Source organism: Plutella xylostella, chromosome 9 (genome assembly GCF_932276165.1).
Source record: "Plutella xylostella chromosome 9, ilPluXylo3.1, whole genome shotgun sequence".
NCBI lineage: Eukaryota > Metazoa > Arthropoda > Insecta > Lepidoptera > Plutellidae > Plutella > Plutella xylostella.
In genome coordinates, this window is record NC_063989.1 from 7,419,715 (window position 1) to 7,563,893 (window position 144,179).

Sequence of the window (144,179 nt, forward strand, 5' to 3'; positions counted from 1 at the left end):
AGAAGAGAACTACAAATAAAGTAGGAAATTTATTTATTTATTTACTTACGCTTTATTGTACACAGTCATACAAACAAACAATATACCAAACAGTTACAAATTTAAAACATAAAGGACGTATACAAAGGCGGACTTATTGCCAAAAAGCAACTTCTTCTAGTCATCCTTCAACGAAATTTATTATTATAACCTAAAAGACAACGCATAATATTATGAACTTTCATAACCAGCCTGAGTTTATCAAATTACCCGACATTCAGGCAATTACAACTGCTGTTGGCAACACTGATATTGTCATTTTTCTGACAGTGACAGATGACGTACAGAAACAGAACGCAGCCAACTTCACATAAGTTTTCTTTGTTTTTTCATGTGATAAAACGTCACGCGTGCGTGTCATACTCGTCATTAAAATTTAATTCAAATTCCAAGTTCAGTGAAATCTTTGTTGTTTAAGTAAACATAACTAAGTATATTTCTCGGTACATACTTTTATTTAAATTATGCATTAGTAATAACAGTGTAAATCGAGTTCTCTGAAGAAGGAGCATAGTTTGGTAAGTCAACCTTGCTTTTCCTACAACCCGGCAAACCTACCCGGCTACACTATTTTCCATTCAACTTAATTCTATGAATTATATCTGAGCATTTAAACCTCACCGTGGCGTTGCACTGCAAATAATTTTGAGGTAAACATTACTCAGAATCCTATGCCCACCTAAATTCTGCATGTGTACTCTGAATGCACTGTATTTACTTAATAATTCCAATACGCCGATTGGTGGTTGACTTATCACGTGAGTAAAAATGCATGGCTACAAACGACTACCAGCCACCCTTGACTTCCCCTTAGGTTAGGGGAATTCGTAATAATTCTTATGGGAATGTTTTATCATTGATAATTAATTTGATTTGATAGTTAATTACTTATTAAAATAGCTATATTAATAGATGCCTAGAGTTACTAAATTATTCACATCATTCCATTATTGTCTGCTGCAAGACTCTGTCTCCAGCCTTCCTCTTCCAATGACTACCGGCTACATGTGTAGTGTGTAGACTGTGTAGCGCTGGTGGTCTTACAGGCTGGAGGGTGGACCTCACTATTGCAGCCTCATTGAGGTATTCATTACAGAACTTGTCTACCTTAGCTGCCATTAGTTCTTTGGCAGATATGACAGAATCCACTGCCACTTCAGCTGGTAGATTTTAAAAGCTGTAACCTTCGGAAGTTCCAAGTTTCCAAGTTCGGAATCTTCCAAGAAACTCCGAGCACAGCTCCTTCCATAGTATGCTGTACATCTTTATACGGGAGGACCAGTCCAACCATCTGTGTCTATTTCTGTACCATTAGTCATCACCAGCAGCAGCATTAGTTGAACACCTTTTTTCTCAAACAGCAGAGAAATGGTATATGTGATAGGTAATCTCTGAGAGGCCACTCCTTAAATGCAGGTTTTGGAGTGCAACAATGATACAGAATGCCAATTTTTCTCATCATTGTCATGCAAACTAACCCAACAACTGGAAAATTGGCCAGCATCAATAGAGGGGAATTTCTAAAACCATTTATTGTTGTGGCCAAGAGAGTAGAGATCTATACCTACAAACCATAGACAGTTACCAAAATACATTAGATGCCACGTCAAACAATTCATTTATGGACCCAACAAAGATATAATGTCGCTAAATCATCCAATAACTATACTTAGATAACAATAAAGCCTGTTTATCGTTGAGATCGGCGATACCGCTTCGGGCCGATATCGCCGGCGTCGTTATCGTGTTCAGTGAGCCTTCACCTGCACCGCCAGCAACATGGGAGAGTATCGCGCCAACAAGGCCGGCATCAACGCCGAGGCGCAGGCGCGTATCCACAGCAAGTACAACGACGACATCGCACACGAGACCCTCGAGTGGATTAAGCTGCTGACGGGAGAGCCCGCCAACACTGCCGGAGACGCTGACAACCTGTTCTCGGTCCTTAAGGACGGCACCCTGCTCTGCAAGCTCGTCAATGCAATCCAGGAGGGCTCCGTCAAGAAGGTCAACCAATCAGCGATGGCCTTCAAGTGCATGGAGAACATCAACGCGTTCCTTGAAGCCGCCAAGAAGCTCGGCGTGCCGGCCCAGGAAACCTTCCAGACTATAGACCTCTGGGAGCGGCAGAATCTCTATTCTGTAGTCACCTGCCTGCAGTCCCTCGGCAGGAAGGCGGGAAATTACGGCAAGCCTTCGATCGGGCCGAAGGAAGCGGATAAGAATGTTCGAGAATTCACCGAAGAACAATTGAAGGCTGGACAGCACGTGATTTCGCTACAGTACGGCACCAACAAAGGCCAGCAGTCTGGCATCACCTTCGGCAACACCCGTCATATGTGAAGAGTAGTACTTATTAGGAACCATGTGATTTCTATCCTTGTTTTATATTTTTTTATGTCTACATTAAAGATTATATAATATACTTATTTCTTTTTATCATCATCAGCCCTCTTGCACCCACTGTTAGATGACCTGCCTGACCTCTGCTTCCCTGCAACCTTCCTTGCTGATGTCACCTAACAATATTTTTAATTATGAGGTCATCGATTTATAAGAAAAATATATTAGGTAGGTTTTTTAAGCTTTATCAATTATCGCTTATCACGTTATCGCAGAAGGCAGTATAAAAGTAGTCATCGTGCAATGCACCTATCAAGGTATAAATTCTGCAGGAACGCGTTCATAATCTTTTTTAGATAAAGTCTGAGGTACTTATGCAGGCACTTGAAAGTGTTATTATATTAAAATTATAATAATTACACTACTTAGTTAGCCGATTATGTGTGAGGAATGTTTTTATGCGAATCCCCATACTCGAACAGAGAATACATTGACGACTTGGGTGGCGTGTGCCCTGATTGCCATTATTGCGATACGATTTAGACAGAAGCATAAATACCTAATGAAATACTGTGGAATGTGCTGACTGCTGGGGAATTGGTAATCTTTCTCTATGCTTTGGAATCCCTTTAACCTTTTCGTAAATGTCAAGGCAGTAGTGGGTATCCACGCCTCGCTACAAAGTCTACAAATCCACCCAACCTATAAGATACGTACTTATTAGGAAATGCTAGCTGCACGGTGCTACTACCGATGCCGTCTCAAAAGAATCTATATGAATTACGCTTATAATAATTTATGTAAAATTTAATCATCTAGACTAAATAAATATGAAAGGAATAGGTACTTAGTTCTATAAGAAGTAACTACAATTATAAATTTATTGAATCGCGGTTGCAAATACCAATACTGTGTCCAAAGTCTCAAGAGAGGCTTACAATAAAACAAAGGCTGTGACGGCATTCATCAACAAGAGACCCTCAGTTTCAAAGATTCTTTACAATAACAAAATGTATAGGTACAGTGTACCGTACCACTGCTCTAATGTCGCCAGCGGTGGAAGTATCTCTTGTTTCGTGACAGAACTAATTCACGCGTATCGAAAAAAGACTCAGCTTCACGAATCTTGTGATGAGTCAATCTGAGTCTGTAAATACTAAAATGCAATCTGAGATCACAGCATATGGTAGAAATTCAATCAGCTCTCCCTGTGTTTTTTATGTATAACACATTTCCAGATGCTTTTGCACATGAGCCCCTTTAGTACTCATGACTCATTAACTAAGTAAATTAATTGCAGTTTTATTTTCGGCCAGAATCGCATTGCAGACTCTACCATGTGCCGCCTCCTCCTCTTGTATACTTACTAACATCCTCTTCAACATTATAAACATACCTTTTGGCCAAAGAAAACATGGTCGTATGCGTTTGGTCCTCAACAATCAATATAAAAAGGGTACAATTTAAATCGTCACCAAAAAAACTTTTTGTACGCTAAGCTTTAGCACCAATAAAATTGATTAGGACCATATTAATTAAACTTAAACCAAAACCGAGATACCCAAACAATAACGTTTACGTTCCAAAATAAATAAACACGCCCCAAAATAATTGTAAGTTTACCATAGAAAATCTTTTTCGTCGCCAAAACGGATAAATCATCACCAAATTATACTATACTAAAATAAAAACATTGACACCAAAACTAAGTGTTCAATTTTTTTTTACTATCACCAAATTATCCTACCCAAAACACACACAGATAGACAGGTAGGTAGATAGATAGATTCTACATGTATGCATACGACCACTCGCTTTTCGCTGTACATGTATGTATAATATGTATTTACGTGATAGGTCGCACCTTATCGTAATTTTTAACGATTTCAATGCACTTACACACATAGGGTTCATCTAGATTCTAGATATGCAGGTTTCCTCACGATGTTTTCCGTCACCGTAAAAGTCCGTGAGACTTACCTATCATCATCATCATCATCAGCCAATAATCATCCACTGCTGGACATAGGCCTCTCCCAAGGAGCGCCACAACACTCGGTCCTCGGCCTTCCTCATCCAACCACTACCGGCTACCCGCCTAAGGTCGTCACGCCACGCCTACGCTACGTTTGCCTGTTCGTGGTCTCCACTCGAGAACTCGTCTACCCCAACGGTTATCGGTTCTTCGGCAGATATGACCAGCCCACTGCCACTTCAGCTTGCATATTTTGACAGCTATGTCGGTAACCTTAGTCCTCTGACGGATAACCTCATTTCTGATACGATCCATCAGAGAAACCCCAAGCAAAAATTTAATTTAAATTCCTTATTTCTATAGAATTTATGGGTACATGGCAGAATTCAAACCCTCGGCGAACTACACGAATGGGAGTCGAGATGGCGTAACGGATAGATTTTTTACTAGGTACATGCTAGTTATTTAATTAATTCATAAAGCAATTTAACAAGTGACTTTGTTTTGGGGTAAGCTATTTATTAATTGGTATAAACTTAATTTTTAAGATTTACTTTTACTTTTTTTGCTTAGAAATATTATTAAAATGATAGTGATAAAATATTATATTGGTTACATCTATTTAGCGATGATATACTTTATTTGGTTTGAAATTAATTTTAATGGTGTTAATATAGTTTTACAGTATGCAGTAAAAAAATATTTGGTTCATTTCAAAAATATTATAGGAAGCATGATTTGGTGATGATTTATCCGTTTTGGCGGAGATTTCGAATTTATTGGCGGCAGTACCACATAATTTCTGGTGGAGGTTTAAATACAAGCCATATAAAAAAGCCCCGCATCTAACGGTCTCTAAAACAAACACCTAAAAGTAATAGGGCCCGTACACTTTTAAGCGACACCTGCATGGCAAATCGTCACGGTCATGTCAGTACCCCCATGGCACCGGAAACGCTGGCCGTCACGCGTCGCGCACAACGGAAGCGCGGATATACGTACGGATGGATCGGGATACCGGCGCACGCGCAACCTAGGGACTTTGGGGCAAAATATTGGACATCTGGACATATGGAGTCATCTTAAATTGATTCTTTGTAATGCTCAGTATGTCGTTTATTTCTACTTATCATAATGTGGCTGTTTATTGTGACTTGAACTGACTCGGTCGGAGTTAATTTTAGAGTATTACATTATTATTAGCTATAGCTTGACGTATTTGGTTGTCAGGACAAATTTTATAGGCACTGAAACTCTGTAAACATTCTCAGTTTCGTGAAAATCTTTGCACCTTTGTGGCGTAACTGTTGTGAATCTTTCCGCTATAAGTAAACGTAAGCAATTACAACTCATTTGCATTACGATTGTAGTGAGTTTACAGAAAGTACCCATAATTTGAGTGATTCCTTTCTCGGTTGTGTTATGCTATTGCATATTACGAGTGTTATTTGTTACCATAGCGCACTGTTATTGATTTTCTTTTATTGACTTAGCAGACTTGCAGATTCTGTTATTAGCATTCGGTGCTGGTGTGGTCAGTGAATATTTATTGTTTTGCTCATTATCAGCAGATCTAAGTGACACACATGAACTGTTTAAAAAAACATAGAAAGCCAAGTTTATTCAAAGTTTAAATCCAGTCTAGACGACAATATCCGGACCTCATCCAAACAATGCTGCTTCATTTTGTGATGTTATGTACCAAGTAAAGTTTATGATAAATTGCAGATTGTGATAGGCAGGTTTATAGCAGAGACTTGAAGTGGTAGAAAGTTTTAGAAACCTCAATTTGCCATTCATGTAGTGAAATTGCTCGATAATCATGACTAGATTAACCATTACACAACTGAAGAAAAATGCTGGCTAGTGACTCGTTTAATGCGAGATCTCCGATCATACTCTTTAGTTTAAAAGTTGCGTAGCAACTCATACAGAAACCCCATGGATGTTGCATACGCCCTAAGAGAAGTATACTCAGGCATATACGCAGCCACAACGCGTATCCAATCCCTGCAGCTGAAAAGGTTTACAGACGCAGCAATTCCAAAATCCCAAACCAACACTCTATTCCTGACGCATACACAGGAAGAAAAAGAGACCCTGACCAGCCAAGGGTTTGGAGAAGGAACGGGATCACGCGTCTTAACCATACACGAAGCACAGGGATTGACGTACGAATCCGTCATTATCATAAAAACAAAAGATAAAATAAAGTTGCACGATAGCATACCTCACGCAGTAGTGGCGCTGTCGAGGCACACCTCCGCCTGCACCTACTATGCGGATGACACCGAGGACGCTATCGGCAACCTCGCTAAAACGGCAATAACAGCACCGAAGAAACGGATCCTCGAGTACAACCTAAAGATGGCAATAAAAAATCGGGACAAAGAGGTCGTTGCCCAGCAATCAAGGCTTTTGGCAACGCAAAATGGAGCGGAATAGGAGAATTTTGATTTTAATTTTATATTGACGGCCAAACCGTATTGCATGTATTTTATAGTTTTGTTATGTATAGTATATAGCATGTATTGTATAGTTTTGATATGTAGGTATTGTATAGTATATCATGAATTAATATTATCTGTATAAGAACTAACCAATAAAATTAAGATAGTTTTAAGAACACTGTCACACATTAACACCAGGCAAAACAACAGCGATGACAAAAGGAGTGTGTGGCCACTGACAGGCGTCTGTTAAGTTCTCTGAAGACAGCTGACACTGGCCCTACCCTTCAAATGTTTGTTGCCATTATAATTGTAAGTGTGACTGTGTGAAACAAAGAAAAAAAAAATAAAAAATAAAAAATAAAAACAAGAAATGCACAACTGGGGGTTTTTAGTCGGTTAAAGGCCGACACTACCTGGGTCCCCTTCCCAGGTGTCTGTGTAGATTTTCCTCCAGGAGTGCAAAAAAAAAAAAAAAATATTAATAATATATAGGTATATATATATATAAAAGATAAAATATATATATTATAAGCTTCCACATTGAGTAGTGAGTAGTTAAAAGATGAAGACAAAAAACAACCAAACTCTCACAATATATTGATCTCTCAAAAAGGCACGGACATAAAGTCTGTGGAGTGATAATAAAATCTTAAAAAAAAAAAAAAAAAAAAAAAAAAAAAAGTGGAGATCAATGTTATGATTTTACTACTGCATTACATAACTTGTTCCAAATGTAAGATTGTAAAGTATTTCCACGTCATTGGATATCGATCGTTCTTGCAAGGCTTCTGACGACACGGCAGGTCGACCGCGTTTGCTTCTAATCTAAGCAATGCCTCCAGCCCCTCGGACCGCGAACCTGAGGCTACCGGTTTCCAATCCGATTATATCGCTATCCTACTCCATCGCCATTCAATGGAACGGGATAAACAATGCGCTAAGGAAGCTACTGAAGAACGCCATGCCTGTTCTCAAAGGCTTTACTTTACTTGTACAGTTACTCGATTGACGCAAACAGATTAGCTGAATCGTAACGGGATGATCCTACGTTAAGAACTTAATACGATGCACACTCCAGTTGCAAGCAATGGAGGAATTCTATAGGAGTATAAGAAAATGTACATAAAGATCTAATTATAACAAATGAGCTTATTGAACTTATGAATTTACTGGCCTATATTTTATGTAATCATGAAAACAAAAAAACCCGAGAATCGGAGCGTAAAGACTTAGTAGTTGAATTCATGAATTTATAATACGCAGATAAGTACTTGATCGTAGTTTTCGGAACCATCGTTGTGAAACATCTGCGGTGGTTGTGATGGAGGCGATTTCTTTCCTCCCATTGACTGCTTTTCAATTATTTGCGTCACAAAGACCACAATTTTCAATGGTCTATGAATTTTGAGGCATTGCGTTTTATCTTCAGAGTATGTGCAAGTTGCAATATACTGCAGCCTTGAGAGCCTCGTCACTCGCCTGTCTCCACCACTTAGACCCGCAACTGCGTTGTTATTTATAGTCTTTCCCATTTCCATTAGTTGTCTGCACGTCACAGGGGTACGAGTTCTCAATTGATACGGCCCTGTGCAGACCCCGGCATGTATTTATTCGTTAACCTGCATCATATCGATGCGGATTGACCTCATTGACTTGTTCATTCGAAAGACAATTGTTTTTCTGATGCGCCATCGCCATCCTTGCTATTAATAAGAGGGTTATTGGAGTGAGTTGGCCGCTTCATTCTACAGCTATGTCTAATTTGAGTAATCTACGACTAATTGTCTCATTGATTGCTTACAAAGTGGTAATGCTCTACGGAGTTGCAGATATATTGTTCACAAACTATCGTTCACTGTTTCCTACGTAAATTTTATCATTATTTATTTTATACAGGAAATCTGGTGTTGTTGGCATCAGTTATTTTGAGATTAACAAATGCTACTTACCTAGTCATTATTATCTAATCTAATTTATAAAGTATTTAGTTACGTAAAGTATCTGGCACGGAAGTGAGAATGTTCCATGTCGTCGACCAACAGATTCATTGTTTCATGTTACCTATCTGATCTGTTCGTTATTGCAACTTGCATTGTGGCTATCACTATTTTTATCTGTTCTTCTAATACCCGTTCCCGTTTAGGTCTTCTTTTCAGAATATTTATTAGCTCTTTTGTATTTTCCATAAATCATTTAACTACCTTCGTCGTATCTACCTCCAACAGCGTCGTAAACTCTGCCGGGATAAGCCGCAGCGCTGATGGCCTACTTAGCGAGCACCGTTACTATGTTGGTTCGAAAGTAATTGGCTGACCGACTGAATGGTCAAACTTCGCCCCATAACGCAAAATATGTATTGAACAAAATAAGCGTAATTTAGTTACTCACCGACAGTATAGAGTACCTTAAAATAACTGAGAAGTAATAAATTAACTTTCATTTACGAACTATACGACTTACTCAGCAATACCATATTTACTAGATAATTGTTGAGTAATAGACAAATCGACAGACTTTTGAAATCCGATTTTGACATATTGTTACCAGCAGTTAGCTGGAACCTGAACTCTCTAACTTATGTCCCTACACTGGCAAACCGTTGCATTGACCGGAATATGCCGAGAGCTGACCGACATCATTACCAAAACCCGTTGCGGGAGTCGCCGAACAAGGACCGACCGGCCCACAACAAACCTTGGCATTGATCACCTCTCAGACATCACCACTGACTAATGAAGGCTTTTGTTTAACTTATAAATGTTATCATTATCAACATTACACAACGCATATAATTTGTGGTTTCGTGATCCGGATATGGGCTATAATATTGAATTCGGCTTTTTTCATGACAACGAAATGAATGGCATAATATTTTGCACATATAAAACAGAGTTCGACGAAAATCGATTTACAGCGTAAAATGTTGCGACTTTTATTGCTACTGCAATTACTTGCATGACTGCTTTCATCTGACGGATTAGATTGATCAATTCTGTTTTTGTTGACTGTCGAAACTGTATTTAAAAGAAAAAGAATCTATTTGTTCAACTCAATTCACCGACAATGACCATATACAAAGACGGTGTTGGCAGGATTAGATCCTTGAACTTCATTCACATTTCCGACGTCAATTTCGTTCGGAATTCGCAAAGCATTAATGAGAATCTGGTAGCTGGAGTTGCAGAGCAGGTGCTTTTATGAATTATAATTGCGGTTCACCTACGCGTAGATACAGACGTGGGCAATCACCGGCGCTGCCTTCCGCCGCCCGAGCAGCGCCCAGTCCGCACCGTGCTGTGCCCGCCGACGAACGTGCATGCCATGCTCGCCCAACCCCGTGCTATACTCAACTAAACATCACGCTAACTGTGCTCAACCCAGTGACATTCTCTCATGGAGTTCCCGAAGTGTTAAAACCTGTGATTAAAACTTATTGTGGATTTTCATCCAGGTGAGACAAAGGAAAAACGCTCGGCCAAGAAAATTGTTTCAACGAAAGGTTTTTCAGTGTTTGTAGCTGAACGTCGCTCGATAAAGATAAGATTAAAGAAGTATTTGTGGCACGTAGAATGTTCCAATATATCGATATGTTTAAGCTATTATTTTTGTAAAATATCTATAGACGAGATGTTATCATTTTATGTTAGTTTTGGTTGTAAAGTAGAATAACCACAGACGATGATAACAATATAATAACATACGCTGTTGACTCGGTGCATATTTTACAAACTTGTGTGAACATTTTTCAGTTTACGACTTTGTGAAACATTTGCTTTACCGGCACGTCATGCTTTATCATCTCTCTAGCCTTTGTTATCTCTACATATTGTATAGCATCTAGTCCCAAGTTAGTACTCTGAATAACTTTTTGGTGAATGATCTTTAATATTTATGTTCGGTCTTTCCTAATTCAGGATATCAGATTTTACACTGCCTCCTATTCGTGACATTCGCAATGTAAATCAAACGAGTATCTAATTCGCGAGACCCCGGAGGTCATTGGGGCCGCATCACAAATGTCAATTAAGCTGTCCTACACAGCCCGTGTGCGCCGTGTGACTCACTCTGGGTCACCATTCGCCGCTATTTCTTTTTCAACAACTATATCCACTTCTTTTCTTACTAAATCGGCTACATCATTAAACAAATGTTTAACAGCTGTACAAATATTGATATTCTTACTAGACTTGTGGAAATTCATATTATAAGAACGACTTCAGCAACATAAATTTGTTATTATATTAGATTAATTATTACATAATATGCATTTTTGGGGCGTATTGCGTTTATTAACTCACACACACACACACACACACACACACACACACACACACACACACACACACACACACACACACACATACACAAAAATTCACATGAATAAAGAGCCAATACCTTTATTTAACATATGTAATTAATTAATTAATAAATTGTTTAATGTTAATAACCTTGTGTAACTAAGTAAATCTAATCTTAAACCTTAAATATAATAAATATATTTCTGTGTATACTATTTAAGCCTAAGACACCAAAATTCTGCTATAATAAGTCATATATGGCTGCTAGTTCCTGGGGAGTGGAAGCCAGTGTCTATAGCACAGGTCTATTCCTATTATAGGCAATGGCTGTCACCTTTTATGTCACCTTAAATTGAAATAGCCAACTTGTAACGTAACTAATATGTCTTACTAATTTAATTGTAACCCAAATATTGGCAAATAAATGATTATTATTATGATTATGTTGTGTCTTTACCATCACGGGACCATGGGGTCCCGGGCATTTGGAAGGCGTGCATGGGGCCGAAGCCAACATGTAGAGGCCCGTTTGACAACATTAATCTATATGAAATGTGACACCAACCGACGATTTTCCCTGTGTAAACTATGGAGTAAACCAAGGGAAAATCCCCGGTTAGTGCAGGACTATTGTAGGATATGGAGAAAACTAATACAGGGTTATGGAAGGGGGTGCTAAATGGACTGGGTAACTGGGACTATGGAAGGACTATGGCCCCTGCCTGGACCTATATGTTTCACACACGGATAAAAAGGCAGGGGGTGACTCGCACACACAGTAAATGGGCCCCCCAAAACAGTCGCTAGCACATTACAGTGACGTAGCAACAAGGGGGCAACATGGCGTGAGGTGCTAAGGATGGAGAGGTATTCCACTTATATATTTATACTATATATATATATTTATACTTATATACTTATGATTATTATGATTATGATTATTATTATTATGATTAATGTTATTATAAAGCAATTGAAGCACCTACAGAATACTTCTTGGAATTTAGTAAAAGTTTGCTATTTTTATCTGTTTCATCTGGAATTATTATGGTAGTTATGCTATTTAGTAATTCTTGTGACAGCAATTGTCGCTAGCGTGCGAAACGGTTACGAAAGTATCCTTGTTAGAGGAAGGTCTTAAGTTTCCTCACAGATGCGAATACAGCTCAGTAACTTGTAACTCGAGATTATATATATCTATTCCATTACTAATGAGATTCGCTGAAAACTTCAATGATTTGGTGTCCCTAAAAAACTATTTTCTCACCACTATTTTCTCAAAGAAAATTGTCTTAGAAAGGTCTGTTGAAATTGGAACATTTGGTAAAGAAATGGCTAGTAGGGCGCGACCGAACCGACCCATTCGAGGTCACGAGGTCAGTCTATGGCTAGATGATATTCCATTGTTGCTCACCATGCTTTTAGAAATGTCAAAGGTCAACAGCCCAGCCCTAATGGAAGATGCCAAATGTCGACTGACTATAATGTTTATGTCCTGAAAACGTTAGACTACCTTTTTCATCATAGCCAAATACGAACACGGACTGATTTCGACCATTACAAGTTTCGTTAAAGCAAAACTCTAGAAAACTGCATGGTTCATATCCGATCAGTTTCTTCTCACTGAAGGCTACTATTATAAAATGAACGTCTCCATGCAATGCGATGTTATAATAACTGGTTATTAAAATTGATAATTATAACGTATGCATTAATAAATAATTATTCATTATATCTAATGTAAGGCACACGCGCGATAGTTTTTCAAATGAGGTCAGAATATTAAGATAATTTCAGAAATCTAGTATTAATATAATATAACCTGTTACTTGCTCGATTAATGTGTTCTGATAATCCTTTGTCCATTAACAGTGTATGTATGGATAATATGGATATGTAAGGGGTATCCGCTTACGGTAATGGTGTAGAAAAACGTGATCGTGACATCTAATTTCACCATAATTCTCCGACTCTTTCTTGCTATGTAATTTATAGTATATCCGCGACGTATTTTCTGTTACATTTATAATCCTTTCGCAATATGTAATTAACTTTTATTTATGTAATTTTGGGAACTAAAATTATCAATGTAGCTTGTATGAGCGTTAATTATTTTAATGATGTGGTAGATTAGTTCTGTAATAGTTCTAACTTCTAGCATGTGCATGTAGATTGTCACCATAATACGAGAAGACTTATGTCACATCTATTATTTCTGCATACGTTTGCTCAACCTATTGTTCGTGTGCCTATAATTATTTGGGGAACTCTGAACATCTTTCAATTCTTTTGAAATGGTAATAGGTACCCACGAAACTTATTTTTCTTTTGTGCCTCAGTCGTCGGAGCACATAATGCTCTCGTATTATTTCTATTTACGCTCGTAACTACATTATGTATGTATGCATTCGTTTGTTTTTCTCGTGTCATCCGCCATGCTGTATGAGTGACTGGGATGGAAAGTGGGCTTATTGCGTACTCATGCTATTTGCTTTCTTTAAACTTCTTTTGATGGTAAGTTTCGTTATGAATTAAGATCATTATGCCGATAGCTAAGTTAATGTTATCCGGTTTTGTGTAACAAAACGTTGTGTCAACATTTTGGTTGTGTTGATTTAATAATGTATTCATAGCTTCAGTTTAAATGGGCCTTACAATAAGATGAAAGTGTCGTTTGTTTGTTTTTGTATGAACTATGAATACTTCTGTGATCTACTTCTCAGAGTTTATTTACTTTATAATTTGTCGCTTCTGAATAGAAATAGAAGCTTTTTAAACTGCGGTATCTAAAGCAATACCATGCTTTTTAGATGTAATAAGATTTCTTATCCCATCGGTAGCACTCCTGCCGCGATAGATCGAGTTTCCCATTACTTTCACCGTTTAGCAAGATTGCTAGTGTCCGTTACACTTCTTATACCGGTGTCTTTTAGGGTAAAACTTTTTCAATTTCGAAAAAAAATATTGTTCGTAGGGAAAGCCAAAGACCCCATAAGAGCTTAATATGGTATCACAACACGATATGTTAATTCGACTTGTAGGTGTATGTATGTACATATTTTGCTTGAACTACGCTACGTACGATTGTAGCTATAGCTATGGATATGAATATAAAATAATTACGGCGCTCATCTATTATTTAAAGTATGACTTATAAAATCAATAATCGCATCCAGTATATTTTATGCTATTTTGTGTCCAGCTGTTTTTATTTTTATAAAATAAATAAATAAATATGTGGGGACATCTCACACACAGACATCCGACCCCAAGCTAGGCAGAACCTGTGTTATGGGTGTCGGACAGCTGATATATCTACACAAATACATAGATAGATAGATACTAAATATAAATATCAACACCCAAGACCCGAGTACAAATATTTGTCTTCAAACAAATATCTGCCCCAGCCGGGAATCGAACCCGGGACCTTCGGCATAGCAGTCAGGGCCACTAACCACTACGCCATTCGACCGTCAACAATGTTTGTTTAAAAGCCGCCGAATGTATTTTTGTGAGTAAAGTTCTTAAAGAAACATCTAAGATCTCCATCTCCCACTGGCACTTATAACCAGGTACCGTAACATTACGAATAAGATATAACGCCAGTTTTTTGATACCACAATTAAGTTACATAACTATACCGCGAACGTGTTTATGGGTTGGCTCGAAAGTGAGTTAATGCTATTCACTATTTATGTTTTACCGGAAACACGGTTAACGGACCCACTTTTAGGGGCACGCTGTCTGCAAATACCTACTTAATTATTATTAATATAAACCATGGGATTTTTTAATTGTGTAATTCACTGTAACATTTTATGCATGATCGTAATTCAGTGCTACAAATGAGTCAGCTTACGTTTTTACTGAGAGCAATTGATTTAATCGCTTAACTATAGCGGAGTTTCTTGAAATGCTGTTCATTCGAGATGATGCGCCGGCGGCGATGCAAGTTTTTCCTGTGCGTCATCTTAATTAGTACATGTTTTCTCTTCTTGTGCTATTGCAAAATGGATTAAACACATGTTTGTGGAAAAAATGCGCTTAAATAATTATATTCTTATTCACATGGTAACATAACATTGGATATTATATACATATGCTTTGAAATGACTGCCACTGAGTCACCCCGCACCGTGCTACATGACTGAACAACAATTACTATGTAAAACAATCCGAATGTCCTCCATGCAACGTTTGTCTGGTAGCGCAATATTCACACTTCCATATTTGCCTACTTCAGATTAATAACTACTCTGTGTACTCGCTACGGACTCGGGTATACCGTTAATCCTCAATGCTGTATGTATGGAGCTCCCGTTCTCTACAGACGGGACGAGACATCTGAAAAAAACCGGCCAAGTGCGAGTCGGGCTCGCGCACAAAGGGTTCCGTAGCAGCAAAATTACAGTTAAATCAACCTATCTCAAAAACTATAAGAGATACTTTGATCAAACCAAAAATCGTTGAAAGAGTTAATTAGCATGCATCACCTCTATTTTTTTTAGAATTTTATACCCCGTAGTTATAAAAATAGAGGGGGGGGGGGGACATACTTTTTACGACTTTGAGAGCTGATATCTCAAAAACCGTTCACTTTAAGAAAAATGTTTTTTAGAAAACTTTATATCATTTTAAAAGACCTTTCCATTGGGTATGTACATCGAAAAAAAAAATTTCATCCCTCAGTTACATGTATGGGGGGCCCCACCCCCAATTCTTTTTTTTACTATTTAGTGTCATATTTTTGTAGCGGTTCATACAACACATCAAATTTCATCACTGTAGTACTTATAGTTTCCGAGTAAATCGGCTGTGACAGACGGACAGACGGACAGACGGACATGACGAAACTATAAGGGTTCCGTTTTTGCCATTTTGGCTACGGAACCCTAAAAAAACAGTTTTCAGAAATTTAACTTTATTTTGATACCTACGATATCTCGACCTGACATTGACCTCACAACCGCATTCACTGCATGTCTAATTAACAATAGATCTCTTTTTGACCTCGTCACTTGAAAAAAGATAGTTTTCTTTGTTCAGCCTGTCTGACTGTGAGTCAGCGCCAGCGGATACTAATGTATTTTGTAAATTATCAGATTATAACGTTTGGTATCGAAAAGATTAGATTTTTCGTATCCTGTAAAGGCAAACGAACGTTTGAATTTTAAGGTTAATAAGTTTTTGATTTAATCAGAAATAACGAATTCACGAGTGGAGAACAGCCATCCAGCTCACTGGACCTTAGGTACAATAGGTAGCCAGTATTATTGGCTGTTGATGATAGAATACATGTCTTATTTCCCCTGTAAACGCGAGGTCCGAATCCAATTGTCCTAATCCAACTAATCGGACGACAGGACCCTTATTTCGAAATTCCTTACGTAGAAATCGCTACGTATCTACGTAATAATAATATATCACCTGTCTGATACCCATATTAGGTACAGACTCTGCCTAATTTGGATTCCGATGACCGTGTGTGAGATGCCTCATATCACAGGATCTGCCAATAGTTTACCTTCGGATGGCCGTATGTGACATATACCCCTACATATCTTTACTCCCATTCCAGGTGCCGTCATGACGCTGGACAAGCAGCTGGTGTGGGCGCGCGACCCCGGCGAGACGTACCTGCTGGGGCGCCTCCATGAGCTGCTCGGTGATGAGGCGGCCGTGTTCCCAGTAGACAACAAGTTCCCCAAGAAGGTGTGCAGCTTCGAGGATATCTTCCCCGCCGGGGACCCGAACAAGGATGTCGATGATAACTGTGAGTTTTCAGTTTCAATATATTTATATTTATCACACAACCTTAATTAAATTACAAACAAAACCGGTTATCTGGTGTGTCTGTGAATTCAGACTTCACTCTTAATAAACTAGGTAGGTATTTAGTTACATTTAAGTTGATGATGATGCTGATGGTGTGAATCGTTTTAGAGATTTAGAGGAATGTTTGTGCATGGCCCTGAGCCTGACCATGATTTGATTTGATTCCCGTCCGCGAGGTGGGAATGCCAATTCTGGTTCAGGACAGATCGGGTAATACATGTTTCAGAATGTTTCAATAAGGACACGTAACATAACATCAAGGAAAATTGAGTGCATGAATAATAATTCTCCTCCACTTATAGCACAAAAGCAAGAGTGCCTATTTTCAAAGTATCCACGCTGTAACCAATTTAACAATAATTATGTTCATGAAAATAAAACAACAAAACTTTTATTTGACCTATCCATTGTTAATCGTTATCAAGATTATCACAAAGTCCTCATATTCGCATTGTTCGACTGAAGGTTGTTGATATTCGTGACGATAAACCAATTCCGTTCTTGTTGTGTATTTGTAAAAATAAGGTAAAAATACTTAAAATACAAGCTTGGTGGAATCACTCAAAGATATTTATAATAATGTTTACATAAATAGTTGCAATATCCGTTTATAACTTCCTCTCACAACGTGCGATGCATTCCAATAAACGTATAAATGAAGTCCATTTAATATTATCCATTGATATTAGTATTACCAATGATATTCGCCACCGACGTTAAACCGGTACTTATAATGCAGATACTACACTGCGGAGTATAAATCAATCATCGCGGCTTGTCGCGTGGGAGACTGGCAGACCGTATATAGAACTAATGTATGCATGATTCATACAAAACTAATGTGAGAACCAAAACTATTGTTGCACTGGTACCATTTTAGGTAAATGTAAGCGATATCTTGTGAATGGTTTCGTGATATCGTGAATCGTGAATATCGTGATGCATGGATGCTGCTACTGAATATTAGCATTATCGATTCATTTTACGAATGTATTTATGTCAGTACATTTCGGAAGAACCCATACCCAATGCATGCGATAGTTTGCTATGAGACGTTAGATTTGACATTGAACATGCAATGGTCTACGACAAAATAATCCATAACTGAATATATGTATAATAATGCGATCAATAAATTATTGTACGTCAAAAAGTAGATTTTCGTTTGCGTGTATCGATCGGGCGAACTGATTATCAAAAATAACTGAATGAATATAATATGTGAAATATTGATAATGAAATCGTGATTATTATTGAGTCACTCCTGTAGGTACTCCCTATAATAGATACAATTCAGGGCATAAAATAAACATGACATCTGACTACTTTTTTCTCGTTTCAGGTGAGCTTATGTTCCTCAATGAGGCCACACTCCTCAACAACATCATCACAAGATACAAGAAAGACAAGATATACGTAAGTATTACGTGCATTTGAATTAATTACGTATTCAAATTCATAAATGTGTAACATTTGAATTCCAAAAGCAGATCGATCAATTATTTTCTTTTTGTGTGATATGAATTTTGACCCATACCTAATGGGTAGAAATATTTATCATAGATGTTATGGTCGGTTATTCATTACTCGAATATAAAGTAGATGCTATAAAAAGAAATCTTTTACACGTTTTCTTGCTGTTTCTAATTTCATAAAAATTGTATTTACGATCTGCATCTATTTCTACGCATATTACATTGCACACAAACTAAAATTCCTGAATGCCTTATCTTGAAATATTTGTACGCCCTATGGCATAGCATAGAGGAACTTTTTTAATTTTACCACCTTACCACTAACCTGTGTTAGACAAATAAATAATTTTGAATTTGAATTTTTCAGACCTACGTAGCGAATATCCTGCTGGCGGTGAACCCCTACAAAGACATCAAAGATATGTATTCGTCGAGTACTATCAAGAAGTACCAGGGGAAGTCCCTGGGAGAGCTGCCGCCGCACGTCTTCGCTGTAGGTCTGTATTAATTGACTACCTTTCTGAGTTGTTTTACATAGAAAATGTGCTAGGGTGTTAACTGAAAAAACGGTTGGAACGAGTTACTTCTATGGTACTATAACACGGATGAATGGATTGGAATCGAGTTTTTTTTGTTTAGAGGTGCAGATTCGCCGATTGGGTAATTCCTATCAGCGTACACAATGCTTTTCCTGCAATTTCTCTATTTTAGAGTAGAGAACTCAAAATTAAACATTAAGTAAGCTAAGAGAGGCCGCATACTGCATTCTGCGGCTTGCATTATGTCACCATGAGGGACATACTAACCTAAATGCTTGGAATGATTAGCTTACATACACCACATACATAAAATGTTTAATAAATCCCACAAAGACCACATATGTCATAATCTCACAAATATTTAAATTAAGATGGTCTGGCGCCGTAGCAAGCCGTGTGTTATATAAGTTTGTGTATACACTTAGGCTGTACCTGAAAACCACCTAACTAATCCCTGCATAACAGCATATGCTGAGTAGGGAACCTTATAACAAAATATTCCCCCATTTCAGCGGACAAGGCGTTTCGCGACATGAAGTCCCTGAAGCAGTCACAGTCGATCATCGTTTCGGGCGAGTCGGGCGCAGGCAAGACAGAGTCTACCAAGTACATACTCAAGTACCTGTGCGACCTGTGGGCCAGCGGCGCCGGGCCCGTCGAGCAGAAGATTCTAGATGGTGAGTGCGGTGTTTGAATGATTTTCAAGAAGTTTGTCCTAGCGCGCATTGCGGTACGGTGAAAGAACCGCAAGTATTCTGTACCAAGTCACAGATTTTTGCAGTGTGCGTACCTCCACTGCACTTCATACATCACAGATTTTTGAGGGAGATAATAAGAGGCTGGTTGCAGCCTCAATGCGAGCTATCCCTTACTGTCACATACGCCCTTGACAAAATAAGCCTGGAATCGTTTGCGTGGCTACGTCTACTTCACGTTTCCACTTGTATAGTTAAACCCTCAAATTCATAGACCGTATTTAAAATTTGCAATGAGGTCAAAGTATACATTGAAACACACGAATTTCGACTCTTTACGTCAGTCAAAAAGATGAAATTCATATGGGTGTCATTTAAACGATCGCCAATTAAATCCGTTTTGAATTTGCTAAATAATAGGTTTGAAGGCAAAATAGTAGATTTGCCAGCAAATTTTTGCCCCCAAACAATTTTAAATCAATTCAACAATTAATCACTTAAAATTGCCGGGATTTATGATCAAGTGGCAAGTTAACATTTATGTATATATTTTAATAGGTATGTCCACATAACTCGATGTTATGTTTAATATTTAAATGAAACAAAAAATTAAGTTTAAATCATCAATATTCTTAATTAAAAACAACATAAACAACCTTCTTCTAATTATAACTTAAACCTTAATCTTCTTCTAATCAAAAGCAATCTTATTGTAATTAAAACTTAAACTTCCTCTTTTCATCATCATCATCATCAGCCAATAATCATCCACTGGTGGAGATAGATCCGCTCCCAAGGAGTGCCACAACATTCGGTCCTCTGCCTTCCTCATCCAACCACTATCGGCTATCCGCCTAAGATCGTCAGTCCAGCGGGCAGGAGGGCGTCCCACGCTCCGTTTGCCTGTTCGTGGTCTCGACTCGAGAACTCGTCTACCCCAACGGTTATCGGTTCTTCGGCAGATATGACCAGCCCACTGCCTCTTCAGCTTGCATATTTTGACAGCTAAGTATGTCGGTAACCTTGGTCCTCTGACGGATAATCTCATTTCTGATACGATCCATCAGAGAAACTCCAAGCATAGCTCTCTCCATAGCACCGTCTCCGCTAATTTGTAAACTCATGTATTAAATTGCTAACGAATTATAATGTTTTAATAACTGGACCAATCATAATGTAACTACTGCAATGCTGATAAAATATGAATTAAAAAGAAATCGCAACATGCGACCTAGAGTCAATATATTTGCTGGCAAATCTACTATTCTGCGGGCGCAGTTATTATTTGAGGAGCAAAAATAATATTCTGCATACAAAGTTTTTATTTATGTAATGAACTCAAATTTTTTGGCAATCCATCTATTATTTTAGATTTTTGTATTGATATTATTTGCTGATTCATACCAGAGGACACTTTTTATTTATTTGAGGACAAAAATATATTGTTGCGGTTGATCTATTAATTTGCTGATACAAGTTGATGACAAAAATAAACTTTGCTGGCAAGAAATATAGTTCCCAATTCATATATCACAACGTAAATTTTAAACCTAATGTAAAGTGTCAAAAAGCTCTATGAATTTGGGGGAAATTTTCTGGTTGCTTAATAGCCACGTCCCGTTTTGACAACCATACTATACAACAATCACAATCCGTAATTGCCATTTACAGTGCGTAACTTTAGTTTTTAATGTAATGTAAAATGTGTATTTATAAACAGCGAACCCGATCCTGGAGGCGTTCGGCAACGCGAAGACGACGCGCAACAACAACAGCTCGCGCTTCGGCAAGTTCATGGAGGTGCACTTCAACAGCCAGTGGCAGGTACGTACTTTGTTATATGTACAGGATGTTCAAAAAGGTATAGTGAGCTGAAAGAGGGATAACTCGGGGGGTTACCGGGCTGCATTTGAAGCATAGCTGCTTCGACGGCTGAATGGTGTAGTGGTTAGTGACCCTGACTGCTATGCCGAAGGTCCCGGGTTCGATTCCCGGCTGGGGCAGATATTTGTTTAAAGACATATATTATTGTACTCGGGTCTTGGGTGTTGATAATATTTATATTTAGTATGTATCTATCTATGTATTTGTGTAGATATTTCAGCTGTCCGACACCCATAACACAGGTACTGCCTAGCTTGGGGTCGGATGGCCCTGTGTGAGATGTCCCCACATATTTTATTTATAATTTATAGCTGAATTTTGTACAAATCTACGCACTCGACTCTTTTTATTTATTCATAACATTATTATCTCTTGAACTTTGCTTCGCCTTTAAGATCCTGTGAAATTCTGGGATAAAAGTAACCTACTTTTTAATCTAGGGTGATAGCTTACTACTTGCCAAACATCCATGCCTCCACACTTACAAACCTTCACGTTTATAATATTAGTTTGTAACCAACCAAAATCTACATTCCCAGGTGGTAGGCGGCCACATCTCCCACTACCTCCTAGAGAAGTCTCGGATCTGCACCCAGAGCGCAGAAGAACGCAACTACCACGTGTTTTACTTGCTCTGCGCGGGCGCACCGCCGGAGCTGCGAGCCCGACTCAAGATTACGAAGCCTGATGACTTCCAGGTACAGTTTTATAACTCCATACATACGTTTGTAAAACATAGCGTGAGCCCTATGACGTTTGATTGACAGATCCTTGCCTTCTAGTGAAATTAAATTGAGTTTTCCCTTGAAAACAAACAATAAAATAATGGATTTGACAGCTGTTATATTTGGGCTCAAGCTATATTTTTATTAGAAGTCTCGCATCTACAGTTCTACACCAAAAGTGCATAAGAACGTAAGGCAACTATCAGTGTTCTACCATGTTGTGTGTGCGGACGAAGTCAATCAAACATCATGCTATATTTGACCAAGAATAGTGGCCCCCTCTTAGTCTCATTGCTTTGGTGACCGGTTGTTACATTTCTTTAGTGACGTTAATAATTTATTCGTTGTTACTATCTCGGCCTTATGAATATTGATAATGCGCTAGTAATAAATTATCTCGATATGTTTAAATTGCATTAATCTCGATATGTAAAGTTATGTTTGTTGTTAGTTAATGTTTTATTCATACGATGTGTCAGTATGTCAAGTTTGCAACATGTTGATATTATGCAGAAAAAATATGTAATTCTTAGCATAAGAAAATAGCACTTACATAAATAGCTTTGACAGCCTGTTAAGAATAGAATAGAAGAGGCTTCTTTCTTGAACCTATTCAGAACTTAAATTTACAAAAGTAAGAAATTTACGCAAATATATTTTATTACGTTTAAATATTTGATGCAAAATGCCTTAGTGTTCTATGCACCCTAGATGTATCACAGGGCATCCAAAGTCATCTCCTGCAATCCTACACCAATTAAACCAATGCTATTCCCAATTTCAGTACCTCAAGAACGGCTGCACGCAATACTTCACCCGCGCAGAGTCGGCTCACCAGCTGCAGGCTCACCAGCAGAGCCAGCAGCAGCGCGCGCGGGGCGGCCTGCGCGACCCCGTGCTGGACGACGCCGGGGACTTCGCGAGGCTGCACCAGGTGACCGCCGCCAAGAGGCGATCTAGCGTTGTCATAGGACGATAAACGACACTTATCGCGATTCGGCATAAATACTGCGCCGTGATTAGTATATCGCTCATTAACCGTGTTTATTGATGCCGACAACGGACCCGTGCAGCGAGGACAGTATCTAATTGTAGATAAACGTCAGTATGTCTCAGATAAATATGGCTCAGAGCAGAAACTTGTGTAAGATGCTACGATTTTTGTACGAACAGACATTATTATTTACATACAGAAGAAACAAGTGAAAGATAAAAAGAAAAATCTTAGGGTGGGTTGCACCATTTAACTTTAACTATTACAGACGTCAAATCTCTTGAAGATTGATCTGTCTCGCCAAGAGATTTGACGTTTAATTTGTTTACAATTAATTACATTGCAGATTTGACTACCCTACTTTTCGGAATAATCCTTGCTTGCTTATGTGTATCTTACCTATTTCAGAATGTACTCTAAAGTTTACTCCCCCCATTCCACAGGCATTATCCCGTGTCGGCCTCTCCGAAGCAGAAAAAACCTCCGTCTACTCAATAGTGGCAGCAGTCCTACACCTCGGCAACATCGAATTCGAGGAAGACCCGTCTGACACCCGCGGCGGATGCCATGTGAAGCCCAGCAGTGAGGGAACTATGGCCACGGCGGCTGGGTTACTGGGAGTGGATAGTGGAGAGCTGAGAATGTCGCTGGTGTCGAGATTGATGCAGAGCTCTAGGGGAGGCATGAAGGGGACTGCTATTATGTGAGTGAGATTTGTTTGTTGTTATTTACAGTATAAGTTTATAGATAGATCTGGAAATACGGCGGCTTCAAGCGATTCTGTGGTAGGTTAGGTTAGATTAGATTGAACCATGCACAAAGTATGACTTACTATCACACACGGAGGACACTCGCGGCGCGGCGGGTGCCATGTGAAGCTGAGCAGTGAGGGCACTATGGCGACGGCGGCGTCGATTGAATGATTAAATAGGTGCTTCGTGAGTTCGACAACGTACAAAAGTGTATAACTACTTATGAAGCTGACTGTACTTCATTATCTATATACATATATCATCATCTATATTTGTGTATATTAGGCAGATAACTGAATTTAATTAATCGTTTGTAATCTATCTACAGGGTGCCGCTAAAGATGTACGAGGCGTGCAACGCGCGCGACGCGCTCGCCAAGGCGGTGTACAGCCGGCTGTTCGACCACATCGTACACCGCATCAACGCCAGCATCCCCTTCCAGGCCTCCGCCTACTATATAGGGGTGCTGGACATTGCTGGCTTTGGTATGTACTGGTAGTGTCGTTTGTTAGGATGTTTACACATTTACACATTCGACAACGCGATATAGGAGCGCGGCTGAATTAGTGCAAACGCGCGACCGTATCAGAAAACATCAAGGAAAGAATAGAGAGACGCGCGATAGAACACTACAGAAGTCATTGAACATCTGTCAGATCCATACAAGTAATGTCAGATTAAACATAGCAATGCTGCTGAAGTATGTAAAGACAAGGCGGTGTACAGCCGGCTGTTCGACCACATCGTGCACCGCATCAACGCCAGCATCCCCTTCCAGGCCTCCGCCTACTACAGGGTGGGCCAGTGAAAAGTTTAAATTTAAAAAAATCACAGAAAAAAAACTATAAGAAATATTTCAAAAAATCTTTTTTAATATAACGTCAGAAGTCGGGATTTTTTTTTGAAATAATAATAGTGTTCATATGACCACCGTCGCGACTTCGGCATTCTTCCAAACGAGAATGGAAATTTGTCAATACTCTTTTGCATATTGTTGGTATTGCCACCATCTCTTCCCTAATCTTTGCGTTTAATTCACGCAGCCTCCTTGGTTTATGAACGTACGCACGGTGCTTCAGGTATCCCCATAGAAAAAAAAACTACTGGGACAGGTCAGAGCTCCTGGGTGGCCAGGATATCGCCTCTCCGTGAAATCAGCTTTTCCGGGAAAATTTCTAAAACTACCGGCATGGACTCAATTGACGTGTAACATGTGGTTTCGTGTTGCTGGAACCACATTATCGAATTGTAACCTCAAATTCCTATAGCTTAGGGGACAGAAACACTCGTAACACTTCCTATGGCAATACCGAGGTCTCTATGCAACAAAATTTCCATTCTCGTTTGGAAGAATGCTGAAGTCGCGACTGTGGTCATATGAACACTATTATTATTTCAAAAAAAAATCCCGACTTCTGACGTTATATTAAAAAAAGATTTTTTTAAATATTTCTTATAGTTTTTTTTTCTGTGAATTTTTTAATTTTAAACTTTTCGCTGGCCCACCCTGTATATAGGGGTGCTGGACATTGCTGGCTTTGGTATGTATCTACTGGTCTTGTTGTTTGTTAGAATATTTATGCATTCGCCAAAGTGATATTATAGGAGCGCGACTGTATCGATGTAAACCCGCGCGCTACTGTAACAGAAAACATCTGGGAAAGAATAGAGAGACGCGCGATAGAATGCTACAGAAGTCACTGTCAGATGCATATACATAATGTCAGATAAGACATAGCAATGCTGCTGAAGTATGTAAAGACAAGGCGGTGTACAGCCGGCTGTTCGACCACATCGTGCACCGCATCAACGCCAGCATCCCCTTCCAGGCCTCCGCCTACTATATAGGAGTGCTGGACATTGCTGGCTTTGGTATGTTGTTCAACTTCTTTATTAAACTTTCAGTGGTGCTGACTGACATGAATCGTTACAAGAATATTCAGCAGACTGAATAGCAGCATTGCTCAAGCTTATCTTTAATATCCAATCAGGCCATGTCGGACTTGACCGATAATGAATGTTGCTCAACAATTTTATTGGTTGCTATGGTAGCAGTTATGAGGCGCTCCGTAAATGCCTCAATTGAGTAGTGGACATGGACAAATGTAATGCTAACTCATCTCCTCAGTACAGTATTATTCCGGTTTAAATCTGAGTAGGTAAACTTTTTTTTTTTTTTTCTTTTTTAACAAATTTTCTTAACAACTAGAAGTTGAAGCCTCCTTTTAGACATTAATAAACGTCTGTGCCAGGAGACTCCGCTCTTCCTATAAACATTAAACTTGTCAACATTTTTTGAAAGCATGCAAAGAAAATAATAATATAATTGTAATTTAAGTTATTTGAGAATCAAAAATAAATCTATTCAAGCCATAATGACAGGAATTTTAGTTTAGTTTTAGAAAATGTGTGTGTGTATAGGTGTATGTGTGTGTGTGTGTGTGTGTATGTGTGCATGTGTGTGCGTGTGTGCGGGTATTAGGTGAACTGAATATTTGAATTTATGTGTTTTATGATAAAAGATCCTCTGTATCTGTGTAGTTGAGTTTATCTAGCCACTCACTTACAGAGATTTTACATTCCCTGTATGTTTTGTCGACAATATCTAACTGTTTGTCAAATGTGTTATACAGTTGGGCAGCTCGTGATTGATGTTGAATACTAGCAAATTTAGTTTTAGTGCAGGGGATGTTAACAATTTTATGTTTCCGTCTTTTTTGTTTCAGGCTAGTGTTAGGCTTTATGATTTTGTGCTGTTTTAAAATAGTTTGAGTTATATACCATTTTCTAACTGACTGAAGACCGCACTCTTTGTATAACATTTCGGTAGAGAAACGTCGTTTTTTAAAAAACATAACTTTCAGTAGTGAGCGCTGAGCCCTTTCCACTTTAAGGAAACGCGTTTTAAAGGTTCCACCCCAACCAGGGATACAATAAATGATAACCGACTAAACCAGAGCAATGTATATTTTAATTAGAACATCTCTTGACGCTACGTGTCTTAGGCTCTTAAACATCCATATAAATTTTCGGATCCTGGCGCTAACATATTCAATTTGGGGATACCAGGAGAGTCGCTGGTCTATCATAACACCAAGATACTTAATTTTTTTCACCTTTGAAATTGTTGGACAGCTACATTTAGTGCTTAGAGGTTCTTAACTTATCTCCTCAATTTTTCTAAATTGTTCCAATTCCCTCCGCAGAATACTTCCAAATGAACAGCTTCGAGCAGTTCTGCATCAACTACTGCAACGAGAAGCTGCAGCAGTTCTTCAACGAGCGCATCCTCAAGAACGAGCAGGAGCTGTACAAGAGGGAGGGGCTGCACGTGCCCGAGATCCGGTTCACCGACAACCAGGACTGCATCGGTATGTACCTACAGTATAAGACAGAGAATTATCCTCTTCCTTCCCCCCGGGTCCATAATGATCGCTTGTTTATTATTTCAACATCTTATGTAAGTAACACTAAATGTAAAATTGAATTGAATTGAATTGAGAAATCTGACCCCTCTTAGAAGCATTGTTACCATGAGAGGGGTGGTCAGGTTTCTCTGCACATGACCGTACCTGCAACTAAAATAACGAGCAGGAACTCAACAAGAGAGAGAAGCTGCATATGCACGAGACGAGATCCGGTTCACCGACAACCAGGACTGCATTGGTGAGTACCTGCAACTATAACGACAGTAAATAAAAATAAACAATGGCCGCCGTTTAGCTGTAAAACACGCACTGCACTTCAATATGTATATCACGAATTCTTCCTCATCCAGCCACTAACGGCTACTTGTCGGAGGCAATCTGTTCAGGGGAAGCAAAGCGCTGTGTTGTATGTTTTAATTTCATACTTTTACTGTCTACTGCATTTATAAAAGATATACTGTCTTTTTCAGACTTTATCCCATATACAACCTCTACCCGGGCATTGTAGTACTGCCATCTGCATAGAATAACAATCCTCTCAATATTATATTTTCCTTTCAGACTTAATTGAAAGCAAAAGTCATGGCATCTTCCAACTGCTGGATGAAGAGTCTAAACTGCCCAAACCTGAGTTTGGACACTTCACTCACTCCGTGCACAAGCAACTCGGCGGAACGAACTCCAGGTAAACTATCATCACTAGGCAACAAAAATATATATCTTATAAGTAGTTCAGCTTATCCAGCGGTCGACATAATAAAATAAATAAGAAAAGAGAAAATATTATGCAGTTGACAAAAAAACTCAACCCACATAACTTAATCATGATGTAAATTCAAATTCAAATCATTAACCTCTATGGGACAAAAAGCCGATCGAACACCGGTGACTTGTTATCTCAGTAGTCCTCTGATATTTGTCTCCTAGCATACTACCTACTAGGCCTAGTGTGTATGTCGGCTTTACACTTGAACGATTAACAAACTAAACATAAATATGTATTCATTCATAGACTGCAGTTACCTCGCGCGTCCCGCCTGAAGGCGCACCGCACTCTCCGCGACGATGAAGGCTTCTTGCTGCGACACTTTGCCGGCGCCGTCTGCTACAACACTGTGAGTTTGCACCCACTTCTACAATACTCTACACCGCTCCAACGACAACAGTCAAAAAGATGGCGCAAGAAAGAGCCTCTCGATCAATTGTTCTACATATACGTCTGGAGAACCCTGACGACTGAAGCTAAGCGGTGAAGGTACCTGGTCTAGATGTGGTGTTTCTGACCGACATTCGAGGAAGACACCATCAACCATCCTTTATTGACCAGAGGCAGCTTCCAAGGAGTGCCACAACACTCTGTCCTCGAAGTTGAAACGCTACGTTTTTTAATTTGTTGTATTCACTTGAAAACGTGTAGGTCAAGCGTACTGTACGAGTACTTCAGCTTGCAGATTTGAAGATATGTGATTTATTAGCTCTATGATGAATTGCCTTTTTCTCAGATTTTGTAACACAATCTTTCAGAAAAACCACCAGCACACACCACCTTTTACTCCAACCGCACACTACCTTACAAATGACATTTAACGTCGCATTTTTTCCAGAACCAATTCATAGAGAAGAACAACGACGCCCTGCACGCCTCGCTAGAGTTCCTGGTCCAAGAGTCGAGCAGCGCCCTAGTCCAGCAGTTGTTCCAGACGAGTGATAATAATAATGCCAAGGGGAAGCTCAACTTCATCTCCGTGGGGTCCAAGTTCCAGACGCAGCTGACGCAGCTCATGGACAAGTTGAAGCAGAATGTGAGTGATGACTATTTTTCTTTAATATGACATGTCTCCTCCGTTATTTCATACATACCACCCATATTTTACGGTTTTTTGCTCATTATTGCGCGTTAGGTCCCCCGAGTAGTTTATTCTGAAATTTGTAACCCTGAAAACCTTGTAGGTACTACTCCCATGGTTCTCGAAAAACTGCGAAATTCTAACACTTACTTTAGGTACTTATAAGTATATTTTTTTGTTCCTTGAGGAAGAGTTTGTCAAGTATGTTTGTTATGGCGCGTTGTTATGTAAGTTACAGTCAGGTGTATAATTAGCTATACAGTTTTGTACCTTTTCAAACTACCTAATAAAAGAAACGTCAATGTTTGAATAAATTAATAGGCAGTTTGTGAGTTTCAAAATGTACAAAAGTGTACAGCTACTTATGTAGCTGACAGTACCTATCACGACCGTCGACCGTTTATCTATTGGAACTAATCCATATTCTCTCTCCGCAGGGCACAAACTTCATCCGCTGCATCAAGCCCAACTCGCGCATGGTGGGCGCGTCCCTCGAGCCGGGCCTCGTGCTGACGCAACTGGAATGTTCTGGAACCATCGCCGTGCTGGAGCTGATGGAGCACGGCTACCCGTCGCGCGCGCCCTTCCACGACCTGCACCAGATGTACAAGTCGTATCTGCCGCCGAAGCTGCATAAGTTGAATGCTAGGACGTTTTGTGAGGTAAGCTATAAATAGTATCCTCAACCCTCTTATAGCTCTGTATTGAAAAATATCAGGAAAACGAAGCGTGAGACACCGTTCGTCCAGCTAGACTGATGACATTAGGGTGCGGCTCCATTGATGCGTTGCGCCTCCTATAGCTCTGTATTGAAAAATACCAGGTAAATATCACGTATCGTGAGACACCGTTCGTTCAGCTAGACTGACGACATTAGGGTGAGACGCCATTGGGGCGCTGCGTCGCATCGAGATAGTCGATAGTGGCTAGATAAGAAAGGTTCAGGATTGAGTATTGTGACGCTCCTTGGGAGCATGAATAGGCCAAGAATGTTCTGGAACTCACGTTGCTCTCGCAACTGGAATGTTCCGGAACCATCGCCGTGCTGGAGCTGATGGAGCACGGCTACCCGTCGCGCGCGCCCTTCCACGACCTGCACCAGGTGTACAAGTCGTATCTGCCGCCGAAGCTGCATAAGTTGAATGCTAGGACGTTTTGTGAGGTAATTTAAACTCACGTGAATTATCAGCTCATATTATTGTCTATTGCCTACTGTTGAAACAAAATAAAGAAGTACCTAGGTACTTATTTCATTCAGCACAAAAAAGCATTCATGAATAGAGGTATTGGCAGGAACAATAATCGTAAACGTGACGTAAAGCAAACGTAAAATGTATAGAATTCTAAGTGTGAACGCTAAAAGAGCGATAAGAGCAAATCGAATAGTTTGACGTTTCAATATGTTGACTTTGAACGACGCCAAGAAGCCCTTAATCTCAGCAAATGCTGCAAGTAATCATTTTCGGTATGACTATTAACAACAACTATCCCTTTTCTTCCAGGCGGTGCTGCACAGCTTCAAGCTCTCCGACAAGGACTATAAATTCGGCGTGACGCGAGTCTTCTTCCGTCCGGGAAAGTACTCTGAATTCGACGCCATCATGAGGAGCGATCCGGAGAGCCTGAAGGCCATCGTGGACTCCGTGCTCGCCTGGCTGGTCAAGTCCCGGTGGAGGAAGAGCATCTTTGCTGCGCTTTCTATTATTAAATGTGAGTTTTCAAACGTATATCTTAAATAGAAGGCGCTCCTGAATGTCCTGTCCAAATGTGGCACCGAAGCGAGCTGCGAGCCGCTGGTCTTAGCTGAAGTGAGGTCAAAAGTACAGCCGTAGATGGGGGGAATTGGCAGTCATTAGTGGAGACCCTCTCCACCTCCGGATGCCATAGGACAAAAACAACTATCTTATAGCAAAGAATAACGAGCACTAGTACTACTGTACTTGTTATCCTATGCTCATAGCCTCGGGTGGACCACTATTTATCCATAACAACCAATATCGCCATTGGTAGTTATAGTTGTAAGTACTCTGAATTCGACGCCATCATGAGGAGTGACCCGGAGAGCCTGAAGGCCATCGTGGACTCCGTGCTGGCCTGGCTGGTCAAGTCCCGGTGGCGGAAGAGCATCTTCGCCGCGCTTTCTATTATTAAATGTGAGTTTTAAATGTTATAGCCATGTAGATATTCTTTTTCGGCCTATAGCAGTCCACTGCTGGTTGTAGGCTTCTCTCAAAGAACGCCGCTGGATGTGATCTATTCTATAGCTTTTTGCATGCAATCTTTACCAAGCACCTTTTGCAAGTCGTCGTCACATCTAACCGGAGGGTGTCCTACACTACAAGTTACTAGACTTTGGTTCAATCCCATCTTTATCAATAATAACCAATAGCGGCTGACACATCAAATGAAATGAAAACTTATCAACTTACCTACATTGATTAAGATTAAAAATTTGGTAGTGGTTTTTACGTTTTAAGTCTTAGATAGGTTTTGCGAAGGCGAATGAACCATGTGAACATTTTACTCATTTGTCTCACTTACCCAATAAATCTTAACCCAATTACAGTAAAGAACAAAATCCTGTACCGCCGCGAGTGCCTGATCAAGATTCAAACGGCGTACCGCGGGTACAGAGTGCGCAAGCAGCACCGGCCGCGGCTGCGAGGCATCGCCAAGATACGCGCCTTGGAGAACAATCTGGGACAGATGGAGCAGGTCACGGGGCAACTGAAGGATGGTAGGGAGGCGGCGCAGAAGAATATTGTTAATCTGAGGAACTCTATTAGGGCTGCTTGCGCTGCTATTAAGGTTAGTTGTTTTGTGTTTATTGATTATATTATTATCACACATAAAGCCACCTGAGTAACGATACTGCCTTCCATGCACTGAATGCGCCATTCTTGCTCAACTCGCCATTTTTGTTGATTAATATATAGTTTCATGTTGTAGAATTATAGATATTGGTTTTTATCTTTAAGGTAGGTACTTATTTAATTCCGATTTGGTTGCCTATTGTGTAGTAAATACTTTCATCAATTTCAGAGTAACGCAAAGATCAGCCCGCCTGAGATCGACTCTCTCTTCACGAACTTAACGAAAGACATCGAAGCCCAAATGACATCACTACAGAAATCTATGGTCGACCAGAAGAACAGGTATTGTATCAAAATCATGTATATTTTCATCCTGTATTCTTTTCGTACTTATTGTATTGTGTTGAATATGGGATGCGTGAAATGATGGTTATGCCATGTGACTACAAGGTATTGCAAAAGTGGTATAGTACCTAAGCCGAAATGGACTCAGGAGATAATTCTTAACAACTTTTGCAACACCCTGGATATTCAAATACAGCCTAAACTAACATTGGAATGCAAATAGTAAAGGTTCCGTAGATTGCTAGAAAATGCTTTGAGAATTAAGTCTGGTACACTTGCTGATATAATTGTGCATTGATATTAAATTAATTAATTCTTCCAGGGAGGAACAAGAGCGTCTGCGTAAGCTGGAGGCGGAGATGCGCGCGGCGGAGGAGGCCAAGCGGCGCGAGCAGGAGCAGAGGAGACAGGACGAGGAGCACCGCCGACTGTGAGTCACTTGCTATTGCACCTCGTAGACAATACTTGTAGAGAGGAACAGGAGCGCCTGCGTGAGCTGGAGGCGGAGATGCGCGCGGCGGAGGAGGCCAAGCGGCGCGAGCAGGAGCAGAGGAGACAGGACGAGGAGCACCGCCGACTGTGAGTGCCTATTGTAGTTCTTTCTTTTGTAGCTAAATTGACGATAACTATCGTACTGTTTTCAATCTGAAAAGAGGTATCTTTCATTTCTTTTGGTTTATGCTATGTCAGTTAAGTCTATCGCAGGAAAAGTGTTGACTTTGCATTGGCTCGCCATACACAGACCATAATCTAACTACATAACAAAGGCACAACACTGCCTCTGTGTCCGTCCCCAGTTCGGTAAGCTGGAGGGTGTTCGAAGTTGTTTATCTGTTGATGGGCTCCTATAAATAATCATTCTTTCTCTATTGAGCGGTATTCTACAGAACATTTGATTGTGTTTATCCCTACGCTCGACAAACATACTATCGTCACTGTAAAAACAAACAATGCCTAACAAACGCGCTTTTCACTCCACAGCAAAGCAGAAATGGAGGCGCGTCGCAAAGCCGAAGAAGCAGAGCGCTTACAACAGCAAGAGAAAGAACGCCAGCAAGCGCTGCAGCTGCAGGCGCAGCTCGAGGCCGCCGAGCGAGACCATCAGCAGGACAGGGAGAGGTATGAACGTAACTACGAGTCACAACTTCCCTGCTATTGGCTAACAAGCCAATCAGCGTAGAGCACGGCGCTACCGCTTCCACCCACTACACGCGCAGCACGAGGCCGCCAGCAGAGCAGGGAGAGGTATGAATGTAGCTGCGAGTTGTTAGCCAATCAGCGTAGAGCAGTGCGTTAACGAATGACGTCGCGTCGTGCTCGTCTTGCAACTAACTTCACTTTAGTGCACATATTACACTATTACCCTGGTATCTGAACCTGCTCTGGCCGCCCAGCGCGACCACCAGCAGGACAGGGAGAGGTATGAATGTAGCTGCGTGTTGTTAGCCAATCAGCGTAGAGCATGCGACTGGTGTTGTGCCGTGCTAATCTTGCAACCAACTTCACTCTAGTGTACTTAATACGCGGTACCCAATCGGCGTAGAGTAGTGTGTTGCAAGGCGGAAGAAGCAGAACGTTTACAACAACAAGAGAAAGAACGCCAGCAAGCGCTGCAGCTGCAGGCGCAACGAGTTGTTAGCCAATCAGCGAAGAGCATGCAAGTAAGCGACTGAATCGGATGTTGCGCCGTGCTCGTCTTGCAACCAACTTAACTTTACTTACTCTAGTACTGAACCTGGCTACGATACTTGTTAGCCAATCAGCGTTGAGCAATGCGTTAGCGAATGACGTTGCGCCTTGCTCGTCTTGAAACCAACGTCAGACGTAGCTCGAGGTCACAGCAGAGTATAGTGCCACAATCTTATCTGTTCCGGTGACGGCGTCGCATCCAGTGATGCCATCGATTAAATTTTGCCGTGGTTTAAACAACAATGCATTTCTGCTATTACCTATTGTTTTAATTAGGTACATTCATAAGTATACATAAATAAAAATATAGGGTCGATTGTAAATGAAAGAGGACATTTGTTGTAAGTATAAAAAAATTGTCCACGGCGAACAGTAGGGCGATCCGGAAAAAACGCAGCACATTCTATTCGATAGTCTATTCGAAAGTGCTGTCAACCTGTCAACAACAAAATGGCGGTGTATTGCGGTGTACAGATTTGCGAAAGTTTGATAGCTATCATTCCATAGGTCATTGTCAGAATAATATTATGTACTCTGTGGTCATTCTTTTCGAAACTCATTCGGAAGGTAAAAAGTGTTCGAAAGTGCTGTCAAGTTGACAATAGTCGCACTCGCATTCGATTCTATTCGTTAGCTCGAATTTTCATGATACGGGTACAGAAATAAAATTAGTTCTGATATAAGACATTAAATATAGATTTTACAATGATATAGGTAGGTAATATCTGTGGGTCGTGGGAATAACGAGATAGACAGACTTAAAAAAACTGTTAAGTACTTAATTATTATTTATTTATGAACACTTTATTTTACATTTTCTAAAGTAACAAGAAACAAGAGCATAAAATTAAAAGAAATTCAGACAATGTACAAAGGCTAATTGCCAACAATCCATTTCTTCCAGCCAACCCTTGATACTTGTAGGGGAAGAAGAAGATGTCATTAATCATCATTATTTCGTCTAAAATCACTGCAGGTGCGAGAAATTCTGCTTGGTATACTGCCTAAGGTATAGGTACGCAGCGTCACTCAAACCTGTAATCAAAGAAAAATAAAGATTATATACTTTCATCACGACCCATCCCGTTCCCACTGCTGGGGTACGGGTCTCTCGGGAAAATATTAATAAAATTACATGTGAATATATGGGTAAAATTATTCGTCATATTTGGCAACACTAACCTGTAGCCGCTGCAACTCGTTCTTCCAATTTTTCAAACGGAATTAAAGGCGCCGGAATACGTTATTCTTCCTGCATAAAAGCCAATATATCTAGTATTACTTTTCTTGCATCACTTTTCAGCGCTTTTGGCATTATTTCACCCAGAAAATCACAAAACAAATTAAATAACGTAGCGTCAGCCTCTTCGCAGAAATTGACAACTCAAATAACGCACAGAGTATGAAATGTCGTTTGACAATGACGTCTCTTTAGTTCACATTTTGACCACCGGAACAGATAAGATTGTGGCACTATAGGGAGATGTATGAACCTACTACTTCCGGACTGCCGCTTGCAGCAGCAGGACACGGAGCGGTATGAATGTAGCTACGGGACCCGGTAGCCAATCAGCGTAGGGCAGTTTGCGCAATTTTCAATAATGCGCAATATAATTGATGAATTAGGGGGCGCCTAAGCGAATGACATTGCTCCAGTCTCGTCTTGCAACCAACTTCAGATAAGAACTGGCGCGCAATGTCGAATGTAGTATTTATAATACCGTAAAATGCAGTGTACAAAATGTATAATAGTGCACTTGTATATTCCGAGAATCAATCAACCACCGACAAATTTTACCAATATTTTAGATAACACTGAGAACAATGACTGAGTGCAAAGGCTCTATAATCAGATCTTTGGGCTGACTCTTTAAGCGGCCAACTTGGCACTTTGATTACAAGTTGCTATTTTATTCGCAGGTTAGAACAAGAACGAAGAGATCACGAAATGGCTGTGCGCTTGGCTAAAGAGACAAATGGGCACGTTGAAGGATCACCGCCCCAGTTACGAAGGTAATATAAGCTATTTTTGCACAAACTATTTCATATTTTACTGAAATGAAATCAAATACTTAACATTATAAATTCCATCCATCAAATATTTTAAAACTTGATTTCAGTTATTCAAATTAGCTATAAGAAATCCACTATATTAAAATACAATTTATTTCAGAAAATGTATATTTAGATTGGGTTTGCGAAAGTTCTTCATGTAAATAGCTTCCTTACACGAGAGAACTTTGTATAAACTAAATGATAAGTATGTTTTAGTAATATTTATGAAATGTTTGCACAGTTTCCCAACAATGGACTCAGTGAACGGGGAAAATAAATTGAACAGGTACAGACAGAGACAGAACGTTTGCTGCACGCTCTTCTTGCATCTTTCCTCTATTGTACTAACTCGGCTAACACCTAACTCTTTGCATGTCGCTTACACTATTTTCCTGTAGTTCTTTAGCTATTGGTGAATAACGATTATGGACCTTATTGCATGGATTCGTAATGTATATGTAATGCACGATGCCTATAATTTCTAGTCCAAAATCGTTTGATTTGTAGCACAAATTCGTATTGGCGTTTTCTAATTCTTAGACGTATTGTGTATCTAACTAAATAATGTACTTATTAATTGCGTTTTGCGGTAACTAATGTGTTTAATTACCTAATCAAAGTTAATGTTGTCTGTAAGCTAATAAAATTACTAAAACTTGAAAATTTATGTAGTAAAATATCTAAAATAATACTGGCCATTAGCATGTTAGAATTGATGTTCCACATAATTATTATTTTTTGTACTTTGAGTACGTAGCATATTAAAATACCTCTTTAATAAATATAGCCTAGATAAAATTGTATTCGTAGCTGAAGCTTACAGAGTCCTTAGAGTTTTATTTTCATTGAAACTTACCTAAATAGTATTTTAACATAATATTTTGTCTTTATTCTACGATCTATGATAAAAAGATTAATAGTACAGTCAGCTCCATACGTAACTATACCCTTTTGTACCTTGTCAAACTAACAAACCGCAATCTCATTCATACAAACAATAAAGTTTGATAGTTTAACAATGTGTAACTACTTAAGAAGCCCACCTACAAAAGACAGCATAATCTGATCTATCGCTTATAACCCGCCAAGTTGCCCTAAACCACCTACCTACCCCCCACACCACGTTCAACATCTAACACTCGCTGACTTGGCAGGTCGGAGCGAGTGCGCATGCAGCAAGCGATGCAGGGCAAGCAGAAGTACGACCTGTCCAAGTGGAAGTACTCCGAGCTACGGGACACGATTAATACGTCGTGTGACATCGAGCTGTTAGAGGTAGGCATTTTATTTACTGTTCTTATTAACACATTTTGAATGATGATAAAGTAAAATGTTTGGTATGGAGGTACATAAGACACGCAGTTAAAGAAACTTTAAGAAAATGGCGGACGGACTCATTATAAAGTTAAAGTCAAATGCTTCATCACATAAATATAAAATTATCTGATGAAAGTATTTATTTTTATAAACTGCTATCTGGCCCTGTATGCATTTCGTAGGTATAGTAGTCCGTTTGTTTCTTGATCTGCTCTTTTTGAATCACCCATTTTCATGTACTAGATGACATTTACTTATAGGAGACGCAAGATCTTAACGCGTAGCGTCCGAATATGATTATAATGTGAAACAAAAACAGTCTTGCCAATTTCCCTGAAATGTAACCCCTAATGTTCCCCAGGCGTGCCGCCACGAGTTCCACCGGCGGCTGAAGGTGTACCACGCGTGGAAGGCGAAGAACGCGCGCAAGACCACCATGGCGGACCAGGAGCGCGCGCCGCAGTCCATCATGGACGCCGGTACGAAAATATCATAACTATGTCTTCATGGTTTGCATATGTTAAGTTTGCCAAGACTGTAGACTGTAGTGGCTAGAGTGTAGTCAGAGGAGATTCGCAATCGTATTTCGACCTCACTACTTTATAGATACAAACTATTTGGTTAATTATAACAATGCTATAAGGTGCAATTTTGCGATGACGCGCTGCCGACGCCGACGACGACGGTGTGGTGCCACACCATATTCAGCGATATTATCTGCACCTTTAGGTGTGCTTTAGGCACAATTCTGCACGTCTAGACATACAGGTCTCCTCATGATATTTTTGAGCTATTAGTGCTATAACCCCTGTACCTCACCTCGATAACCTATTCCAAAGCAATTTCAGTCTACGCATACTAATACAATGTATTTATTACTTGAATATCCATCCCCAGCCAAAGCCCCTCGCATGACGGCGAAAGGCGACGTCCTCGGCGCGAGGCACCGCTACTTCCGCATCCCCTTCGTGCGCCCGTCGACCACGGAGCCGGCGGGCCGGCGCGGCTGGTGGTACGCGCACTTCGACGGCCAGTACGTGGCGAGGCAGATGGAGCTGCACCCCGACAAGACGCCCGTGCTGCTGCAGTCAGGTGGGCGCGAACGAGCATCATGATTACCATCAACAGACAACCATTTAGCTACGTCTGGGTATAGGCCTCTTCCAATCAACGTCACTAAACCTACTCTATTGTCGACCTTCCTCATCTCTTACACTCGACTTCATGAGCGGCTATTTAAAGATATTCGACTCTAAAATCAAACTGCAACAACTGTCTAGACTCTCTTTCCCAACATACATCCTGCGGCCGCTACACGGGTTCGTTATCGACGTCAATAAACTCGTTTAATGCGCGTTCCACCAATCAAAACGCCGTATTTATGGTGAATCGCGATATAGTGACGTTTATCTACGACGATAGCGAACCCATGTAGAAGCTTAAACTGACGTTATGTTCATGTTGGTGTCAGCAACACTTCATATCTATAACCCACTAATCTTCGAACCTAATTTAACTCGACCCCTGTCTAATTCCCCAGGCGTGGACGACATGCAGATGTGCGAGCTGAGCTTGGACGAGACGGGGCTGACGCGCAAGCGCGGCGCCGAGATCCTTGAGCACGAGTTCGAACGCGAGTGGACCGCCCACGGCGGGCCCACCTACGTGCCGCCCGAGCTTAGGAAGCGCTAGGTGAGCTCTTCTGTACTATGTATGATGTATCGAGGCCATTGTAAGGCGTAGATGGTGTGAGTTGAGGCTTTAAATGAAGCAGCTTTCTAATGTGACAGCGCACTAAAGGCGCCAGACAGGATGTAGGGCTTGAATGTGACGTAATATCGACGTGACGACAGCGGTAGCGTGCCGTCCGAACCAGGCTAAGAACATACTAATGACGATGACGAGACGGGGCTGACGCGCAAGCGCGGCGCCGAAATCCTGGACTGCGCTAGGTGACTATAAATCTTCTTCTATTTCCCCTCCACTAATGGAGGTTGGCGGTCAGCTCTGCATACTCCTCTCTATTCTTCGCCAAGTGCATCAGTTGTTCTACGCTGGCCCTTCGTAACGACGCAATGCCAGTGAGATGAGAACGTACCAAAGTATGTAACGAAAGAAGCTTACCCTAGTGCCGTAATCAACTGCGCCTGATATTCGACCGGCGCACCCTGACAACTAATCTAACGGCTAACCCATTCACCACGAAGCACTATACAAGTTGACACATTGGATAACAAATACTTATTTTTGTTTCAGATTCCAGCAGTGAAGCTTTAATATCCTTCGACTTGCTAGGTCGTAGTTGAGTAGCAAACGGCAGCCACGTTATTATGTATTATTCTTATAGAGTTGATGAAACAACACCTTTTCCTAGATTTATATTGTAGTTGTGATGAAATCGAGAGCTTAATGTACTGTGCCTTCAAGGGTTCCTGCGATTTTACAGTGCAATAAATTTTAAATAGTTACACACCTGTAACTAAATAATAATATTTATTAAAATGAAAACCTACAAAAAACAAAAGTTAGGAGTATTTACATGCATAATAAAAATAGATAATTATTTTAGTGTAGTTCAAACAAAGCATGAAATTTGTAAGTGCTATACAGATTTAATATATTTTATGGGTATAGAACGAAACGTAGCAATAACATGATGTACAATAAAATTATGTTTCCTGTTTTGTCTAGAGGAAAAATATATTATTGATGCATTAATATTCTTATATTGAACATCGATTTAAATACATTTTAGGTACAAATAAAAGCACAGTGTGATGAAGTGCTCTTTTCAACACCCACAATGCTTGTTTATTCTACAACATAGTAGAACTTAGAGCAATTAGATGAAGTTTTTTTACTGTGATTAATGAAGTTGTTAAGGATTATTTATTTATGTATTCCTTCCGATTTTCACATGGTCAATTTAAATGTATTATTGTTTGCCACATTCCTAATGTGAGACTGTTTATAACAAAGTATTTGAGTAACATAATACAGTATTTTATCAGCATTCCATGTTTACAAGTGTGAAGTGTTATATGAATAGGCATAGGAATAAAAAAGATTTTTGGATGTGTATACTTACCTACCTAGACAGAGTTGAAGTTAATCCAGTGCAGTGCCTTATAAGTACCTTATATTGTCAAGTACAGAGTTAATATCGCTTTACCAAATAAATTAAGATTGAAAATTAAAAGACATTTAGTTTTATTTATGAATTATCATCAATCATCATCATCCTGTGATCATACACAAATGATCATAGGATACTTCCAAGAATTTCCATACTCTGCTGTCCTCGACCTTCCTCATCCAGCCACTATCGTCACTGTCGGCTTCCTATCGTCGGTACAAAGGATACGTCGGTACATAACGGTTAACGACACGTCGGTCCCAGTGGAAACAACGAACAGGCAAGCGTAGAGTGGGACGCCCTCTAGCCCGCTGTCCGACCTTGTTTGTAGTGCCTGGGGGGCAGCTGAGGGCAGAGTGTAATGGAACTGCTCGTGAGAGGTCAGCAGGTACAGCAGTGGACGATTACATTCTGATGATGATGTTACACTTAAATTAAGTAAATATAAGCGTAAAGAGAACATCACCTTCGGCGTTTATCGTCAGAAGATCGTCAGTCCATTGTCAAATATAGTGCCACAAATTTATCTGTTCCGGTGAGAGCGAACTAAATTGATCTATATCTCATTATTTACTAATGAATTATATATTGATATAGATTAGATGGGTTTATTGAAACCACAAGAGCGAATTACCACTACTGGCAAACTTAAAATCTTATAAAATGAAGAAATATTACACATTTACGTGAGCTGTCACCGGAACAGACAGATAAGCATAGAGAAAAGAACACTACGTTTACGTTTTAAGAGATGGGAGTACAAGGGAAAAAAAAGAAAAAAATACTTGTATTATTTTTTTTTTATTCACGCGTACTAACAGAGGGTACCAACAAAACAAAAATTATGACGTACAAAACTGCCAACATAGCCCCGCTGAAATAGTGATGTACTGCTTATCGATATTTTTTATCGATAACTAGTAAAAAATAAAAGTGCGAGTGTATGTACCTATTACTTTAATTTCAGTTTTACACAATAGGATTTCAGTGTTACACAATGACACCACCATTCATTCCACACTTTATTACCAGGCTGTAAGCACAAGGTGCCGACACACTAGCGGACGCGGGTTACAGACGCGACTTAAAGGTATCTAGGTAAGGAATGTACACTACGCTGTTCAAACTATCGGACGTAAGTCGCGGACGCAACCTTGGACTGACCTTTAGCTCTCAAACGTCCGAGAGAGATCTGGTACGACCTGCGACTGTCCCAAAAGACCGTGCACACTTAACAGCCGCGTCCGCTAGTGTGTTGGCGCCTTTACCTTTGTATGTGTCTGTGATTTTCTGACACTGTCATATTCCACTTCTTTTTCCCACAGATTATAAAGCTTTGACTCTCTTCTATTTAAGTTGTTTTGTTTATTCAAGTTTGTTTTATGTTTTATGGTTTTCTGTTTTGTAACAAGAAAAATGAAGTAATTGAGATTATTTTAGAAGACTTTTAGTAGGTAGATGGACTGTTATTTACACTAAGATCCACAAGCATGAATTTATAAGAATGTGTTAATAACAATCTGTTTTTGTAACTTACAAATAAATAAATAAATAAAAAGATAAGTCATAAAATATAATTGGTAAGGATTCTGGTAAGGAAACTCACGGGCCGATAAAAAATAGATTTTAGGTTAGAATAGTGTAACTATAGGTACTTAATTAAAAATATCACTGGTATTTCCCGTTAAAGCTTATCAATATCTTGCCTTGCGAAGGTTAGCCAACCTTGACTATGTACTTTTGATTGAAGATCATAAGGGATTGTGCAAACACTGTTCAGTCAAGCTCTGTCTAATTTGGGGTCTATGAGTTTCCCTAACACTTTAACTTTACATATAAACTGCTTCTACTTCATCTTTTTTAATTTAATTTTTATATATTTTATTTATTACTTTATAGGTTTTTCAGCCTTATAATTTCAACTGAATAATGACAAGGAATATCAGAAAAGAAATATAATAAAAGACCCAAAATGAATCCTATGACGTAAGTAATCATTCTCACATTGAATTAATCATTGAGAGAGCTTTCTCCACTCCTACCCCCCTTTTTGTGGTTTATACCCAAGCCACACTCTTACACATGAATTGTAAATCCTTAATCTACTAACTGTATTTGTTATTGTATGTGTTATTCATAAGTACTTGTTTTCAGAAATATTAAAAATGTTCTCAAGTTAAGTGAAAGAGAGTTGTCAGGCAATTCAAAGTCATCGTGGCACGACCAGTACAAGGATAGTGCGTGGGTGTTCATTGGGGGACTCCCGTACGACCTCACCGAAGGAGATGTCATTTGTGTGTTTTCACAGTAAGTTTAAAGGATAAAGAACATATTTTCAGCAAAACAATGCTAGCATATGTGAAGTAAGAATAATAGACAAGTTTAAAACATATTCATTAAATTGTAAAAAGTTTAATTAATTTTACACCTTTATGATTTTTATTTTTTAAAACCTACAGATATGGCGAAATTGTGAATATCAATTTGGTCCGAGACAAGGCAACAGGGAAATCAAGAGGATATGGATTCCTCTGCTATGAAGACCAAAGGTCTACAATATTGGCTGTTGATAACCTCAATGGCATTAAGGTAATTAAAAAGTTACAACACAAATTAATATTTACACAAACACTTTTGGGTTGTGTGTTTGTAGCATTCCTCCCAAGACTGGAGGGTTATTGCCATAATATCTACACTTGGCAAGCCCATTGCATCAAGTGTTGCAACGATTTTTGCCTTAGACTCACCCTATTTTATAAACACAATTTTGTAATATTTATTTGTTGCTACCTATATATTTTAAACAATATTTAAAGATGAACCCCCACACCCCAGATCCTCGGTCGTACCGTCCGCGTGGACCACTGCGAGCAGTACAAGGCGCCCAACGCTGACATGTCCAAGGTGGACGAGCTGACCGCGGCAGTGCGGATGCAGGGCTGCGCTCCCTCGGCGCCCGTCGCCGCCGCGCTCGTGCCCAAACCAGAACCTGTGGCTAAAGTGGAACCTGATGATGCTCAGGTATGTCTGAAGACACTTTGGGAGTTTTACGCTGAGTTGTAGAAAGGAACATTAAGCTAATGTCGGCATTAATTATATGTCTGTCTCTTTCTGTTTGTATACTGCCAAAGCAAGGCAGCTACCTATACATTTTAGGACGCCATTAGCTTAAAGTCCCTTTCTGCAACGCAACATTTAAGAAAAAATCCATTTTCATAGATTTGAAAATCAACAGTGTTTTAGTTTTTAGTTGTGCGGTCTTTTAGGCATGCTTCGATTGAAGGTTATTTTAATTATAACTATCTTTTGTTGCAGGAAAAACCCAAAAAAAGAAAAAAGGAAAAGAAAAGCAAAAAGAAGAAAAAGAGAAAGAAGAAGTCTAGAAGCTCAGACTCCGACTCTAGTTCCAGTTCAGATGACTAAAGGCTTTTTGAAATAAATAGATATAAGAATCAGGTGATATTTTATTTGAATTTTTGAAAGAGGTCATTCAAAATCCTGAATGTAATTAAGTTGAGACATACGATTTGTAATTCATTTGGTTGTTGGTTACTGCCACTAAAGCAGAGCAGCCGAGGGTCTTATTGGGTTGGATCTCCAGTTAAAGCAGATTTTAATACAGACATTTTTCTCTGCAATATTATGATTTTGGGAAATTTAAATAATAGAATCAATATAGACAATTATTATTGTGATTTATATTTAGATTCATAACAGGTTAATAATAATAACCCTACATTAACTTATATCTCTAGTAATATTACTTTACAATATACATTTTGTATCGTAAATGCTTACTTTAAAGCTAATGAGATCAACAATTTAATACATAAAATATTAATATTATAGAATACTAAAACAACAAATGCACCAACATTTAAATTTATAAAATAATTGAAGAAGACATGATTTAATGAGGACCTCACCCAATAATATTATTATTATCTTTGAGGAAATTTATATTTTTAAAATGATCGAAACACCCTTTCATAACAAATCTAACTTCCAGTAGCAAGAAAATTGTTTGCAAGCTCAAAGACTTCTCTATGACAGAAGGCTGTGATGCCTTCCGAGTTACAAAAGCTTTGAGGATCTTCATTAGGTGGGTCATTGTATGTCAGCGGCAGAGAACTGGTGTGGCTCACTATGTCACCCCCTTTGGCTTTTAATATGGCGTGTGGGCCGCAGGTGTCCCAACGGTAGGTAGTTCCAAGGGACATAGTGTACAGAGAGGCTTCACCTGAAAAAGGAAAAATTTATAGTTCAGTTCAGTGATTGAACAGACAACAATAGTCAGAGGTATCAGACCCTCACTATGTTGACTTTATTTGAGCTATTATATTATTTTATTTATTTTATTATTATTTAATTCTTTATTGTACAGATATTACAAATAAAAGTACAAAGGGTGGACTTAACGCTAAAAGCATTTTCTGCCAGTCAACCCGCAGGAGGTACAGGAAAAAATAGGTTTATTATACTTGTATCAGTCAGAAGATATTACAAATTCGTGATTAAGTTTGATCAGTTTTATTATAACTATTTAACTTACCAAGAGCTACGCTTAACAACTTGAACCCAGCTCCAGGAGGTGTCTTCACTACCCAGTGGTTCTTTTCAAACATGGCTTTAATCTCTGGTTTCTCTGCAGAACTCATTAGAACAGTATTCTTTTGTTCTGGTTCAGTAAAGTCTTCACTGGTGCCATGGAAAGTTTTGTCTTCAAAGCACAAACCCCACAGAACCTGACCTTTGCCACTGGAACAAAATAAATATTATAGTATCAGAAAGAAGGTTCAATAGCCTTTATCACATGATAGGTAGGTACTACATAATATTCTTACTTATTGTAAAATGGTTGATTAATAACTCCTAGCACTGGTTCTCCAGTGGTCCTTGAGTAAGCTCCAATCAGAACAGTCACATGCAGCAACCCATGTCCTTCCTCAGCTTTGCCAGAAACCCCTGCTATGAACTCTGCTGTTCCATCTGAAAAATACAAAAAATATTTACAAATTAAAGTAATATTCGGGAAATAGGAAAGACAGTGAAATAATAATTATTAAACGTTTATTACAGACCAACAATCCAAAAAAAATAATAATATTGAAATAATAATTGAATAGATTAACATTATTTTGATTATTCCTTACCTATTGGATCAATCCAAATGCCCAAGTCATCTGGATCTATGTCTGGCAGGTCACCAGGTAGTGTAGCAGTAAGTCTGCTGCATGGTTCAGCATGGGCAGCCTTAGCCATGCGCTCAGCCGCAGCCTCGGGCACAACTGCACTAAGCATTTTCTTAGTCTCATTACAGTCTTCTTTGATAGATATGGTAACACCATCTATTTCAGCGCGCTCTTCGCCCCGGACATGCTCAGAGAGGCCAGGGAAGCTTTTTTTAATTTCATGTCTAGCCGCTTCTTGAGCGAGTACATCGGCTAGGGTTTTAAAGTCACTGTCGAACCGTGAGTTGCCGTCACTGCCCTTTTCAGTAACTAAGAGCTTGGTTTCGTCGGGCTCACCTTCACAACAGGAACGAGCGATTTGCGCGGCTCTTTCTGAGGCGTTTATTATGGTTACAAGCAGGCTGGTCATTATGGCAATATAGGTATACCGATGTATTAATCGATACTACTTCCCAAAGAGAACAAAATTTTCAATAATGAGTTCAATCTTTCGAGACTGTGAATCATACTCTGCCCAAGTATTGATTTTTCTATTATTAGATTACAGACAGACAAAGGTAAGTGAAAGATAAACATAAAATAATTCCTAAAACCCTAACAAAGATGTTTTCATAAAATGTTGCCTTATTTACAGCTGTTTAACGAAATTATTCAATCATACAAACAATAAATTGAAAATTACAGCGGTAAAAAAAAAGGTAAACAAATACTTTGACCACAGAGTAGCAACATATTTTGACATTCATTGACAATGACATTTGAATTTTTTTATGGGGTTGTAAAGGTGGACCCGCACTGTTTCGTACTGTGGGTAAAGATGCCATCCGACAACCAACTAGCCAGGGCCTTATGTATATCGGACAGCCGATATATCTACACAGGTGGATACACACATATGTATACAATTATTAACACCCATGACAGTAATAATACTGTCATGAACACAAAATATCTACCCCGGTCGGGAATCGAACCCGGTACATTGCAGTCCCACAACACCATTCGGTCGATTCGACCCAGACCGATGTTACCAGACTGCTGCCCTTGTATTGCTGCTTGAAACGCCTCTGACTTGCATTCTCATCCTTAAAAACATAGTTAGTAAAAATACAAAAATGGGCATTAAGCTAATGCCCCGTTCCTACAACCACTCCCTTCATAAAGTTAAGATTGCTTGTTAAAGTTGCTCTTAACTCTCTTGATTGAAACCTTTCTACGTGTCCCATTCTAAAACTGGAGCAGCAATCCTGCTAGTTGATTTTCATTTGATACTCTTATCAGTTTTTGTGACATGATTTACCATGAAATGACACTATGAGTCACGTAAAGGCCACATTATGTGACTGGTCACTGGAGGCACGCGCAAACTTGACCTTAGCCTGTGTGACATACTCCCACGACGACGCGACATCTCAATAGACCATGCACTGATTGATAGGTAGGTAGGTAACTATTACTGGCGTTATTGTCCCCAAATTTGATTCCAGACTCTACACGCCTGCAGTATTCCTCCATCCATCTTAAATTTTGCATTGAAGACATGACATACTTACTTATTTTTATTTAGAGTAATGAGTGGACCTGAAACATTGGTCGTAGGAGTTCTAAGCAGAGGTGCCTTTCCTATAAACATAAACAGGCGTGAGTGTTAATAGCTTTTACCATGTGTAACACGAATTTGCAAGTACCCGACAGTTTTGTATAGGAAATGAGTAATCACTTTCGATCATTCGCCAAAAAGTACGTGACTGCTTTACCTAAAATGTATATAACCCTTACCTCGGCGTTGTCCTCGGCCTTCCTCAGGAAGACACTACCGCTTACTTGTGTAAGGTGATGTTTCAGTTTTGGCTACCTTGCAGTAATTGGGGTAGCTTATTCATAAGTACCTTTACTACCTAATTTCATGATAAATTACGTAACATTATCCACTTCGATACGATATTAAACGACTTTTACAACGTTCAATTGTTCAATTACCACTAAATATGTCTCTTACTTTAAGTACCTACCTTGTAGTTAGCTAAATTCAGATAAAGATTAGAATGCTTTCGTGGTCAGTATTCAGATGACATAATCTTAATCTAAAGGTTACAATACACTTTGTTCACGATGTTGGGTCACGTTAGACATGCCCTCGCGACTGACCCACATAGCGGTCACGGGTAGCGCATAGTGTGTACGTGACCTGGGTCTCTTTTACCAACTTTTTACCTGACTGCACCTGAACAAGGGATTTAACACGAAGGTTAATAACTATATCTAGAGGTACACATCTTAACATATTCCTAATTTGCCTAGATATAGAAAAAAAACTTTATAAAGTATTTGGTACTCTAAAGGACTCTTTTTGAAAGTGAAAATTCTTACTAATGTGTAGGTATATTTTTATACATTAATTATATCAAGTAAAAATTTATTCATGATTATAAATTTATACTTAATTAAGAAAACCTCCCTTAAATCAAAAGATTTAAGCTACCTACCAATACTAAAACCATAAAACCATGATACAGGTACCTAGAAAAAAAATGGAACAACTAGGTACGTAGATTCAGTAATAAAATAACTCATCGATGATTTCATGATGGATATTTGATATTAGTCGATTCAAATCTTCAATGACCAAATGACATGACAATACAACTAAAAATTTAATAGTCCCTAATAAAACCGCCCGTGTCACTGCACCGCGTATGTTCCATACAAAAGAGTTCAACGGGGGACCAAAAAAGCACCGCGTTGATGTCTTTTGTATGGAAAGTAATTCAGATGATTCCAATTTTTTAAATTTTAATTATTTGTGTCACTGTCTTGCACTTACTTTAGAATTTCTAGTGATTTTTAAGACATGGAAATTGGACAATGAGCATGGGAATATTATGTTTGCCTAGAGATGTGTATGGCAAAATTTCTCTTCCCAAGTACTTAAAAAACCTATCTACCTATATATTTACCCTGAGTACTATTTACTAGGTAAGTAACTACTTATCTTTTCTTTGCGTTACTCTACTCATCACTTTTAATTTAATCGATACTGATTTGACTTTTTCGTGTTAGCGCGATACTGAATACTAAGTAGGTAGTAGGTAATTATTATAAGTTGGACACCTAGTCGTTCGCCAGTCTTCATAAACCAGGTACATAATTATTGTACCTAGATACACGTAGGTCAATAATTATACCTCTGTTTCACAACCGCTGTTGATGTAAGACCTCTTGATTAGTCGTACTCTCGAACAATGGGAATTGTTAAATCTTCCATAGCTAGAATATGTAAATAAACAAACAACTAAGTATTATAACTGCGCACTAGCGCAGGATGTTTTTGGAGTACTTATGCCATCTGTTAAATAATATGATTCCTGAAACACCTGTCCCCAAAACTTTAGTATCCTAAATAATTGCTTATATCAATTCCTTAATATTCATTCTTAGATACATCCATAATAGGTATGTGTGTGTACTGTGTTTGGTGTTTATTTATACCCATTAAAAGTTAGTATTTTAAAATTTCAAATTATTTAAGTAAGTATAGCGCATGTTTATATTTTTATGTAACATTCATAAAAGACTTTTTGTAGGTAGATCAGTGATAGTGCTGGGTAAAGGCCATCCCTAAATTTCACGACATGAACCGTAGACATTCTAATTATTAAGTGTTCTAGTTGTCCTTGACTGAATCTAAGCGAAGCGTTATTGTTTAAATTAATGAAATGCATGCTAGTTGGTCACTCTAACCGTTGTTAGTCACGCCACGTCTACGTCTGACTTGATTGTAGATAATTGTGACAAACACAAAGACATAGTTCAGGCACGTTAATGTGTTCAGGATTGTGATGTCCAAATGAAGAAAACGTCAGTGTATTTTTGTATGTGATGTGTTCAATGACCGTAGAAGTACCTACATAATCTTTGTCATTGTAGTTAGTAAGCAGCATAATTTAACATCTACTTACTTACTATGGTATCGTTTAGGTGTGGGTACCTATTAGAGTACCCATTAGATTTGGCTAAAACCTAGTTCACTTTCTTAAGGTCTTGACATGACATAGATGATAGTTGCTGCAGTTGCATCGTTTTATATAGGTAAGCTGCCAATATTTTCGGCTGATGGTTTCTTGTTTCATCTTCTACATAATACATATTTCATGCTGTTTGATTTGAATAAACTAATATATTACGAAAAAAAAGTTATGTCACGTAACTACACCATGAACGGATGGCTAACCACAGAATTATTTGACCGCTACGTAGTAAGTAAGTACATTTAGTGGTCACGTTTACATACTGATCTCGAAAAATTCTAAAGAAGTGTTGACAAACAGCCTCTGGACTTGCACCACTGAATCTACTGAAAACTGACAAAGACAACATGTTTAAAATATCGTTGCACATCAGTAAAATATTAGATGTTATCATAGAAATAATAAACTAATATATTATACGTAGGCTATTTGATTTTTTAGCTATTAAGTCCATTCAGTGCTAAATTAATTTCTAAGGTAATAAAATAAGGCACAAACTTGTTTCGATAACATACTTATACTGATGTTTTTTGTCCCGCGTCCTACCTACGTCACGTATATAATGTCTTGTAGACTTTACTTAGCCGGTCATTCATTACATCGAGTACAATTGTTATTATCGCACATTGCTTTTGTATTTTTTGTATCTTTTGCAAACAGTAACCTACCTACCTATTTGAAAAGATGTTTTTGAATGGTTATTTTAATTAAAAATTGTCGCAGCGATGAATATCGATTGTAAAAATACAATAGATCTATCTTCAATATATGGTTGAGGTGAATGAACCTAAAGCAGCATTAAATCATAGAGCCTAGAACACTGCGGTTTAGGTAAAGATTTTCAAGAGGTTACGTAAATGCAGTTTACTTGTGCAACATAATTCGCGGCCCGTCACATGATGTCCAGGAGGGTTACTCTAGCTTGACAAAAAAGCGAGAGAGCTGTCATGCAATCGGTACTTTTAAAGCAACGGGATAGAGACGTGCATGGTTAGCTCAAATACATCCGAAACATTGTATTCGTAAGCTCTAGAGGGACAAGCCTGGCGGGTTACTCTATACTGACGCAAAACGAACGAGAGCTATTCTGCAATCGGCACGTTTAGTATATACAAGCCGTGGCTTAGTTTTTCGTCATATAGAGTAACCCTCTGTGTTATTGGGGATGGCTCCCAAGACTGCACGCTCGCCGTCATCACGTGATGATGATGAAATCTATTGAAATATCGGAAATTATACTCGGATGGCTGAGCTTTTGAATGTTTCTACACAAGACCCTGTCAGGCAGAAATTATAGAGATTTACCCTCGGCACCGGTTTCTCACAGTTCATGCTTAGGTATATAGATGAACTAATATGAACTAAGTAAGTTTCTGATTCTATTAAGGTAAGTTCTTAAAAGTAAGGCACTTATTATAAAAAAATGTCGCCCAAATGTTCCCAAATCCGGTGCTATGTAATGTCGTGGTGGTAAGACTCCTTTTAAAGAAAGCTAAGCAAAACAGGCGTAGCGTAGGTATCTGCTCATTACCTGGTAACCTACCCAAGTATTATTCTTTTTAGTTAGCCCTTGACACTGAGCACAACAATGTAAATGTATTTACCCTCCTCCTCCTATGCAATCAAATGTTTGAAACTGGTAATTTTCCACCCGGAACCGGAAACGTCCTATGTCACACTTATTTTCCCGCCAAAGCCAAAATGCAATGTTCTGAAGACAAGGTTCGTATGTTTTACAGTTTACCTATATGCTGCTGTTAATCACACAGTCTCATTGTACTGAAATTGTAGAGTCTTGTTATAAACAGCTCTAATTAAATTAGTCACATTCAAAGTCAAATCATTCTACTCTGATTGAACAGGCACTACTGCCTACAGTGCCTACTTGTCTGCCACTAGAAGGCACAGCATTGCCTAGTCGACATTATAGCCGGAAATCTTCGCCTATGTATTACAGGAATTATTTTAACCTACTTATGAATCTAGAATTGTCTCTGGTTTGCCCAATAAATAAACACATTCGCACGATAAATGAAATGTTTTACGTAATGACCAGTTTAAAGTAAAAATATTGTTTGGCATTGAAGCACGAAATCGTTACTACCATTTACTAACCGAAGATATCATAATGTACTTAAATTCTTATTGGCTATATATACCTAAATTAGATAATATTTCTACACAATTCATAACTTAGGTAAAGATAAAATATTGCGCCAAAAAATAATCGGCTATCCGGCTTAGGTACATTATTAGTATTGAACTTATGCACTGGAAAGCCGAGGATAGCGCGCTAGTGATCGAGTCTATGATTTCGGTTGGATATCATAAATCTAGCTAATTAGTTACCTTCTACCTTACCAAAGACCTTAGACTGTTAGTGCTGGTATTTACAGAATGGTGGATGAGGAAGGCTGAAATAGAAAGCCTTTTCCAATGAATCATGAATCTCGTCTTCCCGAATCCAGCCCTTACCAGCCAGGTCCACGTTAGTTGAATAGTTTGATTAAGTACCCTTTTAGTTCCGTTATCGATCGAGTTAACTACTTTTTAGCTTACTATTAAGTTATTTGTTCTCATTTCCAGTTGATTTATAATTGCGTACCTAACTTATGGTCTTTAATTAATTATTGAAGCTTACGTTGAAAAGCTTGATAACAAACTAATCGAGAAGATCAATGAACCTCAGGTGTCTAATGTCTATCGTAGACGTAGATGCATTATCAAAAAATATACTCAAGATCATTCTTCATAAATAACACAAAGAGGTTACTTCTAAGTTCTAAGGTAAGGTCCTTTTAGAATTACAAATTTATTTCGCGATTATAAACATCTACATTAACTAAACTATTATCTTTAAAAAATCGATTAGATTTACGGTACGAAGGTCCTCTAGTTACCTATACGCTAATATATAGCTTAGTGGAGTCGCCGTTGTTCTTACTATTAAGGTTGTTTGCACCTATTATACCTTCATGAGTGGTCGCCAGACAAGTTGTTACGTTTGAATTGCTGGCAGAGACGGTTGTCCCCACACACCGTGCTAGCTAGCTATCTCCGTAACAAAAATTTACATACATTTATAAAGAAAACTATGATAATTCCGACACAACCTTGGAAATCTGTAAAGAATTCAGCCGAGAACATTAGTGTGTTGTGCAAATTCAGTGTGTTGTTTGTTCATGTTGAAGTGCCCAAGTTGAGAAATGTTGTACAAATGGTATGTAATGGTGATGGTCGGTATAGTTTTGTAGAGCCCAATAATACCTTCCTTAGATTTATGATGTGTATTGGTAGTGAACAAAATATTTAAGTACATAAGTTGGATACTAAAGTGATCATGACTTAGGTTTCGTCGATGTGAAATTTTATTAGTCGACGCGACGAGAAAGAAAAGAAAGAAAATTGATTTTCCGTCATACTGGACAACACCTCCAAACTGGGTCTAATAAGTAATAATTTGCCGAGTTACAGCTAATCATAATAAAAGATGAGCGAATTTTATGTTACTTAGTTTAGCCGGCAAATATGTTTGTAAATGACAACAACGTATATTTTTTGGAGAAATCCAGATGTAAACTAACGGGGATGGTGTGATGAATTCCTGCTACCAGTCATACTCGCATGAAATGACCTCCCTTCATCCCATGTCTAGTGTAATTAAGTTGAAATGATGTACTTACCTACCTACATAAGTACTTATTTTGTAATTTGCATACAATGTTCTAAGGAAGCCCGCGTATTTAGATATATAGGGTGTTGCAAAAGCAATAGTTATGTTAAGCCGACAGGAGTTGAGTACTACATTTTAAACTACTGAGAAAAACTGAAAAAAAGTATTTTCGTTATACTTACTAAATTTAAGTACCTACGTGATCAAAAAAGTTTCTACGAAACAACTTTTTTTAATCAAAAGTCCTCAAACTTTTTTATTTCCTGACCTTTTTGACTAAGGTACTATACCTACTTACCTTACCTTACTAATAGTGGGCTACAGTATTCATACTATGTACGATATGTATGACTGTAATGTGTCGTGTACACATTTTACTCCGGACATCGTCCGGTGTAAAATCCGATAAACGTCTACAAGCGCTCTTAGTGCCAATTTCTCCATGGTCGGTTATCTAACCGACAGGGATTGATTTATATATAAATTAAACGTCATCTCCATATAAAATTCATGACACATGTGTCAAAAGTTAACCACTACTCCCTGGTTACGCTCTAATGGAGATTACGAGAATGGAGAAATTGGCACTAAGAGCGCTTGTAGACGTTTATCGGATTTTACACCGGACGATGTCCGGAGCGTGTACACATTACAGTCATACATATCGTACATAGTATGAATACTGTAGCCCACTTTTATTCCGGTGTAAAAATGACAAATATTCATACTGCACACTTAGAGCCCTAATCTATTCTATTATAATTTAAGTTATTTAATTGCAGGGCGCGCTGGTTCCCGGCTGTGGTGTGGTTGGCAGCAGTCGCCGCCCAACAGCCTCATGTCGTGTTTATAATGGTCGATGACATGGTTAGTCGTTTGTACACTTTTAATAATTAAGTAAGTACTTACTATTTACTGTAAAGGCAAGTAACCCCTGCCCCTGTCTTACTGAAAGTCAGAGGAGTGGGAACTTCATCATGTAGAGTCCGACAGCGCTAACTTTTAATCACTTTTTTTTGGAAAACAAGTAATTTTTATTTTCATGACTTAGTAGATGGATTGTTCCTCTTGTTCTGTATTATTCATATGTAGGACTACTAGTTAAAGAAAAAAAAATCTGTAATCTTTAACTTCTTGCACAGTTAGTGTTATCGGAATCTATCTTATGAATTTTGAGATGCTTTTTGCTTGTAATTGCCTGCATGTTCGTTGCATATAGTAGGTAATATAGATTTTAAGTGCAATAAACGAATTTTAACAAATAATTTACTCTGCATATTGTGTACTTTCTAGTTAGGTATATAGGGTTCATAATAAAATGGTAATCATAGTTAAATAAACACAATGGGTACCTAATCACGGTACTGCACGGTAAGATAAGGTTACATGCGCTTATGTTTATATCCGTGACAAACCTCTTTAATTTTCAACATGCTACAGTTAAGTAGCTATGTGGGTAATAGCTATATTCATTAATTAAGTTATCGCATTTACTAACTGTGCATTTCGCGAATTTCTAAAAGTCATACCTACTTACTTACAATAGTTGCTATATAAATTATACCTACATATAGGTACTTACAAGCATAAATGTTTATATTATAAATCACTAATGTAATAGTAGGTAATACAATGAACCTTCAATATCCCCAACTTCATGCACCGTTCGAAATCCAAACCAGTCTCCGAAATTAAAACTTGACCTCTCGGCAGGGTTGGAACGACGTGTCATTCCACGGATCTGACCAGATCCAGACGCCCAACATCGACACCCTTGCGTACAAGGGGGTGATTCTACAGCAGTACTACAGTGAGGCTATCTGCACCCCCGCGCGGACTGCCCTGCTTACGGGGAAATATCCCATGAGGTTGGGTAAGTTGAGAACTGAACAGTTTATCTGATCCTTGTCCCTTGTGGGGTGCGCTTGCTCTTGAAGGCAGTAGGGATCCTAGCACCATCTACCGTCCAATCATCATTAATACAATCACACGGATCTGCATATATGTCGAAGTCTCATGTCTGCCCCATTCAAGAGTAATGAATGTTTCTTCTTCTTCTGTTGCGCTCACCTTGACTTCTAGTTGCTAACAAACGTCAGGTACCGTTGCAGGAAAGCTTTCTGAAATTTCGTTATTCGTCAAGTTACAGTACATAGCCCTCGTCATTAACTGCCAGTTTCAATAACTCTATGTACCAATGACTGGTAGTTACTTTTATACTATTTTAAAAGTTATAACTTGTTGTTGTATCGTATGAAAGTAACTAGGTACCAGTCATGGGTAGATAGAGATTGAAACTGACAGTAAGAGACGATGTGTAGATAAACTTCATTATTTTGATTGATAGCCAGATTGAAAGGATATGTACGTTTGATGTACGTAGATTTAGTTATAAAAACTGTTACTATTAGCAAACGAAGCCTCTTGAGTTTTTATGACAAATTTATTCAATAAAAAACTGTCCGGGGCACCTGAAGGATAATGAAATGTTACCCAAACTGGTATTGATGCTTGGTGAGCAAACATCAAACAGCACTAATGAGATAGTCTTATTATTTGGCGAAATGACGTACCAACTTACAAACAATAGTATATTTGCAAAGCTTGTTACCAACTACATACATAATATAGGTACCACACTAGCCAGATTAACAGGTGTTTTTGTGTGTAAATGACATTACATCGACATTTAATATAAGCTACAGTAGGTATAGGTGTGTATAAAGATCGAATAGGTTTATTGGTGCCTAATTACCTATAAGTGCCTAAGTATATGAAAATGAAAAATCCCTTAATGAGGTCCTAAAAGTAGGAACTTAGCCAAGCTATATAGCAAGAGATTCACGTACCTTTAACCTCGACAAACTTGGTCGCCTATTCCGACAAACTTAAACAACAACAAACAACTTTACAATCCAGGAATGCACGGGTTCCCGCTGTACAACTCCGAAGACCGAGGCATTCCCCTCACCGAGCGCCTGTTGCCGTCCTACCTCAAGGAGCTCGGCTATGCCACTCACTTGGTGGGCAAGTGGCACGTGGGCATGTCCAGAGATGAGTTCCTGCCCACCAACCGGGGCTATGACACGCATTATGGGATGAGAGGAGGCTATGTTGACTACTATACGTATAATAAAATTGAAACGGTGAGTACTTTTTGAGTATATATTTGTGGACTTTGTCTTTGTGGTTCTTCTTATACAACGTTTGTGGTCATCTTCCAGACTAATGCTATATCTGTGGTGCGCGCAGTCTGCTGGACATAGCTGATAAGCTCTACCAATGAGCGCCACAATTAATAATAATCTAGGGCCTTCCTCGTAGGCAGCAGCTAGGTATATACTTAGGTACTCATAAGTTTTCTGCAGGTACCTAAATGTTTCATGGAAATCTGCAACGTTTTCGCAGATTACATACCTATTTAAGTTTGGCAATTTAGCTACATACAACATAACTCCTTAGATATTTCGCAACGTTTGAATTTAAGTTACATTTAAACATTTTAAACAAAGTTTTGAAAGCTAGGCGCGTGCTAAAGCAATTTTAGATAAATCATTGCTGCGGTTACAATACACCAACTGCTTCGAGGTACCTGTGCCGATAAGTATTGTTAGCTGTAACAGGGCGAAAATGTTAATACTATTACTATCTATTAGCTACACTCTATGGGTAGAATGGGTTCGCTATACAGATGGCCTTGGGTTTGCATAGAAAATAAGCTAAGAACCTACCTAGCATGTTCTTTAGATAATTACAAATTCTGTGTGTTTCTACAGTGGCCTGATGGTAGGACTATGTTTGGATTGGACCTGTTCGATGGCTTCAAGGCTCAAGACAAGGAACAGAGATACCTGGGGGATGCCCTTACTGATAGAGCCATCAACAGTAAGTTGGTTTAAAAAGTACTTAGTTACCTCTACCTACTTATTTTTTTTAGTTAAGTACCTCGTGTTGGTTATTTATATAGCATGGAAAATATCGTAGGTAGATTTTATTGTACAGTCTACAATATAGTTCTATCCGAGGCAATGGGATTCTATCTCTTTTAAAGTACTCATTTATAGTGTCCTTATTGTTAGGGATATCTGATCTTCAATTTAGTGCTAACTTCATTGTAAACAATATCGTTTAACCTTAGTTTACCACGGATTTTACAATTTGCTTATCAGATACAGATATTAACATGTCGGAACCTGGCAGTATAAAACTCATGATGTTCGTGATACTATTTTGAATTTAAAGCTTTTATTTAACCACTAACGAACACGCTTCCTTTATTAGTTACTTTACATTTTATTACATAGAGGATGTAAATATAAGAATAACATTATGTGTCTAGTTAGATACTGAAAAATCATTGTCATGGTCACGACATGTCCTCGTGTGATCATGATCAATTCTCATCGATTAATTGGTAGGTACCTACTATCATCACGAGCGCCCGGGGGGTAGCATGATCGTATGAATGATTGATTCCTGTTTACCTAAGAGTAAATCAAATTTTAAGGGCCTGTTCCACAATGTCTGGTTAGTGGCTACCTGTCGGATAAAATACATGCTGTCACTCTCTGTCATTATTTTTTAGACAGTGACAGTATGTATTTTATCCGACAGGTAGCCACTAACCAGACATTGTGGAACAGGCCCTAAGTATCATAAACTTTGTATACAGTAATCCGGAGACACAACGCATCTCAGCCGCTATTTCTGCACCTCGCCCACAACGCGCCTCACGCCGGCAACTCAGGGGGCGCGCTGCAACCCCCGCTCTATACCACCGTGAAGAACAGGCATATCGCCAACTCTGACAGGAGACTTTATGCCGGTAAGACATCAAGAAGCTACTACTTCCACGGCCAATGCCTTGCCTACAGTAATTTTTATGACGCTCCGCTGTTACACCTACCCTCGACCGTTCTCATCCAACCTCTACCTCGTGATAAGATAGTTTTATGATGTAATAAAAAATATATTTTATGTGTTTAATTAAATACCGGTTCGTTTCTGAAGGTCAATTTCTTAATGCAATTAATATTCCGTTCCAGATATCGTGACTCACCTTGACCGTTGTGTGGGTCAGGTGGTGAGAGCATTGGCGGACAAAAATATTTTGGACAATACGATTATAATCTTTGCGTCTGACAATGGCGCGCCTACTGTTGGACCTTTGGGAAACTGGGGCATCAACTTGCCATTTCGTGGCAAGAAACAAACGCCTTGGGAGGGCGGCGTGCGAGTTCCAGCACTGATATGGCATTCGTCGATAAAGCCAGGCGTTTGGGACGGCCTCATGCACATTACTGACTGGCTCCCGACGCTGACCGCCGCTGCTGGAGGAGACGCCATCAAGAAACCGATAGACGGCGTCAACCAATGGAACTCCATCATAGCACACAGCCAGTCTCCTAGAAAAGAAGTTCTGATATCCGTTGAAGATAGCGAAACCACCATGTATGCAGCTTACAGAGCTGGTGATTACAAAATTGTCGTTGGAAACGTTACCGGGGTTAGCAACGGTTATTATGGAGCTGAGTTCATGATTAATAAGAAGACCCCACCAGATTACTATTCGGTTCTTAAGGACTGTGAAGTGGCGAATGTGCTACAAACGTTAGGATTGCACCTGGATAAACAGGAAGTAGAAGAACTGAGGTTGGCTGCACGAGTTAAGCAGCTCGATGGTGTTAGAAATGCCACTCCATGTGAACCAACGCCAAGTGAGTACTTTAAAACTTTTTACTATAGTAACTCTAGACAAGGTCTTACATAAATATAAGGTACATTCTTGCCTACACCTTCAATATTTAGCTACTATTCCACATCCTTCTTGTCTTCGTGGAGCGACCCATAGGCTATATCTTAATGTTTTTGTGTTTCCACAGCTCGAGGATGCCTCTACAATGTTCGTCGAGACCCCATGGAGGCCCACGACCTCTGGGACCAAGCAAGACGGATCGCGTCCCTCCTGACTAGCCGCCTTCAAGAGCTATGGGCACAGGCGAACAAAAGAGGGCCAACTGCCTTGAAAGCTGAAGCGGACCCCGCCAACTTTGACTACACATGGTTGCCATGGCTTTCTGAACCTAAAGATTATGATTACAACGACATAAATAGCATTTTGAACCAAAGACGGGGCAGGGCCGGATTACCAGCCAATTTGAATGATAGAAGTGGCGATGTGAAATATAGTGGTTTGAAGAGTAGTAGCGTCTGTGAAGGTACTTCGGGAATTAGACAGTTTATATGCGTTTTACAAAATGTTTTCTAATACAGCGTCTCGATAGCAGATAGGTAGTAATGGTTATCATTAGCTATGTGGAAAGTTGTAATAGGAAAATCTACCATCAATTTACCTCTGTGATAGTTTTAAATATTTACTTAACTATAATCTAAGTTAGGTAGTTGCGTAAGTACTTAATGTTATGTATGAATAAGTACTATTGTATACATAAGTCTAGATTTTTTCATCAAATAACTTAATATATATTATTATGTTACCTAAATAATAAATAATATTTATTAGATAGGTACTTTTTGTGACCTTGTATTGTATGTTCACTAAAGTCACTTATTATTGTAGCTACGTACTTATTTAAGTGTTTTGTTAACTATTATTTGCATTTAATAATAAATAGGAAATTACCATAATTTTTTCATCAATTTATCTTTAATCCCCACTCTGCTTACACTGCACACTGCAAATGCAAACCTTGACTTAGAGTAGATTTTCAAGTAAGTACGTATTGCGATTTGACGCGAATTTAATAAGAGGCAGTACGAGGATAAAAATAAATAATAAATAAAAAGTACCTACAGCTGAACTAAAGAAAGTCCTGATAAAGAAGATATTGTATTAGAAAAGTCTTCAAAACTTTCGTCTCTGTATTCGTTTTATTTCCCGCCATTTACTTCAAAGACCATAGACAATAAAGATTTAATGCTCTTACACACTATTGCAAATGCAAAGGAGTCCATGCGCACTTCACTTGAAATATAAATTTGTCCAGCATCTAGGGAAATTTAAGATACATTTTATGAAAACACTAAGAACAGTACACATTTTTATCATGAAGAAATCACGAAATATCTATGAATCTTATGCAGATAGGTTACGTAATCGATAAATTTGTTTTAATCTTTTTGTATGATTCACTTCACTAGTATTAAAAAAGTGACAGAACGGAACGGCCAAAATGTCATTTTCACGTTGTGGTTTGCGGTGTGTGTCCGTTTTCCGTCAGCTGAGCACCCCCGGTCGAGTATTGCCTATAGCCAGGCTTACTGGAAACAACAGTTGCTCATTGCAGAGACAAGTGCAGTTTCAGTCTTACAGCAGCATGTTTGTGGCAGAAGAAAGAGGCTCAGCCTATTCACCAGACTACCGGGTATTCTTCAGTAAGTATTAACTTATCGGTTTCTTCGTTGCCGGAATAGAATGTAGCCTTGACCCCTCACTTACACGTCACCTAAATACTGAACTAACCGGTGACCTTATCATATCAACTGTAGCTAGTTCCAAGATGCTTGCTTATTTATAAAAATACAATACCTTTGCTTCAGGACACGTCAGCTAACTAGTATCACTATCAATTGACCAAAGATGACCCTCAATTTATATAATTTACCCTTTGTTCCCATCGAGTCACACATCAAACCTGTCACACTGTATACAGTTGGGAATTCTTCATGAAAAGTGTGCCATCTAGTCACAGTGTTACTCGATGGGAGTGTTACTCGTTGGGAATGATTTATTTCTGAATTCCAAACCAGCCGCTGTAACTGGATGGGAACATAAACTAGAAAATTCCCAACTGTTCTCCCGTTAATCGTTAAGATTTGTTCAGTGATGATGAATGATGATGATGCCTAACCAGTGATAGGTACTGTGACTTATACAGTGTGTTGTTTTTCGGACCCGACAAACTTTAAGGGTGGATTCTACGAGTCATTTCATCGAGAAAAAACCCCCATATGTGGGGTCAAATCTCAATATTCTAGAAATGGCGGCCATTTTATACCCCATCCACACGCTCGGCGAACAATGGCAAACAGCAAACAGCAAACACTGACGTGTGGATGGGTGTTTGTCGTTGTTTGCCTGTTTGTGTTTGTGTTCGCCAGTGTTCGGCATCGGTGTCGGTTTTTCTTGCCAGATCAAAGGATGTTCGGCAAACAGTTCGCTACGTATCCACACGTCTGGCAGCGATCAGTATGCGCGCTAGCATTGCGGGAGGCGGACGTATCAACTTGCTACACTTTTTCGTTGGCGCGCATTTTTTTTTATGTATGTTCACCGATTACTCAGCCGTTTCTGAACCGATTTTGAAAATTCTTTTTTTTTGTATTGGGTTGAGCTCCCAGGTGGTCCCATTTTTTTTTCAGAATTTTATCTCACCCCTAAGGGTGGGTAAAGGGGTAAAAACAGGGTATGAATTTCCATTTTGGACACATATTAACCGATTCTAATGAAATTAAAAACATAAATATAGTTCTTGTAACAAAAAAATATGATGGTGACCTTGAGCTGATCTGATGATGGAAACGGAAGGCAATCAAGGGACCTCCTCAACGGTATATAGCAACTACCTCGTGTTTAGGCTTGAATGATTCGTATTGATTAGTAGGACTTTTTGGTATCATTTGCATCTTACTTTTAATTAAAAAATATTGCAAATAAACTAAAAACTATAAAATAAAATATTAATTAAAAAGAACAAGTCAGTTTTTATTTTTTTTAATTATTATTATTATCCCACCATAGTCTTTGCTTTCTTCTTATTTTCCTTTTTTCTTTCTCTTGCTTTAATTTATATAATAAAAATATGTCAACCCACAATAATAGCTCGTCGTCCGCCGTGTTTGCCGGTTCGGAATGTTATGAGCGTTCGCCGAGCATGTGGATGGCTGTTTGTGTTCGGTGATTGTGGTTGGTGTTTGGGACTTTGTTTGCTGTTTGCCGTGTTTGTGACAAACAGCAAGCGTATGGATGGGGCTTTAAAGTTGCTTCGAACTTTTTTATGTAACTTTTAAGCAGTTGTGAATATTTTAAATGAATAGAGCTGACTTTTTGCGGATAATTGCATTTAATTTCATGTCCGTAAGGCGTTTAAATCTCGAGATGATTTTCTAAACGAAGAAGAAAATCTAATTTAAGTTACTTAGACCCCCACATATGTGGCTCGATTATATTACTCGTAGAAACCCTTAAAGTTTGTCGGGTCCGAAAAACAACACACTGTATAAGTATTTGATATTACGATTTTTTTTATTTTCGTTTCTTGAAAAAGTACTTATGAAAATAGAAATAATTATTCCGAACAATCAAATAAGTTTTATTAAACTAGTTAACAATAAAATTATAAAATCAAAACCGAATTGTAAAATCCAATCATTTTTTTTCTATGAATGATAGATAGATACTGGGTGGGTAGTACAGCAGTAGCCACAAAATAATAGAGAAAATGAAAACTTTCATTTCCCAAATTTTGCGTGGAGGTGACTTTATGGCAGTTTGATATTTACTTATCGACTCATATCTGCTCTGCTTCACCATGAAGAAATAATTAGGTACTTCCGAAGTAACTACCTCAGATTAATGACGATCTGGCGCTTACACCGCGGGCGCGCCTCGGACATAGACGGAAGATGCAGATGATCTCAAAATAATGGCGAAAATTATGGGGACCAACACCGATCTAGTACTTACGTACTTATTTATTTATTTTATTCGGAAAACTTAAACTAGATAAAACTTAATATTACTAATTTGCATAACAGCCATGTAGTAGTTATAGTTATCGCATATGGTGGAATTCAGATCCATTGGACTCTTGTATTGGCTCAAAAGACTTGATGAGGTTTCACTAGCGCCATCTACCTTAATCTCTTATTCCCTCCATCCAAAGGTTGTCTGGCAGAGATCGCTTTTAGTGATAAGACCGCCTTTTGTACCCTAATTAGGTTCATCATCTTTAGCCTATAGCAGTCCACTGCTGGACGTAGGCCTCTCCCAAAGCACGCCACTGGATGTGATCTTTAGCTTTCCGCATCCAAATTAAGTTACAACTTGAATATTTTATTATTCTTTTGGGGTGTACAAATAAAGTGTATTCTATTCTATAATCGGTTTTTGTCTATGGTGGAAAATTCTTCATTGAAAATCCCAACAAGTTACTGTGACTTGTTGGGAATTTTTATTTTCATAGTCCCAACTAGTTACAGTGTTACAGTTGTATGTGACACGTTGGGAATGAAGGAAAAGGGTGTTTCAACGAGTAACAGAGTGTGGACTGATGGGAATTTTGAACATAAAATTCCCAACGAGTAACAGTGTGACTGGTTGAGGTGTGACTGGCTGGGAACAAAGGTAATTTACTATCCATGATCACAAACAAGAGGCATAATAAAATACAGTACTTGTTTTCTCAATTGACATTAAAATACATGATAATAACCAAACTTTTATAAGGTCTTGAAGTACATTTGGTCCTCTCTAAGCAGGATTGGCAAGAAACAGACCTTAATGCATTAAATACAGCCAGCTCATTACTTTGTGATAATAATTTACCCTCCATTCATAGTACGGGAATTTGTACGATGATGTGGTCCAGTATTGCCATCTAACATAAGCAATCAATTATGCTACATAAGGATTATTAATTCCGTCAAAACCATAAAATAAATGTATAATGTTCATAACAAACCAATCATTTCCTTATTGATATGAAGGTAAGGTCACTTGATTATTGTGATAACTGATAACAATATTGCAAAGTAAATATAAAATAAGATAGTGTGGGAAATCACTGTTTCTGTCTGATGTTATCTGTTAAATATAAACTTACATCCTGTGAAATTCCTTTTGTATGGGAAAGTCATATAAGGTAATAGTTGGTATTTTTACCACAGCAAAATAACTTAAGCCAATTTTTTACAAAATTTCGTATGCAGGAAGCCAAAATTCTGAATGAATATAATAGTCTAATATTTAACCCAAACATCATAAAAAAACTTTCGAAAAAATGCTAAGTACCCTTAATGGAAAATTAGAATAACAAAACCATTATCATCATTACAGAGGATGAATGCGGCCCAATTTCACCTCTCCACGACATTCCACTATGGGCGGACCGTTCCGCCAAGCTTGTGAATATGGTGGTGGAAGTTCCCCGCTGGAGCAACGCCAAGATGGAGATCAGCCTGTCAGAGAAACTGAACCCGATCAAGCAGGACACAAAGAAGGGGGCCCTCCGGTTTGTCTCCAATGTTTTCCCGCACCACGGCTACATCTGGAACTACGGAGCCCTGCCACAGACCTGGGAGAACCCCCATCATATTGATCCCGGCACTCAGGTAAGCACTTCAAGATGATTAAATATGGTATTATCTTTGATATAAGCGTTTGTTTTCTTTGTCAACATGGTTGTAAATAGAGTTGTGGACTAGTCTACATTAATAACATAATCTCAGTTCAAATAAAGGATTAGGTACATTGTTCCATTTTCTAGATTTATCTTTCATTTTGCATTGTCTCTACAAAGTTTCCTGTCTGAATCCCAGGGCAAAAATCATGAAAAAATATCTAAGATTGTTCAGTACTTTTCGAGTTTTTTATTTGTGACAAACACACACATCTTAACAATTTATAATATTAGTATACATAAAAAGCTCACAATAAGGCTAGGTTCATATGGCCACGCGGTACCGCGTGGTAGTAAAGATAACTATCGTTTATATTGATGACGCGCGGCCATATGAACCTAGCCTTAAATTTCCTAGCACTAAATCACTTCTATTACCTCCTAAAAACAGGCAAAAGGCGACAACGACCCAATAGACGTGATCGAGATCGGCACCCGCGTGGCGGCGCGCGGCGACGTGTACCCGGTGAAGATACTCGGCACGCTGGCGCTGATCGACGAGGGCGAGACGGACTGGAAGCTGCTGGCCATCGACGCCAGGGACGCCAACGCCGCCAAGATGAACGATGTGGCTGACGTCGAGACTTACTATCCAGGTATCCAAGTAGTTGTGATGTATGTAGCAGATAGGGGTAGCCGTAGTGGCTTAATGGTGATCGAGACAGATGCTTGTAATAGCTAGGACACGGACAGGCCCAGTAGCAACGATCCTTTATCGACGTCGATGAACTCGTTTTATGCGCGTTCCACCAATGACAGCGCTGTATTTATGAATCGTGATATAGTAGGTAAGGATAGGACAACTTTAGGCAGGTTTCTGCTAGCGGCAGAATGGTGCCTCAATAGATGTCGTCGTCCATGATTAAATTGCGAATGAAAGAGAAAAGAACCGGAATCAAGTGCCGACGAACGTTCGTTCGAGCACTAATTGTATTTGGACGTATTAACGAACTCCTACGAGCATGCGGAAGCCAACGCTAGCGAACGATAAATATCCTTCGTTGGCGTTCGTTTGGCCGGTCTTACGATGAACAACGTGGCTGACGTTAGAAAACTATATGTCTATGTATATGTAACATCGAGACTTATTATCCAGGTAGGAAGTAGTTGTGATGTAGAAGATAGGGAATCAGCTGGTAGTGGCTCATGGTGATCGAGATCAGATCCTTTAATCGCTAGCAGGCTGTCTGGCCCCGCAGCATGGATCGACGGGCGATAAACTCGTTTAATGCGCGTTCCATCAATCACAGCGCCGTATTTATGGCGAATCGCGATATACTGCCAGTTTTAATACTATATCTATCGATAGCTGACAGTTACTATCATACGATTGTGACACATAAAAAGTAGCATTCTGTCAAAACAGTATAAAAGTAACTGTCAGCTATCGATAGATATAGTATTGAAACGGTATAACGATTACTCTACTCTAGTGTTAATTGCGGTTACTTTAACTCGTTCTTCGTTTTCCTTATCCGACTTCTGTATCTTTTCGTCTTGTCAACCCAAGCTTATAAGCATTGGGTGTTGATGATTTTCAGCAACTCATGATATTCTCCCTCCAGGTCTGCTGAAAGCCACGGTGGAGTGGTTCCGCCTGTACAAGGTGCCGGACGGCAAGCCCGTCAACCAGTTCGCCTTCGACGGAGAGGCCAAGAACGCTGAGTTCGCGTACAAAGTCATTGATGAGGTATTTATTTTGTAAAAGATTTTCCCTAGTTTTTTTCGGGTATACCGTGGGAATTTCGTGATTCAAAGTTGTCTTATGTGTTAATACACCCTATATTTTTAATTCATATCCTGTGTTTATAAACATTTTCACATCCGTCATTTAAATTTCGTCGCAATCGCATTTATGATATTAGTACGATGAACTGAATAGGGTAGTCAAGTGATTAATAATGAGTGTAGAAAATCAATTGCTATTTATAAATCTAACCAATAATCAATATACCTACGTTTCTACAACATTTCGTCGAAGTCTACGGTAGTTAAGTCTATGTGACCTACTTCTTGTTCTTTGATATACGACTATACTTAAAGAACTCTTACTTTAGTGTAAAATATAGTGATAATCCAACCCATCCTTCTCCGACTATCGCCCTATCTCCATACTTCCTTTCCTTTCCAAAGTCCTCGAACGTCTAGTCCATCATCAGCTGAACAAATTCCTGGTTCGCAATGATCTGATGAATCCTTATCAGTCTGGCTTCCGCCCAGGTCATAGCACGGTAACGGCATTGGTGCAAATCACGGACGACGTTCGCCAGGGTATGGAGAACGGTGAGCTGACTGTGCTATCACTGCTCGACTTCAGCAACGCCTTCAACACAGTGGATTTCGATATCCTATTGGGGGTATTACGTTCTCTTAATGTATCTCCTACGGTAATTGACTGGTTTCATACTTACTTGCATGGCCGCCGGCAGCGAATCCGCATCGAAGAGTCCAACTCTGTCTGGTGTAGCACCACAGCCGGTGTCCCGCAAGGTGGCGTGTTGTCTCCTCTTCTCTTTGCTATATTCATAAATAGTATTTCCGACAATATCTCTTCTTCCTACCACCTTTATGCAGATGATCTACAGATATATAACCAAGCGTCAATTTCAGACCTACCACTTGCAATCCGCAAAACAAATATTGACCTTGACCACATACTATTATGGAGCAAAGATTACGGTCTGAAGGTAAACCCGACCAAAACGCAGGTCATAGTTTTAGGGAGCCCCAGATTTACGTCACTCGTTGACCTAAATACCCTGCCTCCAATAGTTTTTAACGGAGTCCACATACATTGGAGTAAATGTGTGAAGAATCTTGGGGTTTACATGGACAGCGCTATGACTTGGAAGAATCAGCTCGACGAGGTGAGCCGGAAGGTGTTCGCTTCTGCAGGCTCACTCCGGAGATTGCGGAATTTCCTACCCACGGCCACCAAAATTGTTCTTTCTCAATCCTTACTTCTTCCTATTCTAGATTATGCCGACTCTTGTTACACCGATCTTACCGAAGAGCAACTTAACAAACTTGAGCGCCTCCAAAATGTTTGCATACGGTTCATATTTGGCTTACGCAAATATGACCATGTTTCTGAGTTTCGCACCAAGCTCAAGTGGCTCCCCATTCGCCTCCGCCGGAATACCCACATTCTTTCTCTCTTGTATTCAATACTGTTTAACCCATCATACCCGGCTTATCTTAAAGAGCGCTTTCAGTTCCGGTACGAATCACACAACCGCACACTGCGCTCTGCTCACAACTTACGCCTAAATATTCCTCCCCATTCTACAAAATTTTATAGTAATTCGTTTACTATACAGGCGATCACTTTATGGAATGATCTCCCATTAGACATCCGTAAAGCACCGTCATTGGCTTCATTTAAAAGAATGTTGAAGGAACACTATCTTAGTATTTAACTGCATATGTTGTCTTGTTTTTGGAGCTCTTATTATATTATTTCAGACTTACGTATATATATCCTATTAAATCTGATTATTATATTTATGTAGGTCTATGTAGTCTATTATAAAATATATATCCTTATTTTAGGTATATAAGTATAATTACATGTAAGTTTATCTATGTTTGTAGGGACTTATAATATAATAACTAAATCATTATTTTAATTTTTCCTTTACATTTCTTTAGTACACTTGACCCCTCTTTAAACAAAATATCCTTCCACCCTAAGGTTGTCTTGAAAAAATCGCTTTAAGCGATAAGACCGCCAATTTTGTACATATTTGTTAGTATTTAAGTTTTTGTAAGTTTCTTTTATGTGTACAAATAAAGAATATTCTATCTATCTATCTATCTATAAGTTACACGAGTACTCGATTTTCTATGGTATAAAGCGTCCGTGATTGATTGAATTTGAATTGAATTGCACTATCCCAGCCAGGTTTTACCCTGCATCCTGGATACGCCAGGCCCACTGGGTAGCACAGAATATTTTTAAGGGAGGGGGAACACACGCTCAAGGATAGGTAAGGAAAGTGAATATAATCGACCGAGTATGCACCCTAAAAAGCCAATATTGGAAGAGTAGGTATAGGTAAGGAATAAGGTTTTTGGAGAGCGTATCTGTGGCCATCTGTGGCTTACTCGTGGCTCGCAGTGGTCCTGTGCTGATGCTGCAGTGGTCCTGTGCTGATGCTGCAGGTGTCCTGTGCTGATGCTGCAATGGTCCTGTGCTGTTGCTGATGTTGTCCTGTGCTGATGCTGCAGTGGTCCTGTGCTGATGCTGCAGTTGTCCTGTGCTGATGATGCAGTGGTCCTGTGCTGTTGCTGATGTTGTCCTGTGCTGATGCTGCAGTGGTCCTGTGTTGTTGCTGATGTTGTCCTGTGCTGATGCTGTAGTGGTCCTGTGCTGATGCAGCAGTGGTCCTGTGCTATTGCTGATGTTGTCCTGTGCTGATGATGCAGTGGTCCTGTGCTATTGCTGCAGTGCTCCTGTGCTATTGCTGATGTTATCCTGTGCTGATGCTGCAGTGGTCCTGTGTTGTTGCTGATGTTGTCCTGTGCTGATGCTGTAGTGGTCCTGTGCTGATGCTGTAGTGGTCCTGTGCTGATGCAGCAGTGGTCCTGTGCTGATGCTGCAGTGGTCCTGTGCTGATGCTGCAGTGGTCCTGTGCTGATGCTGCAGTGGTCCTGTGTTGTTGCTGATATTGTCCTGTGCTGTTGCTGATGTTGTCCTGTGCTGATGCTGCAGTGGTCCTGTGCTGATGCAGCAGTGGTCCTGTGCTATTGCTGATGTTGTCCTGTGCTGATGATGCAGTGGTCCTGTGCTATTGCTGCAGTGGTCCTGTGCTGTTGATGATATTGTCCTTTGCTGTTGCTGATGTTGTCCTGTGCTGATGCTGTAGTGGTCCTGTGCTGATGCTGCAGTGGTCCTGTGCTGATGCTGCAGTGGTCCTGTGTTGTTGCTGATATTGTCCTGTGCTGTTGCTGATGTTGTCCTGTGCTGATGCAGCAGTGGTCCTGTGCTGATGCTGCAGTGGTCCTGTGCTGATGCTGCAGTGGTCCTGTGTTGTTGCTGATATTGTCCTGTGCTGTTGCTGATGTTGTCCTGTGCTGATGCTGCAGTGGTCCTGTGCTGATGCAGCAGTGGTCCTGTGCTATTGCTGATGTTGTCCTGTGCTGATGATGCAGTGGTCCTGTGCTATTGCTGCAGTGGTCCTGTGCTGTTGATGATATTGTCCTTTGCTGTTGCTGATGTTGTCCTGTGCTGATGCTGTAGTGGTCCTGTGCTGATGCTGCAGTGGTCCTGTGCTGATGCTGCAGTGGTCCTGTGTTGTTGCTGATATTGTCCTGTGCTGTTGCTGATGTTGTCCTGTGCTGATGCTGTAGTGGTCCTGTGCTGATGCAGCAGTGCTCCTGTGCTATTGCTGATGTTATCCTGTGCTGATGCTGCAGTGGTCCTGTGTTGTTGCTGATGTTGTCCTGTGCTGATGCTGTAGTGGTCCTGTGCTGATGCTGCAGTGGTCCTGTGTTGTTGCTGATATTGTCCTGTGCTGATTCTGTAGTGGTCCTGTGCTGATGCTGCAGTGGTCCTGTGCTGATGCAGCAGTGGTCCTGTGCTATTGCTGATGTTGTCCTGTGCTGATGATGCAGTGGTCCTGTGCTATTGCTGCAGTGGTCCTGTGCTGTTGATGATATTGTCCTTTGCTGTTGCTGATGTTGTCCTGTGCTGATGCTGTAGTGGTCCTGTGCTGATGCAGCAGTGCTCCTGTGCTATTGCTGATGTTATCCTGTGCTGATGCTGCAGTGGTCCTGTGTTGTTGCTGATGTTGTCCTGTGCTGATGCTGTAGTGGTCCTGTGCTGATGCAGCAGTGGTCCTGTGCTGATGCTGCAGTGGTCCTGTGCTGATGCTGCAGTGGTCCTGTGCTGATGCTGCAGTGGTCCTGTGTTGTTGCTGATATTGTCCTGTGCTGTTGCTGATGTTGTCCTGTGCTGATGCTGCAGTGGTCCTGTGCTGATGCTGCAGTGGTCCTGTGTTGTTGCTGATGTTGTCCTGTGCTGATGCTGTAGTGGTCCTGTGCTGATGCAGCAGTGGTCCTGTGCTGATGCTGCAGTGGTCCTGTGCTGATGCTGCAGTGGTCCTATGCTGATGCTGCAGTGGTCCTGTGCTGATGCCTTATGCCTGAAGTGTTCCTGTGTCTGATACTGCAGTTATGTGGATGTAGATTCCTCTAGCGTTCCTATGCCTTGCGTCTGTGGCTTCTGGGCTGGGTTGTTTACGTTTACGGGATTGATGATACTTATTCTGTGTTTGTGCGTCTTCGAATGGTGGTGATAATTGATTGAAAATAAATTGATTGTTTACTTCTATTTATTATTCAGTTCTAGCTGGTTCATATGTAGGCAGCGGTTGCATATTAACTATAGTTGCTATAATTATTTTATTGTATTTTATCCTTTTTTCGTTTTCCAGTTTCCCTTGAATAGCGTTCGTTGATGTAGACAGCTACATCTCTCCATAGTATACCAAGTGGTCAGAAAATACTTTAAAGAATTCCATTAAACTATTCGGTGAGCTATTGTTTTAGGGGTACAGTTTCTTTCTATAACATTTTTGTTATTTTCTATTTCAAAGTATCGTTGTTGCAATGAGGGTTTTTTTTTTTAACCAACTTTGGCTTTGTCTTCTTTAACCCCATTGTTTCATTTGGGGTCTATTTTATGGCTTGCAGATGTTCTGTTTCTTTTAGCGCAATGGGTCTACTGCCGGGGTTTTTGTAAAGAAAATATTCTGGGCTGAAAGAGAGCTTATTTTTAAGAATTACGTTTGCTGTGGGAAAAATATTAGTTTTTATGGTCCTAAACCCTGCACGTGTTTGTATAATAGGATACCTGCGTTAGTGTTCATGCAATGAATAAATTGGGGATATTTAAATTTACTAACTAAAGTTTAAAATTATTCGTTGATATTTGCTGGATGGTGGAGGCACCGTGCTAGTTTTTTTTTGATACGGACTGGTTTTAATATTACCTACTTTTAATCCTTTTCAAAATATAACAGATATTAGGTACACTGTTCATGCAACAAAGAAATTTGAGCTTTTTTGTTGTTGACTTAAGGTAAATTCATTTGGAACCTTGCTATTTGGATAAGTATTAAAGCAATAATAATATATATGTATTCTTGTGACCCTTTTAAAAATATGCATTAATCACCACGTTTTTCTTAGTTGAAGTAACCGCCACTCTCGTTCAGGACATTGAGAGAAAAGCCTTTTAATTTCAAATGGAGCATTTGGAAGGATGATAAAGTATGATAATTGCCTTATGTCAGGTGCCTTAAGGTCTAGATCGTCAAACTACGGTGGTGCGGATAGTTGGTATTACTGAGGCAGCGTCAGTCGGTCTCTAGATTGGGATTGGAATTCTCTCACCAGATTCTCGCGACGATTGTTGCTTTAGGGTATGACGGTGGCAGATGGCGAACTTCTGTCAAGCCTTTAAAGGGGCTGCGTCACACTATAATTACTTATACACTTCACTCACACACTAAAACCACACACTTTATTTGGATGACTATTGGTACAAGGCAAGAGATTAGGTAATGTTATACTCTAGTATACACATTCCAAAACTTTATCAATAAATAAGACATCACTTGATAACTTATAAAGACTCAGGCGCTTTCGTACAACGGTTACTTATTAACAAAAGGCAACGCGAAACAAAGCATTTTTATGCGCAAGGGCCAGCGGCCAACACGTGTTGGGGCCCGGGAGCGCCCGGCGGACCCGACCGTCCCGCTTGCCTGTCACAATGCAACTCTCTCTATGGTATAAAGCGTCCGTAGCGATTTATACCATGCATGAAATGTATGCTAATAAATGTTTATTAGCTACAGTCATAGAGGATTACTTGACGAAACTAAATATGGAAAACAGTCTGAATTATGTTAATTGTTGCTTTTTATTCAGGTGCACGAGTTTTGGAAGGGCCTGGTGAATGGCGCGACAGAAGCTAACGACATCTCCACGTAAGTGATTTTATATATTTTATAAGTCACAAAAATTTAAACACACCTAATTATAATTTAGAAAAGTAAAATATATTATGTTTAATAAGTATGAACCATGTGTGTATTTGTTTGTGGCATCGCAGCTCGGAGGCGGCGATACCGAGATACTTCATGAGTCTTTTCGAATCGTTGTCTTGGCTTAGAACGCCAAATTATATTGTCTCTTAGTGAACACTTCCACCTGGCATGTAACTCATAATTCGCTAAGTAGACACCCAGCTTAACTCCCATTCTGTCCACAGGCTGAACGTGACAGTGGAGAGCAGCGCCAACAAGGTGGAGCGCGCGGTGGCCGCCGCCGCGTTGGCTGCCGCGCCGCTGCCGGCCGTCGCGCAGCCCATCCCCGCTACTGGTGAGTTATCATCATCATCATCGGCCTATAGCAAAGGGCCTATCACGGGTTTATGTGGCGATGGCGAAGAAACTTTGGCAGCACCAGCGAGTGTGCCTTTCAGGTGCTGACCAAAAACATTGTGGGGGAGAAAAAATGGCAACTGAACCAACCAATTAGAACTGGGGAATTAGGCACAGTCGCCTAAGGCGCCATCTGTAATTAGCTTTTAGTTTTTCTCCCCTTTCGATACTATTTTCGATACTACACCAACATAGAAAAAGAACAGCGCCAACATAGTCACTTTTGAAACCATTGACATATATATTACTGCGTAAGGACAGGCCAAACCACTCAAGAAAATGGCACCCGCGCGTTGGCCCTAAAATAGACATTTTAGGGCCAACGGTCCTCAGTCGGCAGTTGTCTGTGACGGGGAGATGAGTCTTTGTTTCTTGTGTAAATATGCCTATTTTTGTTGTGAAAGGCTACAAAAACTATGGTACGAAGGTCAAAAAGGAATATGGAACATCGTATCATCCTTAATAAATAAATAAACACATTTTAAAGCGATAATTATTTTACTACCAAAGTCTACAATGGCCGCACGATGTAACCTTGTACGGACGTCCGCATGCAACTCACTCATATTATTATGTACCTACTGTCCGGTGACGGTAAAATATGAACGCACGTACAAGGTTGCGTCGTCAGGATAAGTAGCTCGGCTCTGACATAGTTCCAACAAATTATCACAGATGGCAGTTATTTTGCTTGTATGAAGAAGGTTTGAGTAAAATGTTCTGAAGGGCGTATCCTTCCTTTTGAAATCATTGTTTGAAACTAACAAATTTGCCTTACATTTTGACAGTGACAGTTGACGATACACAACGTTAACGGAGGTTCAAAAATCTGATAATCGCTGCAGTACTCTCCCAAAGCACGCCATCATCAGTCAATAATCATCCACTGCTGGACATAAGCCTCTCCCAAGGAGCGCCACAACACTCGGTCCTCGGCCCATCATTACCGGCTACCCGCCTAAAGCACGCCACTGGATCCGATCTATGGTCTTCCGCCTCCAATCACTACTAGGCAATGGGAAGGCCCGATTAATTTAGGTTTTAGTAAAATAGTACAGTTCCGTTTCTGTAAGGAATTGTGTAATAACTTAGCGTACCTAAAAGGTCTGCTCATCTCATTTGTGGGTTTAAATCCTGCCATTGTCATGTACCAAATAATTAAATGAAAATAGCTTCCGCTTAGCTAATGCCAATGTGTTCCATATAAGTTGATTCCACTATAAGTACCTACTACCAAATTCTTTTTACTTCATTTCTCTGGTTAATTTTCTCCCTTGTTCCAGTCGACAAATGGCACTTCCTGTCGAACCTCTAGATTGATGATGTCATCGCTCTCAGCCAATCAACCGCCGCCACGTCACGACTTCGTCAGGACAACTCAGTGAATGATCGCAAATGTAACTACGTATCTATAAGTGATATAATTTATTACAGGTAAAATAAACGTTGGTTTTTCTATGTCTTGTTTTAATCCTATTACCGTGACTAGATACCTACTTGGCACAATCATGTAAAGTGCGAATAAATATTACAGCAACCGAATGTGTGTTTTAAGAGATCTGAATTTATAATAGATCTCTATTTATATTCAAAACACCTACTTGCATAGTACAGTCCACATCACATAGGTACAGTTGAAACCTACCCAAAAATTTGGTATTATACAAACGCAAAAGTAGAGACCGTTATAGTCTTCTGTAACACATTGACCCCCTCCATGACTGGAGGGTTATTGCAATAATCTCCACGCTTTTCAGGCGCGTTCCAGATATCAACAACAACAACACAAGCATTTCATAACCAAGACACAAGAACAAATATCTGAACGACCGGGGATCGAACCCGAGACCTTTTAATTGACATCAGCAGAGGATGCGAAATATTAATAATAATAAAAAACGTTTATTCCGCACACACACAGAAAAAAAGAGACAAGTACACCATCTTTATTCTTACATTCATATCATTTGGATTACTTTCGGAACCTTTTCCTTATGATGTTGACTGTACAAGTTTACATAAGATCTTCAGAAGGGTAGTATTACGTTCGGGATATGAAAGTAAATTAATATTTATGCTTCCCCGCAGTAAAGTGTTATTGAAGATCATGAAGATATGTGGAAAAATATGCGACAAAAATAACGTGAACCGTGAGAATCCTGGATAAGAAAATAGTTACACCATTCGGTAAGTTTATTTACTTTATGACTATGGTATCTTAAAACCATCTACTTTAATGCATAAGTTATGAAGGTACAAATTTATATAAGTAATTTATTTTGTACCTATAGATTGTAATCGACAAATTCTCATCTAATTCAGGACGGCTCAGAATGGATAGCTAGTTAAAGGCACGTAAACCCATTTCACGGAACACACTACAGCATGCCAAATTGCGGCTACGGAGCAATTAATAAACATTAACCCAGCAATGGAAATGCAGCTCGCAACGCTACACTCCAGTACATAAATTAAGCTGGGACTGCACACTGCACATCCAATTAATAAATTCATTCCACTCCATGCACCGTGCATGCCCATTGCACATTATTAAAGAAAACCGCAAATCGTTACATTTAAATCTAGGGAGGAAGTAGCGCGCCAAAAATACGCAACGTTTGGAAATGCGCGCGACTATCGATTCCGAACATGCCACACAAACACCGGACAAACATTTTACCTTTTATTTCTAGACACATACCGAATACCTAGCTATTGTTTTGAGACAATGCATCGACAATCGATGAATAATCGGTTGCATGGATGCACTAAATGTAACAATGCAGGCCTAAAGGGAAGGGGAGGGGGGGGGGGAGACCGGTCTCGGTCAGCGGGATGCGATGTGTGGACTTTAATGGGACCGCTTTTTATGACGACCTTCCATTGTGGGCCCTTAAATAGCATCGTTTTGAGCGAATCATTGATTCTGAGTGGAATAGTCACTTTCAATGATAAACAATAAACTTTATGTCTTAACGTAGGTAGGTTGCTCCATTCTACTTCTAAGTAAAGTGATTTTAAACTAACTTGGGTAAATAAACAACATTAGAATTTTACTCGGGTGTGTTGGTTTGGTATAGCTTGCAAATTATTAAATGTCAATTAAAGTAATATTTATTGTTAGAAAGGCACCCTGTCTGCAAAGATTAATTGAATAATATACATTGTATGGTCGATGTCTCGACAGGTTGTGGCGGGGCCAGTGCAGTAATTCAGGAGGCGTTTTTACAAAACCTTATTTTGGTTTAACAATATTCTTATCTTACTACCTAAAGTAGCTAACTACCTACTACTAGGTACATCCGTTAAATAGTACCTACATATGTTTTCTATCTATAAGTTAACTAAATCTTTGACCCTAGCCAAGAAGCTTGCCCATTTTTTTTAGGTAAGTAGGTACTTAAACCAAAACCCACCTTTACAAACAGTTAAAATCCAACAGACCATTCACCTATGTAACCGAGTACCATTCAGTTCCAACCACCGAACCTTTTCCCCACTCCATCTCATCTCTGAAAGCTAAAAGCCCACAAGTGGCGTTTCATTGTATTGTGCATTTCGGTGCGCTACATCAAGGTACAAACCGTACATGAGTAGAGAGCTGGTTGAGAGTCTGAGACCGGGGTTGCGCGCGCAACTCCCGCGGAGGTCCGAGGCAGTGCGTGGCGCGCGGACGGCGGCGTCGCTAGTGTATCCTCCCTGCCCCACCATGCGCGCAGCCGCGCTCCTGCTCCTCGCCGCGGCGGCCTCCGCCACGCAGGACCACGACAAGGACTTCGAATTCGACGACAACACGGTAAGGACGAGAAAAAATCCTAGTGAGTAGTGAGCAATTTCGCACAGCACGCCGATCGATAGCGGTCCCTTCAAAACATTCCCGTTCCAATTATGAATTTTGTTTGTTCGACGATCTCGCCCGGTTTTTCTCGTGTCCAGACCTCGTTCGTTTTATTCTAGTTTATGGCTGGGCTGGTCGCGGAAAGGTTTGTGGCTTGATCCGACGGAATGACCTCAATAAAGTCTGGTAAGGCAACTTGATATGGCCTGGCAAAATAGCCCCTAACTCAAGGGACCGTCATAAAATATTGTGCTTGTAGATGTCCCATTTATTGTTTAGCCATAAAATACAAATGTGACATATTTATGTGTCTGCAGTGTCATCACATATTTTTTGGCTACTTACTCTTGCATTTAGGGAGCGTTTACACTGGTAGGATAATAATTGAGACAAATTAAACTGTATTTCTTATCACACTCAAGTTTATTTTGGCTCACAGACTGGACTGAAAACAGTCACACAATACAACCCTTGTAATTTCCTACTTAACTTTTCCTTTTTAAAATCAACACTGAAAATTAACCACCCAGAAACTCGCAATTAAAGCCCTTATAAATTCACCAGCTAGCGGTTAACCCGTCGACCGTACATTCGAGTTAACGTGAAAACCTATTTAGATATAAATGTGGCTGTGTATACCCACACAGGCGCAATGGCTACATTATTCACACGACCTTCAGAAGCTCACCTATACGGCTACACATTAACGAATAATATAAGGTACAGCCTTCGTGAAAACTACAGCCCCTAGAGGCAGAAACTCAGGCTCCAGGGAAATTACGTTCACGTAATGATCGTCTAATACGATGGAATCACCGTCATGTTGATCGTCTAATATACTCTAATACCTGGTTAATTTACGCAATAATGTCTTCAGAATGTTATCGGTCTCGTGGGTTCCGTACACGCTTGTGTATGTAAGCAGGTTAATAGGGGTTGGGAATTGGGGATCTTTGTTGAATTTAATAACTGTATTAGATAGGTTTGTTTTATAAAGTGTGGAATTTTAAGGGTGGCATCTGTAATCTGAAGTGTTATTTTAAAATGACGAACAGTTATAATTATAAGTAGTTAAAACAAATTTGGTACATACTCGTATACATACTTATGTTCTTACTTACCCGCTCCCATACGTAGGCAGGAATTTGGAAAATATTTTTCATAGATAGTGTAAGTATCTAGTTAAAATTTAAAAGATTTTATTGACTTTAAATTTAGAAATTAAACCAAGGACTTTTTATACCATTTGATTTTATTAATGCGTATTGGGCCTACTACCTACTTAATTTGCTACATTTAATTAATACGGCTGGGGCTCTAACATATGTATCATACATAACATACTACCTATACACATACCTTTTACAAGAACTAGGTAGTTACCTAAGCGTTTTCCTGTAGCTATAAGGTCCGGAAGGTTAAAAGGTTTTCAAAAGAAGATCTAGGTCATGTGACTGTCTCTGAATGAAGCCCTAATTACCTCGTCCCATCAAAATTCACTGACAAGCTCAAAGGCTAGGCCTATTTACCATTCTGGACCTGAGAGCAATCACGAATCTTTCAGTAACTATCCTCTATAGATGCAATAGGATCAAACTATGACTGCCATGTTTGTGTCTAGTACCTATATCTATAGGTACAGGATGCTCAATATCGAATGGATTAACGATAAGGCAGAGGACGTCCTATTGTATTTTCTTCAACAAAAGACGAGTGACAAAAAGTCCTCAACATCAATAACGAGGAGACATAAGTAGGTAAAAGGTCGTTGGGAAGCTCTTTTCTTGTCCATCATTGGTTGGGTAATATTATGGTGGTTATGCTCAATTCGATGTGTAAAAAATATTGAGTAAGTAACCAATTTTCCACTTCATCATCATCAACCCGTAATCTTCCGCTGCTAGGCATAGAGGCCTCTACCACGGATCACCACAACAATCTGTACCTACTTATAGTATAAGTACATACGTCTATAGCATGTTATTATAATTATTATCTATTTTTCCCCGTATTTGTCTAGTTTTAACAGGAATATTATGAAATAATAAAAAATCTTAGAAAATATTTAAAAAATAGTCTTGTGAGTAAACTCACTGTCAAGATTTCTTCTAGAACACGACACTACACCCACGCGTGGCTCAGTTCAAGCGAGGTTAATTCAGCGGATCAATGGCTCTTACATAAGCCGAACTGAAGTAATATTAGTGTCTACCGGCTAATCTGTAAGTAGGTTGATCCTGCCTAATTCTGTTTTGTTACGGTTTCAGGATGCGAGCGCGCGCGGGCACGCCAGGCGGCCGCGCCGGTACGTGTATGACCCTAACAGTAAGTTGATTTTATATTTAGGTATGTAAGTACCTCTACCTAGTTACCTCCGACCGAAAACGTGCGATGATAACTCATGAGGTTGGGGAACCTAACCTAACCTAACGTGAATCGTAAATCGTACCTAGTTAGGTACTTGCCATGAAAAACGAGCCCAACCCATAGTTTCAGCTTACGGTTTACGCCACAGTACTAACGGTCTTTTAATACGTTTTATAAAGTACTTACCTGCTTATTTAAAATTCATTTATTTTCCAACAAAAACACCTTCGGGAAAGCGCTTAATTTAATGCGGCAGCTGGCAACTCCGCAGAAATATTGTGTTATAAACGAAAAAGTTTGAAATTGTTACCGAAAATCCTCGCTAACTTTTAATTTCGCAGCTGAAAATAAACGGCTCATGTGGATTTGTTGTTTGAATAATACCTGCAGAAGTACCTCTCTAACAATACGAGAATTTTAAATGGAAAATGGGATTGTGGAGTGTGGTCTGCATATTCGGTTACTGTTTCTTTTCCATTAGCTGATTAAAAACCTCATGGCTATGGTATCTACTTATACCTACCTCTACCGACTCCCTGCTCATAGGTAGGTAGGTAATATTCGGGATATCACTTATCAGCTTAATGCGATTAGCAAGTTGATTCGTTAGTAGGTATAAGTATCTATTTCGTATAAGTTCAAAGCTTTTGTTTATAGAGATTGAGACCTATGTATACATAAATGTAACCTACTATATGTAGGTACCGCCATATTCGTAGGTTCAAACGTAGGTACTTATTCTCATTCTTGCTTATGTAACTAGTTTACTTACTCTCATGTATCTATACACTCCTGCCCTTTCCTTAATACATACTCTCAAGTGTCCACTCACTTCAGTCCTGAGTGCCTGCTCCGGTCTTAGTCCCAGCTGCCTTACCACCACCTACACATTAGAAATGAACAATCCTTCAGCAGTATCGCTTATCTATCGATCCCTTTGGTCCGATCCATACAAATAATATGGCAGTTTTGACAGATAAGCAATGTTGCTTCAGGATTGTTGATTTGCTAATGTTCGGTTGTGTACGATTTCCATATATATATTAGCAACGATTCTAAGGTCATACTCATAATATATAGAAATTAAGCTAGTGACGGATATTTTTCCTTATTTTGCGCTTATTAGTGCTTTCTTTCTGTATACGATTCTAACATCAATCTCCCCTTCCAGATGCCCTATGCAGCGGCGTGGCTTGCGAGGCGCACTCCGTGTGTGCCGTGTGGCGCGGCGCGCGAGCCCTCTGCGTGCCCAAGGACAAGGTCACGCCGCCCATACCTGACCGGTGAGTGTGAGGGTATTGGAGAGGTATTTAGAGTGATATTTGTCCATGGGAAAGAATCTGCATGTTTAATCATCTTCGACTTCTTCGATCCGAGGGTGCCATGCAGATGCTCGGTTGTATTTGGGTTGTATTCTTACATAGATAGTGTTTCACAATATATAGGATATACTATGATACTCTTAATATATGTATACTCTTAATATAGCCAGGGATATGCCCTGGCTGAAGAGTATACCTATCCTATTGAGTGAAGTTAACATCAGATCAGGCGCTTATTTGAAGGGAATCCGCCCTATGTGTTCTACAATATTATGCATCCTTCAATAAATGAGGAACTCGTAGCTAATACTGCTTATTTATAATCCTCCAATTCTCGTCAGTGTAATTATTACCACCACCTAACAACCTCTCTATTCCAGCGAGCCAGACCTGCCAGAGCCGGGCGCGGACAACACAATATCAGAAGACGACGTCTGGTACGACCGCCGAGAGGACGAATTAGACGCAGAATCACGACCAACCCGTTGCGTGGGATGTGGCTCCAACAACGCAGGGGTCAGCGGGGGCTTCCTGTGCGGGTCTGACAACCGCACCTACTCTTCCTTATGTCGACTGGATCTACATAACTGTGTGAGAAGGGCCCGGCCGCCGGTCACGCTGGCTTGTCGCGGGTTCTGCCCGTGCGAGAAGGCGAGAGCGAGGGCCAAGCCGAGAAGGACGCAAAGACGGAAACATGACAAGTATCGCCAGTATGTTCATGTAAGTATCTTTTAAAAATGGGATATGCTATCCTACTTGTAGTATAAAAACGTAAATAATTAACTAATTATGTTTTTTTTAATATTTCAGGACACATCTCGTCGTCATCGCGTTGAAATGAACCACAATGAAGTGTTGCCGGTCAAGGAGAAAGCACAGTTAGATAATGGTAAGGAATAAGGATAAGGATAGAAGATGTTTAACTTGTGTTTTTAGTATTTTGATAATGTAAATTTAAATTGTTTAAATAACTTTACTTAACTTAGATATCTTAAGCCTAAGTTCCAGGATACAGGTTCGCCTAGTGTGGAACTTGCAGCCACATCACAAATGTACCTACTTAAACAATTTAAATGAATGTATACAGGGTTATTGGTAAGTAGACCGGATCCTTTCAGGAGGTGATAGAAGAAGGTATTTCCAGTCGATTAAGCCCTATAATGCATTATCCGAAACTTAACCATTTCTAAGATATTTAATATTTAAGTTTTTTTAATTTTTTTGCCAAAAATTTATGTTTAAAACCGAAAATAAAAAAAACTAGTAATATTTCAATATTTTTTTTGGTTGTATTTCATAAGTAACACCTTAATAAACTTATTAAAATAATCAAATGTGCATTATTCTACTTAAATTAGACAGAATACTTCAAAATAGTGACATATTTGAAAAAAAATGTTCAAAACACAAAAACAAATAATTTAAATTAAAAAAGAATTTCATACGACATTTTTTGTGCACTTCAGCTTAAAAACATTGTCAACTAATAAGGTTTCAAATAAGATATTTCAATATTAAATCGATTTAGGTATCACCAAGATATGACCAAAACAACCAGCACAGGCAGACAAAATTCAACAGAAAAACTAACAAAATTAGGCCAATTTAAAGGCAAAAAGTGTGATTGTTTTCAGTCCTGTTGACTTTAGTATGGAAACCCCTGTTGAGTTTTCTCCGCTTTCTCTGGTTGTTTTGGCCATATCTTGGTGATACCTAAATCGATTTGATATTGAAATATCTTATTTGAAAGCTTATAAGTTGACAATGTTTTTAAGCTGAAGTGCACAAAAAAATGTCATATGAAATTCTTTTTTAATTCAATTTATTTGTTTTTACGTTTTGAACATTTTTAAAAAATGTGTAACTATTTTGAAGTATTGTGTCTAATTTAAGTCGAATAGTGCACATTTGATTATTTTAATTAGTTTATTAAGGTGTTACTTATGCAATACAACCAAAAGAAATATTGAAAAGTGGCTAGTTTTTTTTATTTCCGGTTTTAAACATGAAATTTTGGCAAAAAAACTGAAATACTAAATATCTTAGAAATGGTTAAGTTTCGGATAATGCAATATTGGGTTCAATTGACTGGAAATGCCTTCCCCTATCACCTCCTGAAAGGATCCGGTCTACTTACCAATAACCCTGTATAAACGTTTTTTACTTTTATTACATACTGTAAAATTTTATGTAGGTATTATTAGCTTAATCAAAGCATTTTATTTTTCATTCAACCTGCTGCAAATAAGTATGTTGTTATTGTTAGTACTTACCTATAACCTGGATGCTTAGCACAAAAGATTTCAAAAGTCCTATGCTAGGTAGGTATTCCGGCCTAGAGGTTGATAATGTAACATAACAATAAGATACTAATTACAATGTGTCTACAGAAGGCGCTGGGTGCGAGATGGACTCGATGGCGTCTCGTCTGCTGGACTGGTTCAACGTGCTGATGGAACAAGCCAGGGCTGTGCCGCCGCCTGAAGATGGTACGTACTTGGCGCTCTTGTTTGTTAACCGTAGGGTGAAATTTAATAACTAAAGAGGTCCACACGTTGGCAGATCAAAAGCTTAAAATCCCGTCAGTTTATAATCGACTTTAGAATATTTTCCGTGAAACTTTTTTTTTGTAAAATAAAATTTTGAAATGTTTACATTTATGTAGGAAATTTGAAATAAATTTTAGAAAAAAATATAAATTAATCTCGATTTTATAGTTTAGAGCTTTCTCTTAAATTAATAAATAGTGAAATATACTTTGTATATTGGACAGTAAATTTAAAGCATTCGTTGACTTTCTTAAGTAATAGTTAAATAAATTGAAATGATGATAATATTCTCTCTTCCATATTCCAGGTTCATTCCCTGAGGGTTGCCTGCCCGAGGTGCGCTGGATGTTCTCCCACCTGGACACGGACGGCGACGGACTGCTGTCGGCTGACAACCTCTATGCTCTAAGTAAGTTTCATTATCACACATATGCTGGGCCGGAAATCTTGAGACCTATCTAGGTAAGTCATCATGTGCAGAGAAGGGAACCATTATTGGCTAATGATGGTAAATAAAATTTCGTCATCAGACTTTTTATCGAAAAAAGTCACGTGACCAACAAAGTTTATATGGAGAACCACAATTATGTTTTAATTGTAATGTAAAAGCTCAGCTGGAACGTCTGGAACACCGGGGATCGACTCCAGGGTGCGCTGACTCTGCTCTGTGCCTTCCCCGAGAGTAGGGATTAGAATTTCTAGTGGCATTCTTAGGTACTTACCACTTTTGCAACACACTGAATATACTCGTATGAAGTTAAGATTCTAGGCCTTGATAAAACCACCTTCTTCCTTCAGGGCACGACGACCGCGAGCGCTGCCTGCGCCCGTTCCTGTCCCGCTGCGGCGACGGCGCCGGCGTGTCGCGCGCCGCCTGGTGCGGCTGCCTGCGCCGGGCCGACCGACCTTGCGCCACGCTGGCTCGCCAACACCCGCCGCAACCAGGTAACTGAATAAATAAAGGTAACGAGCATGTTGGGGGTTATGTACTAGGTCGTTAGCGGGCCGCCTGGTGCGGCTGCCTGCGCCGGGCCGATCGACCTTGCGCCACGCTGGCTCGCCAACACCCGCCGCAACCTGGTAACGTTGAATATTCTAGGTTTAATTATGTATTGGTGCGGCTGCCTGCGCCGGGCCGACCGACCTTGTGCCACGCTGGCTCGCCAGCACCCACCTCAACCCGGTAACGTTGGTATTATTAGGTAGTATAGCTACTCGGTGTTCGTGGGTCGCCTGGTGCGGCTGCCTGCGCCGGGCCGATCGACCTTGTGCCACGCTGGCTCGCCAACACCCGCCGCAACCAGGTAAATAAATAAATAAAAAGTAAGGAGCATGCTGTGGGTTATGTACAAGGTCGTTAGCGGGCCGCCTGGTGCGGCTGCCAGCGCCGGGCCGACCGACCTTGCGCCACGCTGGCTCGCCAGCACCCGCCTCAGCCAGGTAACGTTGGTTATTCTATGTTTAATTATGTATTGGTGCGGCTGTCTGCGCCGGGCCGACCGACCTTGCGCCACGCTCGCGCGTCAACACCCGCCGCAGCCAGGTATAGATCATGCTGGTGGTGTAATAGGTCGTTCGCGGGTTGTGTGGTGCCTGCGCCGGGCCGATCGACCTTGCGCCACGCTGGCTCGCCAATTCCCGCCGCAACCAGGTAAATATATAAAGAATAAGGTAACTAGCATGTACTAGGTCGTTCGCGGGTTGTGTACACATTCCTGCATATTTTACACTCGTACCTTTTATCCCCAGGTGCCTACGTCCCTCGCTGCGACGCTCAAGGCTTCTACTTACCGCGGCAATGTCACTCGGCGCTGAGAGTGTGTTGGTGCGTGGACACTCACGGACAGGAGCGCCCCGGCAGCCGCACGCGGGGCAAGGCGCATTGTCCAGGTGCGTTGTGTGCTCACTTGTACACCTAGCTACTGCACAAACCACTCGTGAAGGGATGAAAGCACGCAATAAGTAGATAACTTTTATCTCGATTAGCGTCGCATCATAAACTTGACGCATTCTGAAAGGATCTAAAATACCTACAGTTTCTTTAGGTGTATAAAGTAACATTAGGATGCAATGCAAGGCCTAAAAGCATAGTGCATTCTACTTGCCTTATTTTTCTTACTAAACTTACCTAATTATAGTAAGTTAGCGGGTAATAATACGTTACCTATTTTATTTGTTATCCAGGAGAGGATGGCCCGGCGGAGGAGCTGGGCGCGCCGACAGATGACGAGGACGCCGCGGCCGGAAGTGGAGACTCGGAACTCCTTTACTGAGTTCCAGGAATACAACCTATGTGGCTACTTCCTGTTCGCGCCAACATTTGAAAATCGAAAGGCGCGCGTTGCATTTGTTCTCTGCAGTTAATTAGCGGGAGGTGGCGAAATATTTTGAATTTAATAATCGACTGTTTAATTTCGTCATAACCAAGTGATGTGTCTTCAAATAAGTAGATAACTAGTGAGTAATTTGTTTCCAACATTTGAAGTTATTTATTGAATGAGAGATCTTGGAAGGATGTTGTTTGTATTGTAACTGTGTCTTGATCTAGAATAAGGATATACTTAATAATAGATTGCGCTCTTATGCTATGTTAAAAAGGTGCCATACTTCCTTTCCGATAGTCAAATACCTATGCAATAGATAGATTCATATTTATCCCTGCTTCCCTTATAAGAATGTTAGTGGAAATATTTACAATAGCTTTAATTCCAACTTATAGTTGCGTGTGACTAGTTATATCGTTTATCTATTCCATTTTATCTTGAATATCTTCGGCCTAATATTTGAGTTTCAAGTTTTTAACCCGTCCACAAGCTATGAGTAAAAAGTTGGTTAATTAATTATTATATTATGTTTCTGAAACATTGATAATAAATAACACTTGTTTCTGTGTGGCTATGATTTATAGTTTAGTGCATCTTTAATGTCTGGACATAATATGTAACAATGACCCCTATGTTATGATCGAAAGAAATGTTAAGCCAGAGTGACCCCTACTACTCAAATGTACTGAGTTCAGTGTCTAAGGTTCGTTGTGTTTGAAAGCTTATGAATTTTGATATTTACTTAGAATAGTAGTCTTAATAGTAGTGTAGTGATTAGTGTCTGTTGGTGTATCTTTTGTTGATATTATTATTATGGACTATGTATTACATGTTACAGCATCTGTTACATTGCAGAGAACTAGGTTTATGTAATAAATAGTTATGTTATTTGAGTAAATATTGTACTATTGTCTAGTGTTTAGGCATAAAAAGTCGGTTGTAAGATACAACATCACACACTAGCTAGGAAATTATTTGCACTTTTTTAATTGTAATGGAACAAGTACTTAATAAATAATAGCCTAAATACTTTGTTTAATATGTGGAGTGATTGCAGTGAACCTTTCCTACATGACTACAACAGCCGCGAATTCGTAATTTATAGCTTAGCTACAGTCATATGCTGCAGGGCATGCAGTGACTGTTTCGGATAATGAAGCTGGTAAGATCTGGACAGCGAGATACCCAACACATGTCTGTGTCAACCAATCTTACTCTTTCGGTTATACCTACCATCAGTGTTAACATCAATAAAATTCATGACTTATGCAGTAATACCATCATCATCAGTGAGGAAAATAAGCTCCGTCAGTATCAAGGCTTCATGCCTATACCAGGTATACAGCTTGATTTATACTTTTAGTGCCTGCAGATTAACTTGATAACATTATTTTAAGGAATAAAGGTGAAAATCTAAGATAGTAGGGATTATTTGAAAATTTTGCATAATATTGAAAGAAAAATAACCTCTAAAAATTTAATTTCTCATTAACAGCAAAAGTGATGATTATGAAATACTATGTATATTATACAACATGATTCTTCATAAATTTTTACTATTTAGTCATTTACCACAGTTTAAGACACTGGAAAGAACATAGTGTAAGAGGACAAACTCACACAAATCTTCCTAGGGATATGAAAGAAAATACACAAGTATGATTTTGAACTATACAACTTATAATACACGTAACATGCTAGGGAGCCACAATAAGTTAAATTCACTAGTAAAGAATCACTTCTTCTCTTCTTCTTTAGGGAACTTGGTGTTGTAGATCGGGATGTAAGTTACGAACACCTTCCAGTCAGTGAAGTACAGCAGTCCGAGGAAGGCCGTGCCGCCGAAGCCAGCTGCCGACGTCACGAAGGACGTGGCCATCTCCAAGTGCTTCTTCCCAAGGCGCCCCAGCATCTTCTCCAAGAGTTTTAACTAAAAACCTGGAGAGTTACGTAAAAATCTAGTCGTTCGCAGACGAATCGACCTTGCAAATTTTGACAAATCAATGAAATCTGACGTAAGCACAGACTAACGTGACATTTAGAACACAGAATCGTAAAGTACCCTACGCATACTAACCATCGATCGTAGCGCGACTGTTTTATGCACTTGATCCATTCAATCAAGTTGATCAGTGTAATGGTGTAAGTATTCACAGGTTAACCTGGCATTTAATATGTGTGCTCTATTTGACATATGTCAACGATCATTGATTTTCGTCGCTTGCTGTCGGCGATTTTTGTTATTGTTTTGTAGATTTGAAACATTAATTAAATAAAATCTACCTAAATACCGAAGCGTCGACATTATATACGAGTCAAAAACTTGTCCAACTGAATCCAGTATCTAGTTGGTGGAATTATTTTTTATTATGATGTCATAGTGTCGCGCCGAAAATATTCGTCTTCCACAGTTTTACAAAGACAGCATCAATATGTGGGACTCCTCATCCTTCCTGAGCGCTCTCACGCCCAAATTCTACGTGGCTTTGACTGGCACATCGTCCTTAATATCCGGACTGATTCTCATATTCGAGTGGTGGTATTTCCGCAAGTACGGCACATCTTTCATCGAGCAGGTGTCCATAGGTCCGTGGCTGGGAAGCGGGTCGAACGGGGAGAGTGCGGCTGAATGTAAAGTGTGGCGGAACCCGCTGTCGCTGCTGCGGGGGGCGGAATACGCGCGGCTGTGGGCGGAGGGCCGCGCGCCGCTGACATACTACGACATGAATCTGTCAGCTCAGGAGCACCAGTCGTGGTTCTGCGCGGGGGGCGCGGGCGGCGCGGGGGAGGGCGGCGAGGAGGGCGTGGAGGCGTGCATGGCGCGCGCGTGGCGGGAGCGCTCTCCGGGCGCAAGGGTGGCGGCGGCAAGGACTGCTCTCTCCATCAACCCTGAGTGTGCCCCTGCATTGCTGTTACTGGCAGAAGAAGATGCACCCACTGTGCAGGAGGTGATTTGACGCTTATAACATAACATTATTAACATTTCAAGTTATGAAGTAATAAAGTGCCCCCTTGAAGGCTTATTATTCACCCAATTCTACTTATACCACCTATGCTTTTAAATTCCAGGCTGAACGCGTGCTTCGCCGCGCCCTACGCTGCGCAGAAGCTGCTTGTAAGACTTCCTCTGCAGTTGCCAACAACAACTCTGCAGCCGCCGACCGAGCCAAGAGGGATGCAGCGGTGCTCGCCCATGTTAAGAGAAGACTGGCCATGTGTGCCAGAAGGCTTGGCAGACTGAAGGATGCCACTAGAATGTTCCGGGAACTAGCTAGAGATGCACCACCAGCACTTACAGCTTTGGCGCTGCATGAGAATTTGATTGAGGTGCTGCTGGAACAGAAGGCTTATGCTGATGTGCAGGTGAGGGTTCATTAAAATAAAGAGTATTTATTTCTACATGCACAACTACAGATAAACAATGCATTATGTCTGTTGAAGAACTAAAATACTATGATTTTCAAGAGCTTTATCTTTAACAAAGAAACTGCCATTGACTAAAAAATGTGTCTTCTACAATCATCATATTTATCATGATGTCCTAATATTCAGAAAATACTGTTTTACTTTCTCAAATATATTATTTCAACAGTAACTCAATTTATACAGGCAGTCCTAGCCCGCTACGACGACATCAGCCTCCCCAAGTCAGCGACAATCTGCTACACAGCGGCCCTACTCCGGGCTCGCGCCGCCTCCATCGCTGCCTCGGCCGGTCCGCCGGGCGCCGGCGCCGCGCGCGCGGCCGAATGTGCCGCGGCCGAGGCAATGCGGCGAGCCGTGGAGTTCAACCCACATGTACCGGATTATTTGCTGGAGTTGAGAGCGCTGACATTGCCGCCGGAACATTTGCTTAAGGTGAGCGTTAGCATTGTGTTTTGTTTTTCAGTGTTTGCCAGCCACGGTTATAGAGAGAGGAATCTGAAATGAGCCCTGTATAATAAATTTGGATGAATAACAAACATTTTGTGTTTTATTGATAAAGTCCCGATACTTTTTACACAGAATGTATATCTTACTTGCTTACTGTATTGTTATGATATGCCTATTATTTTCGCTACTCTAGCAACCCTGTTTTGCAGACAAACCAAACAGACATAAATAGTCTAGAGCTTGACCCTGCCCTAGGGATAATGTCTCAGTGTCCCAGAATACCAATTTTTAACCACCAATCCACCAAATTTACTTTCCCACCAATCCCACAGCGCGGCGACAGCGAGGCCGTAGCCTACGCGTTCTTCCACCTCCGCCATTGGCGCAGCGTGCCGGGAGCGCTGCGCCTATTGGCCGAGACGGCGGCGTGCGGCGCGCGCGCGGCTCTGTTCCACCCGTACCCGTCGTGCACGGCCTGCGCGGATAGGGAGCTGTTGCCGCCGCAGCATTCGCTGTCTGTGTTCCCGAGGTGGGTGCGATTTTTGTCATTGGCTGTAAAAGTTGTACACTGGATTTACTATTGACTACAACTAACTGTAGATTAGCTTTGCTGTGTAGTTTTTTTAAACATAAATTATTACAGTATGTTATTTAATCAAAGGCGGCTGTGTTGCTAAGAAAATGTGGTCCATGTAACCTTTAGGTAAATAAGTAGCTTAGAGACATGACCGAAATTTGTTCATCACCAGTTAGATCTCGCAATGGAAAACTTATGCATTGGAGTTTATTTCTTACCTGGCCGCTACACAGGTCCGTTATCGACGCCAATAAACTCGTTTGATGCGTTCCACCAATCACAGCAGCGGTTTTATGGGGAATCGCGATATAGTGACGTTTATCTACGTCGATAACGAACCCATGTAGCGGCTCCTGACATGTTGCTAACCCAGTATTGTCCCCAGAAGGCGTGCGCCGGCGCTGCTCCCGGCCGCGGCCGCGCTGTGCACGCTGACGGCCGCTCTGGCACTCGCAGCACATAGGTAATTTAATACACAATTTCTACAATTATAATATAATATTATAAGTCCGTCTATTGCGTTATATTGTAAATTGTTATTTGTGTAAATTTTTTTTAAGTCAATAAAGTAGTATTCTATTCTATTCTATTATAATAGGTTAATTTTTATTGCAATTTTAATTTAAGTAATTGATTTTGATGTTCAAACTATTTTGAGATATTTGAGTGTCCTTAGAGTTATTGAAGATTCCAACAAACCGATTATTTATTAATGCTTAAACTTGACGTCATGCTGACTATGCTGAGCATGTAAATTATGATTTCTGAAAAGTTAATAATAAAATGAACAAGGAATTTATAAGCTTTAGGGCGCCTTCAAATTAGTCGCTAATTGTCGCGCGGAAGCAGTATAAATTATTAACGCTGCAGTCGCGCATCTTTTAAATTACAAAATTTATATGGATTTTGACAGCAGCGCGGCTGTAGCGCTGCAGCAGCGCTGCTTCCGCGCGACAATTAGCGACTAATTTGAAGGCGCCCTTAGATTACTTTAGCTTTAAATAAAAATAAATACTGTTTTTAGTAAAATCCACTACACTGCCGGGCAATGAAAAAGTTCCACTCACAAAATGCCGTCAACAAACGATTCAAATTTTTTCAAAGATTTCATTTAAAATTGAAACAAAAATTACCTATTTTAGTTGGTAATATCCTGATGCTCTGTAAAATGTACTTCAATGTTGCAGAAGACGGCATTAAGCTAGCTTTTTTCGTTTAGAAGTAATTTGGTGCTTTTCTCAGTGGAACCTTTTCATTGCCCGTGAGTGTATATTAAAGTGGCATCATCCTCCATGTAGCATCCACTTTATCACAATTTGAATACCATTTGTCCATCGAACCAACCATATAAAGTATACTATGTATTGCAGATGGCCTGAGCCATGCGCGGCGGCGGCGGCGGCTGCGGCGCGCGCGGCCAGAGAGATGCATCCAGGGAAGCTACTACAGATGCTAGTTACTATTTAGAACAATAGAACTAAGCCTAATGTGGGTCTTACTAAACAGTGTAAATCGATTGAACTAAGTTGTGCTTAAGTGAAAGACAGTTAAGTTCTGAGAGTTGAGCTCCAGTGAAATAGTGTTTCCTTTGTTGATAGCTTAATGTATTAAGTAATGTTTTCTTCCGTGTATCCAACAGTATTTTTCATCATATTGTAATGTTTAATCAATAGTTCGACTTTTGATAATTGTACACCTAAATCTCAGCTCAATCCATACTGCTTATAAAAATGTTATAAGTGTTTTTGTCGCTACAAGGTCATCAAAACGCAGCCAATCAGTTAGTTAGACCTATATTCTCTACCAAAGCACGCCACTGCCACTGAACGCAAATTATTCAATAAATCCAGCTCGCTGGACTGATGACTTTAGCCTGGTAATAGCCAGTAGTGGTTTGATGAGGAAAGCGATGATGATGATTTTCAGCAGAAATTGTTAACCGTTCGTGGCCTAGATCTTACTTATGATTACAGACTCCAATGTGTGTTATATGTTATATGTAGGAATTTCAATGTGAAATTACACAGTGAATGAATATTTTTTTAGTTCTTATTCACATAAATATACGGCGTAAGTAGGTACTTACAAAATTTTCAAACTTCTCATATTTAAAGTAATGAATACTAACTATTTGACTATGTATTTAAATACTGTGAATAATTCTCATGAAATAGTTTACTTAGGTAATAATATAACCATAATAGCATTTAATTAGGTAGGTAGATGGAGTGTGAAATTTAATCTAAAAAACAATCAGAAACTTTAAACATGAAATACGAAGACGCAGATTATAAAATTCACCTTTTGTGCCAAGTATGAATGAATGCAGTATAAGTTTAATTATTTATTAAACCGTATGAGAAAAACTAATAATAAATAAGAACTGTAAGTTCATTTAAATAAAAGTAGCTCAAATGTTTTTATTTATTTTTTTATTCATTAGGTAAGTATAGTTACTGCAACCATATCGTTACCTACAGGCCGGAAGTGCGAGCAACATGGGTCTATAAGAAATTTTGTGATGAAGTGAGAGTTTTGAGAGTGTGATGTGTATAACAATTTTATGAAAGAAAAAAATCAACGTTTATTGCTAACAAAATCAAATTCTTAGGTAGGTATAACCAATTTGTTATACTTAATTCTACTCAAGTATTTACTCTCCTACTTTATACTTACTTAGCTAAATAAATCTTAAACCCCGTAAAGTCAAGCCAACACAACACAACGTCAAGTCTAGTTATCCTCAGATGGCAAGTTCAGTATCCGGCTGCGCAAGACCTGCGAACTTAGTTAACTGTTTGCAGCAAACGTCTTCCGTCTTAGTTTTGCAAATTGCTGAAACTTGCGCGATGTAGACACGGATCGTAACGTCTTATCGGGCTTGAGCATTCGGCTTAGTTGGAGTGATGTCTTGTAGTTTCAGTACACAGGTTCGTTAGCTAAAGGTGTACAACTATTCGGCTTGGTCTACGCAACGCACTTTAAAATTTAGCACTAAAAGGATGTTCTGTGGAAAGTTAGTAAAATATAGGTAGAAAGTTATATCGGAATAAGCTATGATATCAGTATCAGTAAGTACATATATCAGTAATAACGCTGTTAATCAATCCCACCCTGTCCCATAATAATTACCATTTAATTATTGGGTAAATTATTATTATGTACCTACATCATGGGTAAATTGTAATGGTTAGCACTTGACAGACGCAGATACGGAGTTTTCCTCCGAGGGACCCCTTATTTACGTTGTATCACTATTCTCGAGCAGCACTAGTTTCGGTTGAGGGGAGGTATTTATTAGTCTGGTACCCTAAAATAATTATACCTACTTAGTTGCTCCTCTAAGTAAGGTCACCTAAGCCTTAGGTAGGTACTATGGGTGGGAACGACAAGACGGATGTTTTCGATATGGGTATCAGAACTCCGATCCGAAAAGGAACTGGGCGGGGCACTTGCCCTGACGGATAGACGATGGCTAGCTGCGGTAGCTAACGGAATGGCAGTCCAGGAAACCACGAAAAGCAATCTGCAAAACATCAGTCATTGCTAACTTTGCGGTTAGTCAGTGAAAGCCTTGCTCACGACCGGAAAATTTCACTGAAAAATGGTTGGTTTACTCTTATGTAGGGCCCCTACACAAAAAACAACAACACATCCTAAAATTAGCAGGAGTCTCAGGAGAATACACAGATTCCCGACCTAAGATAACATTTGACATTCTCTCCTCGACCGTGAGGCGGGCACGTAGATAGTACTCGCAGTAGGCGACTTCAGTTTCAGGTTTCAGTAGCCAGTCGCCCGGCGCGAGATGCGGACGTGTATAGCGCCTGCAGACGCGGTCACGGCAAAACTACATCGCGCTTTGTAGCTCGCCGTCTAAAGCGGAGAATTGTTAAAGTGAACTTTGTGAGTGGTGTGGGTCAAGTGAGTGAGTGGATTAAACTTTTTAAAGCGATGAGAAGCTTTTTGAAGTTTAGTACTAAAGAAATGGGTTGGATTCGTATCCGCGGGTTTTAAAAGCGTTTAATTAAACCTACGTGTTACTTGTAGTTTTAAAAGAAAAGTAGTTCTAAAGTTTCGAGGGTAGGTAGACTTTGTAGGTAATAAACCGGTGTCATTTGTGTTGCTTTCTTCTCACGTCTTGGTAGTTTTTGTAGAAGAATGAAGTTTAACTTATGGAATACCTAAGTAGATACCTGTCTAGTCTGCTTTAAGCTCTTAAGTTTTTGTAGTTTCTAAGGCAGGTACTGATACCTACTAATCTTTTCAGTAGTAAGCTACATATACTAACTTACCTACCTTCAAATAATAACGTTTTGAACTTACAAAAAATCTTTAGATTTTATCATTTTATGCTATAACTACTTAGATAAAATTAACGAACTCTCGTATAAATAAATACAGAATAATCTAAAACTATAGCTATTATACGAGTAACACATAAAATATACCTACCGAACTAAAACTTTAGCAACGAAACTATACCCAAAACCTTTCTACTACAAGTGAAGACTACCCATCAACCCATCAAAACCCCAAGTGATGTAACCCGTCACCAGCCCGCGTTGCCGCGGCCTGATGTCTGCAAGCGGGTGACCGCGATGGCGGCATGGCGCGGCGCCTGGTGCTCAACGGGCTCACTGCCGAGGTGCGCGCCGCCGCCCACCGGCCAGCCGCCTCGCCCGATCAGGAGTTCTACCATGAGCTCGAGCTGTACCGACAGCTTTTGGCGCTGCCCGAGGCAGAGGCTGGTGGGGATGAGGGGAAGAGTGAGGAGGAGGGCGAGAAGTCGCTTAGTCCAGAGCCGCAGCCAGAGCTCAAGCCACAGCCACAGCCTAAGCCACAGTCCCAACCCAAGCCACAGTCACAGCCCCAAACCAAGTTACAGTCACAAACGCAGCCACAGTCCCAACCCAAGCCACAGACGCTTCCTCAGTCCAAGCCACAGTCGCAGCCAAAGCCGCAGTCACAGCCGAGGCCGGCACGGCGCGCGCGCACGCCCGACCCGCCGCCGCCGAGGAGAGAAGGTAATTGAGATTCCTCTTTATTATCTAAACTTGATAGTTTTCTGTGGCTTTTTAGCATGTATTCCGTAAATATTCTTTTTTAAATTTTTATATATAAACACTCACAGCTTGTATTAATGTACTCCCTTGCGGGGTAGGCAGAGGTGCATTGCTGCACCCACTTTTCGCCAGTGTTTATGTTAGTCCCAATGTAATAGGGGGCGGGCCTATTGCCATTTTTCATAAATATTCATTTTGATATAATGATGATATAATTATAGCTGTATATTTTGTCCAGCATAATCCTGAAAAGCTGAAATTAGTCACTGAATTCCCTATTCCTCTTTTCTAAACCCCCAAATACTTAAATATAAAATTATTTCTCTTACTTAGTACTAAAATGATAAATACAACAATACCTACAAGTTCAGTTAAAGGCATAGTGCAAGTCGTAAGCAAACCTTGTTATTTGGTTTTGTTTTTATTCCATTACCGGGAAACTATTCATACTTCATAAACATTTTGACACGTGTATCGTGTAGGGTAAAACGTTTTTTCAGGAGATAGTCACATGAGTGGTTCATTTGTTATATTTAACATTATACTAATACAAATATGTAATTGCATTCTATAAAAAAAAATATAGACCAATTCATCCCGAACCCCAATGGACAACATTTCATTTTCTTTACCCTATATTTTTATTAGCTATTCGGAAAGATTATAGAAAATTAGTGGACCCGTATTTTTTTATTTTGTATATACATTAATTTTTGCATGTTATTTTTAACTTTAAAGTTAATTATTTTAAAACCGGAAGTGAAGTCACATATTAGTCTCAATTTTTATTTTTGTCTATTGCCTGAGTCTCGAAAAAAAACATAAATGACACTGACAAGTGACATTTAAACTTTGTTTACATGCCAACCAACAAATGGGTCATTTTCAAATGACATTGATATTTCTGATGATGGAAAGTAGGTACTTATCATGTAAAAAAATAAGCAGAAGCATTTTTTCAGCTGTGTAGGCAGTGGCATGCTCTGGGACATATTACATAGAGGTTATCTCTTAATACGTACTAACGATTTTATATGATAAATAAAAAAAATAGTCAGAAAGTGTCAGAACAGAATTTATGAAAATGACCCAAATAAACAACAACATCACGATAAAACGTCAACGTCAATCAAGAATGAAAGTGACAGTTACTTTGTTTTTAAATCTATAGGCTAGGATCATCAAAATGCATCGCACCTGATGCATGACGTCATCAGCACTTTTTTACTATTTTACGAATTTCTCGAAAATGATACATCCAAAAAATACAAAAACATTTTTTTTGTGGCCTTTAGAGCTAAATCTCGAAATGGTTTTCGATTTATAGCAGCTTTAGTTTTTTGAAATGTTGTCCATACAAGTTGGAACCTACTCAGGTACTTTTGTCCGCCGGATCTAACAATGCACTTAAGTCGTCCCATGAGTGATGTGATGTAATTAGAGGCACACACACACATATACAAATGCGGAGTACCAACGCAATAATTAATAACCTGACCCTGCCAGCCTGCTAGGCAGGAAACGAAGCAACGGAGGTAGGTATACCTGCTTATTGCTCTAGATGCTTCTTCACGACTCCCATTCAAAATTAATAGCTACGTAAAGCAGTTAACAATACGAATCGAAGAACTCATTTCCTTTAGTTCGGAACGTACGATCAATTTAACTTCTATTCACGAATATCAGTGGGCAAATCCATTAGATACTGGATACTAGGGGGTCACTCTATATGGCGAAAAACGAAGAATCTGAGCGCAGCTCCGCGAGCCACGGCTCTATCTCGTTGTACTAAACGTGCCGATTGCACGACAGCTCTCGTTCGTTCGTTTTTCGTCAGTATAGAGTAACCCTCCGGGAGCGGTATCGAGGAGGTAGACTGCCCTGTGTGTGGCTCCGCGACCGAGCATTAAGGAAGTCATTTATCTAGTCTTTTCATGGAAGCCCGAGCGCGGTCTTGGCTACTCCTGCTGTGCTTCTTGTGCGCTCCAGTCATGTGTTTTTGAATTGATTCTTGAGGTAAAGTAACTGTAAGTAGTTAGGTACTACCTGTATATTGTATGTTTCAGTTTAGTTTTCTGTTTCAATGTATTTATTAAACATAAAAAACACAGTACAATTATTAATGACCCACAAAACCAGTTTACTGGTTTGTCTGTGGATTACTGATATGTGACTGATGATGTGTGCTACTGATAGACGGCCGTGGTGGAGTCTCAATTTATGTTGTGTGTTGAATTTAGGGTTGGTTCTAAAATAGGTCCAGTAAAATCTTAAGCACAAGTGTTCAAACACTTTTGGCACATACCTACCACAAAAGTTCGGAATAATGGTTGCATGCTCGTAAAAGATTAGATTAGATTACTAACGAATTATTTTTTAAGTCCGAATAGGCTCTCGAAGTGACAAAGATGAAGAATGGCATGAGAATTTAACTGTATTTTAGCAGACTATAAGTCTAACGTTTAAGAAGCGTGTATACTTGCTATCAGCTGTAGTGTATAGTCCGTGAAACAGCTCAGACCTGCGGGACTGGAGAAGACCAAACAATGAGGCTTTGTGACTTTATTTACTGATGGGATGATTAGAAATTGACTGAGATGAGGATCATTTTTGGATGCATAGTTACTTAGATAATTATAAATTATACTTTTTTAATATTTAAACAAATAGTTTTAGTACATTTATTTCAATGTTATCAGCCAACTGACTTCGCTTGGGTGTACATTTTAGACCTCTCCAATAGATTGATACATATAATAGGACTAGGAGTGCTAAGTACAATAATACTCTTCAAGCTTAAGCCGATAACTTTATTTATAGATTTATAGCTGGTGAAATATTAGTTTCCTACACTCGTGTGTGTTGATTTTAGAAACCTTAAAAGCCCTTATAATACTTGCTACTTGCTAGCTTGCTACATATTTAGATTGAGCTAAACCTTAAAAATTTTCAGTTAACTATTCAGAGTCCATCAAAGGTTTAATGGATATGAAAAGTTTATAGCGCTAGTGAAATTAAAACGCCAACTCAGTGTGAACGTGTAAAACTACCGGCGTATAAAGTGTGATGAAAATCACACGTTTTTACTACATCAGCTCATTTTCCAAAGGTTTAATTTAACACGTGATTTAATCTGCTATCGTTCGGGGGCCAGTTATTGGGTCATTCAGAGGACATCTTTAAATATTACATCAATTTCCTTTCGCTATAAATTTCAGGGGTCCTCTTCGAACAAGACAGTTTATATTAGGTTTTTCATTAATAATGAGCTGAATTTCAGCCGGTCAGCTAAACTTGACACTTTCCACTTTCAAAAAAGTCACTTTTGAAACTGACAAATTTGCCTTACATTTCGACAGTGACAGTTGACGATATTCTTTTCCATATGTTTGTGTAGTTTCGAAAATAGTATCGAATCTTGTGATTGCTGCACTGGTTAAATGCAGAACTTTGGAAGAATTTAATAATGACGGCAGTTAATATAATATTTATCATCAAGCAAGCTGTCATTATGGCGGGCCGGGTTCAATCGGAAATGCGGGAGCTATCACTTCACATTACCGAATGTTTACCCACTGGAAGCACAATGGCCATTGTCCTGTACCATGTAATTTGGTAGGTAGTGGCAGGTACAATATACAAACCACACATATAACTGTGCATATATAAGAGGTATCACTTTCATTGCGTTTAATGGTTTTGTTAGTGATGTTGTAATTAGGTAGATTCTATTTTTGTGTCCCCCGGCAATGACTATAATTATATACCTACTTACTTCCACTGTATATATTGGCCATTCATCTTGGTCGAAGAAACTGTATTTGAGCTGCAATTAAAATATCAACAAAAACAAGTAAAAATGCACTCAAAGACAGTCATGTGCTTACTTCACATGCAAACATGCACATTTAAACACTTTTGTAACCGAGCAATGAAGTAGAGAATTCTGAATGTAGGAACCTACATACTTTGACAAGGTACAGAATTATACCATATTCAAATCGATGGCTGTAGCCTACAATTCGTGATTACAGTGTTGTCATAATAATACTGTTTGTTTCAGAGTTGTGTGTGCGCGCGCGCACGCCCGGCGCCGCTCCCACCAAGCTCGCCGTGCGCTCCCGGCATGCGCATGTAAGTACCTACATACTATTCTATAATTCATAGGTTAATGTAGTAAATAATAAGTGAACAATCTGTATAACCATATTTTGAGTCGTTTGACAACCTCTAGACAGTATTTAGCATGTGTTAGTACCTACATTATTTCATAAAGATATACGTTATCTTACATAAGAGTAACAAGATACATTATTATTTTAGGTTGCTCTAGAATGCAATGTGCAACCGTGTATTTAATAAATTTGCTGACCTTAATATTCTGAACAAACCATCCCGTACTTACATGTATTCGCAAATTGATTAAACCAAACAGGAACTAAATAGTTCTAATTACATATTATAGCTCTTGTAGAGTTGATTGCTCTTCTCTGAGCTCCAAATTATTACTTACAATACATATAATGGTAATTAAGTACAATTCGAATAGTAATTATCCTCGCAACATCTTCAAGACTGAAGAGTATTTAATATTGGAAGTATAAGAGGCATTATAATAAGTAGATTTCCTCTATTACGTATTAGCATAATTTGAAATTTACATCTCCACGACTGACTTCTTTGGGATAACAAGTCTGAAGTATAAATTTCCCTAATCTGAGTTCCTTAATGGTACCGGCTATATTGGTATCATTATAAGGTGACGTTAGGTTTGCCGTAGAGTCCAGGGACAAGAGTATTACGGTGAAAATGTAAAGACCCATTAAGGTACAACATAATGTTAATGGAAATAGCACCGTCGTTATTAAATGTAACGCTAACTACATATTTCTCGTTTTCCGGAAATACTCGAGTGTAGAGGCTGTACAAATGTACATTCGACACAAAGTAAATTCTTCACCAAACAGAGTTCTACTGACATGAAACATGACGAAATATCTACTTTTATTTACAAATGTATGAACTGTGTTGATGATGTTAACGTAGAAGAAGTAGGAGGTTCTTGAAAAACCTGATTTAAAATTTAGATCTAAACTAGGAGGTTCTTGAAAAACCTGATTTAAATCTAAACACAATATCCAATACGTCATGCATGCCAGAGTGGAGCACGCTTTAACGCGCTTCTACAAATATAAAGCACATTGAAACAGGGTCACAAACCACACACAGTCGCATAAAAAATATAATAATGAAGTGTATAAGGTGGGTTAATGGCAGTCCACTTGACATGCAGGTCGCGCCTTGCACAGCCCACTCCGTACTTACCGCCTGATTGCCAATTATAACGCGGGAACAGATTGCGACATTGCCAGCTTAAAAATAAATCTGCTCTTCTGAATTTGAAATATCCTCTTCCTACTTTCTTGTCTTGTCTGTGCAGTGCAAATTTATGTGGTATAACGTATAAATAATAGTTATATAACTATTATAGCTTTTCCTGCAAGTTTATAACGTGTATAGAAAATGTATAATTCCCAAACTATGTCCACCGCCTGTATAACTCAACGACAGTGCTACGAGGTGGCTACGAGCTACGATATTTGCTACGCTGCTCCGTAGCAAAGGTGGCTACGAAAGAAAAACCAACGTAAAAAAATAAAATAAGTTTATCTTTTATCCTTACTTTTAATTTACTAACCTAATATTAGATAAAATGGTTATAAAGAAGCTATGCGTAGCATACGCAGACGATGCGACGTGAGTCATACGCGCGGCGGCATTCCAGAGCCGCATTCTTCGCATACCACAGCGCGGCGTGATGACTCATCGGCCAAGCGCGCCCTGCGCGCTCTCCTCGCGGTGCCGCCGACGACCCGATGCCCGCTGCTCTGCTCGACGTCCGCTTCCCACGACGACGGGCGCTCCACTGACTGCGCGCCCGCGCCAGCTGTTTATATATCAGCCGCGACCAGCGCAGGCCTACACCACCGCACAGCGCTGGGGCCGCGCATGCGCAGTAGTTAAGAGTGTCCTAAATCCTAGCTATATAAGAACGACTGATTCAATGAATAAATGAGTATTGTGAACTTGTAATTCGTCTTTAACTCATCTCCCTGCTAGTACCCGAGCTGCTACAGTGGTGACCCTCCGACTTTAAGAACACCTGAAGATGGAAAAATCTGAAGACCTGATCAAAGATGCCACACCGGTACTGGCACCTTCACCTGCGTCGACGAGCAATCAGCAAGCGGAGCTAGCTGCAATTTCCGTGCAGTCGCGACTACTCCCGTTCTGGCGTGAAATTCCTCGCGCCTGGTTCCTGCAGTTCGAAGCTGTCGTCGACCCACTGAAGACTTCAGATGACCAGAAGTTCCGCTACGTGCTGCAACAACTGCAGCCAGTGGACCTTCAACATGTCACGGATATTTTGTACCGACCGCCCGAGACAGGAAAATACGCGACGATTAAGCAAAGATTGCTCACCGTGTATGAGAAATCCGAGGTGAAGAACTTCCAGCAGCTCATACGAGGACTAGAGCTGGGAGATCAGAAACCTTCTCAGCATCTGCGGAAAATGCGCGAGCTCAGCAACGGCCTTATAACTGAAGAAGGCTTGCGCATCGAATGGTTGGACCACCTACCGGCTCAGCTACGTGTCGTGCTGTCCGTGAACTCCGAGTCGTCACTGGACACCCTAGCTGCGATGGCGGACAAGATGCTGGAGTACTCAGAGCCCACAACGATAGCCGCAGTACAGAGCAGTCACTCGACTTACACGCCAAATACAGCCGACGTCACAGTCTCGGCGCAACTATGCGTACTTAGCAAGCAGTTAGAAAAACTGTCGCTCGAAGTAGCGGAATTGCGAGGCCGGCAACAGGAGCGCAGACCCTACCGAGGACGTCCCAGGTCTCGATCCAGGTCATGGTCACGGCAACGGCAAGCCCCACGACCGGGAACTGATACGTGGGAATGCAAATACCACTGGCGGTTCGGCGACAGGGCAACGCGCTGCGAATCCCCGTGCTGCAAGAGGAAGAAAATGTCGGAAAACTAGAGCCGACACCGACCGTGGCGGAGGTCGGTGTTGCCAGCGGAAGCAACCGCCTGTGTGTCTTCGATCGCAACACTAGAGAGCGTTTCCTCGTCGACACAGGCGCCGACATCTCCGTGTTAGCCGCCACCAACAAGAAAAAGCAAGTCAACAGCGCCTACAAGTTGTACGCGGCAAATGATACGCCGATCAACACCTATGGAGAGCGAACACTACGACTGGACCTAGGACTCAGGCGCTGCTTCCAGTGGACATTCATAGTGGCGGATGTGAAAACGTCGATTCTCGGTGCCGACTTCCTGCGCAACTTCAAGCTGCTGGTAGACCTGCACAAGAAAAAACTAGTGGACAGAATAACGGAGCTCGCAGTGGACACCATCGAAGTTCGTACCAGTGAAGAGTCCATCTACGTCATCAGCTCCGACCAAGTGTACCACAGCATCCTGACGAAGTTCCCGGACATCCTGCGACCGATGTCACTCAAGGCGCCGGCTAAGCATGACGTCATACACCACATAGAGACGACTGGCCCACCGGTGTACGCGAAACCGCGACCCCTGCCGCCCGATAAATACAAGGTGGCAAAAGAAGAGTTCGAGCGCATGATCGAGATGGGCATCTGCAAACCGTCGAAGAGCCCCTGGGCAAGCCCGCTGCACATCGTGAAAAAGAAGGATGGCGGCCTACGCGTCTGTGGAGACTACAGGCGGCTCAACTCAGTCACTCTACCCGACCGCTACCCGATTCCGCGAATTCAGGACTTCACGTACCAGCTGAACAAAAGCAGAGTGTTCTCGAAGCTCGACCTGAAGATGGCGTACTACTGGATCCCACTGAGTAAGGAAGACGCAGAGAAGACGGCCATCACGACGCCCTTCGGACTGTTCGAGTTCAACTGCATGACGTTCGGACTACGTAACGCGAGTCAGACGTTTCAGCGGTTCATGCACGAGGTCCTACGAGGCATAGAGGGCTGCTTCTGTTTCGTCGACGACATCCTTCTGCATTCAGAAGACGAAGAACAGCACAGAGCGCTTCTAGAACGAGTCCTGGAACGTCTTGACAAGTATGGAGTGACGCTGAACGTGAACAAGTGCGAATTTGGTCAAGAGAAACTGAACTTTCTGGGCTACGAAGTATCAGCTGAAGGAATACGACCTACAGAAGAGAGGATAAAGGCAATCTCTACTTTCCCGAAACCGAAGACGGTAGTAGAGTTGCGACGTTTTCTCGGAATCCTCAACTTCTACAGAGAGTGCCTGCCTCGCCAAGCTGAGCAACAAAGCGCGCTGAATAAACACCTACACAACCGGAAGAAAAATGATAAGACGCCGATTGAATGGACGCCGGAGTCGGACTCGGCCTTCGAAAAATGCCGCCAAAGCATTTTGGAAGCCACCACGCTCTCATACCCAGTTCACGGCAGCTCACTGGGACTCATGACCGACGCATCAGACCTCAGCCTAGGAGCGGTGCTGCAGCAACGCGTCAACGGAGTCTGGAGACCTCTGGCATTCTTTTCAAAAGCGATGAGCGAGACGCAGCGACGCTACAGTGTGTACGACCGCGAACTGCTAGCCATGTACACAGCCGTGAAGCACTTCAGACGGCTGATAGAGGGATGTGACGTCACCATCTACACAGACCACAAGCCACTCACCTACGCAATGAGCAGACCGGCAAGCAGTAGTGACACACCCCGGCGAGAGCGGCAACTCCACTTCGTGAGCCAATTCTGCACGAAGATAGAGTACGTGAAGGGGGAAGACAATGCAGTGGCAGACTCTCTATCACGTATAGAGGAGATAGCATGTCCATCGGCCATCGACTACAACAAACTGGCCGCAGATCAATCGTCGGACGAGGAATTAAGAAAAATAAGATCACAATCCAATCTTATGTTCACAGATGTCGCACTGCCGGGGCTGAGTCACACTATCACCTGCGAGACGTCTACAGCGACGCCCAGACCGTACCTGCCGCCGGCATACCGTGGTGCTGCATTCAAAGCGCAACACGACCTGTGCCACCCGGGGATACGAGCGACCAAGAAGCAGATGGCAGCGAAGTTCTTCTGGCCATCGATGAACAAGGACGTAGGCGAATGGACGAGGACGTGCATCAGCTGCCAGCGTGCGAAGGTACATCGGCATGTCGTCACCCCTCTCGGCGAGTTCCCGCCATCCGCACGGTTCGAGCACGTCCACATCGACATCGTCGGGCCGCTACAACCGTCAAACGGATACCGCTACTGTGTAACCATGATCGACCGCTGCACAAGTTGGCCTGAAGCAGTACCAGTAAGCGAAATCACAGCGGAAGCCGTAGCCAAGGCCTTCTACGAGAACTGGCTAGTTCGGTTTGGAATGCCAATCCGGTGTACAACCGACCAGGGCCGGCAATTTGAGTCCTCGCTGTTCAGCACACTGATGAAGAGATTCGGCATCAACAAGATCCACACCACCGCATTCCACCCGCAAGCAAACGGCAAGGTAGAGCGATGGCACCGCACCTTCAAGGCAGCGCTAATGGCGAGAGGCGCTACCGTGACATGGAGCGACGAACTACCTACGGTGCTACTCGGCCTGCGCACGGCGATACGCGAGAACGCGCTATGTCCCGCGCAGATGACCTACGGAGCGACTCTACGAGTACCATCTGATTTTTTTGTACCTACACAGTCCAAAATTGAAGATGCAGACTACGTGCGGCGACTGACGGACACCATGGCCGCGATATCACCTGTGCAGAAGGCACGAGCAACGAGAGAGCGACCATTCATCTACAAGGACCTACGAACATGCTCACACGTCTTCGTGCGCAACGACACGGTCAGAAAACCGCTCACACCTCCCTACGACGGCCCGTACGAAGTATTGGAACGGAGCGAAAAATACTACAAGTTACGGTTGCCTCTACGCACGGCAGTGATATCACTGGACCGCCTCAAGCCAGCTTATATAAGCAAAGAAGCAGACGAGTCGGCAGCAGTACCTACAGCTACATCTACAAGCTACACAACACGGTCAGGACGGACCGTAAAGCAAACCGTACGCTTCGCTTGAGGGGGAGTACTATGCGTAGCATACGCAGACGATGCGACGTGAGTCATACGCGCGGCGGCATTCCAGAGCCGCATTCTTCGCATACCACAGCGCGGCGTGATGACTCATCGGCCAAGCGCGCCCTGCGCGCTCTCCTCGCGGTGCCGCCGACGACCCGATGCCCGCTGCTCTGCTCGACGTCCGCTTCCCACGACGACGGGCGCTCCACTGACTGCGCGCCCGCGCCAGCTGTTTATATATCAGCCGCGACCAGCGCAGGCCTACACCACCGCACAGCGCTGGGGCCGCGCATGCGCAGTAGTTAAGAGTGTCCTAAATCCTAGCTATATAAGAACGACTGATTCAATGAATAAATGAGTATTGTGAACTTGTAATTCGTCTTTAACTCATCTCCCTGCTAGTACCCGAGCTGCTACAAAGCTTAACAAACAGGTTTTAAGAAGACGTTATAATTTAATTACTTTGTGCCGCTTTCAGAATTAATGTTTCCTTTTATTTTCTCGTCAAAATAAAAAAGATATCAATATTAAAGTAGACTGTAGTAATTTCAAAATGTTGATATTTAATTTAGATAGGTACGTATATTCGGTAAATAATTCATTATAATTTGGTTTTAACTTCGTTTAGAAACACCAATATTACTAGTCTAGGTTAGGGGTTCTTTTATATGTGAAAAGGCCTGTCATCAAAACACTGATAAAATTTAGCCCTGTCTACAGGGTGATCAACTTGGCACACCTCAACACTCAGTTAACGACGTTTTCTAACTAACTATCTAACTAATACATAACTATGTGGATAATGTGGAAGTTATTTGCAACTTGTCTCCCAAATGATAATAAACTATGTCATAAGTACCACATTGCTTTTGTGTCTCATCATTTTGATATAAACTGCCTGGTTTGGCTTGTTAAAGTAAATTAACAATTTTGTTAAGAGTTAACAATTTTATTAAGATAGAGAGAGAAAAAATAAGAATGCTGGGTGTAACTTTATATAACGACATTTTTTGAAATGCAGTTATGCCCAGATAGGTAGATTACCAGAAGATACTATTATTTTTAAATACTTAAGTACTTAAAATTATCTCTTTTGATGCAATAGTCGAACCGCTGCATGTTAGACTACGGTTGGACGTTGCTTACGCTGCGTTCCAAGCGTAAGCAAGCAGTTGACAAACTGTTCCCTCGTTACTAGGCGTGCGTACAATGAGTTCAAAACTATCAAACTGAAAATACTCGGCATACTAAACTGATATATTACTAACACAGTCTGGTCGGTGGCTGCGAAAAGCATGGAAAGTGGGAATTTTTACTCCGTTCGAGTAGTGGCGAGAAAATGCGAAATTGTTCCGCGCCATACAAAATTAGAGTAACTGCTCGTTCAGTTAAGAAAAACCTATAGATACTGATTTGGCTCTCTGGGAATGCAGATGTATACGAGTGTCTACATCGCGAGCCGCGCCTGTGAGCGGAACTGTAACTCAGATAAATTAATTATTAGTTCGACGACGTTCCGTCGCTAAAATGAGTTCTTGTTCAGAACTTTTAGGTTTTAGTGCATTTTCCTATATTGCATTAACAATAAATGTATACCCGCATCAACGACATCGACATACCTATTTTGATTTATAAAAACAAGATCAGTAATTGTTAAAAAGACTCAAATACCATGGAGACTAGAGGCCACTTCACACATCAAAAGCACATCAATCACAAAAATCCTGCTATCGTAAAAACACAATGTGCTAACTCTCACAGCAGAAAGCCCTGCCGCCAATAGTCCCCGAAGTTGGACGATCACACTCACATATTCGTACGCCCGAGAACTCGCTCGAGAGCTCGCCGTAGAAGTTATTGCGGGATCTGCATAATACCGACATTCGTACTCACTCTCTCGTCGACAGTCACGAGGTGCCAGCTCTAGTCGAGGCAAAAACTATAAATCTTGTACGAATAACAAATGAGTGGAGAAAAAAACAAAGTGTGGTCTTAGCGAACAGAACGCGAGGCATAATGCACCTTTGCTAACCCTATTACCAGTATTATAGCACATTACGTATGTGCATTGCGCAGGACGGAGGATTAAAAAATAATCCGACCTAACGATGCTTTTAGGCGTCCGCCTAACTGATGATTTTGGAAAATTCGAATAGTAACTATGTAAGCAGGTCTACTTACCTTACCAGAGGTAGCACTGTTGCTAGCACTGGATACAGGGAAACATGAGTACCAAAATAATGGAACAAACACGAAATTGTAACCAGAAATTCCAACATACCTTTGCCACTTTGTCAAGTAAAATTCAGGCACTACTTACCAAACAGACTCACCTTAACACACAGACAGTACTTAAGTACCCAGGATTCAAGTAAAAAACTACGGCGGCTCGAGGCAGCTAGACACACTAACTGGATAAACGATTCCATATGAAAGGGGCAACTAATTTCACTTTGCGTGCCGGATAATGTTCGCACAGACGTTTATTCGCAAGCAAATAGAGATAAATGCTGTACAAAAACGGCAGATAAACACCCTAAATGTTATCTTTAATTTTGTGCCGAACCGCAAAGCTGGAAATGTGCGCTCAGTAACTCAAGCCTACCCAAGTATATAACTTGTATTTTACTATGAGCTTTATTTGCAGTGGCATAGCTAGCATAGGCGTTGTCTGTTTGGTTGTACATTCATATATTACCCGGCAGAGTATAGAGACAAGCGTGTAATGACGCCGGCTCCTCGGCGCGCCCGCCATCCATCATTGTCAGGATGTGAGGCTGCAGCAAGCCACGGCAGCGGCGCGAGACAGATTTATATTTATGTTTTCATAATAAACTGGGTGTGCAGTTTTGAGATAGTCACCTGGTTTTGTAGACTCGTGTAGTGTCGTGAGAAAGTGGGTAATTAATAGGATAATAGGTAACAGCAAGGGGAATCTTAAGCTTGGTTCATATTTTGTCTTATTTGAAATGATTCATTTCCTTATGCCCGGCCCCGCAGAGTATCATGATCATTAGCTTGACGTAATATTTGCGTCTATTAATAGTTTACGTACATTTTCAAATCACTGTGCAAATTATATTTATAGGGTGTATGCTTAAATTTCTCTTAATTAGCTTACAGCCTTACAGCGAGAGTATTATTTTTAAATAAATACAATTCCCAACAGGCTACGCAACATAGGTTATTCAAGTTTCTCATGCAATTAAACTCGGCGTACGATAATTGTGCACGCCGACAAGCGTAGCTCTAGGACCTCACGGAGGAGCCCCCGGGACCAGTGAGCACTCCCAGCCAGCGCCTCACGCGAGCTCTACTACATGTTATATGTAAACCTTAAATTAAATATACGTACAAGATGGTTTGTCACATACAAAAACAAAGCAAAAGAACTGTCCGTATTTTGTTTTTGATGACAAACGAACGATACCAATGAATAAAGTCACAAATCTTCCAAACGAACTAATCCAAAATAAGATGCTCAGTGGCAAAAGTGGGGTGTTATATTTGGTCAAGGGGCCGTCCATTAATCACGTGAGGTCGTTTTTCTCATTTTTTCCTCCCCCCTGGTGATATTTGGTGAGGTTTGGGAACAACCCCCCCTCCCCCCCTGGATCACGTGTATTTTTTTGGAAGTCTATGTAAAGGCAATTTTTGACTAGAAAAAAAATAGGTCATACTACAAATCCTTAAAATTTTTGGGCCGTCCAAAATATCTGTTCAGAAATACATAATTTTTGACAAAAAATTAATACACGTGATGTCTAACGAGAATCCCCCCTCCCCCCTCGTGATATTTCGTGAGGTTTTCAGTACCCCCTCCCCCCCCCCCCCTTTGAGTCTCACGTGGTTAATCACGTGACACTCCATCTAGTTCGTATTAAAATATCTTTGGTGTAAACAGATAATAATAAATGATGCACAGTCTGGCTGCCCATTTATTCTGCTTACCGGTACTTTAATTAAAGAATCTTTCAGTAGTCAGGTTGGTGCTAGATTAGCTCTTGTTGGTTCAATGTGGAAATATGTATTAAAAAACCAAAAGCTTCCACTCTTCATATTTGAATCAGTGATCATAATTGATATGATAATGTATGTATGTTCCTCTTTGTATATAAATAGGGTGCATAGGATTACGGCACATATACATACATAGTTTTATAGGGTGTTGCAAAAGTTTACCCTGTATTATACATACTTGCTAAAATAGAGGTATAATGCGTACCATAGAACTTTACGATGTATGTGATGTGGCGTCCCAGTTATGTTGTCAAACTCCGCGAACTTACACCGCAACGCACCGTTGTTTCAACTGCGGGCAACAGTTATTTATCACAACTTCATCTGCAACTGCTAGTTTATATTAAATCTGAGCCCATAACCAACACGTGTGTGTCGAGCTTCCTTATTATGAGATCCGCACGTTGTCAGCCGTTTTATGGCTTGTCAAATTTGCGGAATATGCATGATTTATGGATCCGCCTATCCCCAACAGCTATTTCTGCTCCGTAAATCAATAACTCTATTGCTGGTGGGTTTATCATTTTTGTATAGTTAATTTTATACAATATTTAGTAAGTGTTATAAAATGACAGCCTGTGATAGGAATTTTATGCACTAACTTACGAGTTGCTTACGAGGTTACGAGCAACAGCAGCAAAAAACAAATGATAGCTCCAAAATACCTATACATTTTCCAAAAGCGTTCTACGATATTTTAAATGTATTCGAACAGCAAATTTTGTACAAAAAGTAATAAAGCTAATCAAAGTCATATTTCAAAAGATAATTATCCTATTAGTAAGCAAAGCAATCTGAATTAAATATACTTACGGCAAGGCGTCTGAAAAGAATATCCAATTCCACAAAAACTGCAGCTATGAATCTCATAATTTAGTGGCTCATGAATAAATTGTGCATTCGGAAATGGAACGATTCTTCGCGAGTCCATTTTCAATTAGCGACGCAAATGTTATCATTATAGCTTGCAGTGGCGCCACACCGCGCGTTGTGAAAACTTTCTCATTTTGTCCTCTTCTGTTGTACTTATGTTTTGTTATTTGTTTTCTGTTGTGTCTGGTGTTGCTTTGCTCCTAGCTCAGCGTGGTTGGAACTCAGGACATCTGTACCTACTGGCGGCAATTGGACGGCAGAAACCCCAAGAGGTTACCATGCCATCCTCTAACTTTGCGTTTACCTTTCTAGTAAAAGTATATTATGGCCATTCTGAAACCGAATTTTCCGAAATTTTCGAAACCAAGTATTATAAGATGGTAAATCGGCTATTAATCCAATTACATTATAAAGAACAGATAATTTTTTATATCGCAAGATTGATTATATTTAAAATATTTTATATTAATGATTCGATAAAACTGAATGAAAGAATGTGGATGAATGATATTCCACATTGTCATTTTACTTTATTTGGTAATATTACTGTTACTGGTGTGTGTGTACGGATGCAATCAGAGATCAGAGATCGCAATCACAATTTCACATTAAAGGCGCGTAACCCTCACGTAGGTGTGTAACCTTTGTTAAATCGAATAACTCAGTTTCCAGAAATAAAGACAGAGTGACTGTTCTGATAAATTGGGTATTTAAGCGAAATATTCCGACAGCCATTCATCACTGGTGGTATGCTGGTGGATTCTGCTTCATCAGCATGTCTACTGAAGAACAGGGAAGGCAACTTAGTTCCTGCGTCGTAAGGGTGATATTTAAACTGCACGTGTCACGTTCACGGGGCCTCCTCTGTACTTGTCAAGAAGCAATATAGGGGACGTGAAGTTAGGTGCTCACTTCTCATATCGCCGCTTATTTACTTGCTCGTGAATTCTTTACGTTTATTGCGAAATGTTATGAAACTCTTCTCCTTGTATGATTTTTATCTTATTCACTTTGTGTAGATGCTAAGTGCCGGTTGAAATGCAATACAATCAGTTGAAGTCATGGTATCGGATATACTCGTAATGTATTCGATTCCGTACTGTAGCTATATACTGTACGTAGCTAATATTTATTTGATTGCGATTTTCAGATGTACATTTACATTGAAATCTTCCTAGTCGTAAGACATCGCCGATTCTGGGTCGTTCCATTTATAGGATTAACTTGAGAAATGTGTTTGTGTGGAGTGCGATGTGCCATTATCTATTTTCGTTTGATTCGGCTAACCACAGATCTATTCCTGGGCTTCTTATTCCAAAGCTATAGGGGTTAAATTCGCGACTTTGTAGGTCGAAGTTGTCTTCTGGGTTTCGGTAAGTGAGTTAGGGACTTTACGCTCACGAGTTAGTCGGGTTTTAGCTACATGTAGTTGTAGGTACCTCTAGTTGAGTGAGTTCGGACATTGACCGAGAGATCCCAAATTGACGGAGGATATGCAGATTGCAGAATCAATTAACAAATATTACGACCGATTACGAGGATAGACGACAACTCTCTCCGCACAGGCTTTCTTGTGTTGGGGCACACCAACCCGCACTAGGCCAGCGTGGTGGACTAGGCCTAACACCCTTCTTTCTTAGGAAGGAGACCCGTGCCCCAGCAGTGGGGACGTGATGGGTCGTGATGAATGTATCCCAATTTACTTGAACAATTAAACTTTTAAAGTTAAAAAACTGTTTACATGAAAGCTTGTCTCCTTCAGTCACCGTATCAAGAAGGCTGCACACATTATTGGTTTTTTATAGTTTCAGTAGATCGCTCCAGAGAGGGGTAAAGGGAGGGGTGCGGGGAGGGTCTCGCTGATAATATCGAGGAGTGATTTACTGAAGTCCGGGTCTGTATTTATCGCGATTCAGGACTTTATCTCCACCGCTCGAGTGAAAAAAATTATACAGTTTTGGTACGGGGAGATCGGGTGATAGCTGCGGGGACTATTTATGTTGAAGTGTATAAAGAGTTGGGAGTTGAGGAGGCGGAAATAGATAAAATTGTACCTATGTACGTTTTACAATTGTACATAAATAATATAAAAAACTGGCTCTGTCGATGTCAGTTCCTCGAATACAGGAGAAACCAAGCCAAAGTACTCTATGTTTTAAGTAATAATAATTTAAATGATAAATTTACTTGCGTAAGTTTGATAGCGAAAATATGTAAACAATACCGACAAAAATTATATCTTATGTAAAGACTGGAAAAAAATATACAATTCTCGTTTTTAAGATTTCATTTTAAATAACACGTCACAAGATACTCTTCACCGACGCTGTTATAAAGAAAATCTCTCAGCAGCGCGTCAAAAGACGCTCTTTACTCAAATTAAAGGAAATTGCACACTTGGCGTAATTCGCGGAACATAAAGTATATAAAATAAGCGCTCGAGAAATTCGCGTCATAAATATAAATATAAGCATAAGCAGCGGTCGGCGGCTCACGGGGTAATTCCACCCACCAAATGAATGTTAATGAAAGTTTAACATTCCTTTGTAAGATGGAGTCTTTGAGCTCTGAGAGGTGAGGTTGGGCGCCACTTGTGGGAGTTGTGGGTCTTATCACATTGCTTTTTGAACCCCAGAGGGAAGGAGAAATGCAGCCGAAAAGTAGACGTATACAATTTGTATAATATATTCTGACATATATGATAGCCATGGAAGTATTAAATACAATCCCTATTACTTCCATCATGATAGCTTGGTTTGGTTGGGGTTGTCTTGGGGTTGTCATTGTGGTAAAAAGATTGGCCAGTCGGATTAGCATCAGTCAGTAAAAATACCATTTAAAATTTAATGAGATAGGTACCTACTCTGTAAACTTTATAATATGAGGTATATGATTAAAATAAACATTCTGTATAAATATGTATGAGGTGGTGGGACGCAACAACAGGTCGGAGCAACTTTCATGAACTTTTACCAACTTTGTTAATTAAAAAATCAACATTAACTATGTTCGCGTCGACTTAAGAAGTATTGCTTTACGAAGTTTATAATAATTTAAAAACAACTTGAACTTGAACTGTGTTTACTCAATAGTAACACGCTTATTTATGAAATATAATTAATTTGCAAATAAGGCAAGGTAAGGTAGGATCCCATTGTCCCAAACAAAAAATGAGAATAATAAAAACATGAATGCGTAGTGAAAGTACTATCTGCTTTAAAAAAAATTTATTAATTACCTGATCCTCCCCAAACAATGCGAGTAAAAATTAGTCAAATTGACTTCAATAAACTTTAAAATAAGTGCACGAACATTACTCTTAGAAACACCGGCACTGCAACACACGTGTTTGCATCATGTTTGTGTCATGTAAACGTTTGCTGAGGAACTACGTTATTACTAATTCCTCTATAAACCTCTCCGTGTAGCAACCTCGCTCGTATCATCCATGCAATCTTAGAACACCTTCTATCTAGAGATGGGACATGCTAGTTGCGTATTTGTATAAAATGTGGAGGTTTTTAGCCATTTCAAAGTTTTCAAGGAATAAATTCTCATACAATAGTCATAGTTTGTATCTATGGTGAGGTAGCTAATCATTATAAAAGACTAGCTGTCCCCGCGCGCTTCGCTTCGCCTTAAAAAGTTTTCCCGTGGTAATATTAGTTAGGATGATTATACGAGATACAGCTAAAATATATGCCTGTACTAGAGAATCATTTACTTTTTAAAGCATTTGTAACGTCTTGGAATGAGTGCAATGCACCAATCAGTCTCGGACTCTCCGTAAAACATGCACTTGTTGCGTAGGAATGCTTGGCGAGCTCTACACTGCGTGACGTCATAGGCATAGTATCAGTGTGACGTATGTAGGATCACGGGTCGACTGTAATCTGCACGATTCAATTACAGGGGGGGTTACTCTCTAAATTGACGAACGAACAAACGAGAATTGTCACGCAATCGGCGACTGAGCGTCGTGGTTAGCGCTGCAGTTTTGTTTTTCCGAAGCTTCAAAGCGCTGCGCGAACCACAGCTGTATCTCGTTGAATTAAGCGTGCCGATTGAACGAAAATTTTTGTTCGCTCTTTCGTCAATTTAGAATGGGACCCCCCGGAGGCATATCACTTTGAATTTACGAATAGTCGTAGTACTATACGCTGGCATGCAAAGGCTATTTTTAGTGCAACGCCAAATAGCCGTGGAAGCTTTTACGTGAAACATTAGCTAGCACATTGTGCTAGCTTTATTATTTAATCATAATAAGTGTAAAGGTAATTGTGTGAACAAAGATCGGCTTTCTTATCCGGAGCTTCTAAATACCTTGTACCTAGGTACAATTCATACGCGAATAACTTATATGATAGAATAAAAAAAGAACGCAAGTCCTAGTTCCTACCGTGAACGGTGTACGATTTTATTGAACCAAGTTTGATTTTATTTACCAAGTTTTGTAAATAGTAAAAGTAGTAATAGTACATATTGCATTAATAAGGTCATATAAAAACATAGGATATTTGCGTTACCGAGTGCCGACGGATCACTTGTTTATTTTACAGTAATTAAAAGCTCTGTACTCAATAATAAATATGTAAGTGCTTAATTAATTAAGTTTTTAACATCACGATGTGTGATTGGCTTAAGCTCATGGGGATATTGAATAAGTGGGAAAAAAATTGAAAGTGGTTGTAATTTTAGCAGTAACTAGATATATAATTAATTTCACAAATATATACGTATGTAATTAGGTATATGAATTATACCTAACAGCTGCTATAGCTAACAGCATTCAATTAATCCACTATCTTTCTTATCTTCATGATCTTTTTTCAATGTTAGCTCCCTCCATCGGTTTCACTACTGACTGAGTACTGAAAACGTCAGGTTGAGATCACCTTAAGTATGACATGCAGGCCTGATGATTCATTCAAGATAGAAACTTGACTTGTAATTTCCTGAAATTGCCGTACAACCTTACATAAATAGTACCTATATGTTTTGAAAATGAGCTCCCCCATTATCCATCAAATAATCAGCTACCCAAAAAATAAGCTCACGAGCATGAAAATAAGCTAAAATATCTCATTAAAGTTTTTTTCGAAAATACACAACAGATTAGTGTACATACGGCTAGGGAAGTCATTTCCCGGCTGAGCGGCGCCGCGGCCGGTCGCTAGCTTCACGCGATTACTGAAATTATTTGCACAATGTACCGTCACTGCAATCACGTAATAATGAGATGTTTACAGCCGGATATATTCTACACTAGCTGTTCCCGCGAGCGTCGCTTCGCCTTTAAAAGTTTTCCCGTGAGAATTCCGGGATAAAAAGTAGCCTATGTTCTTTCTCAGAGTCTAGACCATATATGCATATCAAATTTCATTCAAATCCGTTCAGTAGTTTTGGCGTGAAAGAGGAACATACAGACAGACAGACACAGTTACTTTCGCATTTATAATATTAGTTAGGATTATACAGTTTTTTCAAAATAACACTAACAGTTCACTCTACATCATCTAGGTTTGTGATTTAAAAAGAAAGCTACATTATTGGCTGGTTTCACGTTTTAAGAAGAATATAATTATTCGGTTATGTACTTACCTACAACCTTTATACGTCTTTTAATTTCTTCTTCTGTTATTCTGACGGTCTAACTTCAATATTGATGTTAAATAAATTTGTTCAAACACTCTCAATTATTATTGTACCTTTCATTGTACCTTTTTTACTTACGTATTCCAGTTAAATCACATTTAAAATAGATTTATTTCTGATTTTCAAATTCAAGCATAAACCATTCTACCTCCACTAAGTATAAACACATAACATGTTTTAAAACGTGAGTAAATAGAAAACTAATATAAAACTTAACTTTTGTCATCAAAACATGACGAAACGAGCCCAGCCCGTGCGCAGTATGCTGTATGAATAAAGTTTTATAAACAACTTAAAATAAACAACATCACCTTTCGACGCTCTTCAAGATTGTCGCAAATATTATCCGTTACACGAGGTCTTACCTCGAGACTCTTATTGCTACGACATAAGGCGTATAATGCAGTAAACTCGGGATACGCAGGGCCTAATCCAGGTGAACTACGGGTATAACAATTTTCAGACGACACGAGGTTCTTCGTTTATTATTCAGGAATAGCTCGCGGGTGCCAATACAGAATATACGCTGAAAGTTTTTTTTCAGGAGGTGTTTTCTTCAAGAAATGTAAGAACGTAACTCTTAAGACATATATTTGTGCTCGGGTCTTGAGGTTTAATATACTTATATGTATATATTTTTGAAGATATAATTATCAGCTGTGCGATACCCATATTTATGTTGGCTCTGCCTATCTTAGAGTCGGATGGCCGTGTGTGAATTGTCCGCTCATTATTATTATTATAGTGAAAAAGATCTTACTTCTTTAGGTAACTACCAATCGTGATACATCACTTGTATCTACATCCTAAACTTGGTTAATTAAAAGTACACGCTTATATTCCAAACTTAGGTTTTACTCATTACTTTTAATATTAAATGAGAAGTAATATTCGTTGCAGCGCTCGTAGTCTGAAGGCGAGAAATTTTAATGAATGGGATTACCAAGTTGCGGTTTCAATTATGACTCACCAAACTAGTATTAAGAGCGAAACTGTAAAGAAATACTAGAACAGCCCCTCCCAACAGCATGTTGGCTCCCTAAAGTAGAACGCACAAAGGGAAGGAGCCATTAAACATTATTAATAATAAAATAAAGCCTATTATTAGGAAGGAAAGAGCGTTTTATTATCGTTCATCAAAAGAAAATTAACTTGAATGAATAAAGTTTCACTTATTCCTATTTATCGAGGTTGAAAACTTGAGAATTAATTAAAACATCGAGAATCAATTTCCTACAAGTACGCACTCCAATTAGTAACCCGTGTATCTATTTTCAATAGCTAAAGTAAACTATACTTATATTACCTATTACAATTTTAAGGGTGTAAACAAGGCTATTGCCAGTTAATACCCCATTTAGCTGGGACCTTAGCTATAGCCATTCTCTGTTATTATTTTTCAGGAAGTCATAACAAAAGTAATTCCGCGGCACAATCCCCTCTTATCCCTGTCCCGTGGAGAGCCTAATTGTAACGAAATGGACCGGCTACTGTACCTGTGTGGGGCCTCTGGAGGGTTACTCTACCTTGACAAAAAAACTAAGTAACGAGAGGTGCCATGTAATCGGTGCACTTTATACAACGAGATAGAGTCGTGGTCGTAGGAAAGCTTTGAAATGTATATAATTTTAAGTAACCTTGAGTGACCCCTTTGGACCGGGAGCGAGTCTGGAGGGACCCTGAATATTCAGGAGGGTATCTCAGAGCACTGGTTGTGCGGAGAAATGCCCTCGTGCCTTAGGATTCAATTTTTTTTTATAAAACTTTTACCATTTTTTACGGTATCAAGTATAATAAGATGAAAATGTTGTAGGTAATAAGCTTATGAATATAAAATAAATTATAATATAATAATACAGGAACCTACGTGTGCAGCATGGTATATCTAAGCCCAAAACTGAAATCAGCATTTCAAAATTGGCGAAAAAAAAGTCATTCTCCATAGTAAAAAAGTCACGTGACCAATATAGTTTCTATGAAAAATAATAATTTTTATTCGCGAATATTGAAATTCTGATTTCAGTTTCGGGCTTACATATACCATGCTGCACATGTAGGTTTTGGCTTAGTATACCCTTTTTGCGACACCCTGTATAATTAATAGAGATGCCACGAATATTCGGCAACTATTCGGTATTCGGCCTATTCGGCCAGTTTTTTCAGTATTCGGTATTCGGCCGAATAGTGCGTACTATTCGGGCCGAATACCGAATAGTAAATCATGTAAAAAATGACTTGTTATTTTAATCAAAATTGTGTATTTATTTCCAAATCACAACATTTTAGTACTTAAAATTAATCAGTAGTAAGTTCTACTCTCACTATAAACGCTACTTCCAGGTGAAGAAAGATAAGTTTTTGCAAATTTCAAAAGGTTCGGGTATTGTTTTTTGTTTGCTGACCACCACTTGTAAGGATCGGCTATCCGTTAGCCACAGCATTCCGCCTCCTAATAATTAGCATTTCTCATATAATCTGTAGCGATTTCTTCAAAGCAGTTCCAGGAACAAAAAAACAGGTTGTAGCGCCGAATATTCGGCGGCCGAATATTCGGCGCTTCGGCCGGCAGCGTCGCCGAATATTCGGTATTCGGTATTCGGCAAATTCACTATTCGTGGCAACACTAATAATTAATATAAATTTCATCAATCATCAGTTTAGCGATAAACTAAAACACAACAAACAACTTCAAACTATAAAAAGAATATTATTACTAGGTAATTACTATTTATCTTGAGGTCTAATATTTATCATTGAGTTCGCAGTTGAGCACCCTTTAGCTAGATGATATTTAATCTTAAGAAAACAGTGTCTCTTCTACCGTCGTTCTGTGTTCTCAAAGGTGCCGTATGACCACATCGGATGAAACTGAATTCAGTGGCTTCTATTGAATTATTCGTCGCATTTTCCTCTGGCAGTTTAATTTAACGTACTCAGGTGCTGCTTGATTTACTAATGAATTGTGTACTGAGTAATACTTGGTCAATTGCATAGTATAATTATTATAAATAAATATACATAAGATAATAATTATGTAGGTACAAGTTTTCATGCAAAAAATAATAGTGATAGGGGTTTGTAAAGGATTTGGAAACGATTAAAAGTTTCGCGCTTATCAGCAAATACCGTTACTCTAGCTATCTATACTCAGCTAGGATGATAATGATTATGATATTTATGATATATACTGCAGCTGGACATAGGTTTTTAATGTTTTACTTATTGTAGTGCTAATTTTACATGCGTAGGTACTACGTATAGTCGGCACTAGGACTAGTCGGTACGAAAAACAGCATTTGCTTTGCGGATTGCTTTTGGGATTGATCAAAGGGCGTTCAACCATTCATTTGTTATCTAAAGAAAACCACTGACACAGTAACAAACGTTACACTTTACAGACTCTTTTCATTACTCTCAACTTCACAGAAGTTCCGCTGGTCGTACAATATAATGTGTCTTCCTGCGAGAGTGGTAGTCGGTTCAAACACAAGAGTCCCGGTGTGACACTAAACACGTCCAGGGAGATGTATGAGCGATCTCGCCTCGCCGCGCCTCGCCGGCTGCAGGCGGGCTATTCTGTTGCTTTCTCGAGGTTTCATCGAATTTTATTTTGATATAATATATAGTTATAAGATATAGACTTATAGAGTTCAAAATGCTTACTTTGCAATAAAAACCAGTGATATAACTTGAGGAAGTGATAGGTCACAAGGAGGTTCCTTTCGTGCACCTTATTCATACAATATAATATGTAATATGACAATCCTACGTTACCTCCTCTCGAAACATAACACACGCGAGCGATGTTTAAGTTTCAGTGACATATAGGTCCTCAATGGCTGTTGGAACTTTTTCATTGCTCGTGAGTTTACAATATACTCAACCTTTGTATACTATAGATATTTTTTATAAGATATTGTGTACCTTTGTATACTATATATATATACCACCCGAAGACAGTTAATTTTTTTAATACTTACCAGTTAGTTAGTTAATTAGTTAATTAACGTATCTGGGGGCACGGCAGACCTGCGTGAAGTTAGCAGCCTAAAGTTAGCAGCCTATGAATATGCGACCAAATTAAGATGGTCACTTCACTCATCCTGTTCTTATTCAATTAAAACGTATGCAAAGGCTTACGTTGTGTATAGTAGTAGTACTATATGCTAATAAAAATTAAATACAAACCAATATTGTCAAAATTACCATAATTCTAACTTATTTAAATTAAAGTCAGCAGCCTAAATGGTCCATTTGTATGGAGACACCTGGAAGTTGTCCAGATGCCAGCATCTCACCTAGTTTATTTTGTGTGTTGTTTCATAAGAAAAGGCTGACAGAAGTTTCATCAACATTGAAAGAGGATAGCAGGGGTAGCCGGGCCACTTTATAACTGATTTTGGTGAAAAATCGTCATTTTGTATGGAGACACCTGGAAGTTGTCCAGATGCCAGCATCTCACCTAGTTTATTTTGTGTGTTGTTTCATAAGAAAAGGCTGACAGAAGTTTCATCAACATTGAAAGAGGATAACAGGGGTAACGGGACGAAAGAATGAAATAAAAAGTTAGCAGCCTAAATGGTGAATTTGTATGGGGGCACCTGGAAGTCGTCCAGATGCCAGCATCTCACCTAGTTTATTTTGTGTATATTCCCACAAACAAAGGCTGACAGAAGTTTCATCAACATTGACAGAGGATAGCAGGGGTAGCTGGGCCACTTTATAACTGATTTTGGTGAAAAATCGTCATTTTGTATGGAGACACCTGGAAGTTGTCCAGATGCCAGCATCTCACCTAGTTTATTTTGTGTGTTGTTTCATAAGAAAAGGCTGACAGAAGTTTCATCAACATTGAAAGAGGATAACAGGGGTAACGGGACGAAAGAATGAAATAAAAAGTTAGCAGCCTAAATGGTGAATTTGTATGGGGGCACCTGGAAGTCGTCCAGATGCCAGCATCTCACCTAGTTCATTTTGTGTATATTCCCACAAACAAAGGCTAACAGAAGTTTCATCAACATTGAAAGAGGATAGCAGGGGTAGCCGGGCCACTTTATAACTGATTTTGGTGGAAAAACGACATTTTGTATGGAGACACCTGGAAGTTGTCCAGATGCCAGCATCTCACCTAGTTTATTTTGTGTGTTGTTGCATAAGAAAAGGCTGACAGAAGTTTCATCAACATTGAAAGAGGATAACAGGGGTAACGGGACGAAAGAATGAAATAAAAAGTTAGCAGCCTAAATGGTGAATTTGTATGGGGGCACCTGGAAGTCGTCCAGATGCCAGCATCTCACCTAGTTTATTTTGTGTATATTTCCATAAACAAAGGCTGACAGAAGTTTCATCAACATTGAAAGAGGATAGCAGGGGTAGCCGGGCCACTTTATAACAGATTTTGGTGGAAATACGTCATTTTGTATGGAGACACCTGGAAATTGTCCAGATGCCAGCATCTCACCTAGTTTATTTTGTGTGTTGTTTCAAAAGAAAAGGCTGACAGAAGTTTCATCAACATTGAAAGAGGATAACAGGGGCAACGGGAAGAAATAATGAAATATAAAGTTAGCAGCCTAAATGGTGACTTTGTATGGGGGCACCTGGAAGTCGTCCAGATGCCAGCATCTCACCTAGTTTATTTTGTGTATATTCCCACAAACAAAGGCTGACAGAAGTTTCATCAACATTGAAAGAGGATAGCAGGGGTAGCTGGGCCACTTTATAACTGATTTTGGTGGAAAAACGACATTTTGTATGGAGACACCTGGAAGTTGTCCAGATGCCAGCATCTCACCTAGTTTATTTTGTGTGTTGTATCATAAGAAAAGGCTGACAGAAGTTTCATCAACATTGAAAGAGGATAACAGGGGTAACGGGACGAAAGAATGAAATAAAAAGTTAGCAGCCTAAATGGTGACTTTGTATGGGGGCACCTGGAAGTCGTCAAGATGCCAGCATCTCACCAAGTTTATTTTGTGTATATTCCCATAAACAAAGGCTGACAGAAGTTTCATCAACATTGAAAGAGGATAGCAGGGGTAGCCGGGCCATTTTATAACTGATTTTGGTGGAAAATCGTCATTTTGTATGGAGACACCTGGAAGTTGTCCAGATGCCAGCATCTCACCTAGTTTATTTTGTGTGTTGTTGCATAAGAAAAGGCTGACAGAAGTTTCATCAACATTGAAAGAGGATAACAGGGGTAACGGGACGAAAGAATGAAATAAAAAGTTAGCAGCCTAAATGGTGAATTTGTATGGGGGCACCTGGATTTCGTCCAGATGCCAGCATCTCACCTAGTTTATTTTGTGTATATTCCCATAAACAAAGGCTGACAGAAGTTTCATCAACATTGAAAGAGGATAACAGGGGTAACGGGACGAAAGAATGAAATATAAAGTTAGCAGCCTAAATGGTGACTTTGTATGGGGGCACCTGGAAGTCGTCCAGATGCCAGCATCTCACCAATTTATTTTGTGTGTTGTTTCATAAAAAAAGGCTGACAGAAGTTTCATCAACATTGAAAGAGGATAACAGGGTTAACGGGACGAAAGAATGAAATATAAAGTTAGCAGCCTAAATGGTGACTTTGTATGGGGGCACCTGGAAGTCGTCCAGATGCCAGCATCTCACCTAGTTTATTTTGTGTATATTCCCATAAACAAAGGCTGACAGAAGTTTCATCAACATTGAAAGAGGATAACAGGGGTAACGGGACGAAAGAATGAAATATAAAGTTAGCAGCCTAAATGGTGACTTTGTATGGGGGCACCTGGAAGTCGTCCAGATGCCAGCATCTCACCTAGTTTATTTTGTTTATATTCTCATAAACAAAGGCTGACAGAAGTTTCATCAACATTGAAAGTGGATAACAGGGGTAACGGGACGAAAGAATGAAATATAAAGTTAGCAGCCTAAATGGTGACTTTGTATGGGGGCACCTGGAAGTCGTCCAGATGCCAGCATCTCACCTAGTTTATTTTGTGTATATTCCCATAAACAAAGGCTGACAGAAGTTTCATCAACATTGAAAGAGGATAGCAGGGGTAGCCGGGCCATTTTTTAACTGATTTTGGTGGAAAATCGTCATTTTGTATGGAGACACCTGGAAGTTGTCCAGATGCCAGCATCTCACCTAGTTTATTTTGTGTGTGGTTTTATAAGAAAAGGCTGACAGAAGTTTCATCAACATTGAAAGAGGATAGCAGGGGTAGCCGGGCCATTTTATAACTGATTTTGGTGGAAAATCGTGATTTTGTATGGAGACACCTGGAATTTGTCCAGATGCCAGCATCTCACCTAGTTTATTTTGTGTGTGGTTTCATAAGAAAAGGCTGACAGAAGTTTCAACAACATTGAAAGAGGATAACAGGGGCAACGGGAAGAATGGTGTCTCCATACAAAATTACGTATTTCCACCAAAATCTGTTATAAAGTGGCCCGGCTACCCCTGCTATCCTCTTTCAATGTTGATGAAACTTCTGTCAGCCTTTGTTTATGGGAATATACACAAAATAAACTAGGTGAGATGTTGGCATCTGGACGACTTCCAGGTGCCCCCATACAAAGTCACCATTTAGGCTGCTAACTTTGTATTTCATTATTTCTTCCCGTTGCCCCTGTTATCCTCTTTCAATGTTGATGAAACTTCTGTCAGCCTTTTTTATGCAACAACACACAAAATAAACTAGGTGAGATGCTGGCATCTGGACAATTTCCAGGTGTCTCCATACAAAATGACGTATTTCCACCAAAATCTGTTATAAAGTGGCCCGGCTACCCCTGCTATCCTCTTTCAATGTTGATGAAACTTCTGTCAGCCTTTGTTTATTGGAATATACACAAAATAAACTAGGTAAGATGCTGGCATCTGGACGACTTCCAGGTGTCTCCATACAAAATGTCGTTTTTCCACCAAAATCAGTTATAAAGTGGCCCGGCTACCCCTGCTATCCTCTTTCAATGTTGATGAAACTTCTGTCAGCCTTTGTTTATAGGAACATACACAAAATAAACTAGGTGAGATGCTGGCATCTGGATGACTTTCAGGTGCCCCCATACAAAGTCACCATTTAGGCTGCTAACTTTATATTTCATTCTTTCTTCCCGTTGCCCCTGTTATCCTCTTTCAATGTTGTTGAAACTTCTGTCAGCCTTTTCTTATGCAACAACACACAATATAAACTAGGTGAGATGCTGGCATCTGGACAACTTCCAGGTGTCTCCATACAAAATGTCGTTTTTCCACCAAAATCAGTTATAAAGTGGCCCGGCTACCCCTGCTTTCCTCTTTCAATGTTGATGAAACTTCTGTCAGCCTTTGTTTATGGGAATATACACAAAATAAACTAGGTGAGATGCTGGCATCTGGACGACTTCCAGGTGCCCCCATACAAAGTCACCATTTAGGCTGCTAACTTTATATTTCATTCTTTCGTCCCGTTGCCCCTGTTATCCTCTTTCAATGTTGTTGAAACTTCTGTCAGCCTTTTCTTATGAAACAACACACAAAATAAACTAGGTGAGATGCTGGCATCTGGACTACTTCCAGGTGTCTCCATACAAAATGACGTATTTCCACCAAAATCTGTTATAAAGTGGCCCGGCTACCCCTGCTATCCTCTTTCAATGTTGATGAAACTTCTGTCAGCCTTTGTTTATGGAAATATACACAAAATAAACTAGGTGAGATGCTGGCATCTGGACGACTTCCAGGTGCCCCCATACAAAGTCACAATTTAGGCTGCTAACTTTATATTTCATTCTTTCGTCCCGTTACCCCTGTTATCCTCTTTCAATGTTGATGAAACTTCTGTCAGCCTTTTCTTATGAAACAACACACAAAATAAACTTGGTGAGATGCTGGCATCAGGACAACTTCCAGGTGTCTCTGTACAAAATGTCGTTTTTCCACCAAAATCAGTTATAAAGTGGCCCGGCTACCCCTGCTATCCTTTTTCAATGTTGATGAAACTTCTGTCAGCCTTTGTTTATGGGAATATACACAAAATAAACTAGGTGAGATGCTGGCATCTGGATGAATTCCAGGTGCCCCCATACAAATTCACCATTTAGGCTGCTAACTTTTTATTTCATTCTTTCGTCCCGTTACCCCTGTTATCCTCTTTCAATGTTGATGAAACTTCTGTCAGCCTTTTCTTATGCAACAACACACAAAAAAAACTAGGTGAGATGCTGGCATCTGGACAACTTCCAGGTGTCTCCATACAAAATGTCGTTTTTCCACCAAAATCAGTTATAAAGTGGCCCGGCTACCCCTGCTATCCTCTTTCAATGTTGATGAAACTTCTGTCAGCCTTTGTTTATAGGAATATACACAAAATAAACTAGGTGAGATGCTGGCATCTGGATGACTTTCAGGTGCCCCCATACAAAGTCACCATTTAGGCTGCTAACTTTATATTTCATTCTTTCTTCCCGTTGTCCCTGTTATCCTCTTTCAATGTTGTTGAAACTTCTGTCAGCCTTTTCTTATGAAACAACACACAAAATAAACTAGGTGAGATGCTGGCATCTGGACAACTTCCAGGTGTCTTCATACAAAATGACGATTTTCCACCAAAATCAGTTATAAAATGGCCCGGCTACCCCTGCTATCCTCTTTCAATGTTGATGAAACTTCTGTCAACCTTTGTTTATGGGCATATACACAAAATAAACTACACTCGCGAGCAACCAAATCGACTCAAGCCTTGACGGCGCAAACATACATTAATACAAGTAAAATTATGAATAGAAATAATAAAAATGATATGTCATTTAAAAGCTTAAGATGTCAGCTTTAATTTGATATCATTATTATTGAAATCCATTCATCATTTTTGAAATAAATGATGTCTGAACGCAATTGTAGGAAAAACGGGAATTTAGGAAAAAAGGGTATGGGTATCGTATTATACAAATTAAACAAAAAATGTTAAGATAAAAATTTATTTATTTAAATCAATACTTTGTATTGCCCCCTCTTGCCCTAATTACAGCCTGCAGCCTGTTTCTCATAGACCTTATCAACTTTTTGACAGTTTCCTGAGGAATGCCGTCCCACTCCTCTAATAAAGCTGTCTTCAGCTCGTCCACGCTTGCAGGGACTGGATTCCTGGCCCGAACTCTTCTTTTGAGCTCGTCCCATAAGTGTTCGATGGGATTCAGGTCAGGACTGAGCGCAGGCCAGTCCATCGTGCGCAATTCCTTCTCTCTCAGAAACTGCCGACTGACTCGTGCCGTGTGGCAGCGGGCATTGTCGTGCATTAGCACGAAGTCTTCACCGACAAATTCTGCATAGGGCACAACATGACCGAGTAGAATGTCGGTGATGTACCGATCAGCTGTTAACCCGCCTCCTCGGCCGCCTCCAGGCACGAAAACAAGTGCGGTTTTTCCCTCTAGAGAAATACCAGCCCACATCATGCAGGAACCGCCGCCATATGCTACTGTTTCAGCGAAACAACATTGGGCAAATCGTTCCCCCGGACGCCGGTAGACCCGGCCTCTCCTGTCACTGCCATGCAGACACACTCTGCACTCATCAGTAAACAGGACCGACCGCCATTGCGCAATGCTCCAATCGAGATGCTCTCGAGCAAACTGAAGACGCGCTTGTCGGTGGCCTGCAGTCAATTTGGGGCCTGATGCAGGTCTTTTTGGTGTCAAGTTGGCTTCCTTCAAGCGTCTTCTCACTGTCCACTCGCTGACAGCCACTTGTCGTACACGTCTCAGTTCTTGCTGCACATCAACGCCCGTAAGGTGTCGATTGCGCAGCGAGGTTGAGACAATGAAGCGGTCGTCTCTCTCTGAAGTGCAGCGGTGGCGGCCCGTTCTTGGTCTTCGATTGAAGGCACCAGTCTCTTGGAACCGTCTGTATACTCGGGATACAGCAGACTGGCTCAAGTGGAGCTGGGCAGCGACTGCTCGCTGACTTAACCCTTGTTGCAGCAAGGCAACAACTTGAGCAGCTTCTTCTGGTGTGGTATCCATGGGTTTGCGAAAACAAGGAATACAATGCAACGAGATGTGTACCGGTCAACTTGCAACAAGCGACTGATAAGGTACACCGGATGTGGAAAGGTTTTATAGCGGGATCAGGTAGCGCAAGGCGTGGATTCCTAATGAGGTAATTAACACTGACGGGCAATTAAAATGCGTCATTAAATCTGCGCTTAGTTTTTTTTTATGGTATTGATCTTAATTGAAAGCCTAATTCTTCAGCTTTCGAATGACATATCACTTTTATATTTACCATTTATCGTTTTAGGAAAATCAATGTATATGTGCGCCGTGAAGGCTTGAGTCGATTTGGTTGCTCGCGAGTGTAGGTGAGATGCTGGCATCTGGACGACTTCCAGGTGTCTCCATACAAAATGTAGTTTTTCCACCAAAATCAGTTATAAAGTGGCCCGGCTTCCCCTGCTATCCTCTTTCAATGTTGATGAAACTTCTGTCAGCCTTTGTTTATAGGAATATACACAAAATAAACTAGGTGAGATGCTGGCATCTGGATGACTTTCAGGTGCCCCCATACAAAGTCACCATTTAGGCTGCTAACTTTATATTTCATTCTTTCTTCCCGTTGCCCCTGTTATCCTCTTTCAATGTTGTTGAAACTTCTGTCAGCCTTTTCTTATGAAACAACACACAAAATAAACTAGGTGAGATGCTGGCATCTGGACAACTTCCAGGTGTCTTCATACAAAATGACGATTTTCCACCAAAATCATTTATAAAATGGCCCGGCTACCCCTGCTATCCTCTTTCAATGTTGTTGAAACTTCTGTCAGCCTTTTCTTATGAAACAACACACAAAATGAACTAGGTGAGATGCTGGCATCTGGACAACTTCCAGGTGTCTTCATACAAAATGACGATTTTCCACCAAAATCATTTATAAAGTGGCCCGGCTACCCCTGCTATCCTTTTTCAATGTTGATGAAACTTCTGTCAGCCTTTGTTTATAGGAATATACACAAAATAAACTAGGTGAGATGCTGGCATCTGGATGACTTTCAGGTGCCCCCATACAAAGTCACCATTTAGGCTGCTAACTTTATATTTCATTCTTTCTTCCCGTTGCCCCTGTTATCCTCTTTCAATGTTGTTGAAACTTCTGTCAGCCTTTTCTTATGAAACAACACACAAAATAAACTAGGTGAGATGCTGGCATCTGGACAACTTCCAGGTGTCTTCATACAAAATGACGATTTTCCACCAAAATCAGTTATAAAATGGCCCGGCTACCCCTGCTATCCTCTTTCAATGTTGATGAAACTTCTGTCAACCTTTGTTTATGGGAATATACACAAAATAAACTAGGTGAGATGCTGGCATCTGGACTACTTCCAGGTGTCTCCATACAAAATGTAGTTTTTCCACCAAAATCAGTTATAAAGTGGCCCGGCTTCCCCTGCTATCCTCTTTCAATGTTGATGAAACTTCTGTCAGCCTTTGTTTATAGGAATATACACAAAATAAACTAGGTGAGATGCTGGCATCTGGATGACTTTCAGGTGCCCCCATACAAAGTCACCATTTAGGCTGCTAACTTTATATTTCATTCTTTCTTCCCGTTGCCCCTGTTATCCTCTTTCAATGTTGTTGAAACTTCTGTCAGCCTTTTCTTATGAAACAACACACAAAATAAACTAGGTGAGATGCTGGCATCTGGACAACTTCCAGGTGTCTTCATACAAAATGACGATTTTCCACCAAAATCATTTATAAAATGGCCCGGCTACCCCTGCTATCCTCTTTCAATGTTGTTGAAACTTCTGTCAGCCTTTTCTTATGAAACAACACACAAAATAAACTAGGTGAGATGCTGGCATCTGGACAACTTCCAGGTGTCTTCATACAAAATGACGATTTTCCACCAAAATCATTTATAAAGTGGCCCGGCTACCCCTGCTATCCTTTTTCAATGTTGATGAAACTTCTGTCAGCCTTTGTTTATGGGAATATACACAAAATAAACTAGGTGAGATGCTGGCATCTGGATGAATTCCAGGTGCCCCCATACAAATTCACCATTTAGGCTGCTAACTTTTTATTTCATTCTTTCGTCCCGTTGCCCCTGTTATCCTCTTTCAATGTTGTTGAAACTTCTGTCAGCTTTTTCTTATGAAACAACACACAAAATAAACTAGGTGAGATGCTGGCATCTGGACAACTTCCAGGTGTCTCCATACAAAATGACGTATTTCCACCAAAATCTGTTATAAAGTGGCCCGGCTACCCCTGCTATCCTCTTTCAATGTTGATGAAACTTCTGTCAGCCTTTGTTTATGGAAATATACACAAAATAAACTAGGTGAGATGCTGGCATCTGGACGACTTCCAGGTGCCCCCATACAAAGTCACAATTTAGGCTGCTAACTTTATATTTCATTCTTTCGTCCCGTTACCCCTGTTATCCTCTTTCAATGTTGATGAAACTTCTGTCAGCCTTTTCTTATGAAACAACACACAAAATAAACTTGGTGAGATGCTGGCATCAGGACAACTTCCAGGTGTCTCTGTACAAAATGTCGTTTTTCCACCAAAATCAGTTATAAAGTGGCCCGGCTACCCCTGCTATCCTTTTTCAATGTTGATGAAACTTCTGTCAGCCTTTGTTTATGGGAATATACACAAAATAAACTAGGTGAGATGCTGGCATCTGGATGAATTCCAGGTGCCCCCATACAAATTCACCATTTAGGCTGCTAACTTTTTATTTCATTCTTTCGTCCCGTTACCCCTGTTATCCTCTTTCAATGTTGATGAAACTTCTGTCAGCCTTTTCTTATGCAACAACACACAAAAAAAACTAGGTGAGATGCTGGCATCTGGACAACTTCCAGGTGTCTCCATACAAAATGTCGTTTTTCCACCAAAATCAGTTATAAAGTGGCCCGGCTACCCCTGCTATCCTCTTTCAATGTTGATGAAACTTCTGTCAGCCTTTGTTTATAGGAATATACACAAAATAAACTAGGTGAGATGCTGGCATCTGGATGACTTTCAGGTGCCCCCATACAAAGTCACCATTTAGGCTGCTAACTTTATATTTCATTCTTTCTTCCCGTTGCCCCTGTTATCCTCTTTCAATGTTGTTGAAACTTCTGTCAGCCTTTTCTTATGAAACAACACTTAAAATAAACTAGGTGAGATGCTGGCATCTGGACAACTTCCAGGTGTCTTCATACAAAATGACGATTTTCCACCAAAATCAGTTATAAAATGGCCCGGCTACCCCTGCTATCCTCTTTCAATGTTGATGAAACTTCTGTCAACCTTTGTTTATGGGAATATACACAAAATAAACTAGGTGAGATGCTGGCATCTGGACGACTTCCAGGTGTCTCCATACAAAATGTAGTTTTTCCACCAAAATCAGTTATAAAGTGGCCCGGCTTCCCCTGCTATCCTCTTTCAATGTTGATGAAACTTCTGTCAGCCTTTGTTTATAGGAATATACACAAAATAAACTAGGTGAGATGCTGGCATCTGGATGACTTTCAGGTGCCCCCATACAAAGTCACCATTTAGGCTGCTAACTTTATATTTCATTCTTTCTTCCCGTTGCCCCTGTTATCCTCTTTCAATGTTGTTGAAACTTCTGTCAGCCTTTTCTTATGAAACAACACACAAAATAAACTAGGTGAGATGCTGGCATCTGGACAACTTCCAGGTGTCTTCATACAAAATGACGATTTTCCACCAAAATCATTTATAAAATGGCCCGGCTACCCCTGCTATCCTCTTTCAATGTCGATGAAACTTCTGTCAACCTTTGTTTATGGGAATATACACAAAATAAACTAGGTGAGATGCTGGCATCTGGACGACTTCCAGGTGCCCCCATACAAAGTCACCATTTAGGCTGCTAACTTTATATTTCATTCTTTCTTCCCGTTGCCCCTGTTATCCTCTTTCAATGTTGTTGAAACTTCTGTCAGCCTTTTCTTATGCAACAACACACAAAATAAACTAGGTGAGATGCTGGCATCTGGACAACTTCCAGGTGTCTCCATACAAAATGTCGTTTTTCCACCAAAATCAGTTATAAAGTGGCCCGGCTACCCCTGCTTTCCTCTTTCAATGTTGATGAAACTTCTGTCAGCCTTTGTTTATGGGAATATACACAAAATAAACTAGGTGAGATGCTGGCATCTGGACGACTTCCAGGTGCCCCCATACAAAGTCACCATTTAGGCTGCTAACTTTATATTTCATTCTTTCTTCCCGTTGCCCCTGTTATCCTCTTTCAATGTTGTTGAAACTTCTGTCAGCCTTTTCTTATGAAACAACACACAAAATAAACTAGGTGAGATGCTGGCATCTGGACAACTTCCAGGTGTCTCCATACAAAATGACGTATTTCCACCAAAATCTGTTATAAAGTGGCCCGGCTACCCCTGCTATCCTCTTTCAATGTTGATGAAACTTCTGTCAGCCTTTGTTTATGGAAATATACACAAAATAAACTAGGTGAGATGCTGGCATCTGGACGACTTCCAGGTGCCCCCATACAAAGTCACAATTTAGGCTGCTAACTTTATATTTCATTCTTTCGTCCCGTTACCCCTGTTATCCTCTTTCAATGTTGATGAAACTTCTGTCAGCCTTTTCTTATGAAACAACACACAAAATAAACTTGGTGAGATGCTGGCATCAGGACAACTTCCAGGTGTCTCTGTACAAAATGTCGTTTTTCCACCAAAATCAGTTATAAAGTGGCCCGGCTACCCCTGCTTTCCTTTTTCAATGTTGATGAAAATTCTGTCAGCCTTTGTTTATGGGAATATACACAAAATAAACTAGGTGAGATGCTGGCATCTGGATGACTTCCAGGTGCCCCCATACAAATTCACCATTTAGGCTGCTAACTTTTTATTTCATTCTTTCGTCCCGTTACCCCTGTTATCCTCTTTCAATGTTGATGAAACTTCTGTCAGCCTTTTCTTATGCAACAACACACAAAAAAACTAGGTGAGATGCTGGCATCTGGACAACTTCCAGGTGTCTCCATACAAAATGTCGTTTTTCCACCAAAATCAGTTATAAAGTGGCCCGGCTACCCCTGCTATCCTCTTTCAATGTTGATTAAACTTCTGTCAGCCTTTGTTTATGGGAATATACACAAAATAAACTAGGTGAGATGCTGGCATCTGGACAACTTCCAGGTGCCCCCATACAAATTCACCATTTAGGCTGCTAACTTTTTATTTCATTCTTTTGTCCCGTTACCCCTGTTATACTCTTTCAATGTTGATGAAACTTCTGTCAGCCTTTTCTTATGAAACAACACACAAAATAAACTAGGTGAGATGCTGGTATCTGGACAACTTCCAGGTGTCTCCATACAAAATGACGATTTTTCACCAAAATCAGTTATAAAGTGGCCCGGCTACCCCTGCTATCCTCTTTCAATGTTGATGAAACTTCTGTCAGCCTTTTCTTATGAAACAACACACAAAATAAACTAGGTGAGATGCTGGCATCTGGACAACTTCCAGGTGTCTCCATACAAATGGACCATTTAGGCTGCTGACTTTAATTTAAATAAGTTAGAATTATGGTAATTTTGACAATATTGGTTTGTATTTAATTTTTATTAGCATATAGTACTACTACTATACACAACGTAAGCCTTTGCATACGTTTTAATTGAATAAGAACAGGATGAGTGAAGTGACCATCTTAATTTGGTCGCATATTCATAGGCTGCTAACTTTAGGCTGCTAACTTCACGCAGGTGCACGGCAGTGCCCCCACCAAGTCGAGCAAAAAAGCGGCATTGTATAGACTGGCTTACTAAAATATGTTATTCAATAACTATGCGTCTGTGTTCATATGTTCTAAGTTGTATTAAAATAAACAATGTGTCTATGTCTATTATTGCTAACAGAATAACCCTGCAGAGTACTAGCACCGAGGGAGGTACATGTGAGGGTAATTAATTTGTCGTGTTACGTTTGGTCGCAATAAGAATCGGTTGTATTGTCATATTGTTACAAATACAGTTATTTATAATCGAGATAGGCTTATTCATCACAAACGACTGTGCCGGTCGATTACTGTAATATAGGAGCTACTAAACCCTTGTCTTTAAGTAGGTAATAATTAACAGACTTCGAAAAGGAGGAGGTTCTCAATTTGTCTATGTATTTTTTTTATTGATTACGAGTGTCAGTTTTAATTTGCTTACTCGTTATTGGCTCTTGACATCAACAATAGGAATTACAATATAATAGGCAATTTGATACTTATCTAAGCTCTACTTGAAAACATAATTGATTGAAATGGTGGACCGAATGGCGCAGTGGTTAGTGACCTTGACTGCTATGTTAAAGGTCCCAAGTTCGATCCCCGACCGGCCGGAAACATATTTGTTACAGACTCTGCCTAGCTTGGGGACGGACGGCTGTGTGTGACATGTCCCTACATATTATTATATTATTAATTACGGAATAATAAAATAATTGGTTGTACGATCAGATTTTGTACAGACCAGTAACATAATTCAGTTCATAGGGAATGTGTAAAATTTGTTTAATTAAATAATATAATACCGTAAAGTACTCTATTTACATAAACATTAATATTTAGCACTTAAATCATTCAGTTATTTTAATTAAATTCTGTGCCTGCGGTAGCCAATGACCAGTATTTAGTGAAAACTATGCCATTGGAAACTCACATTTAATGTGGTTTAATAGTTTAGGTAGACTACGAGATATACAAGCTGTAAATTAGATGGTCCCTAAAAATTTATGTCACCTTTTGCTCAACCAAGAGATAAAAACACTTTTAATACATTCCCGGGCAATGAAAAAATACCACTCAGAAAATGCCGACACCAAACGACCCCAATTTTTCCAAACATTTAATTTAAATATTGAAAAAAATGTTATTGATTTTGGTTCGTTATATCCTGAGGCTCTGTTAAATGTACTTCAAAGTTGCAGAAGGCGTCATTAAGTTAGCATTTTCCGTTTTTCTGTGTGCGGTGTTTTTCTCAGTTGAATCTTTTCATTGCCCGTGAGTGTATGCAACGTGACTGAACGAACTCCCATCCAACACGGTCGCATCATAAATTTAACTACGCTCATATGAAGCTGTTACAAATATGGAGTAAGCACCTAATAATCCAAGAAAGAAAACAGTTGAAAATGAGATTACGAGCCAGCGTCACATGTGCGCGAGTCAGTGAACGAGTGATGCAGTCGGAATAGGGAATATGCACGCGATTCAAATAAGGTCAAATATTATTTTTAATAAACTTAGTTATTTCAAAATGATGCCTCCATCAATATTTTTGATTATAATTTATTTTTGACAGAGTACATAATTGTTGAAAAGTAAAAAAAACTTTCGTAAATTCAAATCTTTGAAACATTACGCATTTTCATAGAGCGAATGTGACGTAAACTATGTTGATATGTGAATCACAAAATAATCTATGCCCATAGAACTGAGCGTCGTTAAATTACTTTTTTAGGAATAAACATAAGTTTCATTTAATTATATTAGTATACATTACACAAAGGATATCTTAGTAGGACTTCTATTTAACAATCTCAGCTTAATTTATAATATTAAATTTACCAACATATTAAAATAGGAATTTACTTATGTTCAGCAAACATTCTTCGTCCGGTTAAATTACTTTTTTTGGCGTCGAATTTGTTTATTACTATAATAAAGCAATGTAAATCTATCGAATAAGAATATTAAAAAAATACATGCATATTCCCTATTGATTCGTCGGACGTGACTCCACGGAGGGACTATATCGCTCGCGGACTCATATTTACTCGACGGATTCGTATTCCATTTACGAATATCGCCCGGAATAACTCACGTTTCAATGGACAACATTTCAAAAAACTAAAGCTGCTATAAATCGAAAACCATTTCGAGATTTAGCTCTAAAGGACACAAAAAAAATGTTTTTGTATTTTTTGGATGTATCATTTTCGAGAAAATCATAAAATAGTAAAAAAGTGCTGATGACGTCATGCATCAGGTGCGATGCATTTTGATGATCAAAGCCTATAGATTTAAAAACAAAGTAACTGTCACTTTCATTTTTGATTGAATTTGACGTTTTATCGTGACGTTGTTGTTTATTTGGGTCATTTTCATTAATTCTGTTCTGACACTTTCTGACTATTTTTTTATTTATTATTAACAGATGACCTCTATATAATATGTCCCAGAGCATGCCACCGCCTACACAGCTGAAAAAATGCTTCTGCATATTTTTTTACATGATAAGTACCTACTTTCCATCATCAGAAATATCAATGTCATTTGAAAATGACCCATTTATTGGTTGGCATGTAAACAAAGTTTAAATGTCACTTGTCAGTGTCATTTATGTTTTTTTTCGAGACTCATGCAATAGACAAAAATAAAAATTGAGCCTAATATGTGACTTCACTTCCGGTTTTAAAATAATTAACTTTAAAGTTAAAAATAACATGCAAAAATGTATGTATATACAAAATAAAAAAATACGGGTCCACTAATTTTCTATAATCTTTCCGAATAGCTAATAAAAATATAGGGTAAAGAAAATGAAATGTTGTCCATTAAAATAAAGCTGTTAGTTCTAAAAATAAACGTGCCTCGAAACGTTTGTTCCGGTTTTCGTGAAACGTTTTTGTAATCCAGCGGTACGTTGTTTTAAATATTCCGCGTATTTTTCACTGTTTTTATTAGAATATGATTATACCTACCAATATGTTTTAATAACTATCTTGTTCTGTCTACAGATTAATAATACCTACCTACTTGAACTGGAATTCTTGTCATGTAACGTATGCGCACTTCAGTGAGGAATGCCCGGTATTTATACCTATCTGTAGAATGAATACCTACATACACTGGACGATGTCGAACCTCTCAAAGGCTATCGAAATCAGTGCCAGAAATAACTTGAAGTGTTTGCGGCGGCCATCAAAGATCAGACAGGCGGACTTATTACTTCGTCAGTCCAGTGGACCAATCACATTGAAGAGTCCTCTCCGTCTCGAGTAGACATAAACTACACAGGAGTCGACTGGAGTTTCTTGAAGAAACATGACTTTGGCGGAATTTGCTGTTGATGTTATCATTAGTATCATTTTCAACTAGAAACTGGAAGGACACTGGGCATATGTTATTAGTTTAGTAGCTGTTGGTAGCGATTTAATACCTAAAGTACCAACGTAGTCAATGTTGAGCGACACTAAACTACCGTTTCAGACCATATGAAAAACCAATGAATAAATTAGGTGTTATGTTTAAAATGTTTTCCACTCAACATTTTGGAAGCCAAATTAGGTAGCTTTTTCATTCTTACTTTTAGCAGTCCTCTTTTTATGCGTGATCAATCGATTGTAAGCATAATTGGTCCGATGGCGTTCTACTCTACGTTGGTCTCGACTCATTTCAGTTCCTATCTTTAGTAAACACAGCGGATAATGTTTGATGATTGATGAAATTTCACAATTTCGGGTGGTCGGCAATAAGCTTCGACTGCTTTAATTTTAATCAGCGTTCAACAGTGTTTTGGTAAGGTAGGTATTACAAATTGCCGTATCAATATATTATCAGCTATAAAAGCTATCAGAATGAACAAAAAAAAAGCTCATTCATATTTGTTTTCATTGGTACAGATGCAAACTTTAATTATTTGAGGACTATAGAAGTAGTAGCAAGGGACCTCACACTAAACTAAGTATGTGCCTTGTTTCCAACATAATGTTTTAAACGGGTAACATTAGGGTAAAAAAAATATTTTTGTTTAGAATACCTACTTATATTACAATTTAGTTTAGCAAAGTACAATAATGTAGGACAACCTAATAGAAGAGGCTTAGTTGTCTCGCCACACGTCCAGTCGTTTACTGGCTCCCACAATTCCGTTTTATTTTACTCGTAGGTTTTATTATCAGTGTAGTTAGCACGGCTAGTTGCGGCACGGAGGCTGTTAGAACAATGTCTGCTGTGACCTTCAACTGTTAGTTAGATGACCTTGGGAAGTAGTCTAGTAAATAAAAATTGGTAATACGGCTTGATATAAAATTATGGCAAAAGACGGATGACTGATGTTGGGCATAAAATTGTGGATGCGATCCCTAGCTGGGGCAAATGCTTGTTTAAGGAGATACATATTTTTATAAGTTAATATATTTATATATAAGTTATATGTTATAATATATTTCATGTTGTAATCATGCACTGATAATTTAAGGTTAGATTTAAACCATATATAGGCTAATTTCAGTTTGATAATTGTTAATTGTACCTACTCAAATTAGTTAAAGGATCTAATGTCATTTATCTTTCACCCAGTTGAAGGTTAACTGGAAGAAATTGCTTTTTGGCAATAAGCCCGTCTTTGTATACGTTTTGTGTTTTTGATTTGTAACTGTTCTCTATTATGTTTGTTTGTGTATGTGTACAACAAAGTGAATATAAATAATTTGTCATTGTAACTTGGTTGCACTTGTTGTCGAAATTATTATATTTTTTTGGCATTCATGCAATTGGTGATGGGTCTCTTCACAACAGTGATGTTTAAACTTCTAATCGTGTTTTTCCTATAAAATTAGTTAGTTAGTAATTAGTTACTTAGTTCATATTTACGCTAGAACAATTTATTTTAGCCAAACCCTGTTAATAGTACATTAAGTACACCATCAGGGGCACATTAGGGCTGAGCGTGAGTATTACGCGGCGGATCTGTAGCTAAGCGGCTTCGCTCGGCCGCGAGGCGCACCTGTGTCCGCCCCGATTGGCGAGATCACACTCACTATAGGGATGGGCAACCTACGAATATATACGACATACTCGTAATATACAGGGTGTTGCAAAATTGGTATATCAAGCCGAAAAGGGTCCACACAACTCGTTCTGGAAAAGTCATTGGCGATGTCAGATTTGGGCGCACGAATAAAAAAAAGTTCCATACAAAACTTAATCCATATTTTATTTGTAACTTTTCTGACAACCCTGATGATTGTTTCTGGTAGCCCTGGTACCCTACTTCCGTATAACTACAAACATGACATACCAGACGACCTTATACGCTATAACCCTAGTACCCCACTTCTGTATAAGTATTAGATGCACTATAGCACAAGCACGCATCTCCTGGCTGGCGGACACGGCTCAACCGCCCTGGTACCTTACATTTTTTTTACGTTAAACGTGGATTTGCACTAGACAAGCCTTAGATACCTAACCAGTTGCCTACTAATGACTTCATCAAACGAATTTCATACCAAAATAAATACCATAGATAATAAAAAAATACTACCTACGTACATTAAATAAAGATAGGTAACATACCTCTTACATCCAATAGTAGGTAAGAGGAAAATCCTCTGGTAACCGTGAAATAACGCCGGCCGGCACATTGATTTTGTTTATCATTATTAACACTTCACATTACAACTGAACTTGGACACTTAATTATTGTCCTTTTACTTTTCACTCCAAGGTCTACCATACGATATTAGGTTTTTCACTACACTTTTAAAGATTATGCTTAGATACCTAATTATCGCCGTATCAAATAACACAATCAGGTTGTTTATGAACTCTCACTTCACATTACACGGATTACGCCACCAATATTACGCGAAGAAACCCAAATAACTAATTGAATTAGCAAAACAATGCTTCGCGGTGCTATGCGCCAGGGCAACTGACTGAACTGATTGAGAGACCGCCCGGCGGCCGGCGGCATTCCTTTGAGTCCTTTGATTTCTAATTTCGCGCCGAAAATATGGAGGCGCCGCGAACCAATCATAGCGTCACTGAGGAAATGCAGTTGTGTTGACAAAAGGCTTAGCTTTAAGGACGAAAATGCATGTTATTATGCTGTTTCTTTATATTTCACGCGAAGGCTATTAACAACGAAAAGTTTTATCTCTTTCTTACGCAAATCATCATATTAACACATACATAGACAATTAGACATTAAAATACTTTAAAGTAATACAAATAAAGAAGTATCTATCTCTCTTTTACTTCATAGATAAGTTATATCTTTTTTCTTTTTCTATCTTAATAATGTAGTTACTTTTACTAGGACAATCTGAGTTCATTGGTTCTCAAAGTTTTTTCAGGTAAAGTGGATACCGTAGATAGATACGTTGAGGTAGGTAAGTACCTACTTCTTCTCCTAAGCGTGTCAGTGAAAATATTAGAGCTGAACTAGGGTTTGTCATTGTCGTGTTGGTATTGGTTATGATTATCAAGGTAAAAGTACGTATTAATACTCATTACTCACACTATGAAAGTAAGTAGTACTTCACTCAATCGAATCGAATTCGTGAATAAAATACCTACAATAGTACATTGCACATTGTTCTGTTACCTAAGTGGTGAAAGCTTATTTAGAAGCATAGTTATCCTTAAGTACCTACATCACCAATCAAAATATTCCCTCACGTCACTGTGCTATGAAACGAGCTCAATGCCTTTTTTCATGCAATTCTTTCGGTGATTATCAGTTTGAACAAGCGTCGCGTGGCGACTGACTACCTACCAGGAGACCATTATGCGCTGCTCGCGCGCGAATTCTTAAAGTTGGAGAGCCATTGGTCAAAAGTAATAAATTTTTATTGGTTTTTCTATTGGTCAAAACTCTCGTCTCTCTTTTTATCTTCTTTCTATCTTTGTTTAATAATGGTTTAGATAAGATAGTGCCTATGGGATACCAGAATCAAATAAATAAATTACCTGAAACTAGCTTTGGCAGAACCCGATCGTTGGGAGATATGATTAATTAGTAAGTAAAGTACACACACCTGCATTGACCCGTGTGTTGCGCTCGCGATTAACAGAAAATCAGTAGGTAGGTATGAATAGGAAATACGTAATTCTTCTAACTAGATCAAAGAAGTTCCGCGGCGCGGCGCGGCGGCCGGCAGCGTCAGGCGGCGATATCAAAGCCAAGGGCGGCGGCTTTGACAAATGCACATTTTGTTGTTATTTAGGTACTTTGATTTAGTCACATTGCAAACTTTTAAGCATACACAAGTGTAGTGTAGACTGTGTAATGCTTTTACATATTTCTGTCGCGAAATGTTTGTTGTAAAGACAGTTTTTAATTTATTTAGTACCTACTATGGAAGAAATAGGTAGGTAAATAATTTATTGTGCGTTAAAACCAAGTGATAGTGGGTAAGTGTGATTGTGTTTTGTGTTTATCAGAATATTCGGGATGTTGGATGTCGCACGTAAGTACCTACCTAGTTACACGATTAATTTGATTCTAGGCTGTAGTAGGCAATTGTAGGTACCTATGACGTAAATTATCTTAGTTTTACATTTCCTGAACACTACATGTAAGCCCTTACTTAAATGTAGCTAAGTTCAAATTCTGTTGTGAATTAGTTTTCCCTACTTTTAGGGAAAAGAGAAAATGGGGTAAAATGGCAATTATTCAAATTTTGTGCATGATGTCCTAGTAACAGAGACAGAGTTCATTGACATGTAGGTCAGTGGGTCTTGTAATCAGCTGTTTTAGGGTTGCTGGACCACTTTTTTTCTGCGTGATTTTTTGAAACTTCAATCGTCAATAACTCGAAAACGGTAAACTTTTTTGAAATTCTGATTTCAGTTTCGGGCTTAGATATAACATGCTGCACATGCTGGTTTCGGCTTGATATACCCTTTTTGCAACACCCTGTATAGGGAGAGTTTTGTCGTAGGTAAAATAATAATAAACACTCACACCTTGTACTAATGTACACCCTTACGGGGTAGGCATTGCTGCACCCACATTTCACCAGTGTTTATGTTAGTCCCAATGTAATAGGGGGCGGGCCTATTGCCATTTTACGGGCACATCCAAGACCCAAGAACAAATATCTGTGTTTAAACAAATATCTGCCCCGGCCGGGAATCGAACTCGGGACCTTCGGCACAAGAGTCAGCGTTGCTAACCGCTGCGCCATCCGGTCGTCTAGTTTGTCGTAGGTGCACATCTAAAAGTAGGTAGTTATGGCTTGGGAGAGACCAAGGTAAGGCGTGTCGTATCGAGAGATGAAAGAAGCCAGTTTGCTTTTGGCAGACCGCGGTGGTGGAAACTACACCGACAAGAGCGCAGAAGAATGTTATACGACGAGAGGCCACCAGTCGCAATATTTGTACGGCAGAGTATATGGTACTGAACAACAATGATATGTAACGAAAACAAGCGTCCTTTTGTAATTATAAGGCCAGTGATTATAGGTTAATGGTTACAAATCGCTCTATCTCAAGTGGCACAAATTTTATTTCACTATTTAAATAACGTTGCTGCTTTATCCCGGAGCAACTTTTTACTCTCAGGTCACAAGGATCAGCTGTTTCTAAAAGCTAATAAATTTAACCTCACCAACATGTTAGTACCGCTTAGTCCCATCTCTAAGGAAATAGAATCCGCCTTAGATGTGGTTAGATTCCGTGCTTATCTATTAATTAACGGTTTGGGAAGGGCCCGAGTGCCAATCGACTGCCAACGTATCTGAGAGCCAAGTCTGCTAAAACTTACATAATATATGCCGATACATGATGCCTTATAGTCAATATTTTTTTTGCTTAAAGTTCACACATGATGAATGTGTACATTGGTTGCATGTTGTACTGTACTCATATATTATACAGGTTGGGATTAAACTATTGAATTTCCCTTCACTAGGTCAATGTTCCCGTGATCACAGTGATCATTAAAAAGTATATTAAAATAAAATTTCTTCCTAATAACAATATGAATTTGTACCGCCATTTGTACCGTCTATTTTGTACATATACTTGTGTAATTTCCGTTTGTGTGTGCAATAAAGAATTATCTATCTATCTATGAAGTACACTACTTATATTATTCTGCCATAACAGATGCCTATCCATTACTCTATTATTTTTATTAGGTACTTAAGCATTTCTTCAAGTGTTCCCTGTATACATAGTCTTATGATTTTCAATGAATACTTTTAATAACATACTGTACACTAATGCCAATCTTATCACTTTATTACAGAGCTTAATTTACTTTGCACTCCGAAGCTTGATTAAGTTTGTGGTAATAGGCAACCACGTTGTGAGCTAATGAGAAGAAAATAACCTCCGTCAAAATTATTTATGTTCTAGTAGAGAGAGGTAGTTTGAAACTAGGTTGTTGTCAATGTTATTAAAATGGCTTATTTAGAGCTTTATTTAACGAGCAATGTATCTACTCACGTCATTTAGGACATCACAATATTCGTAATATAGCACGACGCCTATGTATTGATTTGACGGCTTTCATACCTACCTATCATCATACATATTTTGCAAAGTACATAGTTTAACAATATTTAAAACAGTATTTTGTCGGTATCAAAATAGAGAAAGAGGACTAAATAAATCGTTTTCCCTAACCGTTTTAGATTATGTAAATCCCCAAAACGAAACCTCCTGAAAATATGGATATTTCAAAAATGTAGTTGGAGTGAATAATTTGTTTATGCAACAAGCATATTATGGTGGAGTGAGATAGGAGTAGACACATTTGGTGTGATTTATTACCCATATTATAAGGAACTTGGAAAAGATAAATGTTATGAACACCGGGCCGCTACTACTAATTTATGAGAAAATATACCGCTTTTTAGGAAGAGCCTTGAGAAAAAAAATTGTTGATTTGTTTTTTTTTTATAATAAGCTTAGTTCATCCTAACTAATATTATAAATGCGAAAGTAACTGTGTATGTCTGTCTGTTACTCTTTCACGTCAAAACTACGAAATTTGGTATACATATGGTATAGACCCTGGGAAAGAACAAAGGGTACTTTTTATCCCGGAATTCCCACGGGAAAACTTTTTAAGGCGAAGCGAAGCGCGCGGGAACAGCTAGTTATTTATAAATTTAATTTAAATGATCTTAAAAGTCTACAATCAGGTACGAAAACGGTGAATTACTCCAACAATAGAGCCGAGAGTCCCGGGTTCCATCCCCGATTGAGACCGGCATACCAGCTAACAGCTGCTCATAATAAAGTTTTCCTTTGTAATGAAGGTTTAGAAAATAATTTAAAGACTGTACAAGATTACACATACTCCACATTGGCAGGTCATAGGTTCAAAATTAGATAGCCGTTTTGTGAGTCAAAGCATTCGATAGCGGCGGGCGGGGGGAAGGCAAGCCCGAGGGGTGCGGGGGGGAGACAATATAAATTCCAGCTGTTCGGGAACGAGCGACGGAGGTGAGCGGACACTACCTTCATATATCAGTTTGACTTTTTCTCACAATAACGCGTGAGAAATGTATTGTTTACGGTAGTAATTTATGGCTGTTTATTTTAGGGGTTTTAACTCTTAAATGACTTTCGAGCGTAGATGTGTATTCACGTTTTCAGCAATAGGCCATTTTAATTAATCTTCTATTGCTGGATGTAACATAATATTTTTCTCAATATACGAGTATGTTTTAATATTCATATCATCAAAACAATAGTTAAAAAAAAAACTATAAAAAACTATAGTCAGACAAAAAAAACAACTATCTCTAACAGCTATTTCTTTGTCCCAGTGCTGGGCAAAGGCTCATGGTTACTCCATACATCTATTACACTATAATTTTACTATTGTACAACCCATAAATATACGTCAAATTTGCAGTATCCGTACTACGTATAACAATTAAATCGGGCAACTTGGTACTCAATAAAACCTGTTATTAAGTTTCTCGCCCTCATAAATAACAATGAAATTCCGCTAACAACACAACATGGCACGGTGTCAATTCTGTTAAGTCTTCCGGATGTAAAGCAGCTTAGCAGCAAAATAACGATATTGTTAACTTTCAGTCCAAAAATAGATACAAATTTAATTACCGATTTCCAAATTGCCATCACTTACCTCTACAATCTCAGAGACTATAATTGAATTTGTAACTTTCTAATATTTTTTTTAATTCTTTATATTTCTTATAAAGTAAAGTTATAAATTTTTGTCAATTTTTTATTGACGAAATACATTTTGATTCAGTACTTAGCAGAATGCCGGCATAGTTTGCTACGCCGCCCGTAGTACGTGCTACGGTGCTACGCAATCTCGTAGCAGTTCGTGCTACGCCGCGGTCCGTAGCGCTTTGTATAAAGGAAATTGCTCAGGTAATGGCTCGCTACAGCATTTTTGACTTTGATACGGGAACAAAGGTTTAATATAA

General features: G+C 39.7%; 9 protein-coding genes across 20 annotated transcripts; 7 read left to right on the plus strand and 2 right to left on the minus strand.

Annotated features, from left to right (window-relative positions):
* Window positions 1-1,771: 1,771 nt before the first annotated feature.
* On the plus strand, window positions 1,772-2,463 carry LOC105392574 (myophilin). The gene has a single exon (XM_011564223.3). The coding sequence runs from the start codon at window positions 1,819-1,821 to the stop codon at window positions 2,380-2,382; it is 564 nt and encodes a 187-aa protein (XP_011562525.1). The 5' UTR covers window positions 1,772-1,818; the 3' UTR covers window positions 2,383-2,463.
* A 7,565-nt stretch (window positions 2,464-10,028) lies between these two features.
* On the plus strand, window positions 10,029-40,395 carry LOC105382282 (myosin heavy chain 95F). Of its 10 annotated transcripts, none has more exons than XM_048622915.1 (29): window positions 10,029-10,261; window positions 16,690-16,884; window positions 18,289-18,362; window positions 18,789-18,918; window positions 19,473-19,637; window positions 21,376-21,479; window positions 22,079-22,237; window positions 23,049-23,198; window positions 23,702-23,961; window positions 24,339-24,390; window positions 24,727-24,801; window positions 25,522-25,552; window positions 27,218-27,382; window positions 28,001-28,124; window positions 28,452-28,554; window positions 29,044-29,241; window positions 29,724-29,948; window positions 30,789-30,996; window positions 31,853-32,094; window positions 32,329-32,441; window positions 32,767-32,874; window positions 33,426-33,563; window positions 36,054-36,146; window positions 36,430-36,474; window positions 37,343-37,463; window positions 37,867-37,984; window positions 38,403-38,597; window positions 39,046-39,197; window positions 39,762-40,395. In XM_048622915.1, the coding sequence occupies exons 2-28, from the start codon at window positions 16,698-16,700 to the stop codon at window positions 39,195-39,197; spliced, it is 3,735 nt and encodes a 1,244-aa protein (XP_048478872.1). In that variant the 5' UTR covers window positions 10,029-10,261; window positions 16,690-16,697; the 3' UTR covers window positions 39,762-40,395. The 10 variants fall into 10 exon arrangements, with proteins under 10 accessions (XP_048478872.1, XP_048478871.1, XP_048478870.1 ...); XM_048622914.1 differs by lacking the exon at window positions 25,522-25,552 and adding an exon at window positions 25,841-25,883 and having other exon boundaries at window positions 24,727-24,789; XM_048622913.1 differs by lacking the exons at window positions 24,727-24,801; window positions 25,522-25,552 and adding exons at window positions 25,778-25,883; window positions 31,336-31,439 and having other exon boundaries at window positions 10,030-10,261; window positions 30,789-30,892.
* Window positions 40,396-42,035: 1,640 nt separating this feature from the next.
* LOC105392572 (RNA-binding motif protein, X-linked 2) lies at window positions 42,036-44,101 on the plus strand. Of its 2 annotated transcripts, XM_048622918.1 has the most exons (7): window positions 42,036-42,099; window positions 42,201-42,221; window positions 42,541-42,627; window positions 42,796-42,948; window positions 43,101-43,230; window positions 43,477-43,662; window positions 43,957-44,101. In XM_048622918.1, exons 3-7 carry the CDS (start codon window positions 42,614-42,616, stop codon window positions 44,062-44,064), a joined length of 591 nt encoding a protein of 196 aa, XP_048478875.1. In that variant the 5' UTR covers window positions 42,036-42,099; window positions 42,201-42,221; window positions 42,541-42,613; the 3' UTR covers window positions 44,065-44,101. The 2 variants fall into 2 exon arrangements, with proteins under 2 accessions (XP_048478875.1, XP_048478876.1); XM_048622919.1 differs by lacking the exon at window positions 42,036-42,099 and having other exon boundaries at window positions 42,203-42,221; window positions 42,550-42,627.
* A 257-nt stretch (window positions 44,102-44,358) lies between these two features.
* Window positions 44,359-46,246, minus strand: LOC105392571 (inositol polyphosphate 1-phosphatase). The gene is made up of 4 exons (XM_011564219.3): window positions 45,795-46,246; window positions 45,486-45,630; window positions 45,194-45,399; window positions 44,359-44,881 (listed from the first exon to the last, which is right to left on the minus strand). Exons 1-4 carry the CDS (start codon window positions 46,240-46,242, stop codon window positions 44,640-44,642), a joined length of 1,041 nt encoding a protein of 346 aa, XP_011562521.3. The 5' UTR covers window positions 46,243-46,246; the 3' UTR covers window positions 44,359-44,639.
* Window positions 46,247-52,848: 6,602 nt separating this feature from the next.
* On the plus strand, window positions 52,849-59,999 carry LOC105382281 (arylsulfatase B). Its single transcript, XM_038106541.2, has 8 exons — window positions 52,849-53,081; window positions 54,317-54,401; window positions 55,248-55,407; window positions 56,454-56,680; window positions 57,311-57,419; window positions 58,207-58,359; window positions 58,580-59,251; window positions 59,417-59,999. Exons 1-8 carry the CDS (start codon window positions 53,068-53,070, stop codon window positions 59,800-59,802), a joined length of 1,806 nt encoding a protein of 601 aa, XP_037962469.2. The 5' UTR covers window positions 52,849-53,067; the 3' UTR covers window positions 59,803-59,999.
* A 697-nt stretch (window positions 60,000-60,696) lies between these two features.
* LOC105382279 (inorganic pyrophosphatase) lies at window positions 60,697-74,865 on the plus strand. The gene is made up of 7 exons (XM_048622975.1): window positions 60,697-60,929; window positions 64,612-64,886; window positions 65,346-65,550; window positions 66,520-66,644; window positions 72,893-72,951; window positions 73,236-73,345; window positions 74,691-74,865. The coding sequence occupies exons 1-7, from the start codon at window positions 60,728-60,730 to the stop codon at window positions 74,720-74,722; spliced, it is 1,008 nt and encodes a 335-aa protein (XP_048478932.1). The 5' UTR covers window positions 60,697-60,727; the 3' UTR covers window positions 74,723-74,865.
* A 2,177-nt stretch (window positions 74,866-77,042) lies between these two features.
* LOC105382278 (proteoglycan Cow) lies at window positions 77,043-86,834 on the plus strand. The gene is made up of 10 exons (XM_038108397.2): window positions 77,043-77,203; window positions 79,513-79,570; window positions 80,784-80,895; window positions 81,315-81,654; window positions 81,745-81,823; window positions 83,325-83,423; window positions 83,791-83,892; window positions 84,282-84,428; window positions 85,233-85,373; window positions 85,668-86,834. Exons 1-10 carry the CDS (start codon window positions 77,117-77,119, stop codon window positions 85,754-85,756), a joined length of 1,254 nt encoding a protein of 417 aa, XP_037964325.2. The 5' UTR covers window positions 77,043-77,116; the 3' UTR covers window positions 85,757-86,834.
* A 632-nt stretch (window positions 86,835-87,466) lies between these two features.
* Window positions 87,467-87,816, minus strand: LOC105382277. Its single transcript, XM_011552130.3, has one exon. It carries the CDS (start codon window positions 87,717-87,719, stop codon window positions 87,543-87,545), a length of 177 nt encoding a protein of 58 aa, XP_011550432.1. The 5' UTR covers window positions 87,720-87,816; the 3' UTR covers window positions 87,467-87,542.
* Window positions 87,817-88,011: 195 nt separating this feature from the next.
* Window positions 88,012-91,724, plus strand: LOC105382276 (protein ST7 homolog). Of its 2 annotated transcripts, none has more exons than XM_048623223.1 (6): window positions 88,012-88,755; window positions 88,877-89,170; window positions 89,417-89,665; window positions 90,013-90,209; window positions 90,643-90,720; window positions 91,628-91,724. In XM_048623223.1, the coding sequence occupies exons 1-6, from the start codon at window positions 88,240-88,242 to the stop codon at window positions 91,722-91,724; spliced, it is 1,431 nt and encodes a 476-aa protein (XP_048479180.1). In that variant the 5' UTR covers window positions 88,012-88,239. The 2 variants fall into 2 exon arrangements, with proteins under 2 accessions (XP_048479180.1, XP_048479181.1); XM_048623224.1 differs by having other exon boundaries at window positions 90,646-90,720.
* Window positions 91,725-144,179: the final 52,455 nt, after the last annotated feature.

Coding starts and splice junctions, on each gene's coding strand:
- LOC105392574 (XM_011564223.3), top strand. CDS start 1,819: ATGGGAGAGTATCGCGCCAACAAGGCCGGCATCAACGCCGAGGCGCAG.
- LOC105382282 (XM_048622915.1), top strand. CDS start 16,698: ATGACGCTGGACAAGCAGCTGGTGTGGGCGCGCGACCCCGGCGAGACG. Junction 16,885..18,288: donor CAAGGATGTCGATGATAACT/GTGAGTTTTCAG, acceptor TTCTCGTTTCAG/GTGAGCTTATGTTCCTCAAT. Junction 36,147..36,429: donor TCACCGCCCCAGTTACGAAG/GTAATATAAGCT, acceptor ATGTTTGCACAG/TTTCCCAACAATGGACTCAG.
- LOC105392572 (XM_048622918.1), top strand. Junction 42,949..43,100: donor GTCATTTGTGTGTTTTCACA/GTAAGTTTAAAG, acceptor TAAAACCTACAG/ATATGGCGAAATTGTGAATA. Junction 43,231..43,476: donor ATAACCTCAATGGCATTAAG/GTAATTAAAAAG, acceptor CCCACACCCCAG/ATCCTCGGTCGTACCGTCCG.
- LOC105392571 (XM_011564219.3), bottom strand. CDS start 46,242: ATGACCAGCCTGCTTGTAACCATAATAAACGCCTCAGAAAGAGCCGCG. Junction 45,631..45,794: donor CATTTGGATTGATCCAATAG/GTAAGGAATAAT, acceptor TGTATTTTTCAG/ATGGAACAGCAGAGTTCATA. Junction 44,882..45,193: donor GTTGTTAAGCGTAGCTCTTG/GTAAGTTAAATA, acceptor TTCCTTTTTCAG/GTGAAGCCTCTCTGTACACT.
- LOC105382281 (XM_038106541.2), top strand. Junction 56,681..57,310: donor CGTATAATAAAATTGAAACG/GTGAGTACTTTT, acceptor GTGTTTCTACAG/TGGCCTGATGGTAGGACTAT. Junction 59,252..59,416: donor TCCATGTGAACCAACGCCAA/GTGAGTACTTTA, acceptor GTGTTTCCACAG/CTCGAGGATGCCTCTACAAT.
- LOC105382279 (XM_048622975.1), top strand. CDS start 60,728: ATGTCATTTTCACGTTGTGGTTTGCGGTGTGTGTCCGTTTTCCGTCAG. Junction 66,645..72,892: donor CGTACAAAGTCATTGATGAG/GTATTTATTTTG, acceptor CTTTTTATTCAG/GTGCACGAGTTTTGGAAGGG. Junction 72,952..73,235: donor GAAGCTAACGACATCTCCAC/GTAAGTGATTTT, acceptor TTCTGTCCACAG/GCTGAACGTGACAGTGGAGA.
- LOC105382278 (XM_038108397.2), top strand. CDS start 77,117: ATGCGCGCAGCCGCGCTCCTGCTCCTCGCCGCGGCGGCCTCCGCCACG. Junction 80,896..81,314: donor ACGCCGCCCATACCTGACCG/GTGAGTGTGAGG, acceptor TCTCTATTCCAG/CGAGCCAGACCTGCCAGAGC. Junction 85,374..85,667: donor GGGCAAGGCGCATTGTCCAG/GTGCGTTGTGTG, acceptor TTTGTTATCCAG/GAGAGGATGGCCCGGCGGAG.
- LOC105382277 (XM_011552130.3), bottom strand. CDS start 87,719: ATGCTGGGGCGCCTTGGGAAGAAGCACTTGGAGATGGCCACGTCCTTC.
- LOC105382276 (XM_048623223.1), top strand. CDS start 88,240: ATGTGGGACTCCTCATCCTTCCTGAGCGCTCTCACGCCCAAATTCTAC. Junction 88,756..88,876: donor ATGCACCCACTGTGCAGGAG/GTGATTTGACGC, acceptor TTTAAATTCCAG/GCTGAACGCGTGCTTCGCCG. Junction 90,210..90,642: donor TCGCTGTCTGTGTTCCCGAG/GTGGGTGCGATT, acceptor TATTGTCCCCAG/AAGGCGTGCGCCGGCGCTGC.